This window comes from Ammospiza caudacuta, chromosome 2 (assembly GCF_027887145.1).
Source record: "Ammospiza caudacuta isolate bAmmCau1 chromosome 2, bAmmCau1.pri, whole genome shotgun sequence".
Classification (NCBI taxonomy): Eukaryota; Metazoa; Chordata; class Aves; order Passeriformes; family Passerellidae; genus Ammospiza; species Ammospiza caudacuta.
In genome coordinates this window covers 5,856,631-6,000,809 of record NC_080594.1, presented here as the reverse complement: position 1 = coordinate 6,000,809, position 144,179 = coordinate 5,856,631, and the positions used below count along the sequence as shown (strand labels likewise).

Genomic DNA, 144,179 nt, shown 5'->3' with positions numbered 1-144,179 from the left:
ATGCTAAAGAAATGTCTTCAGTGAATTTTGTTAACAGCAGCTCTTCATGAGAAGCCAGTGTGTTTATGTAGCAGCATTACAGATTATTATTGTGGTTTTACGGGTAGAAGTAGGTCAAATGGATTTATACAGCAGCCCCGACAATATAGCTGTTATTAATATAGGGGTAGTTAAGTTTATCACCAAACAATGTATTCTTATCTCATTTTCTCAGTACTCCAGAGCAAAGTCCACAACAGGATGCACATATTAAATACACAACACAGCTGTGTTATTAAAGGCACTGCACCACCAAGAACACTGCTTCCTAAGTAGTTATGAATCATGAAATAAAACATTAAAAGTGATATCTTTTGTGTGGACATGAAGAGAAGCTTTAGTAGAATTAGATACTTCATTTGGCTGTTATATTACAGAAGTGTTCAGGTGCCATTAAGCAATTTGGCTGATTAACTCTTTTGTATACCAGGAACAAAGCTGATAGAAACCTAAAAAGAAATACCATTACTATCCTGTTAAGCAGCATCAGAAACAAGGAAAATGTATTTTGTTTTGCAACAGTGTGTAAACAAACATGTTTCTTACCTACACAGAATATAAAAGCAAAACAATAACAAACAAAGTCCTGTAATTACCACTGAAATATTCAGAGGGTTTTGGGAGGCCTATTATTCTCTTCTATAAAATATTGACTTTTTTGTTTGAAGCTAATAAACTACACCTGCCAAAAAATCACCCATATCACTCAAAAAAAGTACAAACACAGTCAAAAAAAAGTTACATATGCTCTGTGGCTTTGAACCAAGCTAAAGCCTACGAACCAAGTCAGCAATTCTTGAAGTACCTTGGGGCTAACATTTCCTATAACTTCTCACATGTCTGTAGGAACATCCCTTCATCATCTTGTAGCAGCATTGACCATGCTGAACAGCAACTCCCACAGGCACAACCTTTGGAACCACTTACCCTCACATTTCTAAACTGGAAATTACTTTATTAAAAGGCAATTCAGAACAAAAAAGCCTCATCCAATTATAGCCTTAGCCAACTAAGGAACTTTTTCCCTGTTTAACATGCAATTCAAATAAAGTCACAAAATGCAAGCAGCTTTCAGCCTGGTTTGAGCCCTCCAGGTCAGAAGAGCCAAGGAGCAGGAGGCAGCATCCAGCCAGGTGGCACCTGGAGGTGCCACTTACAGAGAAGCTGCAGATCACAGAGGTTGTGGGGTTTAATCAACAAAACCACAGACACCAGGTACATCTCAGACATCTCAGAGAATCGTTAGAGCTATGCCAATCCACAGTGCTGATGGAGCTCTTGCTTGCAGGAGCACTCTCACATCGCCGGTTCAAATTCCACTTCTGTGTCCATGTTTCCCCTCCAAACATCCTCACCTGCTGCCCAGGATCCTGAGGCGTTCCCTGTCACATTTCTTGAATAAACAAAGTGGCTGTCCACGTAACTGAAAGGGTTATTCTGCACTCATGACAGCGTGGGAGAGAGAAGAGTGTTAATACTTCCATTACCCAGCAATCCAACTATGCACAATCCATTTTGGAGCTTTCTTCAGTGGTTGTTTTAGGCATTTTCTCTCCAGTAAAACGCTCCCAGACTCTGCACACATCCTCTTAGCAGAATCTTTCCATACCACTAATTATTTCTGCTTCTTCCACCTCCATCTCTACACTCTTGTCAGCAGCAGGCTAAGAAAGCACACACTGCCTTCCAGGTGGCTGCACACCACACTGAGGGTGTCTGTCATTATTTCCCTTGTTCTTTCCACAACCTGCTGGCAATTATGTTTCTTTATGGTGGCAAACCATTTGTTATTTGTGGACTGAAGCCAGTAAAAAAGAATGCAAACAGCACACATTTTTCCTTCTGTTGTACATTAACTTTCATACACCAAGGATCAGTTTGATCTTCCATGTGCTGCTATACAGTTGTTTTATTTTGCCAGGTCCTTGCAAAGCTCCTTAGTGTAGCACCTACCTATTAAGCAGCAAACAGGATGCCTCAGGGTTCAAGAAACCTGACTTGAACACGCATTATCTGAAATTGGACCTACTGTTTTCTGTGCTGTGACTGAAATAGCAATTTTTACTCCCATAGTTTACCACCTTCCTTTAGGACCCCGTCCTCCATCAGTTTCCCTGGTACATTTGGTATACTTTGGCACTTTTTGGCACAGAGGACTGGGAGGAGAAGGGAGGCACAAAGAAGAACTGAACTGCAGGACTGGAGGCTGCTGACACCAGCCCAGGCACGTGCAGAGGCACCTTTAGCCCAGAGCATCCAAAGCTCATCAGCTCAGTTTCAAGGCAGAGGCATCATTTCTGTACATCCAAGGATATTTATACCTCTCCCACAAAGCTCCAAGTCCTTTTCCTGATATTTACTACTACAGGATCAATATCTGGATGTGGCTCTCTCTAGAAATGCTCCTCACAGACCTAACTTCCAATACATCCATTAGCTTATCTCCAAAAGGCATCCAGCTGCACAAACATGTAGGCAGTAGGTGGCTACACCACTGGGAGGTCTCTGGTTGTTACTCAACATGAGTAAAGGTGGCCCATAATTGGGCATTTGTTGCTCTCTATAGCAATTTCAATGTTTCACCACTTGGCAGCATGCTCAGAAACAACACTGAGAAGTCCACCTGGCTAAATCTGGGATGGATCTCTCCAAGAAAATTCATTTCTCAGACTAGCATGTTTCACCTATCCAGCAAAAGCACCGCGTGAGCACACAACTGCACGAATTTATGTAAAAGAGCTACACAGTGAGGGTGTTGCAAGAAGAAAAATGAGAACTAAGGCAAAGAAACACTTCCACAAGATGGCTCGGGAATTTAAACATTTGCATAAAAATGCTTGAAAAGAAATATAAAAAAGGCATAAGGTGGAGGAGTTGTAAAATGTTGTAATTACTAAAAAAGAAACAACCAGAAGTAATGGCCAGTAGAAAACAAGCAGATATAGAAATGAGTTTTATTCTACAGGCATTTTGCATTTGCCTTGGTTGCACAACTAGGAGGTTGCAGAAGTCAAATATATTTCCAACTCTACTGGAGGTCATTTGAAAACACAAGGTGAGGGGTGAGGGGAACATGAGGAGAAAGCTGCTTCTAAAAGGAAAAAAAGCCTCCAAAAGCAATGAAAAAATCCAGGACAAATTCTTAAAATAGTTGAGGTTTAAAATGCTTCAGAAATAGAAAGATCCATAAAATGCTTGAAAAGCTTTCTCAACACCTTAATATTGAAAAAGACTACCAGGCATCCTTTGAACATGACTGTCATGAGCTGGGGAAGTCTAGGATTGGGAGAAGTTCAGAACTAGAACCTTCAGGAAGCACACAAAAGCCTTGTTGCAATTGCTGGATCTCACCAAAGCAAACCCTTACTTGGACTCCACATGTGCTGCAGAGAGAGTTGGCTGCTCCAGCTGGGTTTGCAAGAGCAGGAGGCAAGGCTGGAGTTACCTTGCAAGAAGCTTGCCATCAATCTGCCCAGGGCACCTACAGTCAATAAATCCCCAGGCAGCTCTGAGAGACTCTTTAGAGACAGCACCACGTTCAGAATTCACCCCACACCATTGCAAACTCCACCAGACTACCACTAACGTGGGGATTTCAAACACAGCATTGATTTCCTTCTCCAGCAGCTCCCAAGCTCTCTCATAAAAGCATGGTATTTGTATTTCAGAGGAAGGATACAACCCATGCTTCATTTGTTTTATAGATAGTTGATTATGTCTTAGGAAAAAAAGGTTTCCTTTATGTCCCCTGCTATTTTATGTTGAAATATAGGGAAAAATTAATAATACTCTATAAGCACAGCTTGTGGTTATTCATCTCTTTGGGCTACATAAAGAGATATGTTTTTGCAAAGTAATACTACCCAAGGCAACAACTATCACTCAGATGAAAAGAGAATTTCACATATTTTCAGTCATCGCTTAATCCAGTTTAGCATCTGCACTGACACTTCCACCTTGTTTTCTGCATCCACAATATCTCAAACTGATGTTTGTGCTGAAGGACATTTTCTCTCAATTCAAGGAAGGATCTTTGCTCTTTGCTCCTATAACAGAAGCAACAAGCAGACACCTCAGGATAAGCAGCCAGCTCAAAAGTCTAAGGAAGAAATAAAACCCCAGATTCTGAGCAAAGAGAGCATCTGTTCTATAGCTGCGGAATCTCTCCCTGGGGCTTCATTGAAATGCAGTTGCTTGTTAAAAGCAAGGAGGCAGGATAGATTCAGTTGTTTTTCCTACAGCTACTCTTATTCCAGAGGAGAAGCTGAAAAACAAGGAGAGAGTGTCTGTGTAAATCCCAGATGATAAAACTGGCGCCTTGGGCACTTGGGCATATACATTTGCTCTTTAAGAATTAGGGTTCAAATCAGCAGGGACAGATCCATGAACACTCCAGACAGATCCATAAGGGAATTGGCCTAAGGAATATTTATTTATATGAGGCAGCACAGAAAGAAGAGAGGCTTAGAGATGCCTGCTGCATGAGCCCGTGCAGCACAGTACACCATGATGTCCTGGCCATTAATTTTCAGTGTCAGGCTATGGTTTTTTCTTTTTTTCAAGGACAACAAGTAGCTTAGAGACGTGAGGAGGGAAATCCATGGTCTGCACTTTTACAAGGAAGCTTATTCACTGAAAAACCATCCTTTCTTCTTCCTGCATGATAGAAACCCTCCAAGAGCATTTCTGAAAATGCACCAGGGACACCTAAAACACTCGCCATTCTCTCCAAACAGCTTCAGTTTGGAATTCATAGAGTACAAAGAAAAACAAACCATAAAGCCACATAACAGGCTGAAATATTACCCAGCTGTGAGGAAACAGAACTGATGCCATGACAAACACTATATACTGAGATAAGCAACACAAGACTGCTGGAGTGAAAGAAACATCCTCAGCAGCACACATAGATCCAGGTCCTTGGGAGAGCTGCAGTTTGAGCACTCTGGCCACACACACTAAAAACACAAACTTCAACAGAAAGTGAGAGAAGGACAGCAAACCAAACTTCTGGGAAGCAAACAAAATTAAACCTGTTCAGCTACATCAGAAAAAAGATTTCCTCATTTTGGGAGCTCTCAGCATGCATCAGCTGGTAAAATACTGGACACTTGCTTCTCAGATAGATTTCTGCATCAGAGCTGTTTCCATCTGCCTACAGAAGCACAGCTCTCCTCCTGCTTTACCTGAGAGTATATTAAGCTCTACAGCTACAGGGAAAGCACAAGAAACAGCACTCTGGGCACATCTCTTGAAGTAAATGAGTGAGCTGTTTACCTTGGAAAGTCCCGGCTTATTGAACTGTTAGCAGAGATTTCAGTTTAATATGTACTTGCTGTAGCATGCAGAAACAAAGCCATACTTCACCCACTCGAGATAGTGAATAGTTCAATGCATTAACATCAGTATTTGTCTTTCTTTGATGCTTGATCAAATCAAATCACTTGGAAATTATTTATTAGCTTGCATAGAAGATGTTCTCTAGAACATCTCAGTTGCTCTAGAGATGGTGTGAAACTAGAAGGAAAACAATACATTGAACCACTTCTGATGTTCAACTCTGGCTCGTGTCACTCAAGAATTGCTGACAGCTGAGACTACTCTAAAATCTAGGACTAGTACTAAGACTGCATCACAGCAGCATTATTAATATCCAGCCTAAACCCGCCCTGACAACTTCAGGTTTTCCCCTTGGGTCCCGTCACTGGGCACCACAGAGAAGAGATCAGTGCCTGCCCCTCCTCTTCCCCACATGAGGAAGCTGCAGACTGTGATAAGGTTTCTCTCTTTTCCAGGCTGAAGAAGAAGAGAATCAACAGCAAGACTCTTTGAAAGATTAATTCATTTGAACCATTACCAGTTAAAACAGCCATTATGGGAAAGTAACATCAACTTTCAGGTGCATTGTTTGTTGACCTACTCTAAACATTTGCAAAAATTAAACACCACCAGAACACTCTCCCTGATGGTACTTCATATTTCTAAGGTGAGCTGGGGTTTATACCTAATGACTGTTCTCAAAATTAATACATTTTTTAAGCACAAACCCTCAAAGTCAAGATGCTGAATGATTTGGATTGATGCAGCAAAAGATAAATGCAGACAAGGCAACCACTACCTCTTGTTGCTTTGAGTTTCAGAGCTGACAACTTGAACTTACTCCATCATTTCAGGTTGCCATTGGTGAATTTATTGCCTCCTAAAGATTTCACAGGATGCCTCTCAGCCAGCAAGAACTCAAGTCACAGCCATATTAAAGATAATTAGCTAACATTTACCTGAAAATAAAATATTTGCAGCACGGGAATCTCATCTATTCATAAAGTGGAAACCCCTGGTCTTCTCCTGCTTTCTATCAGTTTGCAATAGCTCAATGGCATTTACTCCAAGTACAGTCCAGGATGTTCCTGGGAATTACTTCTGTGTTTGCACACAATTACAAACCTTCTGTGAACACACCTTTCTCAGCCTTATCAAGCTGCCTGATCCTATCATAGAAATCCCATTGTGGCAATGATAAGAACAGTAATTTCCAAGTTCAGATCTCTTTCACTAGGAATAGGAAGGACCAAAGGCACGAGTGTGACACCTCATTTTTGACACAGCCTGGATTAGGCAAAGTGTTTTCTCCCCTTCCCTTTCAAAGACAATGCCAGACTAATTCCTACAAGCAGGAGCACTCCCAGATCTGCTGCATGACCACTGACTGCCAACTACTCCCATCCTGACCTCTTTTTTGAAGGCTGGATTAAATTAACCCAGAATTTAAATCAGCTTCAACACATTTAAAAAAAAATTACATCAGCGGTGAGTTGCATAGGGAAGTGACAGTTGTTGGGTTAATTTTGTAGTCATTCACTTTTGGGAAGTCCTTTCACCTTTCTGAGTACCCATTTCAGGGACAGAGACAGGGCAGGGTTGCAATCAGTGACTCCACACCCATTTGTATGGCTTTCAGGAATCTGCATCTCAGGGGTCAGGAAGACACAGTAAGGCCACTAGAAGTACTTAACAAATCCTTTTGGTACTCCAAGCCAGCAAAATTATTATCCACTTCAACCTGTTCCCCTCGGGTCCCTTAATAAAAGCAAAGCCTTGTTTTGCAGCAGGAATTTTGCAAGGACAGGCAGCAGTAACCTGTAAGTACTGTATCAATTACTGGGTGTTCTGGATGTTTATTCACTGAGTTGGAAACACTACAACACTGAAGAAATACAGTCCCTGTTTCTGGAAACAAGTCCTGTTATAGCCCAAATCATTAACTTCCCCAAAAACATGATGAGTCAAATATTTTCCGGCATGATAACAACATCCACTGTAGCAGAGTAAAAATAACAGCATGTGTGCTCTGGCAGCTGAAGAATCACCATGTCAGTGGTAACAGCTTTTCACCATAAGGATCAACTAAAACTTTAATTGCTTCATGCTCACCTCTCCCTTACCTACTCATCTTTTTTTATGTTATACCCATCTTGTCATTATGCTGCTGTACCACTGTCTTGCTATCCTCAGTTCAAAAGCAGAGCAAGCTAAAATGGTTATCTTTAATCACTGAAAAGATGTAGATACCTGCACATGACTCAGTCTTACTACTTCAAAAAGTAGAACTTAATTTATTAACTTTTATCTTGAAAGATCATTTCTCTGACCAGTATAATTTCAACTCCATCATCTTTGTTACACCATAAATAAAAGGTATTTCTTCCATAGTATACTCCTCACATGACACAATGTAGCTCTTTGCCTTCTTGCTTTACTTCATATAATGAAACTGCAACTAGAACATAAGAATGTGAGCAAAACCACACTTGTTTATAAAGTATTGTTCCAGCCTCCTCATGTCTTTTTAAATTAAAACAAAATCTTTTCAAACTTGAGCATAGCTATCTCACACCATCCATTTCAGCAGGTTTGGTCTTTCTTAGTGTAGTGTATTAGGTACTACAGCCAAGCTCTTTTGTTATTACCATCTTTACTCTTTTAATCTCATCATCATAATTATTATGGGGAGAAGGAAGCTCTCTCACCCTTTCTTTTAGTGGAATACAAACTGACCAACTTCCTGAGCAGAATTTGTTGCTACAGGGACACTAAAAATGAACTTGACTCAATGATATCACAGTGAAATAAAGGTGCAGAGACTGTTGCTAGAATTAAATATTTTATAATAGCCCCTCTCTTTATAATGAGCCAACATTCATCTAAATTTCACAAACATACATCTTTAGAAATTGCAAAAAATAGTAATGTTTCAAGACACTGCTAGTGCTGCAAAAGCACAAATCAAAATGCCTGCTGTTCTCCAGTCCTTTACACATCCATCAAATTGGGATAAAAAGATGACTGGCTTTACATTAACTGTCTGACAAAGCACTACAAAACACAGCTATCATGGAAAGATGGATATTTAGTCTCTTATGTGAATGAAAAAATAAATGAACACGTAAGCCTTACAGACAGATTCAGACTTCTAAAATAACTTATCCCAACAGCATTGATGTGTCATTATTCTCAAGTTCAGTTATATTAATCCTTGCAATCTTTCCAAATGCACAGCTTAAAAGCACGTCCTCCAAGCAGTTTGCAGTCCCTCTGATGACTGGAGGTTCATTCCAGGAGAAATCTTTATGTAATGGCCTCATCACCAGTTTCACAGGTGAGAAAAAAAGAAGTCAAAAAGCCTTATTTGTAGCTGTGTCTTTCTCTAATGACTCTTATAGCACAAGATTATACACAGGCCTAGCATTACATTGCTACACCTCTGAAAAAAATCACCTAAGTGACAATACAGCATTTGTCCATGGCAACCTATACGAGGGCAACAGTTACTAAAAGTGACAAGTGCTAAAAGCAGCAGATGAACTCACAGAAAGTTCTCTTTGTGAGGATAGGTTAAAATCTGGAAGCCCTGTTCCATCTTCAAAGAGCAAAGCTTTCTACTTTCTTAAAAAGTGCAATAGCTGTAGTTCATAAAGCCATCATAAATCAAGATGGTTGTTTTTCCAGCAGCTACTCTACATTATCAAAGCTTTCTTACTTTACTACTTCCTCAAGTACTCCACAACAGCAAGAATTTGTAGATTTGAGGGGGAGCAAAATAAAATAATAATAAAATGTATATGGGGAGGAAAAAAAAAGCGTAGGCCACCAACAGGAAACATAATTCAGTGAAGAGCAAGTCAGAAGAGAGGACACAGTCTCAAGCTGTAACAAGGGAAATATAGGTTAGATATTAGGAAGAAGAATTTCACAGAAAGAGTGAAAAAATATTGGAATGGCCTGCCTGGGAAGGTGGTGGAGTCACCATCCCTGGATGTGTTCAAAAAAAGACTGGATGTGGAACTTGGTGCCATGGTTTAGTTAAGGTGTGTAGGGCATGGGCTGGACTTGATGGCCTTGAAGGTGTCTTTCAACCCAGTCATTCTGTGATCCTGTGAAAACCAACCCCTCCCACACAGCTATGGCTGACAACAGTGCCCTCTGAACTAGAACTGGGGTTGGCTATTCTATTCATTCTCCCCCCTGCACAGGCTCCTTGGATAAACCATCTTCCAGCTGAGCCCAACACAAGCACCCAAGCTGTGCTTTAGAGTACATTTAATTACAGCACAACACAGCCTTTAAAGAACAGGAACTCAGAGCACACACAGCCTCCCTGAGCTATCACAGCATTGGGGTTTGGTCCAACTCCTACATGCTCTCCTTGAGCAGAAGTGTTTGGAACATGTCTTTCCAGTTAAGAGCTGATTGCATCAAAATACTCAGTAAGAAAAAAATATCCCCCAGTTCACAGGAGTGCCACACAAGCTCACTTCTGGTTGCAGGCAGGATTTAGACAGGCAGCCTGGGGACACAGACCCAGGGTGTGTGGGGAGAGTGAAACACCCCCAAGGGCCTCACAGATCAGCTGCTAAACCCCACTCCTGCACACACAGCTCCTCATGGTGCACAGCATACACTCCTGCTGGCAATCTGAGCCTTTCTGCCTAAGGCAGCATGCTTCTCAGCCTGTGCTCTCCGGCTCAAAAAAACTCTGTTTCTCTACTTGCTCTCTGAACATAAATTCTCCACAAGCTGTGTCGAGGCTTTGCCTCCCCTCAGTGAGTTGTTTTCCAGAGCACATCAGCTTTCCACAAAGTATTTCCTCCAGCAAAGGGCTGGTTTTGACTTTTGGGCAGGATACAAAGCTTTAACATATTAATCATAGATTTATTTGCAGGGTTAGCAAATCCCCACGTTGTGGTTTTGGTGGGAAGGGAAGGACAGTGTTTAGATGTGAGAACTATGATAAGACAGCATTAAGATTAAGGTGTTAAGATATGAAAACAAGCATCTCTCCCTTGATCAACTCAAATGCCTTTAACTCTCTTTTCTCCTAGAAATCTAACTATCACTAGGAACAAGATGTACTTTGCAATGTTTTCAAGCCTGCTACTTTGATAAATCTCCTCCCACATCCTGGGTCATTCACGCAAGCGGCCACTATGCCCAGTGTCAAAGAGGAGGAGAAGAGCCTGAGAGGTACTGCATAAACCTCTGGCTTTAGAGTCGCAAACACAAACCAAACACCATTAAATCAACACAGAAGTCTCAGGCAAACCAATGACCAGGCAAGGTAAAGCAGGGTCTCAAGACAATCCCTAAGCCAGTTCTGTAGGGCAGGACCTGGCCAGAGGATCCCCCATGCTTCACTGAGGGAAGGCAGGTCTCACTCCCACAGGCATCTCCCATCTCGCTTCTCTCAGGGCAGTGTGAATGAGATTTTTATAGAAGATGACCAGCCATCTGCACATTAATAGCACCAAGAAATGCTTAGACTAATGCTCTTCCAGCAGATGGGGCTGACCAGAACCTAAAACACCATCAGGCCATATTCTCAATCCTGGCAGAATTGCCGCTACAGCATTATACTTTCCATGCTGGTAGACACAGCTGGCAGGAGCAGCAGGCCAGCATTTAAGATATATTATGGCCAGAAATAGGCTACCACACACCAGTGGATCACACTGGAGTAGAGCCTGCCCCAGGAAACCATGGTTTACCCTACAGGCATGGCTGAGTCACCCACCAAAGACATGGCTTCATTTACCAAAATCATCCTACAGGAAAGGTGTCCATGACACCACATACAGTGTCAGTGCAGGGTTTGAAAGTGACTAAAATATTGCAAAAATTCACCCTTCTCTTCTGCAAAACAGTTCCTGTGGCTGCTTAAGCTAAAGGGAAGATGATACCATCTCCTCTATCAACATTTGCGTCAGAGCAACAGCTTGCAGCAGCTAACACCACATTTCTGTGATCACACAGAATTTCTGGCCAGTGCCATCTTCAGATTTTGTTTTTCCCCTTTCCTGAAGGGATGACAAAGTCCACGCAGAGAGCACATCATTAGAAATAGGAGCAAGGGGCATGCAAGTGTCTGTTCAGTTCCATATCCCTCCTGATAAATTGATAGTTCACAAATGTGTGCCAGCTGTTCACAAATGGATACTCCTTCATTTGAATTACAATAGACACTTGTTTTGTATTGTTGCTGTGGATAAGCCACATCTACCTCTTCTCATCCTTTTAAGTCTCACAGCAGCTTCAAATATTTGAAATGCAGGGGAAGTATTTCAGCTGTTTAGCAACAGCTTCTTTTGCAATGTTCCCTGTGTTTGTGAGCTGTACAAAAGAAACTGAACAAGTACCAGCTATTTGTGCTAGCAAACAGCTCTGTTTGGTATCTTGGGGTACAGTCCCCTCTCCCATGCCATGACACCACCAGTGGGACAAAGCAAACTGACACTCTTCCCTGTTTACTTCCAAAAGACCATTGGGATTCTCCATGAGGATCTTCATCAGTGACTGTAGTAAAATCCTAAAGATTCACTAAGTCATACAGATTTATTTAACAAAAAAGGGCACCTGCACAGACCTCAGAATCAACATAACCAGTTAGACATGGTTAAAATGCTGCTGTGGTACAAAAAGAGACTTTCAACCTTTTTCAGTGTCTTGCCTTTTGCTCATAGCCCTCTGATTTTCATTTTCTTACAAGCTTTTTCATTCTCTCTTTCCAGTCTGACTGCAAGGCTTGCCAGGACATCTCAGAAGGTCCACACAGAATGAATGAGCACTTGGCTGAAGGTTCTCACATAATCAGGGAAGAGAGGTAAGAGCATCTTTAGAGGCAAGAGCAAGCCTCTTCCCCATCAGGGAGAAGTCAGTCACTAACAGCAAGGATTAAAGCAGAATCTACTCTATTTTGATACCAGTTTCTCTGCTCAAATATAGTTTTCATAAGACACTGGACAACACATCCTCTAGCCAGGGTTTCTATCCCATCTCACTTAGCAAGAGTATCCACTCACACCCAGGGTCTGGAGTTCTCAGCCTTTACAGGAGTGTTTGAAAACCAGGTGGGCTCAGAAACATCACAGCCTCAGCACAGAAAACAGGTACTGGAGACACTCCACCAGACTCTGACCTCTTGTTTTACAAGTGAATCTAGCAAACAGTGCCAAAAAATGTGTAAGGGAAAAGGCTTTTTATTGCTCCCCAATTGAGAAGTCTACAAATTCAGCAAATGGTGTTTTCAGACAGTTTTCCAGATTGCAGATGTTGGCATGAGCATATCAGCTCTTGGATTCTTTACCTACCAGTTCAACTTTCAGATTTTTCCAAATCATTAGCATAAGATCTCCTAGTAAAATATTTTCCCTGATGTAAAATATGAAACTATTTCCACATACATTGATTGCTGAACTACCACTTTTTCAGATCCAGATATAGACAAGATGTGCATTATTAGTCTGATGACATACAGTGTAATCAAGCTAATTAATTTGACAATTTGAGATTGAAAGGTACAAATTGAGGCATGTGCTGTAACAAAAGTAGGAAAACATGACAGATTCAAGCAAAATATTGCATGCAGAATGCAATGTTAAAAAGGGAAGTTTAATTAGAAGCACCATATTTTTGATTATTTTGAAAAGCAGTAACTAGAAAAATCTCCAAATTGTTAATTGGAGAGAAAGTAAAAAATGTTTTTCTTCATAGAGATAGAACTGAATTAATTTACATACAAGTAAGCCAATGAACACTGAACTAGAAGGCTCCTACAAGTTTAAAAATAGCTCAAAATGTAACAATTAACTGACAGTAAGAAAAGCACCTTTTGTTTCAGGTATGCAGTAACTTAACTTGGAAAAATCACCAAACCAGGCAATCCTGTTGAAGTAAAATTCATTGGAGGAGATATTTTGCAAATTATTTTATTGCCAACTACCTCAAATTGGCAGTTACTTCCAGTCCAAAGCTACATCTCTACTATCCAAACCTTTTGACAGCACTGAGCAGCACACATAACACTTAGACAGCAGTTTTCATTTTCCTAAGAGCCTAAGATGAAGAAATGCCAATTGCAACGTCTCCCTAAAAACATTTTAAAACATCATTCCTTCTCAAAAAGAAAAATGTAACTCTAAAACACATTTGTGAAGAAAAGGCCACCAAGTTCAAGTTATTTTTGCCACCAATGTCCAAACACACTAATTTTCATTTAAATGATACAGCTTCTCAGTTAAGAGAAAAGGCTTTAAGTCTTCTAATTCAAATGGAAATTTCTGGTTCTCCAACTCAAATCAATTCACTCATGAACTCCATCCTCCCTGCGTGCTACACAATTCCTTCAGAACTTCCAGTGACCATAATATAACAGAGGTAAAAACTGATCTTCCATCTTATCAATAATGTTGTTATTAAATGTTCATAAATATATTTTGGGAAGTAAATGTAGATAGTCTTTCTATTCTTAGAATGTGATTAATCACTATCAACAAAAAGCAGTGAAATTATTATACTAAATCAACACAGAATCGCTAACTCTCTTAGAAAAGGATTCTTATGAACTACTATGATATTAAACTGAAAACATTGAACAAACATCTGTACATCTTCCAAGAAAAAGTGGGTGTAGTTATGTGGAAAAGATCAGTGAATTCCTGTTATAGATTATTTAGGTCCCCTTTAGACCCACACAAGTATGACAAAATTGTGTTTACCATTATTCACAGTGAGGGTGAGCAAACAGTGATGCTGAATTAGGAAAAAATAAATAATTTGAAGAGATGAATGGTTTTCATCCAAATCTCCTTAGGTTCACATCCATACAAGCCATAGCAGACAGGAAAGGGACCACTAGGTTCAGATATCACTCTGACATATTTTACTACCTACCCATTCACATTAGTATCACCAAAATCAGAACTTTACACACTTCAAAAGCCCCAAAACAGGTGAAGGCAGAAACAGTAGGGCTCTGACCTATCCTAGAGACACAAAAGAGGTTTGGAGACACACTGATGATCTCTGATGGCTGAGCCATGCCTTCATCTCATGACAATGCTCCAAAGGTTTCTTCACTGCTTCCAGAATTAATGGGGTGCTTTGCTCATAATTTATCAATGCCTCACAGGCAGCAGAGGTATCAGACAGGGGCTTTCAGGTGTGAAGTTTAATGACTGCATACACCAAAACAAAATACCATTTTATCTTGCTTTTTGTCGTATGAAAGCTTCTTCAAAACCATTTCATTGTTCAGGCATACTTTTCCCCCGATTCATCTTTTTCTTCTTCCATTTTAATCCTGACCACATTTCTAGGGGTAACTGTGGCTGAGGTTAATGCCACACACAGCAGACAAACACCATGAGCTCTTTCCTCTGCAGTGAACAAGATTATTTCTTGTCACACATAATTCATAGAGCAAATTAAACATGTCAGAGTTGGTGAATATTGTGAAAGTGACTCCTGGAGAGCAATCAACAGATGGAAAACAGCAAGGTAATCATGGCCTCACTAATTACTTACAGGCTGAGGTTTTTAGAGAATCTCAGAACTGTAGCCAATTTATCAAGGTGAGACTGAAAACATTTGGCAAATATTGAAAGAGCAAAAGTTCTTGGCAAGATCTCTCATAAGAAAAAAAAAAAATTGTTCCTCTCCATATAAAAGGAGCTCAATTCTCACAAAGTGCACAACCTGGATAATTTATAACTGAAGTGTTGCACTAATAAACTGAAGTAGAAAAATGTCTTATGTTTTTTATTGAGGCAGAGGTGAGGTGTTTTGTACAGATATCACTGCAGCCCTGCCTAGTGCATGCCAAACACGAAAAATTACAAAGTTGTGAGTACAGCAACTTTAAAACCCTTTATGAAGGTTTATATATATAAAGATGAAAATTTTGGCCCAATTTCCTCTTGCTCCAGAGCATTACTAAAATTTCTCAAGGACTTGGCTTTTGCTGGTTCCAGAGCTGGATTAGATAGAAAACAAACCATTTGGTTGCAAATGCCAAGTCAAAATGGAGAAGAACTGCTGACTTAGTGCAAGTTTGTATTTTGGTCCTTGTGAAGAGGAGGAGACTTCATGCCAACAGCCTTGGTATCTAGTTAGCTTTCTGCAATAAATCACATCTCCTAGTAATTATACTATCACTCATAATAAATTGTGTCATATTCTCATTACTGTGATTGCAAATCTGCCTCTGTCTCACCAATCTTGTAAGAACAGATTTCATTTTCTTTGAGGCAACGGAGTAAAAGGGAAGAATCAAAAGGGAAAAGTAACAAATAAGGAATTTGGGAAACAAGAAGGAGAAAAGAACTGGTATAAGAAAGCAAGCAAAACCAGAAAACTCAACATTTCATCTTTTTGTGAAAGTTACTTTGTACTCAAAGTCAGAAGTTATTGCCATTATTCCATGCACCCAAAGCAATATATATAAAGTTGCTGCTTATTGTAAAGCTAAACCAAAATCAATTTTAGCTGTTGTGCTTGGCTCATTTCTGCTCATGGATAAACCTCTTCTAAGTCAAGAAAACATTTAAATCTGAGCTAGTACAGCCAATTCAGGGTATGAACCAAACTTGAATTCTCCCTTTACTAACACAGCACAGGAAGCCCCCCCAAAGCTCTCCCACTACTTTATCCTTTTGGGTACATGGATGGAGAACTCAGCTGTAGGTTTGCTGACAAATAATTCATTGCATTAAGAATGACAGGAAAAGGTTCTTAACACAGCCAATAACAGCAGCACTGAATATGGCTTTAAAATAAATACCTCTAATAAGACCTCAATGGATGCGTCACTTGCAGTGGAAGAATACCAGTGGCAATGAGCCCTTTCCCATTATCCAAATACATTTTAAATTCATATAAAATTATATTAGTATAAATAAAGACAGAATTACTTACTTTAATTGTTGTTACACTTAAGTGGTAGTATATGTTACTGCTAGTGGAAGAGGATTAAAATATTTCAGTTACACAAAATGAACTTCATTAGCGAACCTACATCAGTGAGTACCAGAAACAGGTGACAAACTTCTCTAGGAAGAAAAGATACAACATAAAGAAAGATGTGTGATCATGTGCACATTCATACAAGTCCTCAAAAATCTAATTCCTTTATAGCAAAGACAAAATAGGCCTCCACATCTCCACAGTGATGATTTTTGCTGAGGGCCAAGGCTGCAGCTCACTGCACTTGTACATAGAGCTGGAAACATTTGTATACATGCAAATTATGCAGTGGTCACCAAGCATCAGAAAATCAGCTCTACCAACATCAAAGAGGTTGTCACCAGAGAGGAATTGTCAGTGTCACCATGTCTTACATGCATATGGGGCCAGCAGAGAGAAATGCTCCGACATTCAAAACGGACCCTATCAAATCAGAAGGCAGAAGACAAATAAAAACTTCTATATTTATATGGTAATTGAAAGTCTAAATACTTTCAGTAAGTGATGTCCATAAAGTGGAGCCACTGAATTTCCCATGTTTAGGATCTTGCAGTATCAATAAAGTTGTAGAGGTCCAGCCTCATTTATTCATGACTGATATTTCAGCATGTGCTCTATCCACGCAGCAGCTTTAGTGTTCTGTGGGCATCTTTTTCAATTTGCACCAAGAATACCTCTGCCATTGTAATTCAACCTAAAACCCATTAGAGCTATTATATGGTGCATAAAAATTGATGAACAGCAAAATTTTGAGCAAACCTAATCACCCATATATTTGGAAACATCTGTTTGATTTTTACAGGAAGGCTCAGCAGGGTATAACATGTGGCATAAAGCTATGTAAGTCTCAGTTAACTATAAATCCTGTAACTAAATTAGAATTACAACAAACATAACAGATCTGGGTTTACCCTGTGGTTTCACAGCAGCCTCCTGCTGTAAATGACAGTTTCAAAATATTGATCTAATCTAACATTTACCACATTGCTGTTCAATCCTTCTCATAAGGAGTAACAGAGAGCCTGATCTTGCATCAGCACAAGAAATAAATATGAACCATACTGTTCAACAGCTTAAGTCACAATCTGAACTTAGAGGAAGCTGAGAACTCAAGATTTCAGGTCAGAAAGAAACAATTCTTCAGTGAAGAAAAAAAAGGAAGTAAAGAGTTGTTGGTTGACCTTGAACTGCTTTGGCTTGTTTTATTTTTCAATCAACACCTTCAAGCATAATTAATTACCATCTTCCTCCATGTTACACAGCTGTTTATTCTCCTACCTGTATTTTCATGAGTTTACAAATTCATATTTCACTGAAAGTGTGGAGCTCAGGCAAACTTAGAAAAGCATCTGTCACCATTTGTCCTCCTAAAAACCTGTTTGTGTCCACAGGAAAAATCAACATACCATAGCTGAAAGGGGTGTTATACAATGGCAAGACATGCCAGCACTCCTTGAATTACCCAGCACAAGCATCAGAAGTTCATAACACAACAAGAATGAACATTTTCATGTCAGGATTTTACCCATCTTCAGTATGGGCACTTCCTACAAGGAATGAAATTTTGTCCTTAAACCAATAAAAAACATTGCCTGAAGTCAACCCTCAAGAAGCTGTGTGACCTTTGGATATTCAAAGGAGAAAAACCAAAGCTCTTGCAAATACCTGCATTAGTTTGGTTACAGAATTAATGGTGCCAGCCCATCTCACAGATGTCAATGAAGCAGCAGCTGCTCTTTCAGACACTGACTTTAGCCAAGTGACCGTGCCTAGCCTTGAAAAATGGATTGCACTTCATCAAACTTCTCTGTGATGTGATTTTATGAAGGCAGTGTGATTTAATTCCTGGCATAGAAGCAGATACTTTCCTGCATGATGGATTTCACATCTAGACATCCAAGATGCTGGACAGATCAGGTTTTTCATAACTAAAACGCCAGCTTCTTGTTAAATTGACAGCTGAGCGTGTGTTCATGCACATTCACACTTTGCAAGGAGTTTAGAAAGCTCACAGGAACCACATTCCTGTGTGTGGAGCCCACTCAATGGGAAGGGGAAAGCCTCCTCTGGTCCATTCAGCTTCCCATGGACACTTCAGAACCAGGCTGGCACCCTGGAGATGGTGAGGAATATACAAATGAAGAATTAGGTGGTTGCTACATCACCTCACAATGGGGTTCAGCAGCAGAATCAACATGGTGAATCCAGCCACTTGATGATGAGAAATCATACTTGTATGATTTGTGTTTCATGTGCTGCCAGCACATGGACTTGTTTAAAACTCCATTTCTAAATCCCTGTATAGAGTACTCTCTCCTGAAGCACTGATTGCCTTGGCCCTCACACTGTTTCCCCTCTGCCCATTCCCTATTTCCTCACAGGGCACTGGGGAAGGTGGCTGTAACTCTCCCATCACCTCAGTCCCTTGCAAAGGGACACAAACACTCTCACAGCCCACCAGAGTGGGCAGAGCAGAGGAAAAACCTGGTGTCTCCAGAAACAGCAGGCTTCAGGTGCTCAGGGACTGACCAGCAATTAATTATCCCAAAGGAGGAACAGAAGGTTTGAAGCACAAAGCTGATCAATACAGCCATTAGAAAGAAGGATGCTCACCAATCTTCCGTGCCATTCTGGAAGTGCAGCTTTCAAAACCACAATGTAAAGTGTTCAGGAATTGTATATGCATTAGTTTATTTACACTGTGTCTCTAAAAGAATCAATCCAATTGTTTAATAAGCATTTTTCATTTGGAACATGAATCTGAAAATATTCCACCTTCCAAGACTTCCTCAGTTGTCTGACTACAGAAGACCCCTTGCCTTCTACTATTAGTAGAATAATAATAAATAAACCCAGCTGATTTTGGATCTTTTAAAGAGATGTACAAGTGCCACTTCAGCAAACCCCACATGATGAAACCCTCTGGAAAGCACTCAAACAAATACCTGTCCATCCTCAGTGGAACCCAAAGCTTTTCCACTGGTTACACAGAAACAAATCCTTGTTATACAATGCAGTCAAAATATTTGTGCTCAGTCCTAACTTATCCCTAACAAAGCCTTACCACAAGAGGGTCAGACTATTGCCTATTGCAGGGGGTTCTCCACTCCCAGTTATGAATTTTTATTCATAATTTTTATGATTTTTTTATTCATAAGTTTTATCCAGGACCCAAGAGAGCTTTATTTCCTAATTAAGTCTAGTCAGAACCAGCACCTAAGAGAAACTTCTACTGCAAATTCACAATCACCACTATTTTGAAATATCCTCACAGAGCCACCAGACCTCACTGAGAGAAAGAGGTCACTGTGAAATTACTGTCGCTTACAAAGTTCTTTAGTGGATTGAAAACTGGGCCATTATTTCCATAAGTCATATTTTCCATACATTTAGAATTATGCAAGAAATCAACCTTATATCAAAAAAGTATTTTTGATATTTTGAAAATGCTTCTCCATTAAGCATTCCAGAGAATTATAAAATATCCATTAAAAAGATATTTCCCACTTTTTGTCATTCTTCCTAGCGGTCAGTTAAGCCAGGTTTCACAGCATTGCTTCTTTTAAGTCTGTTTTATAAGTCATTGAATGCTAAAGAGATGAGCAAAATGCTGCTTGCAGTATTTATGCTTATTTGTCACAGCTTGAAATTGAACTGGGATACTGAGAGCATTTCAGAGCCTGTGCAAATCCTCTCTTTGGATTATTTACAACCTGTTGATGCATATTCAGGAGCACACCATAAATTATCATTAAAATGAAAAATCCGTCCTGAACTACTGTGAGCCTCCCCATCTCCTCTTGCTCTTTCATACATTTTCAATTGTTTTCCTTTTACTGCTACCCCAAATGTGACATCTTTTCAATAATAAAACAGACAGAAAGTGCACAATGCTGAGATACCTCTGTGATATCCTCACCTATTGTGCTGTGAAACTGAGGGTAGAGAGACTATTTTACTGGAAAAAGATTATACTGAGTGTAGAACAGGAGTGACAACTATTTGCTGTAAATGGATGCTGCAGATATCAGCTGAGCTAAGATGCATTTCATTAAAAAAAAAAACAAACACCAAAACCAAAAACCAAACCCAAAACAATAAATGGTTCCCATCCATAGCAGAAAATATGTTTTCTTGAAATCAACTTCAGTGGTTTTCACACAGCAACATCGCTGTTAACAGCTTATAGTACAAACTCCTCCCTCTTAAATCTCCAAGTCACCACCCTGCAAGCCTCTATTTTACTTTTTTCCTCCTACAGTTTTGATTCTCTTTATTCAATAGACTTATTTGGTTCAAGTCAAGAGAGTTAAATCCTTAATTCTTGCCATCATTTCTGTTCCCATATTGTAGGCAGAGTTTTTTTGTGCTAGAAATATCCATATTCTAAAATAGAAAAGAAAGTCAAGGCCCCATGAGTGCAGTACTTCTTTACTTTATCACGAACATCCTGTACACTAAATGGCATCTGTCTCCCTGAAGAAGCAAGTTTTCCTTCCTTCCAAAGCAGTCAAATATGGAGTGCACTGCGAGCTGTATTTTGTGGTTATTACACAAAAGAAGAAATATCCCAACTTTTATTCCCTTTCCCCAGGTGCCTGTCAGATTACAGCCAACTGTAATTCAGAGAGAGGCGGGGGAGAAAGCACAAGTGCTCAGTCAGCAAGCAGAATTGTTCACAAGCTAAAGGGAGTGTGTGCATTTACAATAGAGGATTTTGGTTGCAGGAGAGGTTGACTGTATCTTAATGATGTGCTGCTTCTGCCAACACCATCCCTGATGTTCCAGTGCTGCACAGTTCCAGAAGAACCACACACATGCTTAAGGAGCAAAGATTAAACCAACATTTTATTGCTCAAGCACTATGAGCTCTCACATGGGGGAAAAAAAGAAAATCTCTTAAATGACAAGACAGCCAAGACTCCTTGTTTTTGCCAGGAGATCTCACACTCAGTCTTCCTCAAGGCATCGCCCTTGCCCTGCCTTATCCAAAGCATCCTCTAATCCCTCTCCTCAGGGCTGTGCTACAGCAGCTGGCAACAAGCTAAACCACAGCGTGAGATTCACAGAGGCTTTTGTCCCAGGAAACAGCTCAATTACCATCCCAGGAAAAATGGCACACTACCTCCTAACTGCCTTTTGCTTGACTCTTAGAGCACTCAGCCACTGAAAGAAAACAAATCTTATCTCTGGTTTAACTGTTCCTGCACCACAATACCAGCCAAACCCTGGCTTTGCACCTTGTGCTGTACAACCAAATCCTGCACACACACACCCATCACAAAAGGAACATTATTATTTTATTAAAGCCAAACGTCCCAATCTAATGTGAAGACAGGAAAAAAACAAACAAACCCTAAAACCAAACCAAACCAGATATGAAGAATTGTTCATGGTTTACATATTTAATTGAAGAGAGAATTGCAGCACCAGGTTGATAACCCATCTTCACTGATCCTAGCCACACTCCTGGGCAGCTCAAATATTGCAACTCACAGAACAGCTTGTCCCTTCACTGTGCAAAGCTTCTGATAACAATTCTACTCCTTAAATATCTCAAACTGCTTTTTACTCAGGAATTAGCCTGGAATTTCACTAAGGAGCTTTTTTTTGAAAAGAAATTCTCTTGAACTTGTAATCTAAAGATTTGTTTTGTTTGTCTCATTTATACTGCAGTAGGAAGGATACCTGTGATCTGAGGTGATGGTTCCTCCTATTTCTGTGGTAAATAACTACTTTAAAAAGATTATCTGCAAAACTAGGAGAACATTTCTTACTTATTAATGTCTTACTCTTGGTGGAAGAAGAAAAGCAACCAATAATTTCCATTTAGACTACTGATTAGAAAATGGAAATATTACACGTAGCAGCTGTCAACATGGTTTAACGGAATTTTTTTTGCTGTTTCTTGAAAACGCTTCCAAGTCCAAAAATCAGAAGTCAAGAATTAATTCCCAAAATATTATTTCAGATATTAAAAATGGAAACCTAACCTGCATCTTGCAGTTGTCACTATTTACTATCAAGTTATGGCCACATGACTGTTGCATGTTTCTTAAAGACCATTTAGATAATTTTAAGTCATGTCCAGCATGGCACAGGTCAGTGAGATGAAAGGTAATAATAGTAGGCAACACAAGGGATAAGCATGAGAGGAAGCATGAAAGTATAAAGTATGAAAGGAAAAAATGTCTCCAGTGTGTGGGCATATGTTTTGTATAAAACTTGCTTCATTTTTGTTATACATATATTTTTCAAGCCAGACATCAGCTGTTATTTACAGTGCTAGCTATTAAGCATTTCAAATACTTAAGATAGCAACCACACAGAAAAATTATGTTTCTGCTGTAATTAAAAAAACAAACAAAAAAAACAAAGAGTTTCCAGCATCAAGAGACTTCTGTAGTGCTTCAAAACTATCACTGCTATTATTCCAAAGGTTGCATTATGCCTAGTGCTTTATTTACCTTGCATTAAAGCTGCCTGTAACTTCAGACTTGGAGGTAATTAACAAACTCATTGAACTCTAAGTAAAATTATACATACCATAGAGAAAAGGGAAAGAAAAATAAAACCACATGTTGTATTTAGTTACTGGTTACCCTGCACAAGGACACCAGGGGAACTTTAGGGTAAAGATCAGCTCTTTACCATAATTCCCTATCCAAACCATCAACACCTCTTCATCTTTACGCCTTTCTGAAGCAAAATCCCTTTCCTCTGCATATCAGGCAAGTTCAGCTGATCATTTCACATTTACTCCAGGTCATACCACGCAATGAATTGCTTCCTCTGAACAGATACTTGGGGATTGTGTGGCTCCTCCTCAGAAATCCACAGGAAAAGAGAAATTAGGACAGTTAACCTTCATGCAGGTACTAACAATCAGTGAGTATCTCTGGCTATTGCAGCAGTCCTAGGAGAGAACAGCTCCTCTGAAAAGCTGGGCTGCTTTTCCATGGGCTGGGCAGACATCTCCCTGGCACCAATCCCAGTAAGGTCCCCTCCAGCTGGGGAGGATTCAGGGGTCCTGACTGGAGCACATCTTTCAGAGAAGGGAAAAAAACAAGAGCAAATTGTCTGCTGACAGAAATTATAAATATTTCATAGACTAATGTAAGAAACGCTTCAAGAGCTCACTAGGATGAGGCAAGATTCCCGAACACAGGTGGTGGAGGGAGGAGCTGTGCAGAGTCAGGCACTGCAGAGAGGCTCCCCAAAAAACCCAGGGCAGCCACAAAACAGCCTTTACACTTTCCCTGCAGTTACTGACAGCACATCAATCCCAAAACACTCCCAGTGCACTTCCTAACTCTCAGCTTGGAGGAGTGACAGTGCTGGATTTGGAGCAAAACACAAGAATCATTGACCAATTTGTGCACAGACAGATGCTGGTATGAAGGCACAGTGTAACAGTATATTGAATATTGCACACAGAGACATGGATGTAGACATGCTACATCAAGACTTACAGATAGTAGGATAAAAAAAATTTGGCAAAAACTCTAAGTTGCTTTTAGAGTGTTGCAGCCTTGAGCAAAACTCTAATAGCATCATTTGGGTTTTACATTCCCAAAATTTAGTGTGCAAATTCTGCTGCATACAAATAAGACATTTGCATACATTTGACCAAGTTCTGTAAGTTTTGATAAAATTTATTAACTGCTATATCAGTACAGTAGAAAAATCCACCCTGATGTTGATATGAACCACTTTGAGGAAGAAAAACAATAATAAATCAGGCTTAGCAGAAATTGAAATTCAGAAGGTAGGCTGATCATCAAACTCAAAAATGTTATTTAGTGATACACAATAAAACAAATAACCTGAATTCTCCAATCCCCCAGTTAATGTTTATTGATTAAGTTTTGTTAGGAAAAAGCTATTAGCAGTGCATATCCTTGGACAGGTGCTTAAAGCAAGTGGTGTAACTTACATCTAACTGTTTTTCAGTGAAAAGCATTTACAAGGAATTGGTTTTCACTCTTGAGGGGGTAAAAAGTGGGAGTACTTTGCAACAAAGCAAGCAGAACAAATTGAAAAAAATGCATTCTATTTTATTGGGTTATAAAAATAAGTCATTGCCAAAAGTTTCATAGAGGTACAGTTAGTATGTTCAGCCTCACGTTGTATTAAAAAGTTGCTTTTCTATTTCCAGACTTCTTGGAAAAGAAACCCCAACATTCCCTAATGCATCAGAAATAGATATTGAATTTTAAGTACATTAATTGCACACAGCATTCAATTCACCTACATCTATTCTGAAACTAAGCCAGTCTTGAAGATTAGAACTTCCACCATCATTCTTGCATGTTTTAATCCTACACAGCAGTTTTCATTCTAAGTGAGTCAAGGAGAAGAGAAAAAAAAAATACAAACCATTATCAGGCAGTTATCTTTTTGCTGTAAAGGCATCAACCAGGTGACTCAGTTAAATCTAGACAGAAGAAAACACTGTGTTCTTTTTTTCAGTTCTCCCCTTTCCAGAAAAGGAGTTTACCACAACAGCAGCACGATAGTAATAAACTTGTTTACAAGTATGAACATTCCCTGGACATTCTCTTATGACCTTTACTTAAAGCAATCACAGGTTTCTGTCCCAACCAATCTTTGTTTCTAATTGTGCTTCTCAAGGGAATAGTGGTTTAACAAGCTCAGCCCAGCCCCACACAGCCACTCATTCACTCCCCCACCGTGGGATGGGGGAGAGAATCAGAAAGCTAAAAGCGAGAAAACTCATGGGATAAAGACACTTAAACAGGGAAAGAAAAGCCATAGAGGGAAACAAAGGAATTCATTCACCACTTTTTCAGATAGGAAATGGTCATCCAACAGTTTTCTACTGGCTAAGTTTTATATCAAATAATTAATGCACAACATGTTTTGTGGTCTTCTCTGCAAAACTTGTAGCATTTCAGCTCAGTATTCAGCAAAATAAAAGGTCTTAAATACATGTTGGATCATCATCAATAAGCAGCACATTCTAAAGGTCACTATATACAAGTTCTCCACGACTGCATAAAGGAAAGTCAGCTTTAAACAGTGGGAGGGCAGGAAGAGTCAGAAAGATACTAAAAATATTTCATTAGAGTACAGCATCCTTTCAGGAACAATTTCACAGTAATACCACAGGTGCTATTCTGCTGAATCTTTTGTTTCTTTCCATGCTTATATTAGAAAGAGTTATCACAAAGGGGCAGTTTTGCTTAGGAAAATACATGTGAGAAAAAGCTAGTGCTGCAGGGTTTGTGTTTCCAGCAGTATTCAAAACCTTTCTGTAAGATGTCATTAATTACAAACAACTACAGAGAAAAGGAACCAAATACTCTTGCCCAACCTCCATCATGCCACACCAAAGCCCATTGCAGATTATTTCACTATTTCATAAAAAAAAAACATAAAAAGTCCAATTAATTCCTATTTCCATCATCACCACGGGCTCTGATTTAGGCTAATAGTAGTCCATTATGACAAGAGAACAAAATGCATACACTAAGAGTTAAAAAAGGGATATGTCTTTTCAGAGCATCAAAGCATTTGACTGCCTTAATTCCAAATGTTTATCTCAAGTTTAATAGCAAAATATAATTTTATGTTCTCAAAAGCATGCTCAGCTAAAGCATAGAACTGCTCCCCCCTCAGTTATTGGCACAAACATTTCCATTCAGGGCCTCAAGAGTCAGCAACAGCAAGGTCTTCCACACCAGAGACTTCCTCCCCTTCAAATACAAGGGTCATAACATGCAGCAAAGCTTTGTTTCTTAAAACAACCTCAAAAGTCAGGCAACAGCACCATGGAAATGAGCAGCAAAGACAAGACTGTTCACCCTAGAGGCCCCTGGGGCAGCACACAGTGAGGCTGGAGCCCACCCCTGCAGGTGATGCCCTCCAGATATGGGAACCAGGGGCTATCTGCACTTAACCTGAGCAAAATGGAAAAGTATCAGCCATAAACCTCCTTACCTGGACTTTGCTGAGATCCATTAGAGACACTCTGTGGAGTCAGCAGCGCTCACGTGTTCCCCTGCATCCACCAGGTCTCATCCTTTGTCCACAGCCTGAATGCTGCCACTTCAGGTGCCAGTTCCAAACCTCCATCTTCTTCTCTTCTAATAACTAAGCTTTCTGTTGCAGAGCACCAAAACAAGCTGAAAACTTACTCAGAGAAACTAGAGTTGCCACTAAGGTGTATATATATTTTCAGGATACCTTCTACTGCTGAAGCAGAGAGGCCACCCAGCCCAGGCAGGCTGAAAGCAGTTCAGATCCCACCACATCTCCTCCAAACAAGAAAACCCGGCTGTTCCTTTCTGCTATTTTATAGAAATCACCTGTTTCCTACCTGGATCTGATAACAAAGTCAGCTGGATCCAACGGCAATCAAAGTCAGCTGGATCCAATCTCAAGCTCCACCTAGCCTGCAAAGCAGATCAACAGTTACATTTGTGAACTCAAAGTAAAGTGTTTATAGTTTTAAATGTGTTTTATTATTAACTTCAAGTGCTTTCCCTCATAAACACCTTCCAAAAGACTGGTGAATGATGTCCCCATGTTCATAATGTACATACACACACACACATATATGTATACACACACATACATATGTGTGTGTGAGTCTGGATAAAAGTTCAGGAAAAACACATAGGAAGAATCTCAGTTTTCATGTTAGATTTCTTTTTTCCTTGCAAAGGCAGTTTTCATAATGCAAACCAAAAAGGATTAAAGTTCAAGGAAAGCAGTAGCCGAGCTCCCCACAGATGATGTCAGGAGCAAACTAATGTGACACTGGTCACTCCTATATCAAATAAATCTCAAGATTATGGATGTGACAGATGTCTTAATGATAATTTACTATTCCTCATAAAGATTCTAGGCTATTCTAAAACAAAACAGGAGTAAGAAGCAAGACCTACCCTAAGAATATGAGTTCTGTTGACACAGAGGCAGTTTGTGGCAGCTTCACACAGATGTCACCTCTGCAGACCCCCACCAGCAAAACCTGGTCATGCAAACCCCATATAATGAATGAAGAAGGGTAAGGGAAGGGGAGAAGAATTTTTTAAAATAAGAAGTCCTGCAGTCTTTGTGGCAGTCAGCACTTGGTTGAAGCAAACAGTGGCAAATACTGATCTAGCTGTGCAAAAAGTCATGTTGGTGTCATTCAGTCAAAATCATGACAAGTGTCCATGAAAAGTGTAAAAAAAAGGTTAGAGCAAGGGATAGTAGACTTGACAGCACCAAAATAAATGCATGTACACCATTTAGCCATTAACCTTGGAAGACTTGCTTTATTACTCCTCTGCTGTTTGGCTGTCTTTTTGTTATTCTTCTCCAGCAGAGATCCTAAGTTCATTTTGAATAAGGTGATGTAGAAACCTCCTTTGTCATTCCTGATGACTGATATGGATGACTTTTTCTTTACTGAAAAAAACAGATCTAAGTACTCTTAACATTTGCATTGTTAGATCTGCTTTTTTTTACATCAGGTGGAGGCAGTTATTCCCTTCAGCAAGTTTTTATTACTTTTAAAACTGTCTTGAATATGACAAAGATTCTCATTCTCAGTTAAAGTGACTGAGCCCCACAGACTTCAGTAAATCTTCAACAAATCTGAATCAGAACAAAATCAGCCCAGTAACTGGTCAGCACCCTGGGGCAGAGACCAGAGTGCTTCTTATCAAAATTATTCTGGTAACTCATTGGAGGGAATGAAGTTCTGGGTTTTCTAGACAGAAGTCTGAACAAAATGCCTCTAAACTACCCAAAGGGAAGGAGTGTAGTAACATCAGAATGTTAGGGGGTTTTTTAACCTCTTCATCAAATCATAGAATTTTAATGGGCTTAATGATGTGCTTTAAGGGCACTATTACTGTAGCTGTCAGGATGTTGTACACCATTTTTTCTCTGTGATTAGCAATTTTCCCTGTTGTTGGTCAAACTCCTCCTTTTCCAGTGGGATGTTGCCCTGATACCAGGCTCAGTGTGTTTGTGTGTGTGTGCATGTGTGCAAACATGATCACAGCAGCTGACAGAACAGCAGCACCCAGCCAAGTGGAAAACACAATTTTCAGAAGACAAAAAACATGCATTCCCAGAGACAGCAATCTGTCTAAATAAGTCATCTGTTAAATGCAGTTAGCCAGTAATGGAACAGTGAAAATGATCGAGGTTTCTACTGGCTCCCATCTAAAGTTCTTCTATGTTCTTTGTTATAATTAAAAATAGATTTCATAAAATCACAGAATCATTAAGGATAGAAAAGACCTCTAAGGTCATTGAGTCCAACCTTTGACCAAACACCACCATGTCAACTCAGGGTTGTCATATCCAACTACCTCTTAAGCAGTTATCACTTTGGATAAATAATTGTTTTTCATAGAATCTGAACTTTAGAAATATATGAAATACGGACAACATCCTCACTTTTGAAAGACTGAGGAAAGTACAGGGATTTTGGCAGCCTCTGTAGTTCTTTCAGTACATGAATATACACTCTGGTATATGCTGGCATGAAGAAAGCCACTGAAGTCCCAGTGGACAACTGGAATGGAAGATACTAAATCTAAGAAAGAGGTAATAAACTCCTTGCTGACATAATAAATTAGGATATAAGCATCCTTGTCCTCCCTCTCAGCTGTGTGTCAAATCCAGTTCCCACATTCTGAAAACTCAAATGAATTTTTCTGGTGACAATAAGACCCGTGCTTTTCTTCTGAGTGATTTCTCACTGCATTCTGCTTTCTCTGTCCATTGTGAGGCAACATTCATGCTTTTTAGAATTCCAGTCTTCTTCTTCAGTCCCCAGGTGCTGGGCATCTCCTTTCCCACCACCATCTGACATAGTAGGTGTGTCATTTCCTTTTTATTCCAAGAGGCAGCCTTAGCTCCTCCAGTTTTCTTTCAAGAAGAGCAACACCCCATGCCCTGCCCCATAGCTAAATGTGCTGGAGGGCCCCCTTGAGCTTCATGCCTTGGCCCCTGTGATGAGAGCAGGTATGAATACATGGAGTGTAAATGTTTTTACAGGGAACAAACATCTTCACGTTTTCCCCTCCTTAGATGGATAGCAGTGACACACACACACATTTCATTAAGCAGAAATTATCATCTGTTTTCCTAAGCAGCAATCTTCATTCTCGCTTCATAATCGGCCTTTAAGTGAACTAAGAGTGTTTTAATTAAAGGATGCAAACAAATGGTCTGACTTTGAGAGATGCTGAGCACCTGGTATTGCAAAGGGCACACCACAGCACATGATGGCTGTGCAGAGTCAACTCTCACCTCTCTAGACATCATACTGTAAATAATAACATCATAAGACATGTCATCCAGCTGAAGCTAACTTGGCATCTGCATGGCACAGTTTATCCCAAATGTGTAGATATTTATGGTAAAGTTGAAAAGGCAAGAACTGTGAGGGATCAGGCTCTAGGTCATCCTGGGACTCGGCAACAGCTACAAAAGATGGCTCTGATGCAAAACACTGTTCCGCCAGCTCCTTTTCATCTTTCTTGTCCATGAAGCCATTGAGACCCCTCACACTGCTCTGAGGGCGGTTTGTCCTAGGGCTGAGGCTGCCCCAAATCTCTGTGTCACACTGATTCAGTCTCCCTTCACCCCAATATGAGCTAATGAAGATATGCACAACAGACAGATATGCTCTGAAAGGAAAGCAAAAGTGTAGAGGGATTTAAAAGCAGGGGGAAATGGTCAGCTAGATCTCTTCTAAGAGCGCAGCAGTAAAAATCAAAAAATGATGTGCATCCCCTGCAGTGCTGAGTTATGGCCCTAATAAATGCCACTGCCAAGGAGAAGCTTCTTGCACAAGACAGTGTGGCCCCAGAGACTAAACAGCCACTTTTATACTTGCCTTTCATAAACCCACTGGGAGGAAATTTTTCTGACAGCAGTATCTGCCACATTAATTTCTTACATCAGTTCCAGCTGTTTTATCTTGTGTTTGGTGTCTTTGGTTATATCCACACAAATGTGTTCAGGGCCTCTTCTCCACTCCCCAGAAAGCAAATGCTTCGAGGGGAGATCTGATGGAGTGCATAGTGGTGTCACAACTGTAAAAACCTCACTAAAACTTTCCTTTGTCCCTCTGTCACAGTTGGTATTAGCAGAGGTAAGGAGGTAATATGAGAGGTAAGGAGGAAGGACAGGAGGGAAAAAACTCCAGCATCCCAATCTGATTAACGTCCAGAGCTGCAGTTACAACCCAAGAAGAGAGGAAAGGTATCTGCAAGCAAACTTAGCAACCTGATCCACACCAGTGAATGCGAAAGGATGAAGCAGCAGCAGACAACTAAAGCTTCTTAACATTCTTGGAAAGAAACCTCCCAGGAAGGAAAAGAGCCTGCAAAGGGATGCCATACAGGAAATACAAATTATCCACCTGATTTATTGCACAAGGGGAATTTAAATGTGATGGAAACCCCCGAAAGTTTCAGATGTATCAAGTCTACACTGTCAAGAAGGGAGGAGAGTTTACAAATGATGGTGGCTTAAAAAGAAGCTCTAGTCCTTCTTTCACTACATAACCATGTGAGGCAGAGTTTGAGAAGGAAGAAAGCAACCTGGACTTTACAGCTGGATACTTGAATTTCAATCAAGGTGTTAAACTGAGGATTTCCTGCCCTGCTCTTCTCCAATACCAGCTTTACACACCAGCCACCATATAATTTTAAAATTTTCTTTTTATTTACCATTCAAACAATCCACTATTACCACTTTAGTGTCATTGTGTCTTAGAGCCCAAGGCCAGGATAAAGACTTTAATGCAGAAGATGTCATGCAAATTCAGGGCAAAAAGACTGTCTCAAAAAATTTAGATTTAAGTACATAGGATGTGTGGACATTCTTTCCTAAATAAACCCTGAATGCAGTCGTTTACAATTCAATTGTCCATTTCCATATTTTTTTGTTTTTAATTCATGCAGGGAATTAAATTACTTTATCTAAACTAATCCAAATATCACTTAAACTAAGTAAAACTTTCCCACCACTTCTTGACTTTCAGTTTGACACATGTTTTTGGAAAGAAGTTTAAAATAATCAAGAAATACTTTTCCATAAGCACCATGTCTATGTGTGCTGTAGAATGCCTTGCTGGAGTGATGGAGCAGATACCAAAAGCAGAAATGTGTTCAAAAACCACCTGTAGACACTTTAAGAAAAGATCCTTCAAGGTGGTTAGATACAAAGGCATAGGAAGTATTTCAAACCTGCATTGCCTAAGCCTCAGCCAGATGAGAGGGTGTTCCAGGACAAGGATCTCCCTGTATTTGCCCAGGTCTTGTACTCCTTTCCTAAGCACCCACTGCCAGTCCTCCTCAGGGAGAAAACAACAGACTCACAAAGAATTTCCGCCTGCCCCAGCATGACCATTCCTGTGTAAGAGACAATGACAAAAAAAAAGGGCTCAGAAAAATAAGCTTTAAATTGCTACCTGATATGATCAGAACAGAAAAGCCCCTTGCTACCATCAAATCTATTTCTGTGAGGCACAGCAGCTGAACAAGATGTCACTACATTGAGCAGGACACAATCTGAGGATGAGCCACAGTTTGAAACCAAAACAGCACACAAAATAACAACGAGCAAACTCTCAGCAAACACCACAGGAAGCAAGAGGTCCTAAGGAGATATTTGAAGGAGATGGAGAGACTACTTGCTCTCACTGTGACATCCAATGCCCTTGCATACTGTTTTGGGAATGACCAGAGAGTTTCTGCCACCATCAATGTCATCAGGCAGTTTTCCCTAGGAAAAATGTATTTTAAAGGTTTACAGACAAAGCAAAAAAATAATACACTAAATTGTCAGTTCCAGAGAGGCACTTTCACATTCCTGCTGGACTGAGTGTAATGGCATCAATCTAACACCAGATGCAGACTACAGTGCAGAGATTAATCATAAACAGTTGACTCTTACTCGTGAGGACCAACGGACAGAGCAGGAATGTTTTGCTATTATTTCTGCCATTTCTAAGGCCACTTGAGGTATAATACATTAATTCAAACAGTAGCCATTGATGCATGCAGCTGAGAGAGGAGATTGTAGCCACTGGTGCCAAAACCTGCAAAAGGCAAAAAGGTGTTCAGGTCATACAAAACTGGAACTTTAAAAGCCTGCAGAAGACAGGTCCTAAGCAGCAAGTTCAGCACCTGGCAGGCACCAAACGACCCGGGGAAACTGCATCTAATTAGACTGAAGAAGTTACAATGTGGCTGTGTGATGCAGGTAGTTTATAGAACTTCTGTCTTTAAAAGCTTTGCTTTTCTTAACAAACAACACTAGAAATTTCCTTCTAGTACTTTCAACTCTTTTAAGCTTTTGTGGAGTAAATATTTGCAATGGGATGTAGGGGCTGGTTTCACTGAAACTCATTTTGGGTTTGCTTCAGAAAGAAAAAACATATAAATAGAGGTCCAAGTAAACAATAAACATCCTGAGCTAAAGGAAAGGGCACTGAGTGGCACTCTGGATTACTTGGTACCAAGGTAAAACGTGCACCATGGAAGGGAACCGCGAGCAGCATGCAAAGGGGAGCTCAAAGCAGTGCCTGCTAACAGGTTGTGTGTGTGTGGCACTCAGCCCTCTCCGATGCTGGGCTGGAAACAGCCACGGAGAGGAGCTGAGTCTGAGTCCCAGCTCTGGAAGCAGAGGGGGACAGAAGGCACCGAGTGGGTGTGCGAGCGCCGGTGGTGCTGAAGGGCTGGGGCTCGGGTCACAGCTGCCAGGCGTGTCTGCGCTCCTCGGCAGCCATCACCCACCCCAGGTCCTGCTGGGCCAAGCACACAACTCTGACAGCTGCGCTGTTCTCTGCAGAAGCGCTGAGCATACGCTCGTCCACCTCTGCGCCACTTCACACGCACCCTGGCACCCCTTCCTCACAGCCCGGCCGTAACATCCCGGAGCGGATGAACAGCCTCACCCACGAACCCGCACTTGCGAAGATCCCAAATCCCACACAAGCCGGGCGCTTGAAACAGACCTCCCCTTCATCCCTGCTCCAGGCAGCACCCTTTCCACCCAATTTAGGATAAACCAGGGCGCCCCCACTCCATGCGGCCCCTCCCAGCCCTGGAGCCGCGGAGGCGGCACAAGCGCGGGGTCCGCGGTCAGCATCGCACCGGCGATGCAGGGGGGCGCATCCCGGGAACACGCCGGGCATCCCGCCGAGCATCCTGCCAGGCATCACACCGGGCATCATCCCGCCGGGCATCACCACACCGGGTATCGCGCCGGCTCGGCCCCGGCAGCGTTGCGATCAGCGCGGAGCCGCCGCGGCCGCAGCGCCGGGCACGGAGCGCTCGGGGCGGCGCCGGAGCTTTCCCCGCCGGCCGCCGCTTCCCCGCCCCTCCCCGCCTTCTCTCGTTTCATTTTTGGCGGGGGCAGCGCCGGCTGCGGAGGGGAAGGCTTCGCTCTCCGCGCTCCCGATGCGTATGGAGGAATCCTCGTGAAAACAGCGCCCGATGTTTCCCACCCCCCCCAAAAAAAAATCCAAACCCAAACAAACCACCTACTTGGATAATTAAAACGGTAAATCTAGCTAACTTTTCATTATCTTGCTTGCTGTGTGCTTATGTATGTAGATATTTGTTATTTATCTGGCTTCATTTCGTCATCCTTTGGTTTTTGTTAATTATCTGATCTTGTGCTGCCGGAGAACTTGAAATATTGGGGTTCAGAACAGAGGACGACTGTTCTGCTTTTTCCTAAAGTTGGACTGAGGAAGGAAAACGTTCCTAGCTCATACTAGCCTTGTGAGTATGTTTACTTGCCTTACCAACCTGAACATAGATGAGATTTCCTGTGGCAGCATCCTCTTGAATTTGCTTTTCTTTTAATTTTTGCCAGTAATACAGCAAAGATGTGTGTGTGCTACACACATGAAGTCCTGTAGGCTGACAGGTTTTGTATGCTGGCATTCATGGCTGAGATTCCGACTAGGCTTTGAATTCTTTAGTTTATGATGTTAACAAGTGAACTGTCTTCTGTTTTCATCCTAATTCAACTTGGATGGATTCTGCCAAGAGATCATCTGAACCAAGTAGTGTTTCTTACCCCTTTAATTATTTAGTTGCTTTTTCAGAGATAGAAGCATGCTCTCGTTTGTACAGGTCACACAATTCGTACAGCTTCATAATCCAGAGGGCTTTTGTTTGAGAGGATATTCATTTTATACAGTCCCTGTGTTGGTTGGATGCTTTATGAGACTGGGCAACCCCGGGCTTTCTGCACATTATGAAAACCAACTTTAGGAAATTAAATGTCTTTGTTAGGTATTATAATTCCATAGATGCTTATGCTTGCTACTATAAGCTGTTCTTCTTTTTGGACTATTAATCCAGCAGATATTAACTGAGGAAAATTAAAATTGAGAGTTTAGTTAAAAAAAAAATCAATGTATACATGGAGAAAAGACTGTCTTACTCTCATCAAACAAGAGAAAATCAGAGCATCAGTTGCATCGTTGATAAAAATTACTGACCTGAACTTTGCTGTAAAATATGGGCTAAACTTCCAAGTCTGACTTGGGAAAAACTTAGCTCAAGGTAGACTCTGTTGCTCTTTATTGATCTTGTTTCTTTCCTTTCTGAGAAGTCAATCACACATTAATCTGCCTACCCATACATGCATGAGCATATTCACCTTCACATGCAAATACCTGATACTGTCCAAGTGCAGGACTTGAGAGTTGAGGTTTTGAGCCACAGAGGACTACAAGCAATGCAGGGGAAAGGAAAAAGGAAGGAGGGATTTAAAATATTTGCTATTGGGCACATATTTTAGGGACCTTGCCTTGGAAATGAGTCCCAGTAGTCAAAGAAGAGAGGCAGGACCTCACATGGACTTGGCACAGTTTCTGCTCTGAACTGCTGCCTGCTGTGATTACATCTGTATTTAAATTAATCTTCTAAAAACTTGTGTTCATCCATCATTTATCTTGTTAGCATTAAAATGGGATAAAACATGCATTTGCTGGTTCATTTGGTCTGTTAAATTCTAAGATCTGTTGACCCAAGAGACAAGTACTTTGCTTAGGGGCTGAAAAAATTATTTTTGTTTATGATCATACCAACTGCTGACGCTGCACGCTTCACTTCTTGCAGTGTTGCATGAAACAGGAATATAGAATTAGGAGTCATTTTTTTCTCAGCTATAGGACTTCAAGGGGTTAAGTGATTGGTCAGCAGCACTGCTCAGAGCATTAGTAACTCCAAGGATTATTACTTTCTGAACACTTGGAAATGTACAGGTTGCTTCAAGGTACTATAAGTAAACTGCTCTTGGTACCTCAGCCTCTTCACAGTTACCATTCACACCTTCTCTCTTTGGTGGAATTTCTGCAAATTTCAGATTTCCACCAAGCCTCTCATAAATAGCTGTGAGTTTCTTCTTTTTGATTGTGGAGACTGAAGCACCTGGAATGTTAAAGGAGAGAAAAAGGTTATCAGCTCCAAGCTATTGCAAAAAGTTAATACAATATCTAAAAGAGGATTTCTGGCTTAGCTAAAAGTCTGCTTTTTTAAGAGGAGATTAATCAAGCCTTTGTTTTGGATATATTATTATTATTATTATTATTATTATTATTATTATTATTATTATTATTATTATTATTCCCAGAAGTTTTGGACTCTACAGCTGTCACTGCCCTCAGTGAAACCTGCAAATAAGCAAGTTTCTTTGTATGCTTCGTCCTCCATCGTTCCCTGAGAGCTCCAAATTGCCTGTTTTTTCATCCAGACTGACAGAATTCAGTCAGGCAGGAGGCACCCACTGCATGCAGAATCTGACTCCTCAGCACTGAGATTCCTCCTGAGCTCGGGGTACAGGACATCTCTCATGTCATTTTGTACTAATTCCACATCTGAGGGTGACAAACCACTATTCTAGTGTTTGAGAGAGCATAAGTGATTAAAATTCAGATATTTTTTATGACTTACTGATGCACAGCTGTTAAAAGAGACAAATGAATTTATTTGATCTGAAAGAGTAACTCCTTTTTGCCCAATTTTCTCTAAGGTATTTACTGGGAAAAAGCCTTATATGCTGCCAGTTTCAGTGTTTGGCCCTGCTATTAATCCCTCACCCAGAAACAGGGTAAAAAAGGCACAGCTTCAAAATGCATGAAAAACTGACTAAGACAGCTTTAGCAGTTGAAATCAGTTTTTATACCTTTTTCTTTTAAATGACTAATCTCTATCTGTGGGTGTCCATTTAACCTGTGATATAACTTTAGAAACTGCTGGAGGCAATTTGCCCTATAGGATCTGAAGTGATTAACATTGGGTACACATATGCATAAAGCATTTCAGTATTTGATGGGTTGCATCTCTTCATCTCTTGGCTTTGGATGCCTTTCTCTTTTTTTTTGATGTCACATTCTCATCTGCAGGGCAATTTACAAGCACAAGCAAAGGTTACAGACTCCCTAATTCAAGCTTCAACTGTTATGGCATTTTTATACAAATGCTCATTTTCTTTGTCATACCATTTAGCAAAAAGGATCAATGTGCTCCATTATCCTGCAACTACTGTGTGAAAAAAGTGGTTCTATCAAAATTGTGTCCTCTGGTTGTATTTTTTTTTGTAAACTAATTATATATGTCAGACATAATGTTGCCCTCTGCTATTACATTCTGTTTCCAAATGTAATAAAGTTGGAGAAGTTTCAATGCATGACAAAAACAAAATATTTTTTCCATGGGCATTTGATGTCCATGGCTGGAGATTTGCTCCTGGCAGAGGAACAAGTCCTTCTGCTTGTACAATTCACATTTTAATTAAAACCAGGGCACATTTTAGAAAATATTGGGACTGTATATTATATCTATTGTATTTAAAGTGTTATTTTCTTGATGATTCATGTTATAAATTAATGCTGGAGTAAGAGAATGGAATTGGAGGTCATTTCCTCAACATTCTCTTCAGGACCTTGGTTCTGCACTTACTGGAGGAAGAAAAGCACATGGGAGTACAGTGAAATATGCAGACCTGACATCCTAAGAATCGACTAAACACTTTTGAGTTTGCCTTGCCTGCAGTAGGAGTGTGTCACATGGTAATTTTGGAAGCTTGCTTGGAAATGGAAGAGTTATGAAACTGGGTTTGCCTCCTACAGGTGCACATCCCTGTGTGTGCATTTGCAGGTTTGCCATAGGGGAGAGGGCAAAAACCCAAAATTAAAAGCAGGATGGCTAATTTTAAACTGCCTTGCTCTGCCATGAAGCATCAGCTGCTCAGCACTACAAAAAGTCCAGCCTAAGGACTCCCACATCACTGGCTCCTCTGCAAAAGGGAGGATTGGAAAAGCTCTATCAGAATATGAGAAAAGTAACCTTGTTGACTTTAAGTATTGTTTCTTCTTGTCAAAATGCAAGATGAGCTTTGAAAATTTTGAGTGGCAAGCACCCCCAAATTTAAGACAAGACTTATCAAAGTGAAAAAATGGGTGCCTAATTTTTTTTTCTTTTTTGTTCCTAGCATCTTGTGCCTAATTCATCGTATTTTGTAAGAAAGCGTTACTCCACTATTTTAAATGGCAGTGTTACCTTTTCAGGCTTTGACTGAACTGAATTTGTGTTGATTGTGGAAAATAGAATGGTTTGATGATGAAAACATCTAAAGAGAATCAGCCAGTCAGCTGGCTCATGCACAAACACAGCAGTTATGCCCCAAGTGCCTAACTGTTAAAAAGTCATTCTCTGCCACAGGGAATACTGGACTGCAGAGTGACAATCCTGCTATTAAGCTGTGAGGTGCAAAGAGGGGCCAAGGTGATTTAGCTGCCTACTTGCATAAATAAGTAGGTATCTGTGATTACATATGTACACAAACACACAGAACAGCTCCATGGTGCCAATACAAAACCCATGTGAATGAACAAAAAGTTGTGGTGAAATGTGAAGCAACATTGGGATGTTGACCTGCTGGAGAAATAGGAAAGGAGAGCAGAAATGAAAACTAGGAATCACAGAAATATCTGATCCAGTACGTAGATTTTTGACATGAGTGAGAAGGGTTGGAACTGGCTACCTCACCCAGAAATGTTTATGCAGTAATGAGAGGGGATTATAATTTGATGGAATTCTGCCAAAGGGTACTTTGTACCTATTGAAGTGTGGTTTCATTTGGCAGCTTCTCCTGACTTGAGGAGAACTTCCAAACTCTGCTGCTGTAAGTCACAGTCAAAAATATGACGATGTTAGAACACTTTGACCTTCAAAATAGGATTTGAGAGTATTAAATTACTGTACCTGTAACACAGTCGTGTCTGCAATAACAATTACAGGCAAAACGATAAGAGTCAGCATCCCCTTTCCCCTTCTTCTCAGCAGTGGAAATAAAAGTTCATTTTAGTCAAGTTGTATTCCTTTTCCTTTCTTCCTAGAGCTGTCTGTAGTTGGTTCCTGCAGCAGTTGATGAGCAGAGCAGGACAGCTGGCTTGGGTCTTCTCATGGACTGGAATGCCAAATGTTCCTGCTTATTGTTCCCTCCCTCTGACAGGGGACACGCTGTTCAGTCAATCACCCTTATGGCCAGCAGCAGAACATGACTTCACATCACCTTGCATCTTCTGTCCTCCCAGTCCTGCTGTTTTGCTTGCCTCACAGCAATTAGGTGTCAGGCAGCCCATCCGTCCTCATCCTCCTCTGTTTGAGTTTCCTGGGTTTTGACTTGCTGGAGTGCTGCTGATTGCACTCACATGGAAGCACTGCCCTGCCTGGGTGGGCAGCAATAATCCTTTGGGTTGCTGTTTCTGCCTGAATCCAGACCCCACTGTGCGTGACACTTACTGGAGGGTGGCTGTAATACATCAAAACAAGCATTTTCTAGTTTTAAGTGCAGATGATTTATTTGCAATATAACCACATTAGCTAGTCTCTAGATGGCCATAATTTGGGCTGTAATTGGATCTTTCACTATATAAGAGTGATCCTTCCTCTAGGAGGAGAGAAACACATTCTTTTTTTTCTTTTACCTAGCACTGTTGATTTGATAGCATTAAACCCATCCAGTTTATTTGTATTAAGCCTAAGATTACCTCTAAATTTAATAGGGAGGGTGGGGTGAAGTAGCTATCAATACTCATTTTCCTATCCTCAGCTTTGTGCTAGATTATAAAAGATCAGCCTGGCTTGGAGAAACCTCTGCAGTAGGCAGTGGTGGAGCCCACGGAGTACAAGTTTGTCACCTCACTGCGATGACTGTGGCTCACTGAGTCACTGATGAGGAGGGGGTGCTCTGAAACCAGCAGAGATAACAGAAACAGGGAGGTCTGTGATCAAAATATCATCCTTGAGAGAGATTTTAGGCCATGGTTTATTGGTAACTCGACCACTAAAGGATGTAGGCTAACTTGGACCTTATCAGTATCACTTAGAGATGCAGCCCAGTCAGTTATCAGAGTCTCTTCCTCTAATTTGTGTTATAATAAATCCTGGTAAATACAGCACAAGCTTTTAACAGTGCCACAGACAGAAAGCAATAAGTGTGTGTTGGGTGAAAATACCAGGAGTATGTACCATTATCTGGAAAGCTTTAATCAAAAATAGCTCATTATACTAACTATTGTCAAGTTATCAACCTTACACCACTTGTGATTGTTCATGAGACTCTCCTGGGTACCCTGAAGTGTATTAATTAATAGTTTAATAAAAATTAGTGTTTAATTATTCATTAACAGTTGAGCTGAGGGAATAACCTCTGAAGTTGGTTATCGTGCAGGTGATGAAAGGTTGGGGAGGAACAAATGGATGGAACAACTGAGTTAGAATTAAAAGCCGTCTTAAAAATGCAGCTGAATAGAACCAGTATCAGGGATGCTCTTGGGCAGGAACAATCAAGAGTGCAAATTTAACAGGGTAAATGACAGGCTGGGCAGAGCTGACACCCCAGCAATATCACAGAGCTGATTCATGTCCTGATGATGTCACTGGTGACTCCTTTTAGGAAAGCTGCTACATGGCTATCCACATCCTGAGCCTGGGCATTTGGAGAACAGGGAGAGCAGGGCTGCTCTGCAAGGGGGACGTGGGCTGGGAGCCCAGGTGACCCCAGCACAGGCACTCCTCACAGAGGGGACACAGCCAAGCACAGGCAGGCAGAGCCTGGTGCCCATAATGGGGCCAGTGTCAACCCCAGATCAGTGAGGGAAGGAACCAGGGGAACAGCCCAGGGGCAAAAAATGACAGAAATTATTTAGTGTCACAGAAAAAAATTCAAATGTACCAGAGAAAACAAGCAAATAATATAATTATCCTCCAAGAAAAGAGGAAAGTCAAACTTTAGAAGTCTAATAGCATTTAGGTGTCTGTAAAAGATGCATTTAAGGCTGTTGATTTCTTTCCTAGGGAAATGACTTCCATTCTGTCCTAACACTTGTATCTACATAAACAATCTTCTGTATTGGGCTTGCCCAACATAATGGTGTCATTACCATCTCTTCCACACAAAGAATTTTTACATTAGGGTCATAAATCAAGCTCCTTTTCACTCTGCCTTTTACTGAGGGCTTTTAATTTTTTCTTCCATTCTAGTCTTACTCTTCTCAAAGACTGTACTGCAGGTCTCATTATGAAATTACCTGAAGATTGACAGTTGCCAGTGGCAAAAAGGGCCCCTGCTGTTTTGTAAAAGGCAAAATGTGTCTCTTTTCATCCAGACCAAAGCCTTGTGTGATTACGGGGTTTTGGCTTTTTTTTTTTTTAATTAATATTTTAGGATGTTTACATCTAGAAAAAACAACCATTTACTATTAATAAGGATCTGTGTCTACACTGTCACTTCTCTGATTTGCTGTTAAGTCTCTATCTCTCCTGATCATCAAAGCTGTATCAGTTTGAGTTTGTTTGGACCCTGTTATGCAGAAAACCAATCAGTTCCTTTCAAGACAAAAGCCAGATGTGCATTTAGAGGTGATTTGTTGAGGAGACCATTCCAAATAAGCACAATAGCCAGGACCACACCCAGATTGGGACCTTTCTATGCTGCACGGTGTTTTCCAGCACATTTCCAGTAGTTCTACTCTCAAGGGCTCACAAACCTTCGTGCCATGTCCAAAGGTGTGCAATTTATTCCCCTTTTGATATTAGGCTATCAAACTACCAATCCACTGATTGAGCCCTCATGTCAGTTTAGGTTTTTTGAACCATAAAATCTCTGAAAAACAGTGATGATGTCTTTCAGCCACATGGCCCTGTGTTACAGGCCACAGAGTATGGGCACAGCTGTTTGCTCACACTGCTCTGGATGGAGTTAACAGGAATACAGTGGGCACCAGTCCCACTTCAGCCAGGGAGCAGGCAACTCTCAGCAAGAGAGACATCTTCTTCTGTTTGTTTCTGAGGTTTGTGATTCAGGATTAAGTTTTTTGTTTGCATTTCAGATTTTGTCAGTGGCCTAGAGACACCCTAAGAATTCTCCCTGGGAAAAGCAGATCAGACTCTCCTCAGCCCAGAGCTAGGTAGTTATCACTGGACAGATGACAAAGTGAAACAGCAAGATGAGGAGCCCAGGATGCATCCATTAGTTTTTGGCACAAAGTCAGTGGTGCTTTGAACTCTCTGTAAAGACAAATCTGACCTGCAAAATACCTGCATTTGGATGCAGCTGCCAAAGACAGACAGGTAAAGAGGGCATTAAGTGAGAAGCCTGCTTGTGACTGTCTGTAGTGGCAGCCAGCCCCTGTAAGCGTTGGACCATCCAGATCCCCTTGTAACAACAAAGAATAGGAGCCTTACAAATGCTGTCACTTTTCCAGAACACAGTTTGCTCTCTGCTGAGGCAGTTACACAGTCCCTCGTGAACAACAGCCTGGGCTGTGTGTGTACAAGGTATTGGGACACAATGTGCTGTTCCCACTGGAATTCCAAATCCCCCGTAGTCACCCGAAAGCCAGGAGTGTCATCTGCATTTAGATATGTGATCTTTAATCAGCAGCAACAGCTCTGAGTGTATATCTTGTTTTTAAGATGACCTATGAAGCTGTCAGCTGTAGCTGCTTGACCTATAACAGATAATGCCATCAGGAGGAACAAGCACTAAAATGAAAAATGGCTTTTCTTGCTTTGCCTGACATTCATCTGACACTCCTAAGGGCTGGAGCTGGGCAGCACAACTGCACACAGAGTGCAAGTTCACTATGAAGGGGCACCTTAATCACCTCTTTCTAGTGGGCTTATGTTTCTTCTCTCAATTCTCAGGTAACAAGTCAAGTCTGCTGCTCATTAGTCCTATCCTTGATCTTGTGCTGAAATTATTTATTGGCTCCTCTGGTAGTTTGTTAGACTAATGGCACTCATTTCTTGTTATATACAACTATAAGAAATAAGCAAACCGCATTTTGTCATTTCAATCTACCAAATCTCCCAAACAGAACAAAGAAAAGGAGTGCTTAGATGCACTGAAACGTCATCTGGTTTTTAGTATTAAGAAGCTAAATTCAAAAAAGACCAGAAAAGTGTGAAAAGTATTATTTAGGAAAACCAGGCATTAGATTTACAGTGAGATTCTTTGGGGTTTTTTAGATACTATCCTTCAGAAGCAGCTGCTGTCTCAATGGCACACATCACTGGTTACATGAAAAATTTCTGTTGAAAGCATGACATCTAATTTCACAAAAGCAGTCATTAATTTCTAACTTCAAAAGTCTGCAAAGTGTGTCAATCACTAATGACAATTAACAAAAAAATCTCAATGTAGCAGTAATTTAAAAAAGAAGAGAGGATAAAAACATGTCTTGGACATTTGCAGATTTATATGGTTAGACTAGAGAGTATTTGTCAACACATTCTGCCTTCAGCTTCAAAATGTTTCTTGTCTTGTGTTCTGAAGAGCTAAAGAACCACTGTAACTGGTAGAGGAAATAAGAATTTTAGTGGACCATATATCCACCAAGATAATGCCATTTAAAGAAGTAAATTTTTTTGTAGATACACTCAATTTTTTTTTGCCAGAACAAACCTTAACCAAACATTATTGAGCACAGCTGTAGGGTTATTTAACAATCCTGATAGAGCAGCAAAGGAAGACAATTGCAACAGGATGGCAGTATTTCTGTTTCCCTAATAGTTCAGTAATTGAAAAGCACGGTCCAGACATAACTTCTTGCTCTTTGGGGTTTTTCATCTTGCAACACTTTTAACCTCACCAAGGACCACTGTCACAGTCCCCTCTCCTTGCGCTCATTACAGGCTGTTCTCAAGCAGGCTTGGAGCCACAGAGCAGCAGCAAGAAAAGCTCTCTAACCAGCTTTTATGGCAGTCCTGGAGATAGAGATGCTCTGGTTCAAAGCCCTTTTATCTCCATTTAAGAGGAGGGCCTGAATGGGCTGAAGTTCGTGCTGTGAGGGGCAGTGGGAAGCAAGCAGAGCTTTGTGTTGCAAGGTGTGCAGGCACCCACACTTTGAACTGCTTTGTCCATCCCCAGCACAGGCAGAGCTGACCTCTGCTGCAATCCAAGAGTATAGAAAGTAAACCCAGGGATTTGATTTATATCCACATGAAGAGAGGAACACATTTTTGGCAAACTCTTCATTCCTTTTCAATACGCTTTTGCAAAAAATCCCATTAAATTCTTCTTTGTCAAGGGTTGTTTGTGAAGGCTGGTGGGTGCAGCTCATGATAAATGGGAAAACAACACCCCAGAAGCACAGAGTCTGTGTTGCATCCATTGCAAGAATGGGAGTGAGTCTGCTTGATTTGGACCTATTGTGAGGGAAAGACAGAGAAAGAGGAGGATGGGTCCTGATTCTCTTTGGAAAATGCTTTCCACTGCAGACCTCAGAGATGCTTCTTTAAAGCCTCATGTGGTCTGCACTATGGCAGTATCACCTGGGTTTTACTGAGTGTCCATCCCACTGCAGTCTGGGAGGCTGGAAATGTGACAGTTCCTTCCATTTTACTGATTCAGAGGCAGAGCCACACCCCTGCCCAAGGATGATATAGGGGGTCAGGGAGTTTGCATGTCATCTCCTCAGATAACACAGCAGGGATGCTGACTGACTTCTTGGGTGCATGGTGAGGATAAACTGGTGACCCTCTGCAGTTTCCAGGGCCATTGCAACACACCCAATCAGCTCATAACTGTCAAAGCCTTTTTTAGAAATTGCTCATCTCTGCTCCATCAGAAAAGTTACATGACAAAGCTCTGTGTGAAATACTGGAAAAGGAGGTCTGGTCTGAATTTATCTGGGAGGATATAAAATTAAAATGGACTTAAATGCAGAAAGATGACAAAGCAACCATTTTTCTGACCTGAAGGCATTAGTCTGCTGAAATCTGACTTCCATGTATCCAAGAGGTATGTAACCAAGAAAGAAGGGAACAGTACATATATCTTCACTTCTCTCATAAATCTGGGAGGTGCCTTGGTGAAAATGGCACAGAAATCTGGATTGAAATTCAGTGCAACAGTAGAGAATCTAAGCTAAAGTCTCAGACAGAGATGTGCTGAAAATACATATGGGATGAAGCACCATTTACACAGGAAAGAGCACTGGAAACTGCAGGAGCTGCTTGAATTCATCAGAACTTACTTCACATACAAGTGTAATTCTGACGTTTTTATTGCCAATTCTTTTCATAAAAGCTGCACTTTCTTTAGTTGTGACCAACTAGTTTCCTCCCTTAACTGTTACTGAGGGAACTACTTATGCAATGACATAATTTAGTGATACCTTTTCTGCATCTTAATGTGTAGTACACCTGTGACTAAATGATTTTTACTTTCTCATTTTTTATTGAGACAATATTGTGCAGACTTCTTTGGCAGGAACCTGACATAAAGCTCTGTCTGTGCCGGCCAAATACATTTACTTTCTGGAAACTCATCCATTTAATCTAGAGAATCATAGATCATTTGAAGAATGATAAAATTACATGGTCAGCCTGAAAATTAAGCCATTTATATGAAGAGGTTTGCTCTTATGCAGCTGTAGATATGAGTCATTGACCTAAAAAGCTAAGGCATTGCAGAGATATTAAGAAAATAAAAATAAAGAATTTAATAAGTTGGTGAAGTAATAAAAGAAGACAGGAAATAAAAGACTTGTTTGTTTCAACTGGAACAAAAATCTTCTTTTTGTGGTAATGAGAACAAATCATACCCCTCGTGTTTCCTGTTACAAATCTTCTGGCCCAGCACCTGTCAAATGGAATTGCTGGATGTTCTGCCCTTTAAAGAGCTGTAATCAATGATCAAGGATCAAGAAGTATTGCTCTTGCTTTCAGTAAAGAAGACTTTGTCACTCCTTTCTCAGACTCTTCCTGCCTGCAATTGCTGCCAGCTCAGAAAGAGCTGAATTGCAACAAGGAGATATCCAGGAGGGGTAGAGAGGGCCTTGTGGGCAGAACTGTTCTCCTTCTCAGACACAGCCACCTCCCAGGCAGGGAAGAAAAAGTGGTTTTGGTTGAGGGTAGGGAGGGGGAAAGAAAGGGTAAGAAATACCTTTCTTGCTTTCTTTGCATCCTCATCTACCTCTAAAACCTATCCTGAAAGTGAGAATCACTTTTTCTTCTGTCTGTGGTGGAGGGAACCACAGGAATCAGTTCTCACCTCTCATTTGGTGCCTTTGAGGAAGAACTGTGTCACTCTGAGCTCTCAGGCAAGAGCCTCATCTCCAGCATCTACAGGGGAGCAGCTCATACATTGCAATAAACTGGCTTGGAGTCAATTCAATTTAGATCAAAGTGATGATAATGCCTTCAAGGAGCTAAAGAGGAGATTGGAAAGATGTTTCTGCCTTCTCGAAGTTTATCCAGCTATCTACTCTTATCCCTTAGGTTTGTTTGCAAATTTAGGTTCCAAGTTAATTCTAAGTGCCCCTTGCTCAAGTCACAATGTTTTTTGTGTGCAAGTGCTTGTCTCTTTTTTTACCCCTTTTTAGCTGAGTGATTGCAGAGGCCAGTGGCAAGCAGAAGGGTCCCTATCAGAACAAAGGTAACAACTTCACAAATAAACTGTGAAGACAGAAATATTCCTAGTGCAGTCTCTCCTTTTCAGATTTAGATTCTCTGTGTCAGGGAGGAGGCTGTGTCACAGACTGTGCCATGGGACTCTTGTCTGATTACAGAAGTAAATCCTTGTTTAAGCAGGTTTTCCTGCTGTCAGCTTGCTGCCTCTCAGACACAGGTACACCACCACCATCCCTTTATGCTCCTTGCCATACAGGGAGTTATGAATGTGCTCCATGCCAGCATCTGCAAGTGGCTGCAGGGCTCATCTTCCTGAGCAAGAGGCAGGAGCTGGGCTGGACTCGGGGTCTGTGTGCCTGCTTGTGTGGATTAGGGATACAGGAAAATAATTTCTGAGGCAGAGGAATCATTCATGGATTGCAAAAGTCCAGCAAGTCTGAGCCAGGAATTCCAGTACAAGATGTAATCAGATTGCAAACATAGATATTAATATACATAATAAACATGATCCTAAAGAAGCTGCTAAACGAAAATGCAGTAGGATAAACACAGATGATGAGAAAAAGATGGAATAATTATAAGCCAGAGACTGAAATTTAAGTTCTGCTATATCATCTACCTGTTTTTCCCTCATACCACCCCAGCATTCTTGCTAGACCTTTCTGAATCACACTTGTGATATATTGTCAGTTCAGCAGCAGCAGAGCTGGGAATAAGGCACCATCATTAAATCCTCACAGAGACTGTAACTGAATAAATCAAATTATGTAAGTAGTTAATTTTCATAATTTGAAATTACTTGTCTTTTATGCAGTCAGAATCAATCTAGGCTATTAGCACCTACTTTGGAGTATTTTTGGACATAATTTATGAATGCTTTAAGGGAAGGCAGCAAGGCATTTTTGTAAGCAGGTTTATAATACCAAGTCTTGTACTGGGTTATACTCAAAAGTCATTTCAAAAGTGATGGCATAATGGTCATTTCTGGGAAGCCTGATAGGCCAAAGCACAGTCAGAAAAGTGCGAGCAGGAATCAGAGAGCTCATTTGAGAAGGGAAGAAGGGCAGAGAGCACATGGAAGAGCTTTCCACCCTGCAGAGACCTCGAGGCTGCCCCTTCCCTCAGGGTTTGGGTTTAACTTCATCCTCTGACAAAATGTGTGACCTTGGTGTCACCATTTAGTCTCCCTGCATCTCACTATCCTGACTCATAAAGCAAGGTGAGGAGCATTCCCCTGATTAACAAAGAACTGGGAATAAAGTCTACATTGAACAGTAAAAGGCATTTGAGCTCTGTGAGGATGTGCCATTGCTAACACTGACAGATCTTCCTGTGAGGAGCTTCCCTGCAGCTTCCAGTCAGGGTTACTCAGTCTGTTCTCTTGGCATGGGAACAGGCACAATACCTGCAAATAAGTTTTAAGCAGGACCTGCAGTTCTGGAGGCCTCCACATGAAAGACATGCCTCTGATTTTCTGTATAGCCAGCCCTAAGTTTAAAGGATGAGAATTTGCAAATGGTGGTTTGGTCTTACAGCTCTCCCCTCCCACCAAGCTGACAGAAGGCTTTCACAGCTGGTTCTGCAGACCTTCACAAGACCTTTCTGTCTTCCCTGCAAGCAGCAATGGCGACTGAACATTGATTTTCAATGGGGCTTTTCATCACTGAAATGCTGACACTTTAATTATCAGGAGGCCCTGCACAGGTTGGAATTAGAAAACAATTACAAGTACTTATATCATGGAGCTTAGTACAGCAACTCCCAAAAAGTTATCTGAGCAGTGACACTTTTAAAGCTTGCTTGCTGTAGTTTTTGTTCTCACAAAAGTTTTCAGTCCTTCTGTTCCTCTCACACAGACTCTCTAATGTCTAATAATATGTTGAACACATGCTGTGGCCTTTCCATTAACAGGGGCTTGCCTTGTATCTGCTTGTATTCATCAAAGGCAAAGGGACTCTTGATCTCTCTGCAAGTTTAGTTGAAACTGGGCAATGAGTTCAAAAGGAGCTCATGGGGACTGACAATGGCACAATCTTGTAACTGTTATTTCCCAAGGAAACTGGATTAAAAGGAAGCATCTGACTATGTGGTAGGCTAAGTGAAACCTTCTTTTCTGTCAGTTAAAAAAAAAAGTGAGGAAACATTTTTACACAATGTTTACTAGCTGAGTTTCCATCAGAGGGAAACTGACTCCCCAAATGTTTGGGGTTTTTTTCATTAGTGGGTTTAGATGAAGGGCAGGTTTATGTCTTTGGACATAACTAGAAAAAATTACTCTTTTAAAGTTCCCTCTTTCATTAATTACAGGCAATTTGCTGTATCAGGGGTTTCCACGGCATGGTGTCTCCTTTGAAATAATTGCAAAATAATTCTCTCTTTAGGGTTGTTTTGAGCAGCATGATGGAAGTCTCCCATAGCCTGGTTTCCTATTGGAATTTTTATCCTTCTTGATTATAGGCTGTGTTCCCATGACAATTCCTGTGCTCATGCATCCCAGAATTAGCTCCTAACACGTTCCAGCCTGATGGTACATTAAGCCCACTCAGTGCTCTGCAAACTACATGTACGCTCTAGGCTCTGAATATGTGGGGAGAGGAAGGTCTCTAATTTGGGTGTTAAGGCTATGGGATTTCAAGATGGGAGAAGGGATGGACAGAAGGTAGTGGAGGAAGTAAAAGATGCCCAGGTTTACTCCTCTTTTAATTTTTTTTTTTTTTTAATAGAAATGCCTCATGTCTGCAGGCTAAGAAAGGTATATAAGAGCAGTAAGTATAAACTTTTGGTGAAATGGAACACTTGCTTGAAAATGACATCACTTTAACTTCAGAGTCAGCTGACAGGGAAAGCAGTTCTGTCTTTTGAGTTAACTTTCCTGCAGCTTTCCTTCACTGAACCCACAGTTTAGCTGCAAGCTCCCTGTTTCCATGGGGTGCCCCTGTAACATTCCCACTTTAAACACTGTAGCGTTCCAGCTGTAGAACTACACACCTTCCTAGAGATCGCCTCTTAGTCCAAACCTGAGGAATCCTAGTGAAGACCTTCTCAAAAGGAACAGCTCTGTGCTCATTCCTAGCTGCCAGAGCAGTGCCAGAGCTGATGGTAACAACCAGCAGTGCCAGAAGCCAAGGAGGGAACACTTGGATACTCCCCCACTGCAAGAGAAGTCAGGGTCCCTTGACAAAAAACACTCCCAGAAGGTGCTGGTTTGGCTCCAAATGGCACTGATGGATTATTAGGAAGATCACCACTGCATTCCCATGTTTTGTGGACAGCATCAATGTTCCTCAGCCCAGGCACAAGGAATTCCAGCCAGGAGTCCTGATGGATTTCATGGACATCCAGCACTGCTACCAGGGCACGTTCAACCACTACAGCTACTGAGAGAGCTGCTCACTGACTCTTTTCCACCAGCACTTATAGCTCACACATTAAAGCTGTTCTGAGGCTTTCTGGATGTTTTTGCCCCCAGCCTGTTCTCAAGAAGCTGTCCAGACTGGAGAAGCAAAACTCTTCAACTTGTTTCCATCTGAGAACAGCCTACCATCCCACCATCTGTCACAACAGCACTTTCTAACATTTTCTTCTCACTCTTGGTGCTTCTTATGCCTCTTCAGAGTTTGCCCTCTGGCATTCTCCAAATGGCACAGCAGTGTTCAGCAGTGTTGGGACACTTGCATTTATGGAGTATCAAAAATGCTCCTCCCTCCCAGATTTTTCTTGCTCACTGTGATGGTACCACGAGGGTTAAAAAAACCCCCAAAGCTTATAATAATGCAGACATGGTTACCAAGATATCAGGAATATGAGAAAATGCAATTGAGATTGTGATTTTCTTTACAGTTTGAATGATGCTCTGAGCCTTCAGCTACCTTTACCTTCTACAAGATACATCACCCAAACTAAGATATGTAGAGATGCCTACAGATTTTAAGATACTCAGTTTGCATTAATCACAGTCTCACACTATTAATGATTTTAATTCAGAAAAAAATAGTGCAAAATGTCTAATTTTTTACTATGCAATTTGCTCAGACTTTCAGATGACCTAAACCCAAATTTCAAGGATAATACATTCAAATGCAAGAGTGCCTCTCTGAGGGGTCACCTATAATAGTGACATTGACCTCTCATCCTCACAGAGCCTCAGTGAGAAGCTCCCCACAGAATTATTGCTGTCTACTGCACCAGCTGGCATTGCCATCTCAACAAGACCCTTTCTGTTCCTTGGTGACAAATCTCCTGGTCAGATCTGTCCCACACCTCAGGGGCAGCCCATAGAATTGCACTACGAGGTTACTACTGATTTCTTCAAATGCCATCCATTTTCCAACAATTCCAAGCCATACAGCCACCCTCCCAGTCCCTGTGCCAGTGCTGGTCTCCAGGCTGAGCCCAGGAGGAGACATTGGAGGGGAATTCCAGGAGTGAGGGAAAAACATTGCATTAGTGTTGCTATGGAGATGAAAATTAGCACAATAACTATTGTGTTCTGTTTCAAAGCTTCCCAGTCTTCAGTTTTAACTCCTTCCCCTACTCTACCACTGTTTCAGTTCTGTCCCAGCAACATTCCAGCACACCTGACAGATTTCTGGGCCAGGAACTGGAAAGGGAATGGCAGAACACCTAAGAACCTGAAGTCTGGGCAGGGACCAGAAAAGAAGGAGAAAAAAGTGAGGGGAGGCCTTGTAAAAGGAGAGAGAATACAATCTGAGAAAAGAGGAAAGAAATAAAGAGGGAAAAAAAAGAAATATAAGAGGCAGGGATATGGAAAAATTGCTTTTGAAGATAGTGCAGAAACAGAACTGGAAAATACTTTGGTACCATATGGTCACCCTCTACCATTCCATAATGAAGCCCTGCCCCTCAAAGAGAGCAAATGCACAGCCTGTACACACTCGGCAATGAATACTTAGATCTCTTCCTTCCAGGATGCAGCAGCCTCTCAGTTTTCTTCAGCACTGAGAGGAAAAGCAAAGCTTCTAGGAAAGAAATTTAACATCATGCTTTCTTCTCAGAGGAAGAGCAAAAGCTAGAATTAATTTGATAATTTGAAAGTTTTCCACATCCACATGGCTGCACTGAATGAGGTGGTTGTGCCATTTCTGATAGGGTTTATGTTTCAGTTCCCTAAAGCCTGCACTTCTTATGGATGAGTTGTTGTTGACCCGAGTTCAATCCTTTCCATAAAATCACTTGGGCTGTAAAAGTAATGCCCTGCCCTTGTTCAAAAACACCAGAAAAGCATTCAGGCAGGGTAATCAAGATTCAGTGGAGCTTGCAGATGAAAATTAGGAAGATGAGGCACTTATGATCAACTAGGCTTCACAACTACCCACGAGGGCACCAGAGGCAGCATCACCAACCATGTAAAGTGTCTCTGAACACACCTTTCACCCATGGAAAACGTTGTTTTCTTGCTGTCACAGCCCTTGTGCAAAACCCAGCGAACAAACCTTGCTCTGTTACCTCTGGCTCTGCAGCAAGCACTGCCTTTGTCCTTCCACCCTTCCAAAATCTCATTCCTTTGCAGCCACTGAGGGTACAGCTGGAATTGTATTTCGCACAGCCAGCAAGAGACACCACAAACCAGTGGATGATCAGGGGATAGAATGTGTCTCCCAGGAGAACAGCAGCATGCCTGGTCCTGGCCAGCCACCCTGTGCCAGGGAGCAGGGCTCCAGTCACAGGGAAAGGGGGCTGTAAAAAAGGGTCCAAATGTGGCTGGTAAATATCCACATTTACACCACTGTTATATACCCTCATCCCACATCACATCCATTCCTAAAAATGAATACTGATTCCCTAAGCCCAGAAACTGAGCTGGACTTGGTCCATTTGGTGCAGGCAAAGCTTACAAAAGCTACCCCTTAGGCTTTGTCCCCCTTTGTCCAGACTGACAAACCACTGACTGTTGTGGCCACCCATCTGTGCCTTGGCACACCCAGAGACAGCAGCATCCCCACGGGGATCTCACTGCACCACCTTCCTTCCCTGCTGCCACACAACAAATGGAAAATGGACATGGCTTGCAAAAGACAGGTGAATGATATGGAAGATTTTTGAGTTTATGCTGGTCTCCAGTCTCAGCATTCCCAGATCTTTTTATGTGATTTCTCACCACCTTTTGAGGGGGAAAAAACACCCACAATAAATTTTTCCCGACCCTTCAATATGAGAGAGACTAACCAGTCATGGGACTAACTTTTTTTGGTGTGCTGTGGTGTCAAAGATGCACTGCAGCACAGATTTAAAAGGGTAGTGAGGAATGACCAATCTTGACCATTAGTTGCTGTGCAAAAATTTACAAATAAAACCATAATTTCTCATAACTTGCACTGTAGGCAAGCCTTCAAAAGCAAAAGCAAGGAGATGAATGTTTTCCCTCCCAGAGTTTAAAGAGGAGGAAAAGCCTTCACTAATTTATTGGTTTATAAGGTATATTTTGTGGAAGCTTGAGCAAGTCCAAAACCAGAATAGGGATCAGTGAGACTCTCAGTCCAGCTATAATTCTACTGTTACCATCTCACTTCTATCTCCTTTCCCTCCTTCCAGCCTTGCAAAGGAAAATAGCTTCAGACTAAAAGTCCTATATCTGTTACTTCTGAAGGCTCATTCCCTTGCCTTCCTGTGAAGAACGGTAGAAATGCCTTTCTGAGAAAACTTCAAACCAGACACCAGAGACAGAAAAAACACTCTTTCAAGCTCAGAAAGTTTAAGAAAAAACTGTTGCAAATCAAGACTTTCAATTAAAATTTTTCCAGTCAACAAAACATCAGACTATCTTCTTCTTGAAAGATTATCTTATATAACAAATGATCAGTTTAAACTTGAAACTCACATGCAGTATAGAATGGCTGAAGTGTGAAAATACTGGAGGAATCATGGAGTTGGGTGAGTATGCTACTAATTACCCCTTTCCCTGAAAGTAATTTCATTTTCTTTTTATGAAATATAATATATAAAACTGTAACAAATAACTAAGATCTTTCTAATTGAGGAAGTGTCAGGAGAGGGAGAAGCAGCAGGGTATGGATTTTGTTCACATGCCAAAAGCATGGTATATGAAATGTCATTGTGAAGAGTCTTGCTTGGCAGCTGGTTAGTTGGGGGAGATATTTATCTGCTTAACTCTCTAGCAGTGCTGAAAGTTTGAAGTGCAATTCAAAATCATCTTTCTACCACGTTTCCCTCTCACACTTTTGCAAGACAGGGTGATGAAATCCTCTATTTTGTGAACTTTAAAGAAAGACAAGAGATTACCAAGAGATTTTTTTTTTTTTAGCTACTGTACCCTAATCTTTCTGGTTTTCTGAGAAGTTTTGTCTTTAGGATGATTTACTTCTCTTTATCCCTGGAATTTTATCTACCACACAGAGAATTCACATTTTTAACCACAGAATACAAGCTCATGTTTCTATTAGAAGTCACTTCATAGATAAAATACTTATATGAATGCCTAAATTAATTATTAGTCACACTGAAATAACCCAAACACCTCAACTATAAACACAGTTTTGGAAAATGCTATCTTAGGCTGGGGCCATTCTGTCTTAATCTAGATATTCCCATCCTGATGATGTCACTGAGAGAGGATTGCTTTTGCAAGGATGATTTATCTTGTTTTCCCTATGACATCATGAATGCTACTAACCAGTTTATCTAAGTTTGTGCAGTGTTGTTATTAGCATCATCTCACAAACAGAACTTAGCCTGACATGTCAGTGACTTGGGCATGATCCTTATTAACAAATCCTTCTTACACGAGATTTATTCTGCAATTTCTATTTTTTGAGCCTTAAAACAAGAGGGTCAGTGTTAAGGTACAGGGAACTTTCCCACCTTTAGTGAGGGGCTGGACTGGATGAGTTGGAATGTCATGAAATAGCTCGGATGGGTCACAGTGATGGTGTGGTACATGCAAAAGCCAAGCCTTTATCTTTGAACAATATCAGTGATATTTTTGCCTGACATCTGGGAAGAATGATGAGGAGGACTCCATGATATCAGAAGGCTAATTAATTACTTTTTCATATTATATTATTCTGTACTATATTACACTACATCTAAACTGAATCTGCTCAAGCACTCAACTCAACTGCCCAGAATCTTGTGGCTGTCTGCTGACTGACTGCCTGCACACACGCTTGGCCCTGATAGGCCAAGGAAACCAAACACCATCACTTTGGGGAAAAAATCTCCATATTGCATTCTACTTTGGCACAACACAGGAGCAGCCAATGAGATTAGAATTGTTTTGATCATTCTTCTCACTGCTTCTCTCAGGTTCAGAGAATGTGAATCCCACAGAACAATGCCTGGGTGAAAAGCAGTAGAGCTTCTCAGGGTGCTCCATTCCACCTGTAGCAATGCATCCCACAGGACACACACTGCCACCCTGGGCTCTGGTTCTAATGCCACCTGATGGTGAGTGAAAATGTCTCAGCTGATTTCAAACAGAAATCCAGGCTGAGCTCTATCAGTTTGACTCCTGAATGGCAGAGTCGTGCCACATGGTCCAGCAGAGAGCTGGTGGATGGTGATGCTGCTCTCTCTCCTCCAAGGAGTGCTGTGCACTTGGGAAGCAGAGCTAAGCCTTTTGCACACAATGGCACGTGTTGCTGGGGTCTCTCCACTGCCATGTAAAAATCATGAATGTTGCACTGAGCTGTGCTTTGATTGCGGTGTTTTTCAAGCCCATTTTCGCTTTCCCTTACGCTCAGCCTTTCCAGCTTTGATCACAATGCAGCACAGCTAAAGGCACCTGAGAAACATTGCTAGGCAACAGATGCTGCAAAGGACAGCTTCCCCTCCCCTCACACCCAGGTGGCAAGAGACCTTACGGTGCTCCAAGTTGCCTATCACAAAATACTCAAGGCAAAAGCTGCTTAGGTTTATGAAGGCGGTCAGTTGAAGCAAGAAATTACTCTGAAAGTAGGAGCTGAAAACAAACTGCAGTAGGAAAAAAGAGGCAATTCAAGGAAATTCAAGAGAAACATGATGGGAGACAAGAAAAGGCAACCTTAATAAGGAGTTATTAGATGTGTGGGAGCAGGTGGAGAATATGAGGAATGAAATTAGCTAAACACCCGTACAAAACAGAGTTGAAAACTTCTGCGTTAGCATAAATATATCTAAGCTTAATGCACTGTCCTTGTTATAAAAGTTGATTTATTGCTGAAATTCTGGTTAGCGTTCATTTTATACCACCATATCAAAAATTATGCCTTCCTTGAGGAAACCAGTACTACTGTTGTGTTTTGCTTTTGAATAACCAGAGTACTTCACATTCATTTTTGCTCAGTCCATAAATGTCATCCATGGAGTAAATAGAAAAGTTTCATTTTGTCACCATTTAGGAGTGAATATAGAAGCTACATAAAGCCACATAAATATTTAGAGAACACAAATGAGTATTTCACCCAGAATATAGCTTGAAAGCCACATATAAACAGAAAATGGTACATACTAAGCAATGCTAAGTAAGCAAAGGGCATGTTGCATCTGTCTAATGAGAGTTTCCTTTAGGACAGCAAAAACAAGCTGCTAGAATAACCTGACCTGGAAGCTGTGAAGCACAGTGCAGTACCACATTTAGGAAATGCGTTTTTCCATCGTTTGAATCTTTGATTGCTCTTTTAAATGTGTAAATTTAAAAAAAAAGGCTTGCCCAGTAGGGTGAGCAGTGGCAACAAAAACAGGTGTTGGGTATGAAGAACCAGCAAGAAAGTACTGAGCATCAAATTAAGCTGTGTGTTAGAAATTAACAAATGCAGATTTACAGCAAAAATTAGACTTGGAAAAGGATACTAAAGTAAACTGAGGGGAATGGAGTTACTGTGCAGGAAGGACAGAGATTAAAGATAATCTAGGTACAGCCCAAAAACTGGGTAAATACTCTGTGCCTCATTTCAATCAGAGGAAAGGATGCTGAACATGGAACAAGAGGCAGAATAGCTAAGGGGAATCAGGTTAGGAAAAATTGCTAAGGAGCTTATTTGGTCTTTTGAGACCAAATAATCCTCACAGCAGAATTCTGAAAGAACAGGATGCAAAATAGCAGGTAGAGCAAATATTTTCAATTATTCTGCTGTGTCAATCCATTCTTAAGTGACCATACAACTGCAAAGAGGTTGCTGAGTTTGCCAAAGTAACAGCTTTGGCAGATAAGCATTCTGTCAACAAACACACAGTTGAAGTAAAAACCAAAAAAATGGAAAATAATATTTTAGCTGAAGGGTAATGTTGCCAAGAAAGCAAACACAAGATGAAGTTACAAGAACATATCCCACCTTCAGTGCAATTAGGTTGGATTTGGGGAAGAGTTTTCTAAGGGTAATTGTCATAGAAGGATTTAGAAATGGAGATTGATGGAATTAATTTAGAGATGGATTTGCCTGAGGTGGGTAGTAGAGAGACCATTCCTAGACCAGAAACAAATGGGTCTGTTCTTTCTGTTCTCTCAAAAGACAAAGGTTTCTGTTGAACGTGCTGGCATGGCACAGACTGAGTTCTTCCAGTTGTTCTTGGAGAGGAAGGAGGAAATGGAAAAGTAAAGCTCTGCTGCTGTAACAGGGGTTGAAATCCCTACATGGCTCACCCTCCACTCATGGAATTGACTCTACGCATACTGCCCAGATGAGAGACACACTTAGGGATAAGCAACCAACTCTTTTCCCCTCAATCAATTACTTCTTAACTTTAATAGAGTTTATGTAGTTTGTAAAACCTAAACCAAATTATTGACTGTGTTGAAATATGAGAATAGAATGGAAGGTACGAGTTTCTTTAGATAATTACTGTTATGCTTTTCAAGTTTCAAGTAAATGGGATATTCCCTCCAAGGCCTTAACCAAACTTGAGTATATTTTGTTTGGAACTCTTCAGCCAGCTCTCTCTGCCACTGACACATCACTTTCATAAGTCCCCTTTTATTTGCTTTGACACACCCAGTTAAAAAAACTGACTCATTTCACAAATGCACTTTAAGGTTTCTTATTAAAAAGCTTTGCAATAGTCCAAGAGAAAAAGGGTTCTGCAAATGAAGAGTAAAGTTGACTATTCTATTTTTGGAAAACGAGAGCAGTGCGAATTAGCCTGCAGCAGTCTGATGGCGAAATTCCCCATGCCCTACCAGGCAAGGTCACTGGAGCTGTGCCTGCACGTTGACACAACCTTTTAATGCATATACGCATTTAAAAGAATTATTTTGCATGTCAAGCCGTATCTTCCTCTTCTAAGTTCATTTCCACTGTGTAATGGATGGCTTGAAATCCAATTTAATTCATTTTCTTGATGCAATTTTCTACCATGTCTGCTATTTTCAGTGCATATTACATCTTTACTACTTCTGAATGCATCTTATTAAGTAATAATTGCAAATATATATACATATACACACCACAAATTTCAATTCTGTAATTTCTCCTTTCAGTCAACTCTAATGTTTGTCATTTCTGAAAGCTTACAAAAAAAATCTGTTGAATAAGTATGCACTTCAATTGTTCTTCAAACTCACTGAACAAAGACATTTCGTTGCTAACTTGTATTTATTTATCCCTAAAACCAATTCCATTTTCTATTGCATCTTCTTAATATGGGTTTGGGTTGGTTTTTTTTTTTGCGCCTTTATAACAATGGATAGTTATGGAATTCAGTTGGATCACAGAATTTTTTTCAAAGCTGAAAATGAAATTTGCCAGCATCTCTTTTTCTCAACCTCAGAGCATCAGTTTGATGTAGTTGAAACACTGCAACAAACCAGAGAGTGAAACAAGAGAACAGGGGGCCGTGGGAAGAGCTAGAGAATCTGCTCTCCTTCTAGCCCTGAAGCATGAAGGGTTCTGGAGAGATGCTGGGGCATCATTACCCCTGTATCCCATATGGAAGAGGGTGCAGGATTTTGGGCAAGGGTGTTTTTTCAGTTTTGCAATCCTCACATGAAGTTCCTCCTGCTTATGCAAGACCAGTTCTTTCAAAAGTTTCAACTTTAGAAAGATAATTCTGCTTTTAAATAAGGCCAAAAACAGCATAAATACCCCGGTCTATCTTAAATCTGGCTACCTCACAGACATTAAACTTCACAGACCCTTCCATTAAAGCTGGTTTTTTCTCCAATTTTGTTTCACAGAAGGGACAGGCAGTTTATCAACACATTTTTCATGATGAATTTAAAGGTGTTCTGTACCCAGCTATTCCATTCTAAACACATTTAACTTGATCACAATGAAACCTTCAGGAGAGGGTGGTGGTGCTTTCTACTTCCATTTAAATGATGGTTCTGTCTGCAAGGTGGTCACACAAGCAGTAGGCAGGAACTTTGTAAGTTGTTGTCTGTGAGTTATTTCCATGTAAAATATACCTTATCAGCAAGTTAAATTTGGTTTGGTTTCCCCAATCTGTCAGTGCTACCAGCTCAAGCTGACAATCAAGCAAAGTCCTTCTCATGCATAATTAGCTTTAATGAGGAATCCTCTGGCCCAGTTGTTTCACTGACACTTGAGCATTGTTCCTTGCCAGTATTTTTTTGCACAGACAGCACAGACCAGAACTCACAAACAACACCAGTGACATACAAGAAAATGTTGAACCTGGTTTACTGTCAGCACATCTCCTGTGCTGGGTTTGCACACCAAAGAAAATAGTTAAAACATCAGTTTGAGAGGCAAGCAAGTAGCTGTGCCTTTGAATACACATAAATAACATCCTGAGTGGGTGGTAATTTTACATCGAAGTGGGAGATGTTAGATAAAGTCTCTTCTCAGAGCAGCTTTTGAAATACCTGAGACTGAATGCTGCTTTCACATTCAGTTTGCTCTGCCCTTTGCTGAACACTTGTAGCACCTCCTCTTTACCCAACCCCATGGAAGAAATTTCTAGGACAAGTAAGTTTTCAGAGTTGGAAAAAGACAATTAGATAATTAATTTTGCTTTCTTCTTGAAGAAACAGTGTAAATTTTAGTGCTTAAACTTCTCACTTTTGTTTTCATCTGCTTTTGGCCTTAGAAAGTTGGAAAGTTTTATGTGCATTGTGCAGAGGTAACAGCATGGTCTGAGCACAGGCAGAGTATTTTTATCTGATGCAATAAGCAGTTATTTTAAACTGGAAGCAACAAACTGATAATTGCTACTTAAAGAATGAAAAATGTGTTTCATAAAACACACTTTACCACATAATACTTGTCTTATATCCAATCCAACAGGCCAGATGTTGATTTTCATTTGGAACAAAGGTCAGGAATCCCTGCAAGTGTGAGGTCACTATTAAAGCCCTCATGGGCAAGACTGAGGTGATCTCCCCACGTTTTTCCTTTGTTCATACAGGGTAACGTACACTGGCTCCTGCTAACAGTATTTACTTTTATTGTACTGCTGTCTGTTTTTCACAGTAATTTATGGAATCACATTACACACCACTCATCTAGTAGCTAGGAAACACCCATAAATTCTGCTCTGATGAAAGACCACTGTGCCACACACAATATCTCTGAGACATTTATGCTGTACCCACTCACATCCAGAAGTCAGCCAGTCCCTCATGCCTAAGTGATTTCAGTGGCAGATGAAACTGCCTTCCCTACTTCTCCAGAAGCATGAATTTTTTAAGCTTATTGCTTTTTTTGGAGGAAAGGGGATCAAAGTAAAGATGATGATAAATCTCTCTAACTCCATCCATATCAACATCTTCAGACATAAAGATGAAGAGCTTTAAGTATGTTTGCACAAAGATTCTTTCAGCATTATACTGATCTGCAAGAAATGATATATATGTACTGGTGTCAGTGCTGCAGAACTTTATAAATACACTCAAAGATGAAATTGTCAGTTAGTAGCAAATAATCCTAACGTTTGCTGACACAGTCAACAGAGGACTGTTTAAAACAGACAGATTGTTATTTACAGCTGTGCCAGATGGGACAGTTTGGAATATGTTCAACTGCTCTTTTGTTAACATTTAAAATATATTCCTCAACTTCCTCAAGTAATTCTAAGTTGCTGAGATTTTTGAGTAAAATTTACCTGCAAATATTTTTACATTCCTGCTGTCAACTACAATTATATGTGCCTGTAAATAACAGACAAACTGTCTACAGAAAACTCTTACTGGAGCTCACAGAGTAGAAGCATTAAATATTAATAAATACATCAATTTCATACAAAATGAGTGAATTTTGTGGGAAACTTACATGTTAATTTACAGTAATACATTATTTTAACATGACATTTATCCTGCACTTTGCATTGGTACGGAATTAGTGCCATCTGTGTATCTAGCTCTCAAATAAATGGTTAATAACTAAACCATTAGGAAAGGACCACTGAGGTGGTGCTGTTTTGATTCAGTGTTATTTTCATATTTTTTAGACCCTACATCTTTCTGCTTTTTTCTTCTACCCTTTTGCAATATCCTCTGAGGAATGTAAAATTGCTTTACCAAAAGGTTTTAGCAGAGTGGCTGGAGTGATGGGGCAGAAAGTATGGCCCGCAGAGCTGGACTCAGCTTTGTGGCTTGAAACTAAAGGAAGTGTTAGCTTTTCTGTAGAGCCAGAAGTAATCAGTAAAACACAGTTGTAGCATTCTCATCATCTCCAGTGAGGCATTACACAGCCAGTTCATATCTGAGCAGCAAGCTATACTGTTTTACAAGCTTTTAGAAATTTTGCTAACAGTGTTTGTGTACAGGACATGTACCTGGTGAATATACTTGAAATGCATCAGTGTGAGCTGCCTTTCCTTTTTCCCCCTCCAAAATATGTATGTAGGCTAAAGCACCTGAACTCCATAATTACCTCCCATTGCTCCCTGGAAATGATGCATCTCAGATCTCCAGTAAGATCTCTGGGGACATCACAACTGCAGACTTTGGCTTGTCTGCTAAGACTACTGGCAGCACTACCAATTATTTCAAGAGGTACGGCCCAGGATCCACTGAAACCTGGGAAAAATTAATTTTACATACACTGAAACAGCCATTGTTAGCTTGGACTGGATTTGAAGCATCAGCCTGAAGAAGTAGCTTTAACAATTCCCAATTCCCTAACAGCCCTGGGACAAGAAGGAAAAAAAAAAGGCACAGATAAAGGAGATAACACAAGGAATCAGCTTGCCTTTCCCTCTGGCACTCCAAGGCGTCATTTTTTTGCAGTTCAGAATGCCAAAATCATGTCAGCAGGGGGTTTGGAATGTCATGCTGAGGGGTGGAACAAGGACAAAAGGTTTTCTGGGGTGGTGCCTGGACTGCCTCAAGCACAGAGGCCTGACCCAGATCCAACCCCATCCTATCTAACCCCACAAAACCACGAGACAACTCTCTTCCCTGTGGTAGGGCTTTCTTTGCTTCTCCTGGCCTCAAACAGTCAAAGAGGAGAGAAAATGGTTTTTGTTTTTAGGTGCACATAACGCTTCAGTACCATGCATCAATGTGCATAAATAGAAGGCTAAAGTTTTCATTTTGATGCACGCCAGTAGCTCATGTTTCTCTCATGGCATTGCCTCAAGCATGAATTTTAGCACAGGTGCAGAATAGAATCTTTGAATTTGCATTGGTATTTTAAGCACTATGTGTTCCCTTCAGAATTCTTATTGCATTTTGGATGCATGTCTAAGAAAACCCAGCGTGAACTTGATCTAACCTTTTATTTGTACAAGCGGTTTGGACAGTCACTATTTTATTAGCTGTTAAATCATTTAGCCAGTGCATTTCTTCTCCTGTTATATGCTTGAAACAAAAATTACAAGATTCCTGTAAGGGTAAACCAATATTTATTCACTTTTGGTTTACACGGGGGTGGATGGGGATGGCAGAGTTACCGCACCCATAGCTACCAAAAGTGGTTCTGGTGGGTTTGCCTCTCAGGGTGGGAATTTTTGTTTCTTTGTCTTAATATTGTGCAAATTAAAGTAGCCTCTATCACTCAGGAAGAATGTGGAATCAGAAAACCCAGTAGACCAACTGGAGAAATTTAAGAAGACTATTTCTTTTTCTTTATTTTCCAGCTACAGTAGCTCTAATGGCAGTGGTAGAAGCATTAACACATTGAATCAATAGCCAAATGAAATCTACTGTTCTGGTCCTTTTTTCACTCTTCAGTAGATGAACAGGGAAAAGGAGGAATAGGGAACAAAAAGTTCAAAAAAGAACCCCTCAGAGACCTAAAAGATGAGCTTAAGTTCTCTTGTTCTCATTTTAAAATTAAATTTGCAAGATGATTAATGCAGAGCTGTTTAGTCATGGCAATTTCAGATTTGGCAGAGTCCTTTGTGTACTGTGCACAGATCAGGAAAGGTCTATATCCAGTTTCCAAAATTCTCACTTGAGACATTAACTAAACAACATAGACTATCTATTGTAGTTTAGCACACACCCTCAAAAGAGATGTACTATTAGGGAACAGATCTTTTCCAGGACTGTGGGAATTGCAGCCAGTTACAGCAAGTGCAGAGAGATCTGGGACAGTTACAGGCCCCCTAAAAAACTTCATTTATGGTGGCTCCTGCCTGTGGTGAGGAGCTGCTGCTGAGCACAGGGCTGTAGGCTCTGCTCAGAGCCCAGAAGTAGAACCTCAAGTTTTGACTGCTGCAGGAGGTTTCAGAGTAAAGACCTGCAAAAAAATATGAGCTACCTAGCATCTCCTCAGGCAGGTGGACTCTGGACTACATGTTTAAGTAGAAAAGAACTCCTTTACCCTCATTTCCTCAGTAGAAAAAAAAAATCCTAGCTTAGTAGGAGAGATTTGCCAAGTGGTATTGCTGATCTACTTTAAAGCACACTGGATTTATCACAGCCAATTTTCAGTCCAGCCAGATATTCATACAAAAGATAGTCATGCAGCAACAATATATTTTCTATAAATCCATTTTTTAAAATGAAGTTATATCAATTGGTGCCATTGAGATAAGATTTTCATAAGTAATTCAGAAGCCTATCCAGACAGGTCATCCCACACTCTCTTTGTAGCCAATAAAGTGAAAAATCCTGTCATTTGTTTCAGACATTTTACTTTCAGATGTAAAGCATTGCACCCTAGAAAGACTATTGAACATTAAGAAAATGCAAAAACCCCCTCATAATTTATAGATCTTTGCATTACATGCATCCAAAGAAGAATAACAGAGCTGGGAAGGGTTTAGAGCACAAGGGTTTGGAGGAGCAGCTGAGGGAGCGGGGGTGTTTAGCCTGGAGAAAAGGAGGCTCAGAGGGGAACCTTATCACTCTCTGCAATTCCCTGAAAGGAGGGTGCAGCCAGGTGGGGTCGGTCTTTTCTCCCAGGTAACAAGTGACAGGACAAGAGGAAGCAGCCTCAGATTGTGCCAGGGGAGGCTTAGATTGGATAGCAGGAAAAAAATTATGATTGGAAAAAGCTGTCAAGCCCTGGAGCAGGCTGCCCACAGAAGTGGTGGAGTCACCATCCCTGGGGGTGTTTAAAGATGTGCAGATGTGCTTAGGGACATGGTCTAGTGGGGGACTGGGCAATGCTGGGTTAATGCTTGGACTCCAGGCCCTTTTCAAGTCTAAACACTTCTATGCGTCAACATTTAGGGAAATTTCTGTCTTCCCTGAAAATTTAAGTCTGCGGTAGAACTACATTTGCATTAAAAGTAGAAACCATATCACTTCTTTTAAATGGATGGATTAAGGTTATATAAAAATCACGTTCCTCTCAGAATTGTGTCAGTGGAATGCTGTGTTAATTTCCTCAAGTAAAGGGACTCTCTTACAGTAAATATATTCTCAGTCACAGGCTGAGCTGTTCAGGATACTTAAAGTGGAATGGGGATTTTATGAACATTTACTCCTCCTAAATAAAATTATTTTAAAAATAATCAAGCCAAAAAGTTCATTTCAAGCAAGCATAATATGAGAGAAGAACACTACACTGAGCATAAAGGATGTCTGGCTGATCTGAGAAGCTTTTAATTTCTCCACATATTTTCTTCCAGATGTAAAGACACCTCACCCATGCCACTGTCTGGGATTGTTTTAGCTTCTAGCATTACAAGATTTAAATTTGTTATTCATCAACTGAGAGGGATATATGACACCCTTCAGGATGATATTGCCACTATTGTGGCTTTTAAATAAATTTCTGACATTTGATATTTGTTGGATCTCATCTCTTGATTGCTTAACTTCCTTGTTATAGCCCAAATTGTCTTTACTTACATTACTCCTTCAATAACTCCTCAAGAAATTCTTGACACACCAAACCATCCTTGCACAGCATTTCTGCTCACTATAAGCATTTTATTTCAGCACTTAGTTATTAATTTTTTATGCAGCTATTTATTCTCTAGCTTTTTGTGCATTTGATTTTGTAAAGCTCTGGTAAAACTCTTACATTTTCAGATAAACTTTTCTTCACAAGGATGGAAAGTTTCCTACTCTTTGTCTAGTACAGAGAGCTGCCCACCTCCTTCTGTTATCAATGCATCTGAATGCACATGCTCCAGTGGCAAAAGTGTTGTTTAGTTGGTGCTATTTTCAGCCATCAAAACACTTTGCAAACATTGTCTTTGGACACTGCAAGGATCAGATTTTGGAGTATCATTAGTGCCTTTAACTACAAGAAATACCAAGGAGAATAGATGGCACAAAGCTTCTGAAGGAGCACAAGGTTGTGATTAGAACACACTTCTCCCTGTCTTCAGGCTGTTTGAATCTCTTCTTTCCCTGACAAGCTGTGCTTTGGTGACACACATCAGACATAGTAACAATCCTTTTCTAATACATTTTGAAAATATGTGGGTACTGAAAACACGTTGGTGTAGAATGGGGCTGTTCAGCTTTTATGTGTCTCGTCAGGGAGAGAAGAACATCATCTGCTCTTCCCTCCATCTTCCCATGCCTCCTCCATCCCACATCCTTTTCAGCATCCCTCACAGCTCAGTATTCTCTGAGGAGTGACTTGTGTTTAGTCCCTGCAAGTACATCAGATGTAGACTTGTGGGAGTCATGGAATATAATTTTTTGTAATCTGTCACCATTAGGGAATAGAGCAGTGGCTTTTTGGTTTATAGTCCACTTTCCATATAGTGAATAACTTCATGGTTTTGCAATTAAATGCATTTTGTTTGATTGTGCCATTTGTAGCTTTACCTGCTTCTTCCCCATAACTAAACATTACCTGATAAATAGTCTGGTTATAGGCAGGAGATCAGAGCAAGGTCTGCAGTGTTTCACTACAAAGCTATAGGAAAAACTTCCAGATCATCCTCTGGTATGGCAGCTTGGAGTGGTGTTTTTAACACTGACTTTGTTTTTGAAAACACCTACTCTAAAGAAAAATCAGGGATGAAATTGTTTGTACAATCAGAATCTCTTCACTTTACAGTATTTTATTATATTCGAATTCTTGTTTGCTTTAGCTCTTGCACGTATTAAATGCATAAAAGCTTCCTAAGTCTGAGTATTGTGTCCAACTTAATTATGTTTGCTCTGCCTTTTTTATTTATGACTTTAATCCAAAAAAGTGGATTTGGCAACCAAACCCTTGTCAGGGTTTGTCTTGCTGTTGTAACCACAATCACCAACCTGCATGGGGCACATTTTGGGCCTTATATGAGTCTCAGGAAAGTTTGGAGGTTTTAGTTGATCAATGAGTGAGATTTATGCTTTTATCCTTAAATATGACCTTACGGAATCCTGCCCAACAAGACTGGAGCTCTCAGGTTTCTATGCCAAGAGGTAATAACATATTCTCACTCAAAAAAAAAAAAAAATTTACAGCTTAAGAGATGGAATTGTTTGATCCCTAATCCCTGTTTGAATTTCCATAGAGATTATGTCAAAGAGATGGCTAAAAGGAGGAAAATCAGGTTGCTCTGGTCAATGGAGTTGTTGGTGTGATGCAGGTGTGGAAGAAGTAATGACATCAGAAAACACTTTAGGCAAGATAATTTTGGAAGAGAAAAAGACTGCTTTAAAAGATTTCACTGAAATACTATTTGGACTACTTTTCTGGTAATTTACATTCTGAAAAAAGTAATGTTAGTTAGAATGGGTAGAGAAGAAGAACAGAAAGATTATTAAAGGAATGGAAAAGTTACAAGAGCTTGGACAGTTTTGTCATGTCAAATTTGAGAGGGGGCAAACAGGAAAATAAGATCTGTTCCAAAGACATCAGTAAAAATTCAAGTAAATATGAACTCATAATACAGCAGATAGAACTGGAAGCTGGGCAAGGAAAAAAATTGTTTTCATGTTTATCAGCATGAAACTCTGGATCAATCTTGCAGACAAAGCAGCTGGGATGAGGAACTCACTTTTAAAACATGGTTCAATCACGTTATGCAGGGATTTATAAAGCTAAGAATTGCTTCAGACTGAAAAACAAGTCTGTACTACAGGTTCTTGAGTTATTGTTGCAGCAGTACAGCCAAAATAATTATTATTTTAAAAAAAAGGTACACCTCTATTGTATTAAGCCTCTGCATCAGAACTGTTTTGTTTACCTACCAAGAGAAAGTTCTTTCTACCTTTGACACATTATTTGTTTTCCAAGTTTGCTTTCCCCCTGCCCCAAATCCTATGAGATGAAGTCTAGAGTGTCTTTCAGCATTCAGCTTTACTGCCCCAAGGTTGGCCCCATTGACTGGCTACAGCTCAAAACAGGCTGTGAGGAGCACGTGCCAGCTTCCCTGCCAAAATTCATTTCCCAGGTCTAGGGACAGCAATTCCCCTGCACTTCCCTCAGGCTAAGCCAAATCATTTCAGCACCAGCTGAGAAAAGAAAAAAGCTGAGCCAAAAAAAATTAATAATTTAAAAAAGAAATTTAAAAAAAAAAGCAGTTCACTACAAGAAAGAGAATCTTTTGGAGCTCTGGACAACTCTTGCATCATATCACCTGCTATTGCCAGTACTTAGGCTTCTACAATAAATATTTTGTTTGTCCATGGCTTCTGCCATTTCACCACATATGGCCTGTCTTGCTAACAGCATTATCAAGCAATTTGCTCCTGGACTGGTTGCAAATATGCAAAGTAGATGTTTTACAGACCTTCTAAATCAGACACCTGTGGTCAAACAGCCTGTGCATGCAGGAGGCTGGCACAGGTTTCCAAACCATTAATAGCATCTAAAAGAAACTTAATCCTGTAAAACAAGTAATTGTAGATGTGGAATGTATGTTCATGTAAGTGCTCTGAAACAGCAGTTGAGCTCTTCTGAAGTTGATAGTATTTACATCAGGCCAGGAGCACTTTTCAAGCTCTGTTTGAAACTAATTGGCAGCATGCCCTATATAACTTACTCTAAGAATTAGGTTGCTGAAACACAGTAATAAGCATCAATTTCCTAATACCCTTCCAGCTCAGCATCTAATTTTAACACCTCCCCCTTGACCAGCAGCTCTGGCTGCCAATAAATTCCTGAGACCTTTTCCTACTTATGAAAATGCATTCAAGTACTCACTGCAGAGAGAGCTCAGCAAGCTTCTTCCCCTCCATCCATGGCTCTGACTGGCCTTGGCCTCTCCCCAGCTTCACTTTGAAACTTCTCCTTCCCCAGGTGGCCTCCAAAAACCACCTGGCCCCAGCCAGTCCCATGACCTCCCCTCCCAGCCCACTCCATGACCTTTCTCTGCCCTTACCCACAGGGCCCAATTGGATTCAGCTGGGGCTGATCTGCCCCCACCACCCTCCTTACCTGAGTCAACCATGTAGGGAATGCACTCAGCAGACAATTTTATCATGCTGTTAATAATTGGAATTGTTTTAAGTGAACAAAACATGCTGCAAAATGAGTAGGCAGTAATGGTAACTATTATCACTTGCACTATTCATGTGCAGTGACAAGGCAGTATGACCTAACTGCAGCTTTCCTGTAGTTCAGCTATTATAGACATCACAGCTGTGATTTCCAAGAATGGTCTTGGCAGTTTGGACACGCTGCTGCCAAAAATAAGTGAATTGCAAGTTCAGTGTCACAGACAGCTTTAAACATTAATTCATCCTCTGATTTTGTTTACTAAGATCTAAGATCTCTGCTTCTACTTTTGTGTAATCACAGTCTTCACTAAAAGAAGACCTTGGGGATGTATGCAGGAGCATTCCTTCTCAAATAGGAATAGATCAAAAATTAAATCATTCTACCATATAAATGAAGGAGAAAATTCTACATAAAAGCAGACTTAGTTTGCTGATTGAAAGCAAACAAAGAAAAAAAAAGAAAACAGCTAAATCCCTTATTTAATAATGGGTGTTCATTACAAGCTTTCAAAAGTGTGATCTCCTCTAGCCACACATTATGGTCTAAAAAACGTGATGAAACTCCCCAGGTGTGGGAGTAACAATATAGACTGTCAAGGAAAACAATATATAAACAGATACAAATCAAAACGGAGAAAGGCAATCTTTTTAATCATTTACATAGGGCTGCAGTACCTTATGATTTCTCCCAAATATCATTCACTGTAATATCAGAGATTAGTTTTCTCCATAGAATAGTACTTTTGGAGGCAATCATCTACCAATTAGTATTAATTAAGATCATAAAAGATGAAGTATTGTATAGGAAGCAACTCTCTAGGGTGGGAAACATTAAAGCATCTGTCTGCTTAATGGGTTGAATCCTGTCTGAGCACTCAAGCCCACCCTTCTATCAGCATCCACACAGGCAGTCTCTTGCATCCTGCACTCAACCTGGTTCTTTTCCTGCTTCCCAGGATTTTAGAAATGGAGACTGAAACACTCATTTCAGACATGACACTGCAAGAATTTGGAACGTGTTGCACAATGGATCTCCTATTTCCAAGTGTTGCAGTTTACATTTAAATTCAAGATGGAAAAATATGTTCAAGCTACGGAATCTGTGGGAAGCTGTGAGCTAGGTACATCTATTGATAGGTTCTTCAGGTCAGAAATTTTCTTTCCCCTTCCAGCAGCCCCATCCTGGAGATCAGGGTGGTCCCTGGACACTGCAAGTGTGTCCTTGGTGCACTTGTTATCAGGAGAAAACAAAAAAAGGAGGAAAACTGGAAAAAGAAACCAGAAAACCTACAGGTCATAACTGATGATAACAATAGGGAAGGAGATTAAACAGGATCTTTGGTAGGGGAATTTGGGCCACCATAAGCCCTGGAGATAACATCCAGTAAGCAACAAAGAGCTGACAACAGATGTCACAGCCCCGAGCCAGGGCAGCCAGGCCCCTCAAAGGGAGAGGTGACAGAGGGTGCTGATGCCCTCAGTGTGGAGAGAGAGGTCAGGGACAGGAGAGCAGGGTTCAGGAGAAAGGCACTTCTCATTTATACATCTACTGGAGGAATGGGGTGAAAAGATATATCAGTTTATTTGTAGAAGATTCTAGTGTCAAACCCTCTAATTTGGAAGGAGAACATCAGCCAGCAGGTTGGACTGCATGCTGGGCAGAAAGCAAGGAGGAAGATGAAAGGGAAAAATAACAAAAAGAAGCAGCAGCTAATGGAATCAATTTCTGAAAACGAGCCTAAAGAGTTAGAGATGCATGTCCCTGCCATGCAGGGGTCTAAATGTGTGTAGGAGGAGAGTGGGGGGTGGGAGTTCATGCAGGCAGAATCTGACATTCAGTACTGACTCTGTCTATTGTCTAAAGCTGTTGAAACCCCCTTCTAAAGAAAGCATGCTTTTACTATTCTAACAAGTTCTTCACTTCAAACACTGTACAAAAGAAATTCAGAAGAAACTTTTTAAAATCATGATGGAAGAAAACACACAATTAAAGGTGACTGTTAAAAGCAGGTATCCCCTGAGCTTATTTTTGTTTTCTAAATCCAAGAAACGGTGTGAAGTCAGAGTATAAAAGAGAGAAAGAGCTTGTTGCTAGAAGGTCATTTAAACAAGGAGCTTCTTAAGAGATGTGTACACAAAGTGTATTATGTAATCCCAGTCACTCAGCAGGATGTCAGAGACCTACTCTCTTAACAGACTGTACCAATACCTGAAACACTGCAAAACACTTACTTATGCTTTTGTATTTTACAACGATCACAAAGAAAAGCCTTTCTGGTTTCTAAGTGTTAGGAAACAAATCCTACCCAGTTTTGTGAGGCGATCTCTCCCGCAGATGCTGTTGTGAACCCACAGAGCAGAGTCACAAATTCTGGGCCTTATTTGCAGCCATGTAATCTCACTGCTCCCTGAAGAGAAAACAACACATGCAATGGAGATCAAAAACACTTAATGGCAGAGACCCAGATCCCTAGAGACAAACTAACAGCAGAATGAATGCTCTGAGTCATGAAATAGCCAAAAGGACAACTACCGACATAAGGTAAAGCTGAAGTCTGACAGAGTTTGGGCTTTTTGGCATTAGCAAAGAGGTTAAACAGTCAAAAGAAATCTTGTTAAACACCTGTTCCTTGCATTTCCTGCTGTTGCATCCGAATGTTATTTAAATTCTGTTCTTTAATTAGTTTTCAGGTTACAATATCATGTCACCCTCACAGACAGTATCCTGCTTCTCCTTTTATTCAGCCCTTTTATTGAGATCTGGAGACTCTTGGTGTCTCAGTCCTTCACTCATATGCAAATATATACATAGATATAGATGCATCTAATACCCTGTTATGCATTTTCCTCATGATCTACAGTAGCTGATACTTTTTTAACATGCTATTCCTGTGCTTGAGAATGATGAAGACCAATATCCAGAAATTTTAAGACACACAATGTAAAAATATTTACTCCAAATGCTCAGAACAAAAGGACTCTAAAAAAACCAGCTGTATCCTGTTTTCTGCTAACCAGCAGGAGAAAAAGAGGTGAAAAAGGTGCAGTGATCTCTGGATGCTGAAACTGGCCAGGTCACTTAATCAGGCATCAAATCATTTAATGTGAACATAAAGGAGAGCTGTAGCTTTCAGTTTTTCCTTTTTCCTTCAGTTTTTAAGAGGGCATGGGTTAAGTCAGAGTGTACCCAGAAGATGAGGAGGACAGGGATGAAGAGAGAAGCCTTTGGAAATTGCTTTTGGCTTTTCCTCTTCCCTCCCCTTTCCTTCTTGCACTAATGTTTGTTCTCACTCTGAGCAGCCTCCCTTGAAACTCCACTCCTGCTGTCAGCATCCAGCATTCACCCTCCTTGGACCTACTGTTCTCTCAAACTTTCTGGTACATCTGGAGCCACCTGCTCTATTTTATCATCAATCCTTCCCTTAACCTGCCAAGCAAATATGTTAGGAAGGAAAAATAAACATAATTATTGAATTCTCATTGCCAAGCTCCTTAAATATAATCTTTGCCTGAAATGCAGCCTTCACCCAGAGTTCAGCAACACCTTCCTCATTCAAGAGCATCCATATGCTAGTGGGTTTTGTCAGCAGAAGTCCTCAAGGTCCTGCAGCAACCAGCAGTAAATCTTAGTCTTCAGATCAGCATCAGCTGTAGGCATTCACTATGTAGGCATTACAAATTGTATGCTCCAGGGCTGGAGCCCCACATATTCCATTTGGCTGCCCCAGAAGTGCAGAGTCTCTGTGTGCAGGGAGTCACTCTCCTCCTTCCTATTTCTCCTAAAACAGCCAGAGCCATCAAATCTGACCTTTCTCCTGCTTCTGCCATTATCCTTCCCTCTGACTCCCCTTCCCAAATCTTGGCCAGGCCAGACCCCCATCCTTGGGATCAAAGATTTCAACTGTGGCTCCACCACTGGCACAACCTGAGCACGTTCTGTCTCAGCTATTACCATCCCCACTATAAACCAGGTATTAGTCACTGCAGAGACCTTTCCCACAGCAGAAATCCTATCTGCTCAACTGGCCACCTGGGTCCTGTGGTATTTAAGAGTAAATCTAATTGCATAGGCTCTTTGAGCACAAATCATAAACCCAGCATTAACCACATCCATGCAGACCATGGCTAGTTAGGAGCCATTTGCCTCATCTCCAGCATTGCTCATCCAAACTTTTCCTTCTGTGGAATCCTCCAGACCCTGAAGATTATGGTTAAGCTGAGGGCTAGCAAAATCCCCCCTTCTTGCCAAAATCCCCCACTGTTCCATTGCTGTGCCCTCTTTCCTGTGTCTCTTGCCCTGGCAAAGTAGTTGAGAACAAGCCCAGTAAGGCAGAAGAGAATCTTGGCTCAAGTCGCTCCTTCCCAGGCAAAGAAGAGCAGCCATGGGTGCATTTTTCCAAGCCTACTTCATGTTCCAGCCCCCACAAGCAGATCAAATACTGCCAGAGATGGAGATGGCAGCAGTTGCTAGGAGCAGTTCTGAGGCAGTCACAGTCTCCACAGGAGCCACCCTGGGGCAAGTGCCAGACCTCCTTTCCATCACATGAAGTGAGATACAACAGCGACTATCAGCTGACACATCTCTGCAAACACACAGCCAGGTGTTCTCTTGAGTCTTGACAGGTGCCACATTGGCTAAGAGGGGCTTCAAACAACCCTGGGATCTTTCCTGTTTCAGTCTCCTCACTTAGAAGATTTGATATTTTAAGACTATTTTCCTCCCAGCTAGCTGAGCTTGCAGCTCTGCCTTAACTCTCCAGTCAGGATAATGGGACGTGTGGTTAGACCTCACCACTTCTGGCTGAGGTTGTACCTTGATTCCAACATTGGAAACTATTTTAAGAGGTGGGAGAAGGATTTTTAGGACAGGGAAGCATTACCCATGATTGAAAAGTAAGCAGTTCTGTCTTCAGAAGCCAAGGGGGAGGATATGAGCCTGAGATTTAGGACAGGAAAATAATGAGATGAAACACTTATCTGCCTTTTCATTATACATCCAGCTTCCTTAAAGATGTTTTTTCCTCTGAGGAAATCTGAATATGGAACTCTGAGATGTTCTGCACATTTCCTACTTTACCTCACAGTTTTTATCTGAATTTTTGCAACACCAAATCTTGGCTTCAAATTCTTGAACTGTCCATAAACAATAGTGGAAAATTTATGGTGGTGCAAGCACAATAGAGTTCTCATAAGAATATAAAAGAAAATATTCTATTACTCCCGAAAAATATGCTCTGTGTGCACTTCAATATTTTCAATATAAAACTGATTATCTAATCTTCTGCATGAACACTGTGTACTTAAAATCAATAGCACTTTTCCATTTTAAAACATTTTGGTTTTGAAGACTGATCTTTCTTCTACCTGTACATTCCTGTCATTTGCAATATAAAGGGATGCTGAGGACAATGAAATATTTGTTTTCTGTTTGCTGGCACGGAGTGCAAGATCCAGTTTCAAGTATGGTTAGTTACAGCAGCTTTGCCTACCTTTATCCACTCCACTGCACACCTCATCCCAGCCTCTTGTCCTTCTCTGACCTCTCCTTGCTTACTCTCTGTTCTTGCCCCTGGCATGGGGGTTGGAACTCAATGAATTTGAGGAACCCAAGCCATTCTAGGATTCTACTGAATGTCCTATTCATTAGTAGGACAGGCAGGAAATGTCACGCCATTGGTATTTGTCTGCTTTGAAGAACACCTACCACTCCTTGACAGACTGTGTGGATTTTTCCATTAAGAAAGGAACAGATTTACTCACTTCTTTTAAAAAGCACTTTCACCTACTGTTGCTACCTACAGCTTCTTCAAGGCAGGTACTTAAATACTAAGAAGTTTTAGGTCCTAAAAGTTTCTAACAAGCTGAAAGCATTTCTGCAGGTCTCGTACTCAGATCCGTATCTCCTCCGCTCCCTTCCCTTCCCTTTCCCTATTGTTAGATGCTTGGTTTCTCAGAAGTGCTATACATGGTGAATAGATGAGCTGTATCTTGAAAATTCCCAACTTTTCAGTAATATACATCTTCTCCAGAGAACTGGCAAGCCTAAAAAGTTTAGCTGCGAGTACATCAGCGTGAACCGAAGAGGCGCAGATTGAAGGCAGTGACTCACTAGCTCGCCATGGAATGGCTTTGTGCGCTCAGCTTTTTCCCACATTAAACAGCTCTAGGAGAAAAAAGTTGGGGGGCTGGAAGCTATTTTGGGGTTTTTGCTTATGTGTAGACTTCTGCTCTATTTTTGCCTCTGGTTTTGTACAAAATGAAGTGAACCTAGTAAGCCTTTCCCACAAAAAAAAAACGTGTTTAGTAAACTCCTTAGTCTATCATCCATTTTTTCTAGGAATTTGCCAATATAACCTCAAGTGTGCAAGATACCCCCACCAACTCCACAAAGGAAAAAAGAAAATTTCTGTAGAGAGAGTGATCTGACAAATGTGTGCATTTATATAAGCCTGCAGAAACTGGATGAGGTACAAGTGACCATCCTTAACATTGAAAACTTATCTGGTTTCTGATCCATAGTGAAAGAGAGCACTGACAAATTTCAAATCTTTGCACACAGAATGGACAACAGATAGTGCAGCTATCTCAGCAACTGGAGCAAATGAAAAATAAAGTAGCTTCACTCACAGCAAAAGTCAAGCCATTAAGAATTTGCAGCCTGTAGCTGGAGAGGGGTGAAAGAATGTTTTTGTCTCAGAATAAATAATAGCAGCAATGGTCTGTGACTTACTTACACTGGAATACAGTAATTACCATGCTGGATCATAGGGTACTTCACCTTTAATCAAAAACAGGCAGAACACTAAACTGGCCACCCTGGGCTGGAAAAGGACGAGGAAGAGAAGGGCATTTTCTACGTTTGGTACTAGAAACTGAACTCTGTGGGTTTTGAGCCATAGCACATAATTTTAAAGCTAAACCCTACTGTGAAGCATGGGCATTTTTAATGCATAGAAAGATACAGTTTAGTACTCAATTTGGCAAAAGATTTTGGAGGTCTTGTCCCTGAAAATGTAGAAAAATCTAGACATCTTTACCTAAGTCTGTGGTCTCTCTACTTGAGAATTTTTTTTATTCCAAATGTAAAAGAAAGCTGGCTATTTCTCTCTCCACTGTCTTTTAAAGAGAAATGCAATTACTTTTGAGCAACTTTCAGGTACAAAGCAAAAATAAAGAGTGCACAGCATTTTCAAAATTCCCTTATTTCTATGGCATTAAAAATTTATTTCTTCATAAAAGAAGTCCTACTTTTTCCTCATTTAATTACAAACCTCTCCACAGTGTTCTCAAATACATCAACAGAAAACACTCTACGTGCAGAAAGTTAGAAGTGATTTATAACTACATATTAAAATGATTGCTTGAGATGTAATCTCAGCCGGGCTGCCAGTGAATTTTCCTAAACAGATCCAGCTTTTGGATATGGCTTAAAGATTGGAGTGCTGAAACAAAATGTAATTTAGCAGAATGGAGAGCAATTCTTTGACTGCACATCACCATTAAACATATCTGTTTCAAAAGGTACCTCTGCCAGAAGCATCCTTTGGAGCTGCATTCACCAGGGCCTCACAAACAAATATTGTGAAAAGTTGAGATTCTTAAATTGAATTTTGTTGAAAGCAGCAGTGAAGGATAATATAAACACTTCTGTTAGCTCTACAGACCTCCTCTGGAAGAAAAATATAAACAAGTACCTTTAGTGGTCCCCTGCTGTATATCCATCACCATTTCTGTGTTTCACAGCTCTTCCCCAAAAACTCTTCCAGCAGCAGCACCTGCATCAGGAAGAAAAGAGGTAAATAGTCCCAACATGTTCCTGTAAGCCAGCATTATATCCAGAACCCCAAACTCTGAGTAAAGATGAACCAACACCAAAGTTGTCTGTCTCCAAAGGGTTGCCAAGCCACTGATAAAGCTTACGGCAGGATTTCCTTTCATTTTCCAAGAACTTTGTCTCCTTTAAGTCTTGCATCACCAATAGCTATACTTTAAAAGAGAGTCACTGTTTCAGGAAAGTTTGAGCCATAACTTTGCTAAAAGAATGTTACACAGGACTGAAGGGCTGCCTGCTCTAGAGACATGACCTTTTGGGATGTAAGACATTTGTCTGTGAAACAGGCAGCACACAGCCTGCTGTACCAGTCCAGAAACAACATGCACCTTTTTTAATCCAATTATTTATTTCTCCATCTGTTAATCCCTGTTTTTCCTCACTAGAAGTGCTCCAATTGAGTGATTAAGTGACAAGAAAATGAGCCCATTTTAGCAACAGAGATTTTGCAGAAAGATACTGGTGTACATCATAAACTTAGATGACAAAAAACCAGCAGGTTACATCAACAAGTCTATTAATGCAGCTAAAAATGCTATTTACCTTTAATTGTGAGCAGACTGAGGTATTTCATTATTTCCTTAAATAAGTCACAGATCGTTCTCCAAATCACTTTGTAAAAGACATTTTTATTGCCAAAACAAGAGCCCAAAATTTGTTAAGGGAGCGACAGAGATGTGGAATTGTGGTTATAACTATGTTGGCCGAGAAGGAGGTAGTTTTACTGCATATTTCTTTATTAATCAAAATAAACATACTTTTTTCTAGAAAGTGAAGTTCAGGCTTTATTTTCAGTCTTAATCCAGAAATCATCCTTTTCAGATTCCTAATCTGTCAAAGCTTGACAGACAAATCCTGAAAAATGTAACAAATCCCTGTAGTTTCCATTACAATTCTGAAGATAATTCGTATCACTCTGGCTCAGTTTTACCCTTTTTTGGAACTCTTGAGTCACTTTTGACCTTATTGCAAGGCCTGAAGAATGTAGCGTTGTTTTTTAAAGTAGACAAAGGGGTATTTTCAATAAATTTCCACCAATTATGTGACTCACTGAGGAATGATATATACTGAAGAGTGTAAAGCAACTCTGACTACTTGGCCTTCATTCTTGTGTCTTATCTCCTCAGACTTCAACCTTTCAAAGAATCGTAGGGCTAGAGTAAAATGTCTTTCCGAGTAGTTCACAGCCCTAGATGGGAACTTACAGGTTCTTTATGATCCAGCATCCATTTCCACAAGAAGAAGTTCTCTCAGTCATGGTTAATCAATGCCTGGGAGCCTAAATGGTTATAAATACTCTATCCATTACTTGGATTTATGTTTCATAATTGATTCATCCTGAAGCAAAAGAGAGGGGAACGGGCATAATTCTGTTGTAATTCGACTTAAGTTATGTAATTCCTTAACCTTATTAGCCAAACTGGTACTGGTTTGACATTAAGCAGTGGGAATGCTCACAGATGGTGAGGGCTTGCTTAGCCACTGCTACTTTCACACTTGTGTGGTGTGTGTGAGGATACAGTGACTCAGTTTACAGTTTAATACAAACAAAAAAAAAATCTGTTGAGGAGTAAAAAACAATCCCACAAGTATAATCTGGCTTTTTTTTTCCTTTGAGTTAAAAGTGATTCCTCTTTGCAACTTCACACTCCCTTGTGCATTATGAGCCAACTAACTTTATGTAGTCCTCATGGCAGAAATGGGTCTTTAGGAGCAGTGCAGAAATCAGTCTTTCATCCTGTTCAACAACCAACAATTTTCCCTTGCCACAAGATGAGGGCAGCTGTGGGAGGCAGGCTGACTTCCTGGAGCAGCAGAGACAGACACAAAGCATCCACAGCCTAATCAAGACAGGTCAGGCAATCTCATCTTTGTCTTCTCCTGCCCAGCCCTCCTTTAAATCCTCATCTGCAATTAGTGATGACATGTTTCTAATCCTCTTCATACAAGCCATCAGAGGATTGTAGCTTCATATGGGAAATGGCAGGGGAAGAAAAACACAGAATAAGAATCCTTCCTTCTTACAAAAGCGTTCAATAGCAAAGAAGGAGGAACTAAAAATAAAAAACAGACAGACTGCAAATTAAGTTTGTTTAGAACTAAATAACTCCAGAAAAACAACTGGGCTTTTGCCCAGCATATTGCTGTTCCTTTGCGGGATTGAGATCGTGTTTAAAGGTGCAGTTTATGCCTGCAAAATTTCATACTGAAGTAGTTGCACTGGTGAGTAGATATTATCCTCTTTAGGTAATAAAAGAAATAATGATAACAATCAGATTTGTTTCTAGAATTGAACAGTAGCTTAAAAACTGTCAATTAGGATTACTCACAAAAACAACCATCCTACATATTTAACTCTTTGGTTTGCTGCCACTTTCTAGATTGCAAAAGTTTCTTTTTATTTTATGGCAATGGAAACTGGAAAGGGACAGTTTATTTATACACAGATGATGTCATATAATGCTTCATCCTCAGCAATATTTATCATACTCAGATAAATGTTATTATTATCATCACCACCATCATTCCTATACAGAGGAAATATATTTTGAATACATTTCTCTTTTTTTCCACTTGTGGCAGAGAGTTTTTGACATTTGAGCATTGACTCTTTCTTCTTATTTTATGCATTTGCCCTCTGGCCATTGTCAACCCCTGCAGTCTGAATAATGAATTCCTCTTTATTGCACTGTCAGGGTGCTGTCATTACTGCAGACCTCTCCTCCTCTGGAAGGCTGTTTTGTAAGTTATTTCTGAAAAGATATACTACATATGTGTTTGGGATTTATAGGACTGTACTGATCCATCATTTTCTGGAACAGCAGATGCAGCCACTGTAAATTTAAAGAAAAAGAGAATTCTCACCCAGCTATGGATGTCAAGCCATTCTAGGGAGTATTATCTGCTTCTAACTCCTTGCTACTTTTGTACAGGAAACACAAACTCAGCTCATGATCACAGAGAGATTTCTGTTTGCCATTGCAGTAAGACTGTAATTTTCTTTATGCCACCTTTACTTCCTGCTGCCTTTTGAGAAGACTTGTGTGTGATCTTGAACTTAGATCTTCTGCATGATAGGAAATGATGCTGCCAGCTGAGCCTTTAAAACAGTTGCTAGAGTCATGGAAAGCTGTTTTTCTTCTTTAATTGTCCTAGGAAAAGGTACCATTTTAAAAAGTCTTATTTAGCATCCTCCACAAAGTAAGAAACTCACTTTTATTCTTCTCACGGAATTACTGCAGATGCTGTTTTTAACCCCAAGTAAAGCTTTCCTTCCACACATTTCATGAGATTTTTCCCATTGTGATTCACAAGACCAAAGCCCTCATAATATCAATGTCTTTGCTAAGGAAGGAGGGCTGAAATTGATAGTTCTGGGTTTTGGTTACTCACAGACTTCAACCTCCATAATAAATATTCAGACTTGAAGTAGGATTACCATGAGGTTTGAGAAGCAATGGAAACAATAAATGTGTTTCAGAGGTGGAAACAGGCCCAGAATTTCTTCTGCTGGACTACCTTCCTAGAAGAAGTTGCTGCGACGCAGAAACTGAGACTGCTGGGATTTTGAGCAGATGTGAAATGATTTTATATTGGGTGAAAAGAGGATTGGGTTTTGTTCAGAAATATTAAGTCTTCATATGTAAAAAAGAACTGCAAATCTTTTAATAGCTTGACTTTTGTTTAATAAACAAAACAGAGTTCATAGGACTTGGGGCAATTCCCTTTTCTTTTTTCTTTTTGTTTACGTGGGGATGTTCTACCATAACAAAAATTACTCTAATTGTAAATTAACTATCAATAGATGCAAAAATTCTTATATCTACAGTTTTGTAATGTCTTCTTCTCTGTCTTTGCCTGCATTTAGCACTACTTTAAACCCAGCCTCACTTAACTCATTGAACATTACCTGATTTTTTTTCTGATGCATAAAAGAAAGCATAAATCCATATGAACATTGCTTTCCAGCTACCTAAGATTCATCTTGGAGATGTCTGTTCAGTTCCTGCGCTGATCCTCTAGGTCCAGGGTGCTTACATTTTAATTAAGCTGAAAATGATAATGATAATGAAATTATAATGATAAATGAAGAGGTAAAACATCCATCCATACAGCTGTATCATCAACAAGGACTCCCACATCCTTCCCATTCAGACAAGGTCTTCACAAGAGCTTGTAGGCAGCCTGCAAATCTCCCTGCACAGGAGTGGCTGGCAGCACTCCAAACAACTCCAAATAACAGGGAGCAAATAGTGATCTGAGCAGCCGGGGGGCCTCCAAATCCCCTTCAGAGGTCACTTTCCCCCTTCAGACAAGAATGAAGTCATTGGATGGCAGTGCCAACCATTAAATTCTTGACTGCGTAAGCACATGCATGTCAGAAATATTCCCTTTTGCATTAGAGGACCAGGGGAGAAATGGGGAATGCAATTGGAGATGGCCAGAATGCAAAGAGCTGTGTTGAGATGAAGATGAAAATGTAAAGATGCAGAAGCTGAAAAAGAAAAGAATTGGAAAAGCATAGACTGCAGGGGTAAGGCATGCATGAAAAAGAGCTTGAGCTTGTGAAGAAACAAAGACTTGTTATTTGTTAAAAAAGCCAAATAAAACCTCTGAGGTGTTCTGGTGCTGCCTAGATGTTCTGACACTTAAAATTTCTTACCTGGGAACGAAGGTGCAAGATGTCAAACAAGAACTAAAGCCAGCTTCCTCTCCATCCCCCCCTTAAGATGGAAATCCTTCTGAGCATTTTAAGATAACCCTAAAATTATCCCAGCTCTTGTGCACTCCTGCAGTCTTATTCAGAAAAGAGTTTTGCTACATCTGAAGGAGTGTGCTGAGAGAAAAGGATGGAGGCAATGGTTACACCAACTTCCAAACAAAACCAGACAACAGGGCCACTCTGCCTCTACCTCTGTCAGTTCCTGATGGTCATCTGGTGGATGCTCAATGAGATACAGCCAAGTGGATCATTATGTCCTGAGTGCTGCATATTCCCACAGCAGATCATGCTGGCCCCTCTGCCTTCTGTCCTTTCTGACCTTGCCTAGAGAGAGAGAAATCTGAATTACAAAGGAGAGCAGGGAAAAACAGAGCACAGGCACTCATTTTACTTTTTAAACTCTGTTATTACTGCCAATAAGTTACATTTTGAAGGTTAATGTTCTGTACTAAGCAGGAGGCTTAATTTTTGAAAAATGTCTTACGTCTACCAGCGGAATGGGTACAAAAGTATAAGAACTTTTACTTTCCCAAGTTTTTGCAAAATATGCAGCACTAATGTTGTAACTCAGGATTTGCTGGGTGCTCTCACCCTTCCTTTAGCAATAATAGAACCAGAACTTCCCAAAGTTGCCCTGACAACTTCAAGAAGCCACATCCTCTACTATCCTAGCCTAGCCCACACAACCATAGAATCAGTAAGGCTGGAAAAGAACTCCAAGACCACCAAATCCAACCCTTGACCAAGCACCACCTTTTCTACTAAACCACAGCACTAATTGCCACATCCAGTCGTTTCTTGAACACCTCCAGCAATATTAGCCATAATTCCAGCAAACATGTCTGAAACCACCCTCAAAACCTGCCCCAGAACACTCTGAGCTGAAAGAACTCATCTGATACCAAGTAACAGTCAAATGTTAGCATAATTATATTCTGGATAAATTACCATGTTATTTGATAATGTGTGAAAAATTATTCGGTTTTATCCTTTTTTTCCCAGGAAATCAATGATATTTCCTTATTTCTTTTGTCACTTTGTCTTCTTTTTATTCATTTTTCTCACTGACTGCTATTCTCCTTTGAAACAAGAACTGCTTTTGTTATCTGATTTTCTACATTTTAAGCACATACACTATTTAAAGATTTTATATTTAAAATTAAATCAGCCTACTCTTGGTAGAATGATATATTTCTGCACTTCACAGTGCAGACTTTTCACAGTGCATATTCTTTTGCATTATGTTTCCTCTTTAGGCAGTTGCTTGCTGTGAGACACTGCTAACTGGGAAAAAAAAAATTGAAGTTGAGAGAATGCAAGAAACAATGCCTTGCAGTTCAAACATCACATACTCTGGCATGTTTATATCTTTAGCTTAATAACAGCAGGTTAATACTGCACAATGCCAAGTGCCCCGGGCTCCTGCTGCAGTCAGTGGGAGTTGACAATTAGAACCTGACAGATGCACCCAGGTGCTAAAAGCTTGAGACACACTAAAACTGCTGGTTTGGCTAAACTTCCTTCCCCTTTGCTTTAACAGGTAATTTATCCTCAGGAAAGTACAAGTCAGACCTTTCAATTTCTCCGGTTGCTCAAGTGGAGTCGATTCCTGGTGTGTCTAATCCTGCAAGGCCCTTGCTGGTCATTAGCTCATTCCAAAGTATTTCTGTCATCACCAGCCATGCTCTTGTGTGAACTCTGAGCAGGGGGAGCTCCTGGCACTGGTCTCTAAGCTTTTAAACAATCATTTCCAGCTATTTGGAGAGATCCTGAAAGCTACAGATTAGGCCTGAAGAATCTTTTCCTTCCCCTGAAGGAGACATCATTCATTGTCATTTACAGAGCCTATATTATGGGTTTTTTGCTTTCTTGCAGGTTTTTGGCAGTATCCAGTGTTGCTAAGGCTGATTGAATTCCTACTACCAGTCCTATTCCCAGAGGCAGCTTTTCCAAGGTGATTCCTGACACAGGAGATGGTGAGTTGCTTTTTACCCTGACACACAGAGAGTTTATACGTGTGTTTGGGATGTACCTGCTTTAGAGATCAAATTCATTTGGTTGGGTCTTCCATAGGGATTCTGCAAAGCAGGTTGAATACAGAGTTTTGCTGACCTCTGCCAGACTGACCTTTCCTTAAAGTAAAACAGGAGGGGAGACAAGTCTGCACTGCAAAAAGCCTCAGGTGGGAGCAGGGAAACACAGCCAAGTGAGGGTTGACCCGTGGAGTTATTGAAGGCTTAATCGGGCAATCTGAGCACACTCAGTGCAGTGGAAAGCTGCAGTCCAGCCAGGAAAAGATGTCAAAGAGGACAATCAGTTGAGAAAAGCAGAGCAGTGGATGACAGAAGGATGACTGAATAAATGAAGAAGTCTGAGAAATTCAGGCACTGCAGAAGCAGCTTAGCCTGCACTCCTAGATCTGAGTGACCTTCTCCACAGCCTTGGACATTTAAACACCCAACATCTACGTTAACTGAGGGGAAAGAAACAATGGTGCCAATATAATGCTTCATTGCACAGATATATTTTAAAGACTTAACCTTTGCAAGACATTTTGAAGATGGAAAGCCCAGCAGCACAAAGATATTTTTTGAGAAGGCTTTCCTCCATTTTTGCATTAGCTTGATTTTATTTCTGGTTTTGCCTTGTGCAGTTTTACCAAGTGATTTTTTCCATAAACTAATTGTAGATTTTTAACAACAAAGATGAAATCTCAAAATCCTTGTTTCCTGCAGTCATTCAAATATAACAGCTTAACATTGATAACATTTCAGTGGTAATGTGTTCAATTAGTTTGAATACAAAAATGTTTAAAAACAGAAGGGTAAAACTTCCTGCAAAAGTATTATGAGAAAAAATTGTCATTTAACACCGAGATGAATGATAAAGCAAATAATAATAATGTTATTGAATAATAAAGCAAAAAGAAACAAAGTAAATCTTCAGCAATCATTTAATTGCCGGAGCAAATGAACATGAAATATGATTGCTCATAAATGAACCTGAAAATTCCATATGTTGAGACAGAGCAGTCATGTGCCACCATTTGACATTCAGAGACTTTCTAAGGTATTCAACCACCTGGGGGTTTTTTTGGGTTTTTTTGGCTAGAGAAAGAAAAAGACCCTTAAGGCTGATGTGTTCCCATGTTCAGCTCTCCTTACCCTCATCTATATCTACACAAGTTCTGATCCCTACCATCTCAGGATTGTGTCCATACTCTGAAAGATACAGCAAATTGCATTTTTTAAAGTCTTAAAGTAAGAGGTAAAGACAAGGTTGCTGCATTTGTCATAACAGAAAAAATTAAAAATGTCACTGGGTAGCTGTAAAATGGACTAAAGTCACCCTGTTGGTTCATGGTACTGTTTAAGAAACAAACATATTTTAGTCAAAAATAGATCAGAACAGGGGCCAATTTCAGCCCTTCCAAGCCTTTGCTGCTTCCATGAAGAACTTACACAGAAAGACAAAGTTCCCAAACTTGTATTATTTCCTACTTCTAAGTTGGATTTTACCTTGGCCAGGAATTCCTCCAGCTGCCATCTGTACAATTCATAGAGAAAAGGAAGACTTTTATACTGTATCTGGGAAGTTCAGCAGATTCAGGTGTGGGGAATGTTGGGTTTGAAAGCTTCTCTTTCCTTTACTCTTGTCATTTTTAAAACCTATTTTCTCTCTTCTAGTTATGGGTTTTCATGTAATGAAAGAGAAATTTTGGCTGTTCCTTAATTCTACTATAATACCTGTGGTGACATTAGAGAGAGAAATTACCTGGTAGGAGAAAATGAAAGTGAAGTATAAACAGGGCTTCTGTTTCTGATGGAAATGGTTTGCCTGGCTGCATGCTAGTTTCCAAAAGACAATGACAGGCTGGCAGCTTGGAGAAAACAGGTCTTGACAGCACATGTTAGTGAGCTGAGCATTTTCTAACACCTCGTGTCACACAAAGCACTTCCACACCATCTGTGCTCCAGCAGCCAAGGGTTGTTGTGTCCCAGACAGAGCCTTTTGTCTCTGCGTAGTCACGGCAAGCAGGGAGCAGGTTTGCAGCACCTGTCTCAGGCTGGATGTGTGGCAGCTCCTCCTGTAGAGCCCCTGTGTGTGTGTCCCTGAGCGCCCACAGCCTGCCAGGAGCAGCAGCGCAGCTCAGCACACAGGCAGAGAGGAGTCAAATGGGAGCTGCTTTTCTTGTTTAACGCTGCCGTGGCTGCCTGAAGATAAGATAAAGATGGGAGGGAGAGGAAGAGGGAATGCAATTCAAAGGCAAGCACGTGCCTCATTAGTGCTCACTGTGCAAGTTCCTTTTAATCTCTATAATATTTTTCAGTACCTTTTCAAATATTTCTTTTTAAAAAAGGACTTTATAAGAACAATGCATTTCTAAGATAAATATAAGTAGCTCAATCTGCAGCTTAAATAGAGACCAGGAGGTTAATTAGAAAGCATATCTTGATTACAATAAATTGCCTTCTTTGAGCAGCTCTGGTGTTTGTCATTATTAAGTTATAGGTTTCTCAGTGTTAGAAGAAGGGACATCATTAAAACTAACACTTACATAAGTAGCATAAAGGATTATCCCTGATAGCACTATCAGGCACAGGTTTTGTGCTAGTAAACTCCCAGATGCCTATGGCAATTTAAAAGTAACTGAGTTGCCAAAATTTTATGTCATTTGTCAGAATTAAAAAAAAAAAGGCAAGATCTCTGGAAAAACAGCCCCTCCCATGCAGTAAGTAAGCCCTAAATGCAGTCTCTCCTTTCAGTATTGTCATCTTTGAGGCTCAATATTTTTCTCATTATCATCCCCTTTTCATGGATTTTTTTTCTTACTTTAATGAATTTCTCAGGCACATAGCTATTTTCCTTGGCTATCTTGCTTCATTACGCTGATGAAAGCAGCCTTTTAATTTAAGACATTATTATTAAAAGTAATGCATGAAAGGCTTATCTGAAAGATACGTTGGGTTGGCAAGAGATGCAAATCAAAATGTAACTGTCTAGGTACTCAATTATATATTTTAATGGAAGAATTTGAGTAAAGCTCAGGCAGGAAGGGAGAAAAGTACTTATCAGCATCTATCATTTAAATTACCAGCATATTGGTAGACTGTTCCTGTATCTCATACCCCTCAATAAGGCTGAGACTGAAGCTGAGTCAGTGGACAGCACTGGGCTTGTGAAGTCTGTCCTTCTGCAGTTTTCCAGAGATATCCCTGCAGCTTTTTTCTCCTATGGATTAAGTACTTGCATCTTCCAACATCTGGTGGGCTACTTCATCTTTTGTAATCCATGTAAACATTTACCACCTACTTGCCTTTGAATGGACTCCATTATTTTTTTCTTTGGTGTCTCAGGAGATACTCTCTGTGAGTTAAGCTAAGGGTTCTCCACAGGAATTCACATCCCCAATGGAGTGATGCCTCCACTGGGGCACTCAGCAGACATTGAGCTGCCCCAGCTATATTTGGGACAGCTGAATATCTCATGGGGGTTACTTTTAGGTTTCAAATTTGCAGGGCTTTCCTTCTCAGTTCAGTACAACACAAGTGACTGAAGTTTATTGAAGTGGGCAAGGGCATCCTGCAGGCTCGTGCTGACCAAAAGCTCACATGACACAAGTCCTTCTGCTCACGAGCAGAGAGGATGGCAGTGAGTTTAACCCCTGCAGTGCCCCATGGAACTCACCATTAGGTCTTTGGTGCTGTTATGCTCCTTACTGCTCAGCCTCCTGGCAGCCGCCTCAATCCACGGCCTTTGCAATGCAGCAGAGGTTGCAGGGATCTCTGTAATGCTGGGATCTGGGCTCTAGCATCCTGAACAAGTACAAGAGCAGAAAACTGGCACACAGGCTCTTCTAAAACACAAATGAAGACTCTCTGTAACTTACAACTTCCTAAAGGGGAATGTAATGCAGATTTTAAGAGCCAGCCTTTAAGTTCACATATTGCTGTGCATGTAAGGAAAGCAAATGTGCTCTGAAAGAAACCTCAAGGTCACGGAGTACTCTGCTTCCCCAACTCCAGCAGGAAAGAGAACGAGCTTGTCATCTCACTCTGTAATTGATTCATATCTAATACACAGCTTAATTTTATTCTTTTTTAGTTGCTGTCCATCTTTTTATTTTATAGCAGTCTGTCAGCTGAAAACTGGCTTGATGGTCAAACAAAATGTCACCACAAAAATATTAACATTTCTCTGTTTGTGGTGGCTCAGCTTAAACAATTTCTGGAGTTTGCAGGCAGAAACAGTGCTGGTAGTGGTGAGTTTTGCCTCAGCACTGAGCTAGAGTTCATCAAAACTTTTGGATCATCTGCTTTAATTTCTCATCTCTATTACCTGCACTCTTTTAACATATGCACCAACTTAAACTTTTAACAGCAGCTTAACAAGAAGTCATCATGACAGACAAAAGTTAGGATTTCAAATGGAAAGCTGAAATGAAGGGAAAATTTGGATTTAAAATGGAAAACTGAAAAGAAGATAGGCCCTGCTTGCACAAGGATTTCATTTTGGCATAGTTCCCATTAATAGAGAATAATGGCTTCAGCAAGGCTTTTTTGTTCAAATATTTAGGAATTTGCCTGACATTCACTCAAATCTTAGCAGGCTTAGCTACATTCAGAAGGACTGATAATTTAAAGATTGTTTTACTTGCATACAATCGAGTTAATTCAAAGACTTTTATCAAAATTCTTGCCTGTTAAATTTGACTTTGAGGTTATTTTAATTATACTGGAACCTTCTAACTTGTTAGAAAAGTCACTGAGATGCCCAACTTCAATCAGAAATTCAGGACAATTGGTACAGACACTGAGGCAGAAGAAGAGGACCTATCAGAAGACTGTACTTAATGAGATTTCCACGAGACATCTGAAAAGCCGACCTTTGCCAAGTGCTTCTTTTATCATGTATTGCCAGGAATGTGTTACTTCTTTAGGTTATGTATCTGCAGGAGAGTCTATCAGCTAAAATCATGCAAGTTGTAATTCTACTGAAGCCAGTGCACTCTGGGGAGGACAATTTTAGCTACAAATGAATAGGGTCATTTACAGTTAAGATAAGGAAAAGCAAGTTACTGCTACTTCAGTAAAATGCATACACTTCTAATAATAGGGGGAAGAAATGTTCAGACTTTGACAATGTGCTTTTAAAAACAATGTTAACTACAATATTTGATAAGCTTGTGTCCTGTTTTGAGCACAGTGTTATCACCTAAATATGTTTAGCTGAATTAAACAAAGCTCAGTTAGTGCAGATAGGGTAGGTACAGCTAAGCTGGATCAATTAAAATCTATTAGAACCCATTCCTCCTGACTACCACAACAACACCTTTCAACCAGAAAATTGCCAATTATTCCTTATTCTCAGTCAAAGTTTAAACACTTAAACACTAAATTCTAGCCTTTATTTTCAGGTACTTATTTGAGTACCTGCAAATAAAGGTTAGAATTCAACTCACCAAAGACAGACATCTTGAACCAATCACTCCAACTTTCTTTTTGCAATAATAGAGAGAAGCAGACACTGTGAGGTGCAAGGCATCTGGTGTAAATAGGTCAGCACAATCTCACCCCAGTATTTGCTTCACTCCTCTCCCAAAAAGGGTGCCCAAAGTGCCAAAGAGTACCTGTCTAGCACAGATTGCTTTTAGCTTAGGCAGAGATATAAAAGGAGGTGACAGGAATTCTACTAAAAGAAGCTGAAAAACTTAGGAAATGACAGTTTTATTTCCCTTTATATAAACAGGTGCATGAAACTTTCTCACTCAGTAGGAGCTGGTGACTTCAGGAAGAGGAGTTTATCAGAAACATGGGAAAGAAAAAAGCTTTAATTCACAGGGTAGATTAACATAAGCAAATACCTTTTGCAACATCCCCAGTGCAGGGGAACAGGTAGCATGGTCTGTTCAAGAGATGCTGGCAAATCTTCAGTGAGCAGCAAATTCCAGGGGTTCCTGTGTGTGACAGCTGTTGGGTGCTTTTAGTGTCCTTGCTGCAGAGGTTTTGACAAGGTCTGTGCTGTTTTGAGCTTTGTCTCCGATGACAGCTAAGGGCTATAATCCAGAAAAATCAAAGCTTGCATGTAAATGTTGTCCTGAAAGAGTGTGTTGGGTTTTATCTGAGCCTGTCATTAGAAACTTTTGCCCTGGGGCCTTTCAGGTCCTTTCTTGGAAAGACAGATCAATATTTCTGTAGAGAAAAAATAAAAGGCAGCCAAATGTAAATATTACTTATTCTAAATACAGGATTTCTTGATGTGCCTCTGACCCAGAGCAGCTTCCAAAGATTAAACTGCTGACAAAGAGCTGTTTGACAAAACAGGATCCTTTGGAATCAGCTGCTGACATGCTGGAGATGATGGAGCACCTAAGAGACTGATGATAGCTTGGAGATGGAATGAAAATACAATGCATTGTGGTTTTCCTATGAGGTAACAGACCTTAACACTGGCATTTTTTGCAGAATTCATTTCTCAAAAATCTATGAAGTCTGTACTAAGCCTGTACACTTTGTGAGATTTTATTTTTCTGTTGCTCAGATTTAATTGAGCTTCCACAAAGATGTCAAGGCCACTAGCAAGGTCATCCTATGTCAGATGTCAGGGTCATAAAAGACAGCTAGAATTTCTCAGCCAAGAAAAATATTCACAGACATTTTACACTGACAAGAACAACTTAACTTTTCTCTGCCTGCCTCTGAAAAACATGACTGCTGGAAAATATTCTAACGTATATTTCCTGGAAATGTTTCTTTCTTCTTTTCCTACGCTGAAAAGAAAATAACCCAAAGCAGACAGAAATTTCAACCAGCTGCTTAAGGTTAGCTTAGAAAGTAGAGAACAGTAGAGAAATAGGGCTTTGGAATGGAAATTTTGAGACAGTGATCATCAGATCTTCACCCATCCCTGCACCAAGCTGGAAACTTAGATTTAATTCTATACTCCTTCAGTGAGTTGGTATTTACTTGGCCAGGCAAACAAAGGTCCAGTTCTCTGAGTCTCTTATGAGAATAGTATTTCCTTTACTTTGGAACAGGATTTGGTTTTAAATTATAAATATGTATACTGCTAAGCTGGACAAACACACGCATCCTGCCTTCAGCTGTATCTGAAAGAGTAGATAGGATAGTAAAAAAAAAAAACAAAAAAAAACAACAGAAGATCACCTACTTAAATATTGTTATTATTAAGGCAAATTGCATCAGTAAGCAGTTTGCATTTTGTTATTGCAGCTTACACAAAGGCAACTCTAAAACACAAATATGCTGTGTTTGACTAGGGGGAGACATTAAACCTGGATTTGAACTTTATGTCTTCAGATGTCTTGGTCATCACCTCCATAAAATTACTTCTAAAGTTTAGCAGTTATTGCACTGATTAATTATGTAAAAGAAGGAAGCAGCTGAGAAACCTGCTGTGGATTCAGGCTGGTATTTAAAATAATAGAAATGGACTACTTGGCAACAAATCTGACTGCCAGATGCTGAGCTGCTACTCAGAGAGATGGATCTTGAACTGACCCATAAGAAGAAAGGGCAAAAATTGACAGTTTTGCTGCTCTTGCTCACCAGGACAAGGATATTGCTGGGTTTGGTCTTTTTTCTTTCCTATCTCTTTCACTGCTTTAAGACCCATAAACATAACCCTCAACCTTCAAAATTTGCAATTTATGTTTCAAAAAGATAAAACAGTTCCACAACTTGGAAGCTAGAGACATGTGTCCTAAGTAGGCTCAGATTAGCTTAATTAATTGATGCACTGAGTAAGCTGTGAATGTATCTGAGGTACAAAAATGTGAATATGAAGGTCTGTGTGGAATTACCCTGGAGTGGTTATTTGCTTATAATTGAGTTACTGCAGTAGTGCCTCCAAACCCAGGCACTCACACTGAACAAAAACACAAAATAATAAGTGGTCCATTTGCTAGAGAGCTTTCAGTATGAATAAGCAAAGCGAAGGCTTGGGGAAAAGTGGTTTTGAAAATACTTGTGGTCTTTCTTAACCAGATGAATTATAACAATTTAACTAAAGCCCTTCAGAAGCTGGAGTTATGCCAGATAATGGAAGGCCACATAGGTTGGGATTTAATAGTTTACATTTGCTGCCCATCAAATATCCCTTCAGTTGTAAACTTGCAGCCCTAAGAATGTTTCCACAGGCAGCTGTTTTATTCTATACCCAACACATGTATGTTCCCTTACCCAGCTGTCCTCAGGTATTGACTCAAAGCAGTTTAAACAGTGTTTTGGGCTCACAACCCTACAGAAACAACACAACTAAGAAAAACTTCTCTGTGGTATAAAAAGCAGGCAGGCCAGCAGAGCCCTCTCTGGGACTGCAAGCTGTGGATCCAGCTTTTAATAACTTTTCCATCAAGCATGGCAGCTTTTTGCTTTCACCAGCTGCTGTCCTTACTGGAAAGCAGAGAGGAAAACAAACAAACAAACCAACCAAACTTTGCATGGGTTTGAAGGAACCCTGTGCTCTCCACTTGTTTTTCTGGGTTTTTTTTTTTGGTTTTTTGGGTTTTTTTTGTTTTGTTTTTTTGGTTTTTTTTTTTTTTTTTTTTTTTGCAAGCTCTGGAAGAAGGGAGCAAGTGAGAGTTTGGGGGTTTGGTGCCTTGCTGCTGCTAGTTCTGGGTGTCTGGGCTACGGTCACTCGTGTTGCAAACACAGAGGGTGCAGCACAGCAGAAGCACAGAGGATCCTCGTGCCTGTTTCAAACAAATCAGCCTTCTAATCTGAAGCATATTCAAAGAACATTTCTTGGTATTTTAGATACTCCAGGGGCAGAAAGAGGTAGTGGCAAAATTTAACAGGTTATCCTACAGAAAGTCATAATTTTGTGGAAAATAGGGAAGTATCCACTTTCCTGAGCTTATCTAGGCATCCAGCTAGGAAAAAACAAGGCATCTAGAAGAAAACCTAAGGAAGTCAAACTAACGAGGGGCTTTTTGTCCTTTGAAGTGCTGGGCTAACTTGCCAACTCTTGTATCTCCCTCCCATTCCCTCATGAGCCTCAGACACAAAATGACTTGTGTTTAGCAACAGATTTTACAGCTCAGTGTGTTACAGTGTGCTCTGTACAGCACAGCCCTCACTTACTCTCAGCTGAAGGAAGGCAGGGCTTACAGCAGCAGCCAGGGAAATGAGTCATTGTGCCATTGGAGAGGAGTGACTGAGCCCTCTGGCTCATCAGGGCCAGAATCCATCACTAAAGGGGAAGCTGCTGCTTTGCCACAGAAAACTTTTCAGCCTGGTTCTCCAGGGCTAGAGGAATCCTTTCAGTCAATTAACAATCTGGCAAAAACTTTCCAGCTTGCATGCAAGAGCCCCAAAACACTAAACAGAGCATTGTTCCTGTTAAGTTCTTTATAATTCACTGCTATAAACCAATAAGTTCTTCCATGTCACTACACAGGTATTTTTCTCTAAGATCAAAAAACATTCACTTTGTTACTTTTCTAAATACAGCCACACTGGAACAGTCCTGCTCAAAACATCTTAGGAATTCCTGGGATGGGGGTTACCTGTAGAGTTCAAGTAACAGTGGTGGTTCCTTACCCATGAATTTGCTGTGATTTGTTTCCAATCTATTTTTAGTGTTGGCTGTTTCATCATCCTGTGGTGATCAGTGCTGCAATTTTAATAATTTTCTAGCTAGGGTCTCATGAATTCAGTAGTAGGGGGTGTGTGTTGTTATTAAAACCATGCTTGCAAATACCTTCCCTGCTTCTTCCACTGAAATTTCTCTGTAATTTGTCTTGCACAGGTAAAAGACAAATTTGCAGCTTTGAGCCTCAGAAGCTGAATATGCATTATAGTGAGTTGAAAACATACAGGAGAGACTTTTGTTTGCACACTTCATCTCTCAACAGCTCTAAATCACTTACCTTCAAATGACTTACCTTCAAATAATCACCTTGCTAGTGCAAATTAAAATTCAGAAACTTTCTCCAAGTTTAGGATTCTCCTCCCCGTGGTGAGCATCTGGGAACAGCAAACATAGTTACAGCCCTGAAAACTATACATAAATGCATATTTAACATCTTAAACAAGTCTGACACAACTGTATAAATTTTACTTAAGGTAATTTGAACTTTGAAAACTCTTGCTTGAACTGCCCTCACAAAGGCATTTTAACACTGAAAAAAAACCCCAATGTGTTTGGTTATACTTGAAAAGTAGGGAAAAAGAGCTTTCTTAGAAATGCTTTTAGAAATTTTAGGACCAGAACAGAAAACTAGCACTTCCATGAATTCATTATCTGCTTCAAAACAATTTATTCAGAAGCAATGGAACAGAAACAAATTAAAACGTCCCTTTAGATTTCACTCAGGAAATATCTTCTTTTATAGGTCTTTGACTCCAACCTTCTGACAGCTAAAATTAACTTTGCATTACTGAAACAGATAATGCGCTGTCCTTATTCTATTCAGAGATAATACAGTAAATACTGATTAGGTTTAACACATGAGGTTTAGAGCAGAAACATTTCTTAGTTTATATTAATTTGTATTTGTGAATGATCTCTGGCTGCCCATTAGGCTTCACTATTTCAAAACTTCATTTAAAATCAACATATCAGCTTTAATATTTTTTGTTGTGGGGTAGTTTTTAGAGGTCCTATGTATATGCATTTATACAAATATTACTTTAAGTCACTAAAACCTAATAATAATCATTCTCTTTATTTCCTGCTGCCTGCCAGACAGCTTGCTTGTACAGAAAAAAATAATACATCCCATTTTGGATTAAATCTGTTATGTGCTTTCAGGGAATGTAATAATCTTCATACAGCAGCAGAAAAATGACGACTTTATAGTGCCATAAAATGTGTCCTTTTCCCAGGATTTTCAAGATTGCAATATGTAGGTTAATACAATCAAATCCCAGCTACATAATGTGGCTCACAGTGATGAGAATGATGTAAAAGCACCATGTCCATTATAGGTAAGGGCTTGGTGGCTTTTTTAAGCAATCCTGTCCCTTTTCCCTTTTGGGAAGGCAGCTTGGTCAGTGCACAGATTTTTATGTCACACGTTGCACTTGTCCAACACCCCAGACAACCCTACTTCTTCCAAAGGCTCTGATATATTTCTTAATTAAATCTTGACAGTGAAATTGTGGTTCATGAAAACAATCCATGGTGGTTTGCAAGCCAGTGTCTGTGCATATTAAACCAGCACTTGACCAGATTGGGATTTTTACAGTTCAGTCAGGTATGCCTTGAAAGCATTATCAGGCATAAGTGGTGGGTATTTGAATAATAAGCACTCTATGTCTGCCTCTGGGATGAAATACAAAGCTCCTCAGGCAGTCTGCAGGGCTGTAAAGCTCAGAATGTTTGGTATTTTGTTCTGCTGCAAGCAGCCACAATTTTCTTAAACACCAAGCTGTTTTTCTGATCCTTTTTCCCTGGCAGCAGTGGTGCCTCATCAGCCCATGCAGCCAGAGGTGTTATTATTCCCATTCTCTCTAACTCCCCTCTCTGACCTATATTCACTCATCTGTTTGTTAGTCTTTCACTTATAAATAGATTTTAAATGTTACTATGTGAATTCAAACTTATATTATTAGATAACACCACCCACTCCTACTAAACAGAAATACAATTTTTCACCATCTTACATGCTTAGAGCCATACTTAAGATAAATTTCAAGCACACTTCAGACATCTCAGTCCAAATGCATGCACATTACAAAGGTGCACTTATTAGTAACTTAGTGAAAATTATTTTCTTCTTGCAGTTAGAGGTGAAATTTTATTCCTGAAAATCAGAGTTGCTTTTCAAAGGACAAAGTTAATCTCCCCATTTATTTGAAATCCTACTTTTCATTTGAAACAGTGAAAGTTCTGACCTTGCTTGCTCTGTAGTGACTCCTGTACAAATATAAATGCACCAGTCAAGCCAATGTTCAGCAGCATGTAAGAAGCCAAAAGGGTTGGAAGTGTAATACCTCAGTTTAAAATTGTCACCAGAGGCCAAGGTGTAAATGAACATGGAAGACTTAAGGGAAACCAGGAATTCCCATTCCAGTTTAAGATATCCCTATATGAGGTATATGTCATTTTCTACACAGGAGAAGTAAATATCTAGAATTTAGTCTTCATTTAGAAAATGAAAACACTGAAATTGTCGGAAAGGCACCTGAAGCCACTGGAAATTGTCTCTGTGCAGCACACCAGCAAAAAGAAACACAGCCACCAAACCAGCTGGTGTACATGGTCTCAGGCTGCCCAGACCTGGCATTCTCTGGAGCAAACATCATTTGACAATAACTAATTTTTTGGAAAGAAAGTCATGGAAAATTTCTGCATGGCCAGGATGTTCCTGAAATGCCAGGACAAAACGAGGTGGACCAGAAAAGTTCCTGGGGGAAATGCTGCCTGCACTGCATTTGTACATTTATCTATAGGTGTTGGGACAATTTCCTGCCCTTTAGTTCTTATCACCCCTATTTGCAAAGCCAAGAACAGAGATAAAGACTGTCAGGTGTGAGTGTGCTTAGAGGACAGCAGCTGGAATGAGTGATTCTCTAGGAAGGCACAATTCACCACTGCAACTCATTTCACTCAGTTTCATGGTCAGCACAGGAAGCTGACCCCAGTTTGAGCCCCAGAGCAACCTACAGTGTGCTTCCAGAGCCAGACTTGGCACCTGCTGGGCCAGCCCATTTGCCAGTGCTTTATGGTGGGAAATGCTGCAGCCATGACTCAGGGCCGAGGCAATGTTTGATTTGAGCCTGTAATCATCTCTCAGATATTCTCCCTCAGGCTGGTAGCTCTTGTGGCACCAAAACATAGTTATTATATATAATTCTTATCACATGCTTGGGGTTTTTCTCAGGTAAAAGCTAAAAAGACAAAAACCCACATCCTAACCCGGCAGAGTAACATTTTCACACCATGACACTTGAATTACATGGCTGTGCTGTGGCATGAGGGAGTCAGAATTTGGATACAAAGGATGTTCTGGGAGGGGGACAGATGTGTGTAACACAGCTGCCCTGTGTCATTACTCTCAGGCATAAAACCTGGAGGCTTTGGTGTTCAGGTTCATCCTGTTAGAAACTGTTTTTTTTCTTTAAGAGAGCAAATTTTAGTGCTTGAGCAGCGTGGATGATAAAACAGGAGGCAAAAAGGCAACACAGGCAGAGTGCAAGGGCAGCACCTCCTCAGGAAAATGAGGGGAAGAGAGAAGAGAGCTGGAGTGAAACCATGACAAGATAGGATTTATGAGGCATAACAGTATCCCACAGCTTTTCCCAGCCCTCCTAGGGGAGAGATGGAGGTTGCTTTTACATGTTGGGATCAAAATTTAGGAAGTCAAGCAGCCATCTATCTGGTCTGTGGGTAAGACAGAATTAAACACGAAAGTTGTGCATCTCAGCTAAATTTCTATAATTTCAAAACAGTACCCTGCTAGCTAAATATAATTAACATATATTCTTTTTGAATCAAATTAGCTTTTTCAGATTTTCCCAGGATTCTAAATAAGATAACAGTAAAGATCATAAAATGTTATATTAATATTTATCCATGTAAACTATAAAAAGAATTTTAAGAAACACATTTTACATACAGTGGAGTCAAAATTTACACCATAAGTTTCCTTAAATAAGTGTATCTGTAAGAGATGGTATTCAAGGAGTTTAGACAAATTATCAGACTGATATTTCTAGATGCAAAATCATGAAAAATATCTTCAGAGTGATCTCCAGATTAAAAGTGACACACTGAAGGATGACTTAATTTATTCTCTAACATTGAGTTCAATAGGTTTCTCTAGCCCAGAAATGTAAAATAAATACCTGTAAACACCCATAGCGAAAATTCTAAAGGAAAAACCAATCAATCACATTGTAAAAACATAAAAGTTACATAAGCAGCATTTTTAGACCTATTTGGGAAGGTAATACTTTTACCCCACAGCAAGTTAGAAATGCCCATGGTGTTTTCCAGTGGTGTTCATCACTACAGAGATTTTTTCCAAAATCCAGGGAAGGCCTCTGCCCCAACCCCCAAGGGCAGTGGCCTTAGGTTTCAGTAATGCACAGCCCTCTGGTTTTACTCTACGCCTCCTGGATATCAGCTTTTCCCAACACCTTATCACTCCTGCAAATCTGAGATGGGCTCTCAAGTCAAGCACTAGATTATAGAGAGGGACAAGAGCCTTAAGTGACTTCAGAGTTGCTAACTGATATTAGAACAGGAGGAGGACTAAAGCTGATTTTAAGATCCAGAGGCAAGTGTCTAATCCTGAAGCCTTTAGTTTCTTTTCCCTTTCGTTACCAATTCATCCTAAGGCACAAAATCGGCATGACAACTCTTTTTTGTTTGGTTTGAGGGGTTTTTTTGTGTTTTGCAAAGCTGCAGGAAGTCAAAATCACATTAAGAGTGGAAAATATGTGGATGGATTTAGGCATTGGCACCTGAATGAATTTAATGATGATTACATTCCTCTCTAAGGTATGAAACAGCAATTCTATTTCCCTTTTCACTTTTCTCTAGCAAACCTGGAGATCCAATAATGTCATACAACATATTGCAATGTGACAGCAGAGTGCTGATATGTTCTATTCAGCCATTTGTCATTTTAGGTGTGGGATGATTTTTCAATATATTCAACAACACTTTAAAATATTTGCCTGAATTAGATTTTTTACCTTCTGTTGTACAAATCTAGATTCTTTTCACCCATTCAGGAGCATTCAAGCTAAAAGGAGCTGTTGTCAACACTAACAGCTATTTTGTAGGAAATAGAAATCCCTTTGAAAACCAACAGGATGCAGAAGGAAGACACTATGTTCTGTAGCATGCACAGTAATAGGGATGCCAGTTTGACCAGATGTTCGTAATTAACTAAGAAACAGCCAGACTACTACAAATATTGTAGTGCTCCCTGTTCTGTTCAGAAATGGGCACATTCAGAACTAAAATACTCTGTTCATCCTTTTCTTTTGAATACAAGAATTAACTAGTGGTACGGGTAACAGAACTGAAGGGATACCTCCCAAAAAATTAGGTTTATAGACTCATATTGAAGTTATCTTATATTTGGAAGGTAGAAGTCTGCAAGCCAGATAATGCTGTTATTTTCATGTCTTGCTTCCAGTGCTCCTAACAATTCTCAGGACACATTTTGAAAAAATACTAACTAGAATATTATGTATGCATCACTTTTCCCTGCTCAAAGCAGCTGGAATAACTGCAGTGCTTCTAACAGATTTCCAGGTTAGTTCTTACAAGTGACTTCATAGCTCATGCATGACAACAGCTGGTAGAGACCAGGAATGATTCCAAAAGTAATTTGGGAAGTGAAGGAATTGAAGATTCTATTGTATATTTGTTAACTATGCTCATTAGCGAAGTCAGAATTTAGTAAAATTAATTTTAAAATACATTTTAATTTAGTAGAATCATCTACCAAACAAAGTTAAGTGCTTCCTTCACTTCTTGCTTAGTTTACTTCTTGGTTTTTTTCTCAATGTGTTGCCGTTAATCCTTGGTGTGGAACTAGCCTGACTGTTTATACTTAATTTATTTGAAGTTGCCATGACTTGTAGAACTGAGAAAAGATACTAGTTAAAGACACTAGGCAATGAACCTGACTTTTAAAACGATATACTCATTTTTTCCTCTGGAATACTCCTCTTTTCTTTTTCATTTTTAACGTTCCCTCAAAGTTATTACTATCTTCTGAGCTGCAAGTCCTCTTCTAGAAGAACAGTTCAAGCACAGACAATTGCCTTTTTCTGCTAAAATGTGTCCTTGATTGTGGCACAACTCTGACAACTCAGCCCTAAATCAAGCACATCTGTGGGCAAACTGGAGGAAACAGCCCATTTGAAAAGAAACATTTGTCTCATTCCTTGTCCATAGCGAATTTCAAAGCACTACACTGAGTTAGGAATAATCACCTATACAAAGCAGGGCTGTGAGGGACTCTGCAGAGAAGGATTTAAGGCATCACAAACAATGCCATGCTATTGGAGAGGGGAGAGAAAACCCCACAAAATATTCTATTATTTTAGTGTAATACACTATATTTATATATTATTATAGTGTAATACATAAAACATCACCCTAGACTGCTCTGTTCATTTTTGACCACTTTAGGAGGGTCAGGGTCATACTGGAAAGCACACAGGAAAGAACAAGGAAAAAAATAAAATAAGTAGAAACTGCGGACTAAGAAGAAATATCAAAGAAATCAAGTTCTTTAGTCTAAACAAGGAAAGCACATTTGGAAGCCTAAAGGCTGTTGCAGTGAGGGAGGGATGAAAACAGGCTTCATGCCCACCCAGAGCCCAGCATGCCTGGCAACAAGGGAGGTTTAGCTCCAAATTCTGGCTGTGTTGGGAAATGGTGCCTGGGAATTGTTTGTTTCTATTGCTGGAGTGCCTTAAACAAGAAAAACGTAAATATTTGTCAGATGTGACAGTAACACTGGCATGGTGAAACACTCAAGATTACTGTTCAAAACCAGATTTCCAGCAGATTATATTTCTGTCTTGTATATACTATTTTCACAAAGAGAGTTTTGCCTTCCCAGATGATTAAAATTGGGATTGGCATAACTGGGTGTTTGGCTAGTGTAAATAAAAGTCTTTAAGGGGTAATAACTCCTTGAATTTTATTTTTGTCAACAGCACAGAAACTCTGGCAAAACTTGCAGTCCTTGGAAGTCCAAAAACCCAAACTTGCAGTCCTTGCAAGTCTTTCATTCCTCATTTCTGGCAAACTCAACAACTACTCAGACATTCATATGAGCTTTTATTCTAGCTTTTATGTCAAAAATACTTACCAAGCATACTTACAGCCTTATTTATGCTTTACCTACTTCAGGTCTTCCTTTTGATCCCCTCTCTAACACTTCACATTCACCACATTGCCTGGGGACAAAACATCCTCTGCAGTTTGCCAAAGCTGAGGTACCTACGTGTCAGAAGGGTGCTCACGCAGGAGGCAGGGGATGTTTTACACTCAGGGCTGGTTACTGGCTTTCAGAGAACATAATTGCACACTTGGGAGGCAGTAACTTCTTAATTACAGTCCTCTGGGGAGTGGGAGGAATCAAAGCAGTGTCATGTCTGAAAGGGACTTGACACAAGTAGCCAAAGTGGCCTAATCCCATCAGAGGAGAAAGCACTTGATCTGTGCTCCAGCAAGCGCCAGCCTTCTTCAGGCACTCTATAATTAAGAATTTAAAATTGCTCCCCTCGGTGCACTTCTATCAGCTTCATCCCTGAAATCACCAGCCTGGTTAAGCAGCCCTGATTTCTGCTCCCTGCCCTGTGCACTCTCCAGTTCCAGTGGCTGGGGGTGGGATCGTGGCTAAGGCACAGGGCTGGGGGTCAGCTCTCAATTGCTGCCTGGCCCATATCACACACACTCTGGGTTTTGGGTGTCTATCATGAGGCACGTCAGCTAAATGCCCACAGGAATTCTGAATGCATGAAATTATCCTAGAAATTATCACTTTTTTAAAAGTTAGGGCCTGGATGTTGGAAAGAACTATGCTTGAGAGCAGTGCTGGAGCACATGCTGGCTTTATTTATTTCAAAGTATCATTCGAGTTTAAAAAGAACTAAAACACATTGCTGGATCAGGACATGTGACTGACTAAAAAAAGGGAAAATCCACACCACTTCTAAAGTGTGTCATTTAAAAGGGAATGTAATTATTCATTCTTCAACCAGCAGCCAACCTGCAGCTCGTGGCAGTTAGGAACAAGCACTTTCTCCAGGCATGATTTTTCCATGCATCCATTTCAGGCACTTTCCTGCTTATTGTCCTGCCCTAGTGCCAAACAAAATCAGGACCCTGGAGTTGAAAGAGAAGACCCTGATGAAATCAAGCATGGCTTCCCTTACAAAGCAGTGTGAAATAGGCACTTATTTTAGCTGAGGAGCAGAGTGCTGCCCAGCCCTCCAACCACCACCAGTCCAGAGACCACTTTGTGAATTGATTCAGGTCGTTTATCCTACAAACCCCACATTTCACAGTGGGAAATAATGTAAGAAACTTCTAGGGTTATTATCTGTAAGTTTTCTTTCTGAGAATACAGCAAACCACCAAATCCATAAAAACTAGGTATCATTAACACCACCAGAGATGTCCTCTGATGTGAGTAAACACATCCACAGCTAAAACAGGGTGGAAGACAATGAAATTGCAAGCACTAAACATCTCTTTATATAAAATAGGTAATTTTTTTAAGCTACAACCAAGAAAGGAAATAATGAATAAAAGAATCTTTTCGTAAAAAATTATAACCTGCAGAAAACTGAACATTTTCAGACATTTTTACCAATCTTGAACTTTGGCACCAGAACGACATTCTCCACAGGGCTGGTGCCTCATTAATACAGCCACAGCACTGCAATCCATGAAGGAAGAAATGGGGGAGGAGGACTGTGCTAATTTAGCTCTGAGTTCCACAGAAGAGAATGTCACACTCACTCCCCCTCAGCAGTGGGCTTTTCATATGGCTGCATCCAGGATGGCTGGTGGCTGAAAAGAGAAATTGCTGCTGCTGGGAGAGAGCAAGTCAGTCACTCATCAGCCCAGTGCCTTTTTCTGCTGTCCTTAACAACAGCACACCCCTTGCCCTGGTAAAATACTGTCCCTCTCACCTAGTCCAGGTCCAAGCTGAGACAGCACAGAATGAGGCATGCTGATTTCACGTTTTAAGTTTTTGTTGAAAACATCTATCAAAGTGAAAGATCCTTGTGGTTTCTCAAAACCAGGTTTTGCTTATTAGCCCTTTATCCTTTAGTGAACAAAGCGAGTCAAACGTGTGTTTTGCTGTGAATGCTCTAGGAAATATCAGATATTTATTACATGTACTCATCCCATGTGGCTTTCTCTACTGTAGGCTACAGCCTAAGATTACTCCTTTTCTATTTTCCCATCAGATAAAACAAAATGGTTGTTTTCATCTTGGGGTCTGTAAACCTTTACATGAACAGCTTCCAAGAGATCCACTCAAAACATTTAGGCAAAAACAAACCCCCAAATCTACTAGTGCATGACATCAGTTTTCACATGGGGACCTGCGTTTCTACTCAAAGATTTTTAGTCATCTACACATTGGCTTAAAACTACTGCAGAAGCTAAACATGCCTAAATGATGTCTGCATGGTCAATAGTAGAAGGCAGATAACCCTTGAGAGGATAACAAAAATTAAAAGAGAAGAATATGCACAGAAGACATATCCATTGGAGTCTTACTGTCTAAAGCAAAGTGTCTAAAATAAAAAAAAGGAAATCTGATGAAAATACAAGAAAAATTGGGATGTATCAGATGTTTAACAGGAAGAGTAACAAGGAAACCCCACTATGGGTTAACTGGCCACAGGCTGCCCTATTTACAAATAATGGAACCTTAAGAGAAGAGAATAGGCAGGAAGGCAAGCCAACATTTTATACCAAACAATTATTAATGCACTGACAGTCTGAACATTAAGTTAAGGTTCTATAATGAGGCTAACAGTCTGTGAAGATGGTTCAGTCATAAGACTGTTCTCAGCTTAATGGGTGCCATAACCATTAAAGATGAAACACAATATTTGGAAGGCAGAATAGATACAAAGCAGAACATCACAGCAAACAAAAAACAAAAAGTCTTGTTCCATTCAGACTTGGCACGGCACAGCAGGATGAAAAGAAAATACAATACTAGTTTCTCTGTAGTTTCACTGTTCTCACTTGTGGAAACTAAAGCTGAAGACTCTCAAAAGCCAACCACAGCTTAGGCAATAAGTCTTCCATGGTTCCCTCTATAGTTAATGGATAGAGAAATCTCCCCCAAAATAAATCAGAGCAGAAACTTGCCTGTGATTTTTTGTATCCTCTAGGGTAATAGATTAAAAGTTTCTGACGTGACAAAAGACAGACACAAAGGGAGCTGGCTATAAATTTGAGGACTGAGCAAACAAACCTCATGAAGTTCAACACAGCCAAGTGCAAAGCTATGCACTCAAGGAAGAAAAACCCCAGGCACCTGCAAGGGCAGGAAATCAAGTGGGCTGATATTAACCCTGCCAAAAAGGTCCTGAGGTTACCATGGGTGCCAGATTAATATAGACCAACACTGCACTCGTGTTAGAAACAAAGCAAATGACCTCATTAAAATAAGCATGTCCAGCAGGTCAAGAGGTCATTATCCCAATCCAGTCAGCACTGATCAGGCCAGACTTGCAGTACTTCAGCCTCTTCTGCAAAGAAGGGGGAGATCAAGATGGATGTGGAGAAAATGGACAAAGTCCGGCCTATGAGATGATCAGGGCCCAGGGCTTGTGAGAGAGGGTGAAGAACAGGGGTTGTTCCCTCCTCAAAGAAAGGGTGGTTTATCAGACTAAAAAACGGATGATCTAGTGCAAATACTGTTAGGGAGGCTAAAGACCATGAAACCAAACTGGTTTTGAGAGTGGCAGGCAAGATAATGAAGGATGACAGCAATCACAAATACTGTCTTGATAGGTTCAGGTTGGACACTAGGAAAAACATCCTCACTGGCAGGACAGGGCAGTTGTCCACAGAGCTTGTAATGTCCCAGTTATTGAGGATTTCCAAAACTCATAAGTACAAAGCCATGGCTGACCTGGTCTCTAATGTCAGCAAGTCCCCAGTACAAAGAGGAGGCTGGGTGAGGCAACCTGCACCTGCCCCATCCAACCAAGATGTCTGTGATTCTGTGACTCACAAAGCCTCACTATTAATAGGTTTAGGAAGACAAGTGTTCCCACACAAAATGAATGAACCTCTCTGAACTTGCAAGGGCAAACAAAGCTTCAGATCTCTTCAGTCTTTTGATGGAGTGCGTAAGTTAGAAAGAAAATCTTGCTGCTGTCTTTCCTGTTTCACCAAATTAATATTACAAACAATGCTTCAAAGTGAGAATCTGTGGGATCAGCCTCACACCTTGTAAGAAGAAAAAGAAAACCTTTGAAAACAACGTGGCACAGAACACAGGTATTCATCAGCTACATTAGGAGTCTCTAGATAATAAGCAAGTTAATGGCAGTAGTACATCTCAAGTTGGTTATTGCAGGCTGGGGAACAAACTAAGCATGGGGGATGGTTAGCAAAATAGACCTAGACGTCATGTGACTGGTAATTGTAGGTCTCGAGTCTTTGGCAGTATTTTTTTCATTGTTTTCGATAGTGGAGTACCAAATTTAAATGAGATTGGATTTTAACTACCTCCTCTATAGGAGGTGGAAACTTCAAATTTAGTAGGAAAATAATCTGAAGATATGCCCAGAATCTAAAAAAAAAAAAGGTCAGGGGGGGCAGGGAATTGTTTGAGGGTTTTTTGAACACAGTCTGAGGTTTATTTCGTAGAATCCTCACAGTCCTCCCCCATATTTGTGGTGGGGTTTTTTGTATTTCTGCATTGCTTGAATAATACCAGATCCAGGAATGCTGCAAAACAGTAAAAGAAGGTATTTCAGGCTATTAGACTTAGCTTAAAGCATGAACTACAAGATTTGACATCCCAAAGAAAGCTTGTTCCTCAGAAAGTTTCAGAAGTTCAAGAGACTTACCCAGTATTCATTGTGTAAGCATCCAAAATTGCCAAGGCTCACCTTGGCACAAGGCTTTGTGACTAACACAACACTTACCACCCATGTCATATCTAGAGACTGACTGAAGCATGGTGCTAACCAGAGATTAAGTAACACACATCTGTCTCCTTGCTTCTACGTCTCTCTTGAGACTAGTGTGGTATGAAGATTTTATCAGCATTACTGCAACAGCTTCAGAGGCAAAGAAAGGTATGAGCTATAGAGGCCATTCCATACAAACACTGCTGAAGCTCATTGTTAGCATCTCCAAAACGATCAGCCCTTATTGTATGCATATTGCTGTTATATATTGTATTCATATTGCTGTTATATATTATTTCTAGAGTGCCATACCTTATGAGCAGTTCTTCTCAGCAGCCTTGTTCCTGCTACTTCATCAGGGCTCCTCCAAGGTTCTTCCTGACCAGCCAGCCCACTCCCTTTTATCCCAGTTGCCTTCATGAGCCACAGCTGCTGCCCAATTAAGGACATCACAGCTGTAGCCCATTTGGAACAACTAGGATCAGGGCAAGGCCACTTATACAATACATAGATTTTACTGAGACTCCTACTACAAGCCCTCATTTCTGCAATTCAGAGCTCCCCCTTCTCCTCCAAAATTCACCCAGTTCTCCTAGGGTGGATCTCAGCAGTAGTGTTCCTGTTTTTAAGCACTGCAGGTAGAATAGCATTTCTGAAAAACCTCTCAAGAGATCACAGCAGGGTCATTGCTGCCCTCTGTTTCTGATCTGTACAACCGTAGGGGGTAAATGAAGGGGCAATTGGTTGCTTGCTTGGATGTGCCAGTATGGGCAGTGATATGGGGATAAAATTGCTCTGTGCTGACCAAATTAGAAATGAGTAACTGAACATACCTCAATTTATGGCAGTAGTCTCAGTTAGGTATGGCAGAAACTGAGCAGTGACTTATGAGATCTGCCATCATCACCCAAGAGCTTGTTTTATAAATAATAGTTGATTGGCAGCAACTCAAAGAGTAAGAGACAGAAAGATTAATCCCCAGTTAAAGGACTTAGCAGCATTGCTCCTTGTGGAAGAGAGGATAAATTACAAGTGACGAGGTTCCTCTGCAAGACGCTGCTGTGTTGTGCAGGCTCTGGAGAGGAAAGGGCTCTGGGGTGACAAAGGCAGCTCACACATTTTTACAGGACAGGCTGGGAGAGGGAAGTGAGGGGCTGTTCAGCCAGAGGCACAAAGGGAAGCAGCACACAAACCCAGAAGGACTTTCTACTGAGCCAACATCAGACTTTGTCACATTATCAGTGCAGACGTGCACTATACACAGCGAAGAAATGCCCACAAAACGCATACACTGTAGTTCTGGCTTACACACAATAACATACAGGACAACGTGCACCTTTCTAAACAACTTCATGAGGCTCATCCAGAGCTGTAGCAAAATTCTGATCTTTTATGGGAAGGCCACTGTAGGGGGAAAAAACCAAAAGCCTGTGCAGAGAAGTTTCTTACTTCTATGAAGTAAGTTTTTCAAAATAAAGAAATCAGATTTCTCCACCTGTTTTTACCTAGTACACAGGAAACATGTTCTTGGGTAATGCACTGAAAGATCAGGAAAAATACCTTGACTATTCTTCCAAGCCCTGTGGCTGTCAGAGACAAAAATACTAATTTTGCCTTCACTAAATAAATCAGCACCTTAAATAATTCAATCAATTAACAAGACAAGCCTGTAGCTAAAGATATCACCATGAAAAAAGGGTAGCAAAAATTGGGAAAATACTCTTTCCTTCCCCCTGTAAATGTCAGGTGGGAGGCATTATTGTATTTTATGCAAATAGCTTTTCTCACTTCAAAAACTTGCTGGTACAGATAATCAAATTCTAGCTACGACCAACCCACTTCAACACAGACAGAAAGTCTCCCACAACAGGATCCCTCCATATACATTTTTATATCCCATGATGAGCAGCAATGCTTTATATCCAGAGATCCCACACTTGATCCATCAGCATAACCACTGGCGTTATTTCTGAAAGGCCTAACTGGCCTTTTGAAATTACAAGGCTGCGTTTCTGCTTAGCAGTGATGAACTACCAAGGGCGTTGCAAAGACCTAAGTCTTAATCAAATTTGCAGTCTACCTACTGATTTACTGAGCACACAGGGTCCCCAAGCAGCAGACAGATGTTGTTTGATGATAATTTTGAAGAAATCTGGCCTCCGCACAAGAGCAGAAGCTCAGCAAAGGTTTAGCAAAGCACGCACAGCACGAAACCAGTGCAGGATAGATAAAGCACTGAGCTACCAGGCCATCTACTGCCCAAGAAGCCAAACTAACAATCTTAAAATCACAAATCTTCTATTTTCTTTTTGTCATACCCTAAGGCAGAATTCAGCATTCACCTTGCCCTGCTCACAAACTCAGGTCAGCTTTCTTATCCCTTATTTTGACTTTTCTACCTGTAAAATTAGGATAAACCATGGACCATCTGGGCTCCAGAACTTGCAGCAGATAGATGAAGCCCTACCTGGTGCTGCAAACACTTTGTTTCCAGCACTTTCCAGAGGTGCTGGAAGCCTCTCATAATCTCTTCTCTACCAAAACTACAAAAAAGAGCTGTTTTGACAGCAAAGGAGAAAGACAATTTTCTAAGTTATAAGCCTGCTTATCATTTCAATTTCATTGCTTTTCAGGCTTTATCACAACTTTGCCATTAGTCTCTACAATTTTCTAGAATTGCCACAAAAAAAGTCAAAAGTTGCTGCTTTAAAAGCATATTCAAGATTGAAGCAATATTCCAGAGCAAGACATCGCACCCTGTAGTTCTCCTTTAGATGCCTGCAATCACCACTGACTCAGTTTAAGGAGATGGTAAACTGGGGCTGAGAGCCATCAGCTGCAGTGGTCAGATGGCTTTTACTCAGAGGGCTGCACTTGAAAGCAGAAAGGTACAGAAGTGCTGCACATCTACCTGTCCTTTTCCTTTTCTTCCAATTCATTGAAATGTAGCCCCTTGGAGCTTGCCCTTTGCAAGGCAGATTGTAATCCAGGCAGCAAGTAGCTACATTGTGCCTTTAATGGTAAAGGACAAATAATCACTCATTATCACAAGTATCATGAATTTCATTAATCACATTAAACCCTTTATCTATGGACTAACAAATTAACAAAGATTTCAAGCAACCTCCTCTTCTGTTACTTTCTGATATTTAAAAGTAAAGAAACTAACTCAATTCTGTTAGTCTCCCACTCAGTATTCCCTTAAATCAGGGTCAATCCTCATAGGGAAATTTAGCCAGGGCAAAAGTAGTCTTTGAAAAGGATAATCCAGAAAGAGAATGATATTTCCTCCATGGAAACACAAAGGGAATAAACTGTAAAGTTATTTTGTGAAAGCAGTTTGTTTCAGTTGTATTGAACATGAAATTAAATGCTCCAAGCAGCACTGAAAACAGTAATTATCTTCACGTAATATCAGTGACATTTTTCACCACAGCATCCATGGTGTTGGGTCTTGAGCTACAGCAAAATAAAAAGCAGACAGGAGACTGGCTGAGAGGGAAAGGGGAGATGTTTGATTTGGTTGGGTTTGTTGGGGTTTGTTTTTTTAATAAATAAAAATTTCAAACCTCATAATCAGGTGTCATGTATCAGGTGTTCTTGGACAGGAATTAATCTTTCTTGATGCATTCTGCTATGACTCAAGCAGTTTAATTCAGCATGCTGATGCTCTTGCTGTAACCAGGCTGGTAGCAGAGCCTTCCAAAGCCATCACCAAGACATTAGAGTGATCCTGCATCTGCTTCCCACCTGAGGTTTTTGAGACACCACCCACTCCAGCTGGAATATCAGTCTCTCTAAATTCAAACCTAGACACATCCACTTCAGGGACTGGGCCCTGCACTCTGCACAGTCTGTGGCATTCCCAAAGGAGGAATTTCTTACTGGAGGCATAGGCTGTCAGAGAGCAAAGCAACATTTAATGAGTTGGGAGTAAGATATCTTCCAACATGATGTAAGTATTGTTTAGGATATTTTTCATTCCAGTGACTTAGAGATAAAAAGGTAACTGATTTACTTTAAAAAGTTTAAAAATCTACCAGACTTTTCAGAACACAGAAATTGGGCAACTTTTACCCCTCTTTATCCTTCATTTCCAAAGGTTTTGCAAGCCAAAAGACCTTCTCCTCTCTAAGAGAAGACAGCTGTGTGCTCTACAAAACTCAAGAGATTACCCTGCCATGTTTTGTAGGAGATCACAGTGGTTCCAGTGTACCAGGCTGTCCTCAGCTGACAGAAAGCCATAAATCTGCTGTAGATTTACTGCCTCTCCCTCCAGGGAGGGGAGAAATCACCACAAGAAGAAAAGGTTCAAGCACATAAGGGGGGAAATTTGTCCAAGCAGGTTCAAGTTTCAATATTCAGGACAGCATGAGAAGGGAGGGGTCCCTCTGGAGCTCCAGCTCATAGCACAGGCTGGGGATTGCAGGAAGGACATGCAGTGGTTTGGTTCCCAAGGACACTGACATAAATGAGAGCCTCGTGCTGTGGTGCACTTTCAAGAGAGGCTGCATTTATTTTGTCCACCAGTGGACAGTACTACTGCCACATCCACACACCCAGTGGCAGAAGTTTTCTCCATTTCAACAGAAAGGAAGAAGACATATGTTTTTAAAGAGGAAAAAAGTCACACAGTGTGGGTAAAATCAGTCCTGTCTCTGGTTGTGAAAGCCGAGAAATAGAAAGAAGGTGCAGGATTGTTGACAATAGATTGCCATTCATCAAAGCACAAATGTTTACAAACAGAAATAAATACTTACAAAATGCTAGCAGCATCATGTAAATTAAGCTGCAGCTCTAAGAGCCCTCAGATTTGAAGCCTCACAGTAGGCCATTTAGGATACACAATATGGTTATTTCAAGCAATTGAATCCTGCCAAGATTAACGATATTCAACAAATCAGAGATGGAAAAGCAAAAACAGGATCACTACTGATGTTGAGAAAAAAGGTTTGCAAATTCTCATGCAATGATAAATAAAAGAACTGCTCCAAGAACAAAGCTGTCTGTAAGTCTAATGCTGAACAAGTACATGATGCTCTTAGCAGACAGCACATATTTGTTTACAGTAGCTGCAGGAAACAGAGTACTGAACCTCTGTGTGACTTCAGGCTTCTGGCAGTCAGTAGTGCCAAATTAAGTTTGCCCTATAATGAACAAGAACTTGGCAAGTTCCCCAAGACACAAAGTGCTGAGCAATCGTGTCCCTTCAGCAGGGATGACCACAGCTCTCAATCACAGATCTGCACCTTGAATCACCTTGGATCTCAGTCATTTTGTGACCCCCTTGTTCCCCAGGTTCCCAGTACAGCATCTGTAACCAACAGAGTGATGTTCAGTCAATTCTAGCACAGGCAATCACCAACTATTCTCCCTGCCCCCTTAGGACTTGAGCAGGCTCTCCTTGCACCTTTGCTGCACAGCAGGAATTAGTAACAAGCAGAGCAAAGCCAGAAAACCTGCCAGCAGGACTTGGGGAGGCACTGAGTCTGAGATGAAGGTTGTGATGCTCACCTCGATCCACAGAGGCCTTGGAGCAAGACAAGTGCCAGATCACTGCGCCCTAAGCTGTTTCTTCCCCATCAGAGTAGCTATGAATATTTTGGCAATTTATAGTGTTGGAGAGATTCCGTGGAAAGGAAAAGGGAACACTAAATCTCTGACCTAGACTCTCACATAGACTCAAGTCTTCCCATTAATTAATAAATTAGCCTGCAGCTATCCTACTCTCAGTTTTTAAGATGTGATGGCCCAGAGAGGTTCCTTTAGAGTAGAGGGGCAGTGCAGGAGAAGCAAAGTAACAATCCTCCAGCTGCAGTTTTCAGTAAGCACTCTGTCTATAGGTCACATAACACATTCACCTGGACAGATAAATTTTACAGGTAATTACTACAGCCATGCCTTTTTGCATACCCAAATTTAACTGTCAGAAAAGGAAAGCAGCAAGTCTCTTTAAAAAAGTTAAGTCAGTCTCAGTTTTTAAATGACTATAAGGCTGTTTAAGGATGCTGTTTCAGTCCAGCAAGCTCTGGGGAAAAGAAAATGAACTGGCCCTCTCTTCATTTATAACAGAGTCTAGTCTTCCATAAAGGGATTTGCTTACACAAAATAATTTAATTTTCATCTATCTCATAATGAAATAAACGAGTTCTTACAAGCATAATGCCTGACCAACAAAATTTTGTAAATAGCATGAGCTACTAAATGTGTCCATGAATTGCCTCTTTCATCTGCACAACTTTTAGAGCCTTCCTTTTCTTACTCATTGTTTCCATTGGCTGTTTGGTACAGCTCATTCTTCCTCCCCTGAGGCAGCTCAACTTTGACTGCTCTGATGAGTAACTTCTGCCCAAAGGAGTTTGCTGTCAACTGAGGCCTGCAGAACAAAGTGACAACCCAAAAAAGTAGACCAGAAGCTCATACTATGTGCTCAGTGCTCTGCCCAAGCTGCTGTTACCTCCTGCAGTACCTGGGCACACCACTGGGATAAGGAATGCTGGCCACAAGAACAAATAAGAAGCCTCTTCCTTGGTAAATGACCTGTCATAATACACTTACTAGTTGTGTTCATAATAGTTTGGATATCCTAAGGTATTTACAGCTGAAAACTGTTCCTTACTGAGCACTTTATTCTTATGGAGTATACTGTTTCAAACTGCCAAAATTGTCTTCTGAAACAAATTAATTTGCGTAGCTTTATAGTCTGATAGCGTAAGTCAAGACAGTTGCAAGTTCTGGTCTATCAAAACAATCTTAAAAGATGCAAGTTCATTTCTTTCTGGAAAACATATGCTGTTCTTTGTTTACAGCAAAACTAAACTGCAGTTACATTCACTTTGCAGACCATGTGTAACAGCTGATGCTCTGCTCAGCCATATTCCCCTAAGTAAAATCAAAACTTACAGCATCTGATCTATAAGGAAACACAAGGACTTATTTCCCTTTACATTACTTTAGACATTTAAATTCATGGAAAGCTGTTTGTGACAGCTGTCAATGGCTTCCTGGAACTGGCACCCATTGTATTGAGCAGAGAACAGCATTTCTATGGCAACTGTCTCACCACATTTCAAAAAACGGACGCACAAGAAGCATTCATCACCTTCTACATTTCCTATTTTCTCAGCAGCACCTTGTCTTTCCATTCTCACAATTCTTCAGGGCCAAGATAGGAAGAGAGCACTCTTCAGTCAAGCTCTGAAGTTGTTTCTGGCTGTTTGGCCACCTGGTCATTAAAGCTCTGAGCTGATGGTTCCAAGAGATCTGTGTAATTATCCCTGCCTGTCCTACTGACCCACAGCAAGGCACAGCCAGCTAGAACTTTAAATATTCCTATTGTCCTAGGACATCAGGCTGCCAAGGATGTCCAGTTTATCTCTGCCAGAGGTAAATACAGCTAGTGCACCCTGGGCTGGCTGCTACCACCAGCTGCATGGAGAGAGGAAGGCTGTGGTTCATCAGCTTTTTTCCCCCAGAATCCTCCAGAAAGGCATCATTCCTGTTTGTTCTGCTCTTCTAAACACTCCTCTGAAATGCAGCTCGTGTAACAATGAAGAAATTGCTGTGAGAGAAGTACAGTCTGACAAGCAGGAGGGGCTGGGGAGGAAATACAGGAGAGCAGCATCCCCAGGGAGACTGGCCTTTGTGCTGCATATTTGCACCTGTGCTTGCTGAGACTGCAGTGATCTGAATGCAAGGCAAAGCTGCTCAGATTTTAGAGTTTCTGTGGAAGAAATGTAATGGTTATTTTTAACAAGTGCTTCTCTGAAGTCGGAAGAGACCTAGACTTCTATTTTTTTTTTTTTTTGTTTCTTCCCAAAATGGCCACTTTAGTATCCTGAGAGAGAAATATCTAAAGCATTATGTGCATATACTCCATTCCCCTTTGAAAAGGACTATAAACAGCTACATCTCATTCTGCAGCTCAAGCTGGCTATCATGGAAAAGACAGGCAAACAGCATGATTCAACCATCCTTACTTTGAAAGTCTTTTTTGAAAGATGTTCAAACTTTTACCATTTTCAAGACTGAAACCTGTCAGTCACAACCCCCACATTTCTTTGTGCTCTGTTCAAAGCACAAGATACGTGGTTTCTTCTGTTAAGGAAATTCTGCAAATTTTTTTAAAGAATGAGTGAGTTCTGTCTTGTTTCACTTTTTTGTTCTAGTTCTGAATAGTATCAATGTGCTTAGATTTAGAGTCACTGCACTGACCTGCTCTAAACATAGACATGCATGGGATGGAGTTTGGGTTTCCAAACTTGCTGTGTACCACATGAACTCTATTAACATACTCTATTTGCATACTGTATTTGTACTTGACTCATTTGGCTTATTACTGAAAATGTCACTTAAAAATAGTTGTTTTAAACATTTCCATTAGATACCTAATGGGTTGCCTAAACCACTAGAGTCCAGCAAATTAAAAAAAATCATCAAGCCAGTAAAACATGCTTCCTTAGCAAATTTCTCTCCTTATTTGTCCTTAAGGATCACTTAGTTTGTATACAAACACACAAAATCTTTCAAATAACCTCACTTTCTCCAATCATTTAGCATTATTTTTATGCAAGGTTATATTCATTATATCAATGCAATCGTTCATCCCTTTGTAATTCCCACAAAAGCTAAAGCAATAAGTCTTGCAATTGTTGCTTTAAAAATAGCTAGATATTTATCACCAAAAAAGGCATTACTAAGAAAATGCATAACACATTTATTGTTGTGCTGTTACAGCTTCATGCTGCAGCACTGTGCTAATCAGCTTTCTTGTACAAATGAGGTTTATGGGATTTGAAACAGAATAAGATCATTAGAGAATTGATATTCTATTAATGAAGCAATTCCATTAGTGCAGAACTAACATGATTATTGCAGAAACTGTTGTTCATCTGCACTGCACTGTAGTATCCCACATGGAATTCTAGAGAACTGGACTGTTCTCTAAGGAAAAGAATGTCTGGAGAGGGCCTTCATCATCCTGTAATTCTCAAAATCAGCAGGGAATTCACAGCAAGTTCATATGACAAGATTTTATACATATATATATTCCTATATTTATATAAATATATCTATAAAGTAAGGAAAATTAACATCAATATTCCAGTGCTGGTTGAGAGCACCCAGTTAATTGTTGGCTTCTGAGGGCAGGCAATTCTGGGAGCATATTTTGGAGGAACTAACCAGTTTGAGGAAGGCCAAGCAGAGGCTGCTGCTCAGTTACAGCAAGGTGGGCAGTGATATTGTGAAATGTGAAACTTCCTCTGTTTTTGGGCGCACAGATCTTAGAAATCCCTGCCAGCCATCCATTCTAAACACAAAATAACTGCACAGTAACTCCCAAAGTTCTCCTTCCCCATAATACAAAGTTGTCATTGCAATGCAGCAACTTTAGGAGGTATGGAGCAGCAATTTGAGGACTCTTAGAAACACTCTTTAAATTACTTGATTATGAAGAGAAGTCTTCTGCTTACCAATATTATCAAAAGTGTTATGATGCAGGAAATATTTATCTCTCCTACTAAACCAATGTTTCCTACTAGCCTAGTACTTATAACCTTTAAATCCCAAACTGTAGGTCAAAGAAATGAGCAGAAAATTGCAGTAAATTGTCAGGCAACACAACTGAATGAACAAGACAACAAACTAATCTGATGATGAGGGAGTAAAAATTTGATAAGCCTTTCAGAACAGATGTTTCTTCAACAATCCCCTGTTCTGCTGGTAAAACAGTTAATGTAATTTTGAACCTGGCAAGAAGTTTTAACAACTCAATTGGACATTTCCTGCAGAGGAGTTTATAAAATACTTCTGTCTGAACTGAAGAATAAACTCATACAGGACATTGCTTGACTTAACAAATTTTACATCGATTTAAGAAAATTACTATTAAGTAGTCTGAAACTACCAGGAGGACAGTAGCAGCCTACATTACCAAAAGTAACCTTCTGTAATTGTTCAATTACAAAAAATGCTAGGAACAAACATGACTTCAAACACAGATTAAGCATCAAAGTCCCTTGAAGCCCATTGCAAGCACTAGCATATTGGATGAGCTGGGTGATAAAGAGAGCGCAAGACACTGTGTACCAGCCTCCCACAGCAGCATCACTCACAGCTGCCAGTTCAAAATAATGGCCCAAAGGAGCTCTTCCAAGTTATTCATGGATCACTTAGGAGGAAGGATGTGAGAGCTATTGGAAATTACTCCCAGTGGCATTGGTGTGGGAAGGATGAGAAAACCAAAACCCACACGGGGAGGATGGCCCTGAGCCTGCCCCATCAGACTTCCCCACAGTGCTGTGGGCACAGCAGGTGGGGCAGCAGGGCAGAGGGAGCAGGCACCTCCTGGCTGCACCTCACCTGGCCCAGGGCAGGCTGGGATCCAGGGGCTGGGAACACCAAGCCACGGTGTCCAAGAGGACCATGGAACAGCTGCTGGAAGGAGATTCCCCACTCCCCTCCATCCCTGACAGCTTTTGCTTTGTCAAGGACCTATGGCATGCAATAAGCTCTCAGAGGTCCCACCAGCAATGAAGGAGGCAGGAAAGGGTGATTTTATGCAGGATTCCCAGCCCTGGGAATCAGGGGTCCCATCTTAGGCTCAGTTATCCCTTTCAGGCTGTGCTGTTTCTTCACAAACCCCTACAACAACTTCTGCTACCACCTCTCCTCCCACCCACTAGTGCTGCTCAGAAAGATGCCTATTCCTGTATATGGAGGGAGCTGTTTTGGGATTTTTTTTAGTGTGTATAAAAACCCCTATATATCTACGTGTTTATAGACATTTTTCAATGTTATGCACACACTGTGTTTGCACACAGACACATTCTTCAAAACTACTGAGCAAGCTCTTCACAGTTTAAGTTCTCTGCCTTCAAATGCCAAGGTCTCCCCAGTGATCCCAAGTACTCACACATCTGCTGCAATTTCCTTGGAGAGACATTCCTTTCATCCTAGAGGAAATTTATTAAAACGCTGACTTTTCATTTAGGACACTTTCTAATTAAGTACCAATCTTTAAAGTTGCTGCCTTCTAAGACTTATTGTTCTTTGCACAAGATGAGAAGGCAGTCACAATTCATTGTCTTTATAGAGACACATATTGGTTCAAAAAATATATATATATTTAGCAGCTTTCAGTTCCATGTCTTTGAAGTTAGAAGTGCTTTTATAGTTTAATATAGGGAAATAGCCAACTTTTGCTGTCCTAGACACAGGCCCTCAACACAACCCTATGTCCATGGTACATTTTTAAAATGTGTGAATTTAGACCTAATACATTGTTGAAGACTCACTGAAAGTTCTTCAGGTCCATAAATTGGGCCATTACCTCACATCTCATGTTCCCATATTCTCATTTATGAGAAACTGATTATTGCCAATAAGATAAAATCCAAGTGGCACCATATACAATTTTCCAGGTAGAAGAGAAAGGGAAAAGGAGAATTTTAATAACAGAAGTATTACAGGAAAGCACCTATCTTCTAAGATTAATACAAACATGTTGAAATGAGATTAAATTCTAAGTTCTCTTGATTTTCCTCTGAGTTGTCTTTTACAAGGGTGCAAAGACAGCTGGTGAACCCCAATGGGATAAATTCCTCAGCAGAGGTCATTTCAATGTTGATATTACTACAAACATCCTAAAAAATGCTCCTTGCATGCCCTGCTCTGTTGGTTATCTTCACTGATGAACCACTGCAGCTCTGAAACTTTCATGCCATGTGTTCTCTGGCCACTGCGTAACACCACAATGGACATGACAAATGCCCTGCTTGGAAATCTTTTGATTTTCTACTATTGATCTCCTGGGCTCTCCTGGGTTCATCTCCCTTAGCTCTAGAGGGCCACACTGGACACTTCTGTATGTGAGTCAGTGTTCCCAGGCTCCCTTTCCAATCAGTGGGGAGAAATACGAATCCCCAGGCATAATTCACTTGACTCAACTGAGGCAGCTACTTCAGGCTGAGAAAACTCTGCCCTGGAGATGACTGCTTCCCTGTGTAGGGTGACAATTAAAGATTAGGTGTCTGCATTTAGTCATTTAAATCCCACCATTTTTGATTTAAAATGTTATTTTCCCCCAATGTTCCCAATGTGGAGCATGACACACAGGTAGGGAAATCTCACACGGTCATAAGTGGAGCCTGCACACAATAACCTGCTGGAGAGTTTTCCCTCTAAAGAGCTGATTTTCTTTTGAGAGCACAGACTTAACATTTCCCAGCAGAAGAAAATCATCAGTTTGCTCTAATTAACGTGGCTGAACATGTGTACTAAAATGGACTTTCTCCATTTTTCACCCTCATGTTCAATGATTTGACAGAATACTTCACGCTCTTAGGTGCCTATTTCAATCCAAAACACTCTCTAAATAGCACTTGTAGCTAATTGATTTGTCATAATTTACTTCCAGCTTGCTCTCTAATGCTCCAGCATGGTACTTTTTAAATTCTGAATGCAGCATGGGAGGCCCTCCTGGGAGAAAAGCTTCTCTGAGCTCCCTCATGGGTTTTTCAAGCTGCAGTTCACAGATGAAAGAGCAATGGGAAGACAAACACCACCTCCAGCCACGCTAGAGGTGCATGAGGCAGCTGTCACTCCCACACATCTCCTGAGGGACAGCATTTCATCCTTTTGACCAGCACTGACAAGGAGACAGGGTGCTCCCTGAACCTTGTCCCTTTGGGATTTATAATAGGGGTGGCTGCTAGGATTATTCCTCTCCAGCCTATAAAAAGCAGTTTCCTAGAGGGAACAGAGAGGTCATTTTGGGAGCTATCTCACTTTCCCAGTCCCCAGTCAGTGTGCCATCAGTGCAAAGACAGACAGGTTTTATTTTGTCCATACACTCAAGCAAGGTGTCAATAAAAATCAGCTTTGGATCTTTTTCCACTACCTGGAGCTTAAGCCTAGGGATACTTTCTCCAACAGAAAAAAAAATATGCTATTACTTTTAATCCTTCATGTAGCTTCTGCTAAGAAACACAGGATCACTCAGTGTTAGGCATGGAGGAAAAGCTCAGCCTAAGAGAGGAAGCAGACAACGTAAAATGTGCCTGAAGAAAGCTTACCAGCTACACAGATTACTCCAACTTTCCTTCCTGAGCTTTGCTGCTTGCTCTGCTCCTTGAGGTGCCAAGTACACTACGGATAATGCCAGATCCCTTTGTGGCAAGGGTAATCTACCCTAGACAGAGCAACACTGATGATGCCTCATCTGGAGCTGGGTCATCTGCCATCATTGGCAGAAAAGTGTCTTTTCTGGCACCACTGCTTCCAAACAATAGCTCTTGCCAGCAGCTGTGTAATCAAATACGTGCCACAGTTTAACTTCAGCCATTAGAAATGCAAAAGGGATCAACTTTCAAGTGAAGTAACAAGTTAATTTAACAAGGAGGAGACTGTTGCCCTTAGAAGCACCGTTGTTATTATTATGCCAGAGTTATTTTCAGCCACACTTGTTTTCCTGGGACAAAAATATTTTCTTACTAGAGAACATAAGACTCAGAAAGAAATTCTACAAAAATTGTCTTTCATGGATACATCCTTGAACTACACCATTTTATGTAAGAGATCTTAGACCTGCAGCTCTGCCTTGGCTAGAAAAAAACCCAAGAGCCTCCTTCTCTCTTGTTATGCTCAAGCACACCAAAAAGTACTTAGTCAAAGAATTTTGGCTTTCCTTGGAGAGAAGTTGACAGCTGTTGACCAGCTAAATTGTCTTTAAGTTATTTATACTCAGCTCTCTCTCAGTAGCAACCAAGAAAATGACTGCATCCTTATGCAAGGCATGGTGAACATGTTAATTTGCCATGTCTGAATCCCTGCTTTAGATGTTTTAAGGCACTTGGATAGCTTCTCCTGGAAGGAGGCACCTATTGGCAGGGGTATTGTGGAGGATCAATTAGCATTTGATTCCAGCTCACCCTGTGCGCCCATCAAGGCTCACAAGGATGGCACAAAGTGCTTGCACCCTGGAACTCCAGCTTGCATCTTCAGAAACCCTCCTACACTACCACAGCTGGGTGAAACCATAATCGCTCCAAGGTAAAAACCCTTATAAATGCAAATGCTGCTGAAACCAGTATGTCATCCTTAATGGTAGGCTCCTGGTCTCAGACAGCTTTTCAGCATCCTAGACACCCATTACACTTCCAAATGGCTCTCCAGGCTTAATAAATCACCCTGAGAAGTTCAAGCAAGAGCTCAGAGTCCTCTGTAACCTTTCAGTGTGCTTAGGCTGGATTTGCACCTGACTGATCAGAAGCAGTGGACCCAAGAAGCAAATCTGCTCCCCAGGAGATGCATCAGGAAGGATTTGCTGCTGGGTTCTCTGCTGCAGAACTAATGGACAGTGTTCGTGGCTCAGACTGCTTGCAGACTGTGCAGAGATTGGCAGGGAAAATGTGACCAACTCGCTGCTGCCAAGGGGTATGGAATGGGAAAGGCAGCCAAATGGGAGCACTCGGTCAAATTGCACGGAAAAATATTCTAAAAGCTCTATGAAACAGGGGACTGAGCTCAGCTTTACTTCAAGACATTTTTGCCACTAGAGCAAAAGGAAAGTACTTATTCGACCCCTCCTGAGGCACTAAGTCGCCCATTTTTTACATTTCTTTGCAGCTAAAGCAAAAAGGCAAAAATCTTGTCTTTAACTTTGCTAGTGTCTATGCTTCCAGTAGATGAGGAAGGAAAAGGGGTACCAGGAAATATTCAACTTCTCTCCCTACTCATAGACACTCTACTGCTAACATTATCAGACACCTAAATGATTAATAAAATCAAGAAACCCAAGAACCAATTTTAGTGCCATGTGCTGTTGGCAATCCAGATGTCCAAAGACAAAAACATGGGTAATTAAGTTTATATGTATGTGAATTTTCTATTGCCAGTCATTATTACTGTCATAATTTTATGTGCTGAAGGAGGGGTTACACCTCCTTGACGGAGAAGGTTTATTACATTAACTCCTTATGTACAAATAGGAAAATTATAGTAGAGCCTAGAGGAACAGGTGCACCATTAAGCCTAAATATTAAAAATACAATTAAACAAATACAGTCCCTGACATACTGCAATATAGCAGAAGAGGAAAATACTATGTAACCACATTTAATTCCTTTAAATCACTTCAATTTTAGATACTTAGCTGTAGCATTTCCTATAGGTTGAGATGCATTTGATTTAAATATCAATGCAAGATTAAATGTTCTTTAAAGGTACACAGGAAGTCACCTAGATGTTAAAAGAGCTTCTCAAGAAATTGATGCATGAGGTTTTTTTATCCAGTTTCATGGAGAATAGGAGAATCTTTATGAGTTTTTCTCTGGTCATAAACAGAGCTTCAGGAAAAGCAAGCAGCTGAATCTGTGTCTTTTGGCTAAAGTCAATAAATATAGGCTGTATGGTTGTTGTCTTTTCAAAAACTCTCCTGTATATGACTACAGCATTAGCACTAAAAGCTTCTTTATAGGCAATATAATATAATTTCTAACCACACAAAACCACGTCCAGAAGGAGGCATGTGGACTCTTTACTCCCTACCAAATGAATTTTTAGATTCTCAAGAATCTGTAGCATGCATATAGGAATAAAAATATGTCCTGGTGGAACAGGACACAGAACTTGAGCAAGACTTTAATGTTCTGATCAAATGGCAGTAGAATTTTAAATGAAAAGTAAAATCTTGAAATGGCAAGAACTGCCCAGACTGACATTTTTACTCTTGTCAGAAGAAGGTTCCTGTGCTCATCAGTCTCTTGTTTTGATAGATAAATGGTCCAAGTAGTGCTCTCCCAGCAGTCTCAAGCAGCATTTGTGACATTGTTAAAGGCGGTTACTTGACTTACCTGCTCTGAGACCACACAGATAAATAATAATACAGCTTATGAAAACTTTTCAAAGTCAATTGCCTTTGCTCTGACACACCTTTTGCTGATGTTACATAACTGCTTTTAACAGCACAAATGCAGTAAACATCATCCATGGTGAACTGAGATTATAAAAAGACCTATTCCCAATATAAGCCACTGCCATCTATAACACCACTTTTATTAGCAACCTGCAATGCAGCCAACACATGCAGATGAAGAAGCCTGAAGTAACTGCTGTTATTATTGTTCTGATGAATCTCTCATACAGTGGCAGTCAAAAATCCAAATACTTCCTCCCATTCCAGACTGGAAAATAACTTTGTCATGCCACAGAGTCAAGCAAATGAAGAGCCCCCTGCCACCCGTTTCCTAAACGGATGTCTCAGCAATTATTCTGCAGACTTCTGTTAGCACAATGCTGTCACTGATGCAGCCCAGCTTCCTTCTCAGGCATACTTCTCACCCACACAAAAACTCAAGAAAGCACACTCCCAGCAGTTGAAAAAAAGGTCAAAAGCACCTCTTCCCTACAAAAGCACCTACTCTTACATGTGAGCAAAAGAGCCGCAATGACACCAACTTGTAATTCAAAGACAGCTCAATATCCTCCTTCTGGGTATTCTGTAACAGCTATCATGGGAGTAAAAGATTTTTAATCCTGTTAGGCTGAAAAAATACATTATTAAGTAACAATCAAACAGTTATCTTAAAACCTATTAAGGCTTACAGACACTAAGCCTTGATCTGGCAATTGTTCAGCCAGACACAGAAAAATGTGTATAACACTAGCAGTGGCATGGGGCAAGGAGCCCAGGCTGGAATGCATTTATTTTTTCCAGGTGTAAAGGAATTACTGGGGGAAAAGGACTGATAAATAATTGCCTTGTGTTCAAAGCATCTGATAAACAAACCCCCTTTTCACTGCATTTCATTATGCAAACAGGAGGGGATGAGAGAAGAAGAAAGGTGGACCTGCTGTGCCCCCATACACAGTGCTGCTGATAGCAGCTCCCAGAGGCTTCAGCCATTCACTCTTTCAGAAACCCAAACTTCTCATCATCACTTGTCTTTGAAAAGGTTACCTTGAGCAATGTGCAACTGTTGGACCATGCTGACACCTGTAGATACTGAGCTTTGTTATTTTCAAGTGGTTCTGCAGCATAACTTTGTGGGGGTCATCACTGGCACTCCACACCACGGCATTCAAGCGACCTTGGATGAAATTAAATAGATGTGATTAAAGTATCCTGCACTCAGACTGAAGGAAGAACAACCAGAAGCTGTAACAGATTATTTGAGCTGGATACTTTCTAGCCTAACTGCATTTTATACCTTAATTCAATCCTTCCATCACAGGACTACCTGCAGAGCTGACACTGTTCAACACATTTACGAAGCACAAGTGCTGGATTGTCCATTTTACACACTGAAGTCATTCACTCACCAAGCTCTCCTAGTGCATGCTGAAACATGATTTCCTAGCAGTCACAAAGCAACAGCAGGGATGCCACCACCCTGCGTGGCACCAACTGCTGGACACTGCAGGGCACATGGGATCCTGGGCATGCAGGGTGGATGCCAAGGTGGCAAAGAGGTGCCCTGGTACAGCAGAGAGAAATCAGTTCAGAGAGGCAGGAAGGGACCAGCACAGTTGCTTGATTTGTATTGTCCTGCTCTGGCATCCAACAGGGACCTTTCCAAAACAGTTTTGTCACCAGTATCAACTTCTCCCAACTGAGTAACAACCCCTAGCATTTAAACTGATTCATCTGTTTCACAGGCCTGAAGAGGCACATTTTGACACAGCTCTCTAAACTGGGCAGAGGCAAACCAAAAAGGGCAGCCAAGTTCTCAGAGTTGGGCAGACGCAGCTGCTTTTATTCAGGATTACCCACAAGGACACCAGCTACACTGTTCCTGCTGTAGCATCCACAAAAAATACATAATTCCTTCTTGCCGCCCAAATTCAGCACTGCTCACTTCAGGAAAAGTAATTATCTGTTAATCATCACAGAAGTCAGAAGCAAACATAAAAGCAGCAGTTATATAAAAAACCCACAACAACACACCATGTCAGGTACTCATTTATCTAAATTAAAATCTTTATCCGTTTCAATGTAATAAGGAGCATAAACCTACTGATCCCATTAAATACAGCTGAAAAACATCTTACAGCAATGCTTTTCATCATAACAAAAGGTTAATCTAATGATCCTCTGCCATATTTGATGATTATAAGACATAGTCAAATTTTATTTGTGCCGGTTGGTTTGTTGTTGTTGTTTTTGTTATTTTCTATTTCGTGGGTTTTTTCTTAGGCTTGGGGAGGGCAGTTTTGCTTCTTTCTTCAGTGTTGTTCTGCACCTACTTTTCACAAAATACCTTATCTCCAACTGAGGTAAGATAAACCTTCATGGTATTTAAAGGTCTGAAGCATTTTTTCCACGACTAACTGAAAATAATAGGGAAGCAAGGACTTCAGTGCACTGCATTTTTACCTTGAACAACATTGCCTCAAATCACAAATTTTCTGAAAGCACCTATTCTGTTTGTTATAGGGTTTTTTCCCAAATTAAAATTTGTATTTGGACTTAGAATAGTTGATGAATTAATGGTTATGTCTTTGCAGTTTTCTTTCATGCAGTGCTGCCTACTATCTAGTGAATAGAAAATAATGACAGTCAATATTATGGTCAAACCAGGTCACACTGCAGTAATCAAAGAAAAAGTCTAAGTGTATAATATAATGTTATTTCCCACACAACCAATTCTAAGATTTTAGATAAAGTTTGCTGCATGGCGTAAATTAGTGCCTAATGATTATTTTTTTTCATTAGGAGGCATTATCAGAAACAGAGAGAACAAAGAAATTCAAACTCTTTGCAGGTAGAAAATGCTGTGACTGCTTGCCTGGGTCTAAAACAATCCATTTGAATTACCAGAAAAGATAATCTTGCAGTAGAGGTCAAGTAAGAGCAGAGCCAGGAACTGCAGCTAATGGTGTTGGAACTTTCCAACCTCAAATCCCAGAGCTAAGCAAGTACAAAGAGATGGAGCTTCCACGTAAAAATAAATGTAATTTCTTCAGCACAGCCATTTTTCCTGTTCCAACAGGTGATCTATCTCTCTTCAGTCTTGCTTGAGCCTTAGATACTCAGGTCAACTGATCAGACAGAGAATCCCCCTGATTTATGCATATATAACCCCTTGTGTCTTTTTAAGAAAGCCTCTAACCCTTGGGACTAGGAGGGGGATTAATTGCTATATATGAACTAGTCACAACCAAAAGATTGTGAATAAAGAAACAAAGAGGAAAAAGAATCACAGAATGTAATGTCAGCATTTAGTGGCTGAAAATGGGAAAACTTGGAATGAGTTAAAAAACCCCAAGGTATTTTACAGAAGTGGGCACTTGCCTGAATCTGTTCATTGCTCCTTTCCAGGAGAGTTAACATTATGAAGTGCTTCTTTGCTCTTTGAAGCTGAAGAATTTTGAACACTAAGGAAATGTAGTTTTCAGTGATGACTTCTTAAAATAGAAAACACAGAAATGATGGGGGAAAATATGATGCAATATACACATGTGTACCTACACCAGGGCACACAATGTCAGAACCTGCACTGCAGGTCTCACTGCTTATCAACAGTACATTGATGTTAAAATGCTAAAAGCCTTTTTTCATAAATTCCAGTTGCTTCAAAGGATAAAATTGAGAAAGCTTTTTTTTGAGCAGACAGCTTTGAAGCTATAATTTGGTCTTTTCCTATCTCCTAGCAGAAAAATAGTTTTTCATGCTCTAGTCCCTAGGGAAATCCTCCAGCTTCCCAATGTGACAGTTGGGCTGTAAGCAACCCAGGGAAAGGAATTCATCATTTCCAGCAGCACTAAGCATGACGCTGTTCCCATACATAACAAACAAGCCAGATCATGCTGAAGCAAGGGCTCACTTTTGATTTTTCCAGGCCTCTTCCAGTCTCTCAAGATCAACACTTTAACCATTTGCCTCTGTCCTTTACTCTCGCTTTTTACCATGTTATTATGTGAAAGCACATCTTACAATCTTGATCTCTCTCAGAAACGACAGGGGCCACAGAAAGCCTGCAATTGCTGAGAATCCAGCAGAGGTTTTCTGAGCTCTCCTGCAGCAGTTCAGAGCACTGATGTGCTTTCTGTGGATTTGGGCAATTAGACCCAGTCTGTTTAATGCTTCTTTTCACAACCAAACTAATATTTTATGTTATCGTGTGCAAGTGCAGTCAAACAGGGGTTTTTTTAACAGTTGTTGTGAAATATATTGAAATACATTGCAAGAGTGCACCAGGTTTTCAAAGAAACATTCTTACCATATAAAAACACAAATTTCATTTTCTCAGCATACAACTTAAAGAGAAATCAGCTGCTAGAATTATTTCCTCTTCATGTTATGATTACAATCTAACTCTAAAAGTTAGATTTGCACCATCTTCTTTTGAAACTGCATAGGTTTTTCTTACTCAGGAAACGAAGAGCTCAAGTGCTGCCTACAAGAATCCCTAGGAAAAAGTTGTACCTAAACTTCTATACAGTGCTGAAGGCTTTAATAATCAGAAAGTTATGTTTTAAAAGATCTTAGAAAGCCAACATTGATTCTCATAGGAAAAATAATAAATCAATAACAGGAAAACTAAAAACTTCTAAGTATTTCTTTAGTCTAACATTCAAGACTCTTTAGCTGCTTTATCAATGAGAAATTTTGGGGGTCAGCTGGAGCTGGGTGATCTTAGACAATGATCACCTGTACTGAATTCCTGGAACAACCATAAGGTTAGTTTTCATAATTAATTCTGAATCATCTGTTTAAATTTTAAGGAGTCATTCACAATCATCTGCGCTGTGTGTCAAGTGTCACAACGACATCTGAATTATGCAAAGGAAAAAGTTGTGTGTGACAGTCTGTTATTTTCCTATCAGAAATGAAAATGAGTTCACAAAGCATCAGAGAGCTTAAGAGCTGATTTAGTATTCACAACATCTACTACAAGAGACCTGGCACATCCAGGGAGCTTCCTAAGGAGGATAAACCCTTGTTTCTGTGTTTGGACAGTTTGAGACTCCCGCTGGACAGTGTTGTACCCTAAATATACACCCAAGGCTGAATGTTTCCAGGAATTCTTCAGCAAGCTTTGATGGCAGCTGACAACAGAGACAGTCATTCTCTGCCAAAATAGGATCTTGGGAGACTTTGCTGGGCTCCCAGTCCTCACCACACACAAGGCATTTCCAGACCAGCTGCCAGTCTGGGCTGGTGGCAGCTGCTCCAGTTTGCCTTCCTCTCATCCCCTCTGCTGCAGACACACACTGAGCCAAGGAAAGCTGCCAGAAATCTCAGAAATCCCAAACACTGACCTCCACAGCACCGTGTGGAAGTGCCGCTTGATGCATCTCAGCTCTGCAAGGAAGTTGCTGTACCTGTATCACGTCAATGCAGTTCAGCAGCAGTGTGGGATACAGACACATCAAACACTAAGCAGGGGTTGGTTACTCCAGCAGCCCTCCTTCCCAGCCATTCCTCTTCCTCAAGTGCTCCTCACAGCTCTTGCATGTGGTGTACTCTCCCCATCACACACTTGATTTCATGAAGGCTGTCCTGGGACGTATTCTGCGTAACTTGGTTCCTTTATAAAGAATCCCATTGCAGTGCAATAAGAAACTGAAGTAAAGAAAAAGGCATGCTCAAGAGCTGCAGAGTAGTTGGAAATGTGAAAAGGAGGAAAGCTAAAGACCAATCTGCACTAGAGAAGGTTTGCCAGCATAGCTGCATCCCAGATCTCAAGACACAGATGGTTTAAACAGCCCTGGAACTAATGGGGTTTCTGCCATTAGCATTTATGCCAATTCACTGTGTGAACATAATTCTTCTGGCTAAAATATTCAGTTGTGTCAATGCTAGGATTTAAATCCCTAAAAAAATATAATTACAACCAACCAAGCAAGCAGGAAAAAAAACAAAACAAAACACCAACAACAAAAACTCCACACAACAGGAAAAGCACATGAAAGAAACAAATGAGGACTTTGTGGTTATCATGGAAAGTCTGATCAGTTACCTGCCCGCATTTATGCTCTGGCTCCAGGCAGGAGAAAGCAGGTACAAGAATAATTCTCTGTATTGTATCACCAGCACTGTGGCACCCCACGCAGAGTATAGCAAAAATCACGTCCTGGTTAGTACAGATGTAAGTTTGAAGGCGCAGAATCTGAATTTTAGAAAGACAGCCACCAATCTAAGTGTACAAGTCATCAAGGTAAGGAAGCCTGGCATCCTCTAGCAGAAAAGCATTGAGTGAAAGAAAAAAAAAACAAACATTCCTCCACAACAAAATCCTGTGCCATGGACGCATCAGTTTGAGAAAGCTTCCCACAAATTCTTCCTGCTTTTCTGGCAGCTTTCCTCCCTGTCTTTCCCATGGAGACAGGACAAAAATAAAAATCTTGAATTCTACTTCCTATAAAAGATTGATGCTCTTAATATTCTTCCCTATTCCAAAATCATCAGCTTTAAGGACTGTTTTGTCTGTTTTGCTTGAAGTACTTCTTGGCCAGGGCTACATGCACATCATTTAGGGGAAATAGCCTGAATTGTCTCAGTTAGTCCTGGTAAAGGAAATGTTAGACAAGTGCTGTTTAGGGCAAACCCAATGCAGAGTTTGCATCTGATGGGATTATGCCAGGCCATATGGATAACAAGATCAAGGGGAAACGACCTTCAGTCTCCATGATCAGATGAGGACTAGAACAAAGACAAATGACACAGTGAGAAGTACACAGAAAGACATTGGAAATGTGCAGTGAGACAAATACTATCTAAAGCAGCATCAGTCTCTAAAAACTAGTCAGAGATGAGATCCAAGATTAAGTGAATTTTGCCATCTCTCCTAACTGTAAGTGATCAGCCACAGACTTGTGCTGTTCTTGTGTCACACAATCCTGCTGCAGATGAGGAGCTCAGGGACCTGCTGCCTTCACTCCTCTTCCAGCAAACTCTTCTGAGACCAATTCTCCCTCAAAGCTGTCCTGGTGATCACACAGCAGAAAAATTATTCCCCAGCTGTTAGACCAGGGTATAGTCTGAAAATTATGTTTTGTTATGTTATAGATTGAAATAGAGATCTTTTTCCAGGCACACATTTGAAAATATTGTTTATTTTGTTACTGAACCTCCTTCTTGTAAAAGAGTTTCAGAGGGAGGTCTGTCAGAGAAGGAGGTTTGGGATTTGCAGCTGCACACAAAGTGTTTTCAGAGGGCTGTCAAAGAACACATGGCCTCAAAGCATAAGGATGAGTGGGAAGTGGGAGAAACAAAGCTGCATTTTATGACTGTTCAAGCAAACTAAAACTGCCTCTCAGTGCTGGAGCAGGGAGGTTGTCTTGTGATTCCTACAGGGTTCAAGCCCTTACCTGAAAAGGCAGTTTTTTTGGAACATAAGCAAAGCCATTCTGCATTTTCAGCACCCTGTACAAATTTAATTGATTGCAATGAAAACAAGCCACTCCTGCCTAGTAAGAAACTAGTTGTACAAGTGAGATAAAAAAATGGGTGATAAGTCACTTCTTTGATTCACTACCAATCAAAAAAAAAGAAAAAAAAATTCAAGTAAAAACAAATAGGAACATTGTTTTTTCTTCACTAGGACTAAAGTAAAAATTTTAAACTTTTTCTTAATACAGAAATTTTTTGGTTGAATGGGGCATTTCAGGCATGTTAGATCCAAACTAAACAAAGGATGAATACCAAAGAATAGGGATGGGAAGTGAGTGGCCCACTTATGTTATGAAGGGTTCAAGTTCAGATCCCAGCCCAAAGTCCAAGGGGATATGTGTCTCTAAGGACAGGGTGGTGGCCATACAGTTCCATGAAATTTTGTATTTATCATCATGAATGTGCCATTCTGTTCAGCATGGAGCTCACACTGGAGGATGGGGTGCTCAAACACTATTTCTCACACATGTTTATTTGTTTATTTAAAGAGCTTTGAGCATCAGCAGCAGAAAAGATGGCAGGAAGCAGCTCCCATGGGAACTCTTGTCCAGGGGATCCTATGGGATTCTTCAATAGCATATACTACACAAGAGACAACTAGCCAGGCCTTTATCCTGAGAGATCTGGATTAGGGGCTCAGAGCAGCCTCAAATAAGGGAGGAAACCAAATCCCTTCACCTAACAAAGAAACAAGTCACTGTCATCTCTTCTGGAGAACTATGAATAGAATAACGAAATCTTCTTTCTCCAGCCAAAAATGATCAAATCATAACAGGTTCACTCTGTGACCACCCAAGTAACTGAAGCTGGATTTGGGAGCCATGTGTTACATAAGCAAGTCCATCATCCTGTGTTCTTGCTGCTCCTTCTTCCCTCCTCCCCACACCCCTCAGCTAGATTAAAACAGATGGCAGAGGGACATGAAATAAAGAGCAAACACAGGCAAGTGACTAATTTTCCAAAAGGAGCCAGAAAGCCAAACCCTAACTTCAACGTTAGCAGCAGCAAGGAATGCATAATTACCCTCCGAACATCACATTCCTCCACACAAGCAGATGCAGGGGTTGCTACAGATAAGATGCCAACAAGCAGGGGAGGGATCCTCCGCTCCAGGCAGGCTTGACAGGCAGTCTGGGACTACACTGCAGTCCTAGGCACACAAGCAGAGAACCTGGCAAGGGAATCACAGTGGGAAACGTGAAGGTGAGTTGATCACACCAAGGAGATGAGGACAGAGCTACTCCAGTGCTTCCCTTTTACCAGAGAGCACTGCCTGCATTCCTGTCCTGCTGGAGTCGGTGCTTGCATCTCTCCTGTCAGCACCCAGTGGCAGAGGGCAAATTCCCCTTCCCTGGCAGCTCGAGGAAGGCTTCAGACTTCGCATTTCAGCTGCTTCAGTGGAAGCACTGCCTATCTCTGTTGCAATAACATGACAAAGTAGACATGTGAGGCGGTAATTTTCAGAGCTAAGTCTATCAGACTTTGTCTTTTAGCCATTTGGGATTATTTCTGCTGGCAGAATAAATTTAAAGAGACATCCAGAAAATCTAAAGCAAGCATAATCTTTGCTGTGCCTGACACAAAGCATACTGCAGCACATCATTTTGCCAACAGAAGGACTTCTAAGGCTTACACAGCTAAGAAAAGCACCAAAACCAGGTTCAAGGCGCACAAAAGGACTTTCCTTTGCCATTCTGTGAGAAATCAGAGCACCTGTGCTCAGACATGGAGATAGCTATTCTCCAGGACTCAGATTTGTTTCCTTCCTCTGTTATATTGGTATTCAGGGCATGCTGCAAAGCCTATTTATTTACCCCTGCTTCTCCTGAAGCGTGCTTGGGAGACAGAATTCCACATTATCTTCAGTTGATATTAGTTCAATTGATTTACCTGTAATTTTGCAGTTATTTGTTGTCTGTGTTGCTAGGTCTGTTGTGACCTTTTACAAGTGGAAATTATAAATAACTCCAGTTTGTGGAGCCTCATACAGCAAAAACTAAACAGTTTTTAAGATATTCCTCCAGCTGCCAATACATTTCAGGTCCAAACTGTGCTCAGTCCCATGGACTGGATAGCATCACCCAAACAGGCAATCTTAAGCATTACTTTAGCATGCATATACAAATATTTGCTGACAGATTAAGAACTGGAAATAACTCTACCTCTGAGTTAAATGGCAGATATGGAAAAAAAAAAAGAAAAAAAAATAAGGTTTTAAGCATGAGGAAATGCAGGCTGGGTAAGGAGAGTTGGCAACCTTGTAATTTCTGCTTTGCACTTCAATCTGCTGACAGACATCTACTTTGCATTCCAGGAGAGGCAGGCTTGCTGCAGCAGCCTTCAGCTGGCAAAGAACTTCCTTACAAACCTTGGCCCAGGGATGCACTGTGGCTGTAGGAGCCTTAGGAAGAGTTATTGGCAGGAAAGAATTTAAGGGCACCAAGAATCAGGTGAAAGTGTCCCTCTACCCTTCCTCTCCTCTGTTGGGACATGGGAGTTCAAGCTCAAAGTACACATCCCCTATCAGATCCAAGTACAAGCTCTTCTTTCTTAAATGGGATTTTTTTTAATCCAAAGCAGCCATAATTCCCTCTACTCACACTTAATATGATAGATGAAGCTAATTGTCATTAGTACATCCTTGGTCAGTATCTAAAGACACAGAGTCACATTAGGAAGGATTTGTACAAGTTTATAAAGCCCCACAAACAATTTTGGATCCAATTGGCTTGCAGGTCAGAGTGGCCAACCTGCTGGCAAGTGCAGTGTTCCCTTTCAAAGCCAGCTGAAGCCTGGTGGAAGGTGGAAATGCAGGAGCTTTCTCTGCCCTGACACAACTTTGGGTTTACTTACAGCACAAAGGCTGCTATTGCTGCCTATAACAGTTTCAATACCCTAAATTCAATCCCTGGCTTATTTTGCTGTCTGATTACTCTTACTGTTTTTAATTAAGACACATTTTGCTCATGAACCAACACAGAAAAAAAAGTAAACACCTTCGCCCACCCCTCCCAGTACCCTCAGAAAACCTGTATTTGAAAGCAGTACTTAAACCCTAATCAGCAAGTTTTCTCCCCACCAGTGCTTAAAGCAATATTTTAAAAAGAGAAAAAAAGAAAAAAAACAGGCCCAAAAATCAAGAGCTGCACATTTCTAGCACTTGAGTCTACATTCAGAACCCCAACAGCAGACTGATGATGCCTTTCCCAAAGCTATTCCCAGTCAGGTTTCTCCAGCATTAGGCATTTTTACTGGTTTTCATGTTTTCAAAGGCAGAGCAGTACTGTTTTCCAAACCTGGAAGGGCAGACTAGGGCTGTTGAACAAGACCAATTACATTGTTATTTTGTAAATCTTAGTCACAAATGGTGGATTATGGGCTTAATAACACACACAGATGTTCAAGAAAAGCTGAAACACCTGCAACATCCATTTTTCTTGGGTGGCCACCAGACAAACTCAATGCTCACTTGTGTGATAAGGCTGCACAGACATTTCCATCCAGGCCTTCTAAACACAATCAGTAAGATGATAAATGTCTGTGTTTACAGACAAGGAAGTATTTACATTCAGGTCACCTTAATATGCCAGATCTGGAAGGGAAGGAAAAAAGATTTGTAGAAGTGGCTAATTCCTCCAAAAAAATAATATTCCTGTGTCCAAGATAAGAGGCATGCTATCTTGGGTGAACAGCAGCTTCCTTTGTTTACAGAGCTCTAGTTCAACAATCATAAATAATAATAAATAAATAATGATTAAAGTATGAGACACCATTTTCACCGGTCTTCAATTCAGGACAATGTAATGCAATCAAAATTTCAAGTCTTTCCAGAGTTTTGGAACAACAGCTGAGTGTTGAAAAGGTAATAATAAAAAACAACATTTCTATCTGCAGCAAGAATGCCATGGAATATGAGTTACCAGTGATAAGCTGATAGAGTGATATCAGAGATAGATGATAGAGAGATATCAGTGATAAGCTCTACAAGAGGGGCACTGAGCTGCCAACTCCACAAAAGTAGCCTTACAAATATCTGGACTGCAGCAACTCTTCTGAAAATAACTGCATGCTCGAAATAGTCACTGCTGAACCCATTCCACAAGAGATAAATCATGCTACTAAGAGAAAGCAATAAAAATAAACAAACCAAGGTTCCAGGGAATTCCTCTTGTTTTACAGTGAATTAGCAGAAGCACTGCAATGAATTTGCTCAAAAATTGACAAGGAAAGGCTAAAGCAGAGGGGCAGAGGCCAGCTCTCCTGCATTCTAATGCAGTGCACTGTCTGCAGGATCATCCTTCATACTCCTGAGAGTGGGTTGGTTGCTTGCTGAGGGCAGGAGCCAGACACAGCAACTGACTGAACTGAGTTCCACTTAAGAAAAAATCCAGAATTAGGTCACTTCTGGCCATTATCAAAAGAGAAAGAAGCAGCAGTCCTTAAATACTGCCAATGCTTCAACTCCACATATTTACAAAACAATCTTTTTAGTTAATGACCACCCAGTAAAGCTGCACCAGTTAGAAATGGATCCCCACCTCACTCAACTGGAAAGCCACCAAATTTTGTGACTGGCAGCCCCAAGCAGCACAGCCCTCATGGCTCTGCCTCCACACAGAGGGGCACAATCACTGCACAGAAATGTGCACATTTCTGCCACTGTGCTTCTCATAAAGAGCCTCCAAATCACAGCAGCACTAAGGAAACAACTTATTCCTACACACCACTCTTACAAATCTACCCATAGTGTCTTCCTTACTCCTCAGTCTCAAACTGAAGAATCTTTCAAAAATTATTAATCAGCTTTCATTAGCTCTAAATTGCTTTTTCCTTGCTTGCAATTAAGGACTAATATCCAAAGAGTTAGAAATTTATTAGATGATTAACCGTAATGAGTGATTAACCATAGTATGATCAATTGCTGAATATCAACAGATATCTTTGTTTTTTTCCCAATAAACTTTTTTTCTGTATGTATTTGCACAAGCTTGAAAAGGAAGATTTATTTAGCAGAGATTGAGCATTCACCAGATAATAGCATATGTGTCTGTTCTTTCCCCAGAAGGCAGCTAGCTATCGACAAAAATATCTGCAAAACAGAAATTAGTGTGGATTCAGGAGGATTTAAGGTGACACTGACATGATGAAAGATCTGTTTTTACATGTGTAAAGTATATTTCAAGTTCAGAGAAAGGAACACAGAAAGCACACACATGTTGTGATCAGCTCATGTACAGGACAAGTACCTGCTAAGCATGTGCAAATATCACCACATAAAATATATTTCCTTTCCTTGTGCTTCCATTCAATTAAATGCTGGTCAATCAGTGCTAAAAACATTCCTAAGCAGTCAGTAGCATATTAAACTGCCTGGGTTAAAACATCAAACCAAGTAAATGAGTTGAGTCCAAGGTTATAAACAGGAAACAAGAATCTTTTTCAGCCACTCCAGCATAATATCAAAAAGCTTTAGTTATGTTAACGAAACGAAATTTCTGAAAGAAAAAATGTTCACTAATTTCACATATTTCCCTACTTGTGACATCCAATGTAACACAAGTGCAACTCACTCACTACATTCAAAAACCTGTGAAAGATAACCCCACTTAGGTGTTCATCAAGTAGATCTTACACAAGAAATTGCAGGTCAACACTCACTAGAGAAGGAAACCTGAGCTTTAGAGCAGAGCTTGTCACTCACAGTAAAAGCTGGAAACTCCAATTCAGCTGCACTCTGCAGGGTACTCAGAAACTCTTCTTGATAAGAACACATCCCCAGAACACAACCAGAACTTATTTCATCAGTATTTCCCTCCATTTTCCTTCCTGCAAAGCCATAGGAGGAGTTAGGCTACTTCCATAAAAAGAGTCATTAACAGAACAAGTAGCACCCAAGTTTTCTTCAGTTTTCTTTGGCAGAAACCACAGAACAGCAAAACTTGAGGAAAAGTAAAGATGTTCTCAGGACATCTAATATTTCACTTAGCCAATAAGTGAACCGTTCGAAGCTTTAAAATCTATTAAGATATTTCATTTTAGAGATGCGTAAGAGGAAGATGTAAGACCCTTTGATCATACCATTTTTTTCTTCTCCTGTTTGTATGGTGTCACCCCAGGGCATATGGCAATGTTTCACATTTCTATTTTCTTTTCAAAGCTATGTCCCAGTTAAGAAAACCCATGGTTAGCTGATACATGAGGAATGAGTCACTTATTGATGGGGAAAATGAGTTTATATGGGGAAAATAAGCATTATGCCTGCTGCATTAATGTTTTCAACAGTCATTACATTGCTTAGTGGAGCAGACAGCATGAGCCTAAAAGAAGTATTAGTGCTTACTTTAGGATGAGGTTGTTCACATTAAACCAGTTTCAGGACTCCTCTACAAAGCATTCAGAATAAGTGCTTCTAGCTGGAATGGGAGTAAGTATTTTTAGCCACTCAAGGAACCAAGCTGGAGTTTGGAGTCAGAATAATTTGTAACGATAAGTCTGAATTTCTTGTAAGCTTAGGGCCCACAGTCTTTTAAGATGACAATAATCAAGGGTGCACCACATTAATGTTTTTACTTTTCCAACAGGTAACTGCTACGGGTAAAGACCATCTTTAAAAGGGAACATGGATTTAATAAACTCAACTGAACCAAACAGTACATCAGAAGAACCTTTCAAATGGGTGACATCCAAGATTCTCATTTCCATTACCCTGTCTGTGCTGGCTCTAATGACAACAGCCATCAATTCTCTCGTGATGACTGCAATAATTGTGACAAGAAAGCTCCACCACCCCGCCAACTATCTCATCTGCTCTCTTGCAGTGACTGACTTCCTTGTGGCAGTGCTGGTGATGCCCTTCAGCATTGTCTACATCGTGAAGGAGACCTGGATCATGGGCCAGGTGGTGTGTGACATTTGGCTGAGCGTGGACATCACGTGCTGCACTTGTTCCATCCTGCACCTCTCTGCCATTGCTTTGGACCGGTACCGAGCGATCACGGATGCCGTGGAATACGCCCGGAAAAGGACACCTAAGCACGCTGGCATCATGATAGCAGTTGTATGGATCATATCCATTTTTATCTCCATGCCACCTTTGTTTTGGAGGCACCAGACAACCAGCAGGGAGGACGAATGCATCATCAAACACGACCACATCGTTTTCACCATTTACTCAACGTTTGGCGCCTTCTACATCCCACTGGCCTTGATCCTGATCCTGTACTACAAGATCTACAAAGCAGCAAAGACATTTCACAGGAGAAGCGTCAGCCGGATTGTGAGGGAGGAGGGCGTGAACGGACAAGTCCTTTTGGACGCAGGTGAAAGAAGCACCAAATCAGCTTCAATGCCCAGCACAACAGAGAAGACCTCAGATCCCCTGGTGAGCTCTGATAAAATCAACATCACCCTACGAAGTCCCAGGTCTGAATCCAAGCACGAGAAGTCCTGGAAAAAACAGAGAATCTCCAGCACGAGAGAGCGAAAGGCAGCGACGACGCTGGGTTTGATCCTGGGGGCATTTGTGATCTGCTGGCTCCCATTTTTCGTAAAAGAAGTAGTTGTTAATACCTGTGACACATGTCACATCTCAGAGGACATGTCTAATTTCCTGGCATGGCTGGGATATATAAACTCCCTTATTAACCCTTTAATCTACACAATCTTTAATGAAGATTTCAAGAAAGCCTTCCAGAAGCTTGTACGGTGCGGGCAATACCTTTAAGAGCTTTTGTTCATATAAGGAGAACACATTCACTGTTTTTTAACCTGTATAAATTTATATAACTGAGATGGCATTTGTTGTATTTAAGGCAAAGCACCAGGACTCTGTATTTGCATTATAATTACTTGTTTTGTATAGGTAATATTGGGAGCATTAATTGCCCAAGTTTTAAAGAGATGGATCATCTGGGATTGGTTTTGCTCTAGAAAAAGAGGTAGCTCTGATCTAGCTGGGATTTGCACAGCTGCCTAGCTTGAAGCATAAGGTATTACCTTAAATATGAAGGAAATATGCACTTGAAGTAGACGAAGAAACAAAACTTTTTTAAAAGTAACCCTCAGTCATCAATGAAATGTTAAGTAAAACAACACACACATTTTAAACCCTACTGATATAAGATAGAAAATACACCATGGAATGACAACATGATTTTAACAGTCTGGCACAGGCCTGCAGCATAGAGCCAAGCCATTCTCAGCCAAGGGTAGTAGCTTTAAATATACCTACCATCATCCTAAGTCAGTGAGATGCAGCCCTGCCTTGTGCCATAGGTGGACTTCCCTGTGTTACACAGCATCCCAGCAGCAGGCAAGGGGCTCTCATGGCTTACCAGTTTCATAGCAAGCCAGTGTTGGGAGCCCTCTGCTATTGCACACCCAGAGCAGATGTGAGCATAACCCCAAGGGAAACAGCCAAACATGTGGGGCACCTCCAGTGAGCTGGGTACACGGAGTGCCTGGTGCTCTGAGACACTGCTTGTGAGGGAAGGGGAAGGTTCATAAGGAGCAGCTGGTTCTCCTTGTGGAGATATTAGAAGGGAGAGAAGCAGGAGACAAGGAGACACTCCTTTCTCCATGTCCTCACACCTGGCCAGGCACAGAGCCTGTGACCTGCAGCACCAACCCAGCCGCAGCTCATGCCAGGGCTGAGCACTGCTGACAGAGGGTGGCTCGGTAAGGTTTGAAGGACTGGGGCTGACAGCTCCAGCTCAGCATGTTCAGCCCTCCATCCTCAGAAGCCTGATGCCCCTGAGCCTCTTCTCAACTGCCCCAAGCACCAGGGCTGTGCTGCCTTCCCAAGCAAGTGAGAAAGCACCACAGTGCTGGCAGCATGGGTCTCTGGAAAAGGCTGTGCAGCACCTTCTGCAGCAGGGGAAGAGGGAGTGACCTCAGTATGCACTGCACATCTGGGCAGGGAATCCTGTGGAACACTCACTAGAAGCTCACCTCTAAACCCCTCCTTCCTCCAGAGCATCCATCCATATCCCCATTCCCAGCAGTTAACAAGGCATTACAGGAACTCCAGCCCACCCGAAGTTACTTAGTCAAATATGACCTCTATGAACAAATCCCTTCCAAGGCCTGAAAGATGGCAGCTTGGCCAATCCTGACCAACATGCTCTAGATGCCAAGCTATGAAGCTGTTAGAGCCACACCAAAGCCCAGGTTTTGCACTTTTCAGGACAAACAGATTCAGGCTGTGTCACTAAGAGCCCAGATTCATATTCTTTGTCAGACATTCAGTGCTGCCTCACGGGAACAGAGACTTGAAACTCCTTACAGGGATCACAAACCAGACTGTCAGCAGCAGCAATCTCCTGCAAAGGTTCTCCAGTTTGGCACCTGGGCCACCAGCCTAGGGACACCACAAAGAAACTGAGAAATGACAGCACCATGGTCACCTTTAGTTGGGGAAAGGTGTCACTGGCCCTTGCAATTGTTCTTCCAAGAGACTTTCAGTGGTTTGTATTAGAGAAAAAAGTCACTGTCATTTGTCTCTCCCCCTCTCCTTCCTCTGTATTACAAACTCTGCAGTTTGTAATAATTTTAGTATTTTCCCTGCTGGCTACCAGCTGACACAACAGCTGTCAAAAGGGTTTCCTGCAAGATGACGAGGTTTGAAACTTGAGATATGAACTAATTTGTTTCTGTCACTTACAACTTACTGTATTCTGCTTTCCCATCGAGATCCAAATGAACTGCTGTTCAGAATTAGCAGAAACAGTGCATTTGCTGTTGATTTTAACACAGCCAGGGATCTAACGGAAAGCTCCCTTGTCATGCCATGGAGCCCTAGCACAGCAGTGGCACAGCTAAATTTTGAAGATACTGGGATGCGACAGAGGGGAATTGGCTCACGCTCAGTGCAAGCCAGCATGCTTTATTACCATTGCAGTCAGAGCACAGCCTCTGCAGCCCCCATGACCTCAGCACTGGCTGCATTATGCTGAGAGAAAAAATTGCTCTCAGCATCAGCTGTGCTCTGCTGTCTCCAGAAAGAGCCATGAATTTTAGCTTTCCAAAAGGATTAGCAGATTAGCAGGAGGCAGCACAGAAAACCCTACAAAATTGTTCCCTCTTGAAGACCTCTGTTTCCCACATTTCCTGAGTCACAACCCTGGGTGTCTTGGGGGAATCCATTCCTCTCCCCCTGCCTCTCCCTTTATGGCTGCTGGAGTACAGACTATATTGTTTATCCTCTTACTAGGAAGATGTTTGACAATATCTTGTGAAATCAAATTGGAAGGAAAAATAGGGGCTGCTTTTCAGGAGAAAAGATACTTAAAATACTAATTTAAATAATAATGGGTGAAGCTGAAAGAAGGAACCATATGTAGATAAACAGAAAATATCTGTCATTTATGCACTGTTAACAGTATTATACTCTGAAACTAATTAAGCTGCTAACCATTTCTCAAGATGCAGGGTGGTTTCTTCTGTACTGTTCTCACTGAGCTGTATCTGCTCACCCTTCAGCACAGCGGTGGGAGAGGCAACTACAAGAAATCTGATCAAACAAGTGGGAAGTCATTCCATTAAAAGCACTTGCGGCTTGTGGACCATCATTTCTTGGTGTCTGACTGCGACTCATCACTCGTTCCCTCACAGAACCCACTGTGCCAAACACTTCCCCACACAGCACCACACAGTATCATTTCATCCTTAGCATTTACCCATGCATGTGATGCATCCAGAAAAAATACAAGAATACAAGAATCCCTTTCAAAATGGATAGACATTAAGATGTCTGCAGGATGCTGCTTTCCCTCCCCGTGAAGCACACAGGCTTCCACTGGACCTTAGCACCAGGTTCAAGGAGCACAATATTAAGCACTGGAGCTACAATTTTTTTTTGCAAGTAGCTCTGTGCCCTGTGAGAGTTCAGTCTCAGCAAAGAGAAAAAAAAAGTGTCTGGTTTCCCACCTCCGCCAGAAGACTCTGTGTGTGTATTTCAGGGAAAGGGTTTAGATGTCCTCCTGAGTTTGCACAGAGCACCCTGGGTCCCTGTCACTGCTGCAGCTGCCCTCCCCATTGCTGTTTGCTGCCCACCCATCAGTTTAGATTTCTTCCAACACCCAGAGAACTGGATTTGGAGCACCTGACCCACTCCCACAGAGAATTGTTCCTGAAGCAGCAGTGAACACAACATCCAGCTCAGGTGGATGGTTTTTACAAACAACAAGCAGTCAGATAGACCTCGTTGTGCTGCGCTCATTTCTTTGCCTTTCCTCCCTGCCAGATGCTTTACTGGTGTCCTTTCCTCCTGAGGATGGCACACCCCTACGGAGAGCTTGGGCACTCAAAAATACATTTGTTTTAGTGATGCAGTCACACTTGTTAACACATGACTGTGCCACCCAGGAACACCCACCTCATCCAAATGCGCTTTTGGCAGCCGCTGCCTTCAGCTGGCGCCTGATTGTTCTCGGTGCTGGGGAGGTGCACGGAAACAGCTCCGTGCCAAATTATTTTCTCCAGCAGTTACAAACTCAGCACGTTATTTCTAGGCAAGTACACATTACTACTCGACCTCTGCACGTCACATTCCCCTCGCAGAAGAGAAACAGAAAAGCACTGCTGGAGCTGGTGCTGAAAACAAAAACAAAAAAGAACAAAAAGAACAAAAGAAGGGCTCTTTGTAACTCTGCACACCAAAGAGTAAATCCTGCAAGAATGAGAGGAAACCCTTGTAGCAGCCCTGTAAAGATTAGGAAGAATCCTAACACATGTCATTCCTACTACAGGGACAGTACTACGAATAGCAGAACTGCTAAAAATTACCAGCAAGACATTGATATCTCCTTCCCTGTGAAATCCTGAAATTAATTAAACCAATTTTTTTTTCAGATTTTTCATTGTCTACTGGAGAATCATGATCAAATTTCTTACTTCACTGCTCAACCAGGAAAGCTAAACTCTAAAAGAAACATCAATGGTTTTGTGATTTCATATTTCTAGCCATCATAAAGTAACTCCAAAAAATTAAATCTTTGATGATACTGATCTTGGCTAAGAGGAAAGATTACAGAGAACAGAACAAACAGAAGTCAGCAGCAAGGGCTGTGAACAGCCAAGGTTACCAGCCAAATTCAAAACAGACTTTCTGGTGTCAAATCTCCCACACATAATGAACACCAGCAACTCAAAGCAACTTTATATCCTCACTTTCTATCCTAACTTACCAAAGTATGAGTTTCGTAAATTTCAGTTGTTTACTTCACATTCAAGTAAGCTACTTCTTAAGCAAGAACTCTGCAACTCAGGAAAATTTCAGAAGGGAGTATTTTCAGGCAAGGAAAAAGTACTGTGTTTCATTTTCATTAGTCAAAGTACATCAGTACAGTTAAGAACTTCAAATCCTGGTTGAGGCTGTGTAAAGTCAAAGATGCTGCTTATCCAATGCTATTGCTCTTATAACCCATTAATAGCTCAAACCAATTGTATCTACTCTTGTGTATAATATATTATATATAATATAGGTCTAATATTATTTTAAATATTCTGAAGTTCTGAAGGTATTCATTGCTATGCACCAGATGGGCAGCACTAATAAAAATTAGCCTCTCTTTCCACTTTAAAGCAAGATACCTCCTGCACATGGATGATGTTTTCCCCTCAGTAAATTAAGACTTTTCCCTTCTTCCTGCACACCCATTTATCTGAAATCCAGAGCTGTATTTTATGGTTTGGGTTTAAAGATGAAAAACATGTTTAACACCACAAAAAGCGCTAACTGCTAAGGTAATGCTAGAAGAGGGATTAATCTTCTCACTTTCAGTTTAGATCATGACTGGTGGTAGACATTTAATGCAATAGCTGGTTCTGTGCTCTGGCAGCACTCCAAGATGCAAAAGCTGTGGTTAATTTGTATGACAGCAAGCGTCTGCTAAGCAGCTCGCTCTTGGCTAAGCCTGGTTTCCTATCTTTCACAGCACAAAGCTGCATGAAGCAGTCCACAGCCACAAAATGAGGAACCAGCCAGTTTGCACTCCAGATGTTTCTAGTCTGGCAGTCACTGGAAGATAGTTGCCCCACAAACACACACCACTAACCAATAGCAGCAAAGCTGTGCCTGCATCCACAAGAAAAAAAAAAAAAAAATCTTTCACATTCATCTACTACTCTGGAGGCAGGCTGAACTGACTCATGGCCAGGTGGGCTCAACACAGAGCAGCACTGCTCCCAGCCAGACACAAAAAGAGATCCCTTCAAGGAGAGCAAAACAGTGCTGAATTACCTCAACAGCTCTGGTCAATGCAGGGCCTGCATCTTCTGTCATCAAAAAGTTCACCTCTGAAGCTTGAGGTGATCCATCAGCTTAGATATATGCAAAAATACCGGAATTTAATATAAGAAAAATTCAAGCTACATATTTTCAGGTTGGGGATTTGTCTTCCAAATCTACTTAAACAGCCAGTAAACTGTGGCCATTTTGAACCCAAAACAGTTTTACAAGCAAATTATACCCATAACAACTAAGTAGGACTTTATCTTTCATACACATAAATATATGTTACTATTGGACTGTTTCAAACCTCATGTATAGATGGTCTCCTGCATTTTGACAAATATTCTTTCATCTGGTTTTCAAAGTATAGAAGGAATACTAATTAATTATCTCAGGTAGGTCTTTATATAATTTTTATAGTCAGAAAACTAAAAGCTAAGGAAAGGAGGCAGCCAGCACCTCATCCTGAGGTTCTGGGGTGGAGGGGAGGTGAAAGGAGGTGAAGGGAGAGCAGGAAGACCTTTCTTAACTTCACAAGGAATCACATGCTGCTGTCAGAGGGATGAAAATGAGACCTGTGGAGCAAGGCAAATCAGGAAAGGAGAAGGAGGAGGAGAACAGGGAGAGAGAAAGACTGAGCAGTTTTCTCCTTATAGGGCTTGGCAGCCTTGAAGCAAACTTGCTTGAACTCATCACAGCTCAGATCCAGCGAACAGAAGTGCCAGTTCACTTGGGAGCTGCCTGGCACCTCCCGGAGCTGAGAGAGGGAGAGGAGGTGGTTTTGCCACCTCCATCCCACGCAGGGTCAGTGCAGCACTGCACAGCCCAGCACACGTGATCCTGCTCCAAAACTGCTGTGACAACTCTGGTCAGCACCAGCCGTGCTCAGCCAGTGAGGCTGAGAAAGTACTGAGATCTTGAGAGGTACAAACAGGAGAGAAAAAAAAATTAGCAGTAAGAAAGAATATCTTAAAATCTTATCTATATTCCAATACCCTCCCGCCTTCTCAAAAGCCACCTCAAGCACCTGGAGAGCTGAATGGAGACTTTGTCCTTTGCTTTAGATGTGGCAAGGATAGATGCTCAGCTTGCTTTATATTTCAGAAGTACAACTTACACTGTCAAACCACTACCACGTTTCCTATTCTGCTTACTTAAATACCCCAGTGTATGCCAATCCTCCCCAGCCCGGCCCTCGCCTGTGTCTCCAGTTCACTGAACATGGTGTTAAAGCACTCCATAACAATTTACTCCTGCACACCTCTCTTTCACTTGACTGGAGAAGAATAACAAAAAGCAACTGAAACACCCTCCAAGCTCTAAACCTGCAAATAGGGCATAAAATAGAAATAGAAGGAAGCAGCCTGGATTTAAGAGAAAATAAATCAAGTGACTCTCCTCTGAACCACCTTTTCTATTCACCCCACTCCACACTCTCTTCTCACCTACAACACACTGCACACTGGGAGGGAAGGGGAAAAGTTATTCCAGTAGCAGGTTTGACTTATTTTGTGTAGCTGGGGTAAAGAGCTCTCGTTTAAAGACCCTTCAGGGGAACGAGCAGGCTGTGAACCTGCTTTGCCTTCTCTCATCCTCAGCTGAAAAAAAAAAAAAAAAAAAAAACCAAAAAAAAAACCCAAAGAGGAACGGGGGGTTATTGGCTCAGGTGCAGACAGGGAAACAGCACAGACGGAAGAAGGAGGAAGGAGAGGTTCCCACTGAGGGCTGGGTTCTCACGGGACAGAGCAGATTTGCCTCAGCCCACGGACACTTAATGAGACGGTAACCCCAGCTCTCCTCCGCGGGCAAGAAACCAGGAGTTCCCAGCCAGGGGTGGGAACAGGAGGCGATTTGGGGCTGTTCTCGCCGTGCCAGGCCCCGGAGCGGCTGGAGGCTCGCTGCAGGGCCGGGGATGCGCCGGGCCGCGGAGCCTTTTCCCGGGCGGGCGGGTCCCTCTAGCGGCACCTGAGCCCGGCAGCGGCCCCGGCAGAGCTCCCGGTCTCTGCCCGCGGGTCACAGCCCCGACTCCCGGTCCGGGCCCGCGGGTCACAGCCCCGGCTGCCGTCCAACACACCCTCCCGGCCAGGCTGGGCTCGGCTGGCAGCCCAGCCCCGCTCCCGAGTGCCCAGCGTGGCACCCCGGCCGCCCGATCACAGGCAGCCCTGCCCGTGGAACAAACGTGCCGATAAAAGTGGGGAAACCATCAGCATGGGGTTTCTCCTTTACCAGCAAGAATTTCAGAACCCCCATGTCTACCTGCACCCCTGTTCAGTAGGTTTATCAGAGAATCATACAATACCCTGAGTTGCAAAGGAACCACGAGGATCATCGAGTCCAACCATTGCGTCCCTGGCCTCACACACTCCAACAATCCCATCATGTGCCCAACAGCTTTACCCAAGCACTTCTTGAACTCTGGCAGGCTTGGATCTGAGACCAGTTCCCTGTAGAGCCTGTTCCAGTGCACAGCCATCATCTGGATGAGGAACCTTTCCCTGATATCCAGGCCATTTTCTCCTCCTCACACAGCTCCATGCTGTTCCCTCAGGGCTGGACGCCAGAGAGGGGAGAGCTGCGTGAGCCGCTCTGCTTCCCCTCATGAGGGTGTTGAAGACCGCAACGAGGTCTCCCCTCAGCCTCCTCCAGGCTGAACAGACCAAGAGATCCCAACCATTCCTCATAAGGCTTCCCCTCCAGTCCCTTCACCATCCTCATGGCTCTCCTTTGGACATTCTCCAATGGCTTCATGCCTTTTTGATATCATGGCACACAAAAATGCCCTCAGGGCCCGAGGTAAGGCCGCACCAGTGCGGAGCAGAGGGGAACAATCACCTCCCTCAACCGGCCAGTGCTGCTGTGCCTGATGCACATTTACAGACTTGGTGCACCACACACACAAAAGGAAGAAAAATTTCAGTGAAAGGTTGATTTGCCTAAGGAATCATCACCGGGAAAATAACCTGGGACGAGCCACTGAGCACAGAGCAGGTTGAAGGCTGGGTTGGTGAACAAGGGAGCTGCAATAGAGCTTTCCTCTAGGTTAAAACTCCTGTAGCACGAGGCTCCTGGGACAACCAGGTGCCAGAGGCAATGGAGGTTTCCCAGAAAGAGAACATGACCTTTGCTCCCTCTCATGGCTGCTTCAAGACTGAGGTAGTGAGTAAGTAACATTTTGTGAGCTGAATGGGACTCCAGAGCATTCCAATTAAAGTTGGCAAGTCTGGGGAGTTCAGCAGTGTGTGCACGACCTCCCAAGCAAAGTTCAGAAAATACTGTCATTTGAAATGGTGTGCAGAAACACCTATGCAGTCAAAAAATGTACATAGGGGAGAAAAAATACAAATCACTAGAGGTCAGGGGAACTGATAAAACAGTAATAAAGGCTTCAGTGACAGGTAGAAGCTTCTAAGGCA

General features: G+C 40.9%; 1 protein-coding gene and 1 long non-coding RNA gene across 2 annotated transcripts; one reads left to right on the top strand and one right to left on the bottom strand.

The window, feature by feature from the left end:
- The first annotated feature begins 33,810 nt into the window (after positions 1 to 33,810).
- HTR1F (5-hydroxytryptamine receptor 1F) lies at positions 33,811 to 135,258 on the top strand. Its single transcript, XM_058799942.1, has 3 exons — positions 33,811 to 33,879; positions 82,392 to 82,492; positions 134,117 to 135,258. The coding sequence occupies exon 3, from the start codon at positions 134,155 to 134,157 to the stop codon at positions 135,256 to 135,258; it is 1,104 nt and encodes a 367-aa protein (XP_058655925.1). The 5' UTR covers positions 33,811 to 33,879; positions 82,392 to 82,492; positions 134,117 to 134,154.
- Positions 86,210 to 92,503, bottom strand: LOC131554488 (uncharacterized). The gene is made up of 3 exons (XR_009274394.1): positions 92,425 to 92,503; positions 88,381 to 88,708; positions 86,210 to 86,332 (listed from the first exon to the last, which is right to left on the bottom strand). It is a non-coding gene; the product is annotated as an uncharacterized LOC131554488 (long non-coding RNA).
- Positions 135,259 to 144,179: the final 8,921 nt, after the last annotated feature.

What these genes read in the sequence shown, in the direction of transcription:
- HTR1F (XM_058799942.1), top strand. Translation starts at nt 134,155, where the DNA reads ATGGATTTAATAAACTCAACTGAACCAAACAGTACATCAGAAGAACCT.